Below are 144,179 nucleotides of genomic sequence, written 5' to 3'. Positions count from 1 at the left end.
TACCCAAAGCAATCTACAGATTCAATACAATCCCTATCAAACTACCAATGGTATTCTTCACAGAATTAGAACAAAAAATTTTACAATTTGTATGGAAACACAGAAGATCCCAAATAGCCAAAGCAATCTTGAGAAAGAAAAACAGAGTTGGAGGAATCAGGCTCGCCGACTTCAAACTATACCACAAAGCTACAGTAATCAAGACAGTATGGTACTGGCACAAAAACAGAAATATAGATAGATCAGTGGTACAGGATAAAATGCACAGAGATAAACCCACACACATATGGGCACCTAATTTACAACGAAGGAGGCAAGCACATACAATAGAGAAAAGACAGCCTCTTCAGTAAGTGGTGCTGGGAAAACTGGACAGCTACATGTAAAAGAATGAAATTACAACACTACCTAACAAACACCATACACAAAAATAAACTCCAAATGGATTATAGACCTAAATGTAAGACCAAACGCTATAAAACTCTTAGAGGAAAACACTCTTTGACATAAACCACAGCAAGATCTTTTACAACCCACCTCCTAGAGTAACGGAAATAAAAAATATAAACAAATGGGACTTAATTAAACTTAAAAGCTTTTGCACAGCAAAGGAAACCATAAATAAGACAAAAAGACAACCCTCAGAATGGGAGAAAATATTTGCAACTGAAACAACAGACCCTGAGAAAACCATAATTCAAAGAGACACATGCACCCCAATGTTCATTGCAGCACTATTTACAATAGCCAGGATATGGAACCAACCTAAATGTCCATCGACAGATGAATGGATAAAGAAGATGTGGCACATATATACAATGGAATATTACTCAGCCGTCAAAAGAAACGAAATTGAGTTATTTGCAGTGAGGTGGATGGACCGAGAGTCTGTCATACAGAGTGAAGTAAGTCAGAAAGAGAAAAACAAATACCGTATGCTAACACGTATATATATGGAATCTAAAAAAAAAAATGGTACTGAACCTAGTTGCAGGGCAGGAATAAAGTTGTAGACATAGAGAATGGACTTGAGGACATGGGGTTGGAGCAGGAAGCTGGGACGAAGTAGAGTAGCTTGAAATATATACACTACTGTCAGTTGTATGTGATGATGTTAGCCTGTGTGAGTCTTTACAGTTCAGCTTTCATGTCTTTGCTAAATGATCTTGAAACATGAGTGATGTTACATTACACTATGTGTCTTAAAACAATGACATTTTTATTCATTAAATCTTTAAATGGTTTTATATGACTGTGTTTGCAACCTGGGTCTGAAAATTTGGAAATTTTATAATTTGAAGTAATAGCAATAATGTAATGACCAAACACTCTGGCCGACCCTGAAACAACTTTCAGATCAGATTGAAACCATGTTCAAATTGAAGTATCTAAAAATCTAGAGATTAGTTAATGTTCACAGTTCTTTCATATATATTTCTTTGATGCATCACTGATGGATCCAGTTTCTCTTACACAAATAACCTAGTAGAGTAAAAGAGGATGAAGGGTAAAAACCTTGACATCTGCATTTACTTCTAGGTCACTGAATAAGAAAAATTCCATTTAATTCCATTTTGCAGATTTAATTTTCACTTTAAGATGCAAGGTTTAATCTTTTTTTTTCTTTTAAAATTTTATTTATTTATTTATGGCTGTGTTGGGTCTTCGTTTCTGTGCGAGGGCTTTCTCTAGTTGCGGCAAGCAGGGGCCACTCTTCATCGCGGTGCGCAGGCCTCTCACTATCACGGCCTCTCTTGTTGCGGAGCACAGGCTCCAGACGCACAGGCTCAGTAATTGTGGCTCACGGGCCCAGTTGCTCCACAGCATGTGGGATCCTCCCAGACCAGGGCTTGAACCCGTGTCCCCTGCATTGACAGGCGGACTCTCAACCACTGCGCCACCAGGGAAGCCCTGCAAGGTTTAATCTTAAATCGCCTTCCCACTTCAATTCATGTGCCTCTGTGGTCTGTCTCTCTCTCTCTTTTTTTTTTTTTTGCTAATTCTACCTCAAACTCTTTGTTCCAGTCTGACTGCTTTTCTGTCAGTTCCTTGGACACATTATGCTCACTTGTGCCTCAGGGCCTTCAGCTCCTCAGGGAGGCCTTCCCTGGCCTCAGTACTGAATTAGAACCACCGTAGCACCTTTACTTCCTATTTGCAATATTCTCCACACCTGTTTTATTTATTTCATGTCTGTCTTCTCCACTAAAGTCTGTGAGGGCAGAACTTATGTTTAACTTGTTCACCACTGTATCCTCAGTACTTGGCCTACAGTTACTAAGTTTCTGGTAGGGCTTTCAGGAAGTCCTTCTAGGTTAACCCCTTCAGACACTTAGCATTTGTATCAGTGCTTTCCCTAGGAGTTATATATGGTACACATTATACGAATTTCCATTTGCTTATAATTGGCCCTGTAGACATCACATTTTTGCCCTAAGAATTATTTTATCTTCCCAACTAGATTGGGGGATCATTGATAGGTAGAATAAAGTCTACTTCCACATCACCCATCTTGGCTAGAACTGTACTCTGACTCTGTTGAAAATAAGTACTGTTGTATAAAGATACCCATAAGCATGGATACAGTAATCCCCTCTTATCCATCGTCAGTAGATGCTTGAAACCTTGAATAGTATTGAACCCTATATATACTATGTTTTTTTCTATGATACTTATGATAAAATTTAATTTATAAATTAAACACAGTAAGAAATGAACAATATAATAAAATAGGTCAGTTATAATAATATATTGTAATAAAAGTTATGTGAATGTTGTCTCTCTCTCTCAAAATATCTTACTGTATATGCTTAACGTCTTTTCCACGTTAACAAAACACTTATCACGCATGGTGGCCATTACTTTGGCAGTTTGTAGTGTGACAGCAAAACTAGCATGAATTTATTTTCCTTCTTCACAATTTCATGGATAGAAGATTTGTTCTTACTGCAGATCTTAGCAACCTCAGAATACAATTTTTTTTCTTTCCTTATTAAGTCAAGCACTTTCACCATTTCACTTAAAGGAAGCACTTTATGGCTTTTCTTTGGCATATCCGAATTGCCAGCATCACTCCTCTTGAGCTTTGAGGCCATTATTAAGTAAAATACGGGTTACTTGAGCACAAGCACTGTGATACCATGACAGTTGATCTTATAACGGAGATGGCTACTACTAAATGACTAGCGGGCAGGATACACTGGACAAAGGGATAATTCACGTCCAGGCAAGATGGAGCAGAAAAGCATGAGATTTCATCATGCTACACAGAATGGCATACAATTTAAAACTTATGAATTGTTTATTTCTAGAATTTTCCATTTAATATTTTTGGACCATGGTTGCCTGCAGGTAACTGAAATGACAGAAAGCAAAACCGTGGATTAGGGGGGACTATTATACTTCCAGATATGGAGATAGTCATCTTATTTTCTTGTCCAAGCTGAGCTGAGTCTTGTTCTGGATTGAAGTAGGCTTGATTATTTTTCCTGCACCAAGTATATCAAGCATTCAAATTACAAGGCAGAGTAAATATGTTTAATTTTAAGAAACTAACCGGAATTTTATTTATAACATATATATGTAGGCACATGTTAACTTCTTTCAAAATTATTCCTGCTTATAAACACTTGAAATGATGAGAGGTAAATTGGTTTTACATCTGTTGCTTCACAACCATATAGAACATTGTAATCATTGGATTTGTTTGCTTCTGAACTATCAGAAATCAGACTTATACAAACTCCATAGGGTGATGTTTAAAAATGCATTTAGCATCTTATTAAAATTCAGGCATCTGTTAACCTTACTTTGCTACAGATACACTAACACATACACACACACCCACACATATATACAGACAAAGACACATACTAATATATTAATCTTGTTTGTCGTGGCCCTGTTGGAATAACAATTCCTAAAAAATAGAGTATAGAGTTAATAGGCAAACGTTTAGTTTATGGTACTCTAATTTCAGGTAAATATTAAGCATAAAACATAAACCCTTTCTCACCAACACCATATTAGGACTCAGCCTAGAACTACAGTGCCAAACCTGGCAATTTTTACATAGTAAGTACCTGGTAGTGTTTTCTTTAATGTATGAAATTAGTAGTGCTGTACTGGCCATGAAAAATTGTCTACTATTTCAGCATAGTAATCTGGGTGTGGAATTTTTATGATCATTTGTGTAGCAATAAATTGGATTAACTGTATAGAGATATTATACACTTGTTTTAGATAAGAAGATTTTTCTCTGCCACAATTTTTCTCACTTTCTTCTGGTTATTTGGTTACTTCTGGAAATTACTTTAAATATGAAAATCAGATATAGTTTTGTTTTTTTTAACATCTTTATTGGAGTATAATTGCTTTACAATGGTGTGTTAGTTTCTGCTTTATAACAAAGTGAATCAGCTATACATAAACATATATCCCCATATCTCCATCCTCTTGCGTCTCCCTCCCACCCTCCCTATCCCACCCCTCTAGGTGGTCACAAAGCACCGAGCTGATCTCCCTGTGCTATGAGGCTGCTTCCCACTAGCTATCAATTTTACATTTGGTAGTGTATATAAGTCCATGCCACTCTCTCACTGCATCTCAGCTTACCCTTTCCTCTCCCCGTGTCCTCAAGTCCATTCTCTACATCTGCATCTTTATTCCTGTCCTGCCCCTAGGTCCTTCAGAAACTTTTTTTTTTTAGATTCCATATATATATGTTAGCATATGGTATTTATTTTTCTCTTTCTCACTTACTTCACTCTGTATGACAGTCTCTAGGTCCATCCACCTTACTACAAATAACTCCATTTTGTTTCATTTTATAGCTGAGTAATATTCCACTGTATATATGTGCCACAACTTCTTTATCCATTCATCTGTCGATGGACACTTAGGTTGCTTCCATGTCCTGGCTATTGTAAACAGAGCTTCAGTGAACATTGTGGTACATGACTCCTTTTGAATTATGGTTTTCTCAGGGTATATGCCCAGTAGTAGGATTGCTGGGTCATATGGTAGTTCTATTTTTAGATTTTTAAGGAACATTGACACTGTTCTCCATAGTGCCTGTATCAATTTACATTCCCACCAACAGTGCAAGAGGGTTCCCTTTCTCCACACCCTCTCCAGCATTTGTTGTTGGTAGATTTTCTGATGATGCCCATTCTGACCGGTGTGAGGTGATACCTCATTGTAGTTTTGATTTGCATTTCTCTAATGATTAATGATGTTGAGCATTCATTCATATGTTTGTTGGCAATCTGTATAACTTCTTTGGAGAAATGTCTATTTAGGTCTTCTGCCCATTTTTGGATTGGGTTGTTTGTTTTTTTGATACTGAGCAGCATGAGCTGCTTGTAAATTTTGGAGATTAATCCTTTGCCAGTGCTTCATTTGCAAATATTTTCTCCCATTCTGAGGGTTGTCTTTTCGTCTTGTTTATGGTTTCCTTTGCTGTGCAAAAGCTTTTAAGTTTCATTAGGTCCCATTTGATTATTTTTGTTTTTATTTCCATTTCTCTAGGAGGTGGGTCAAAAAGGATCTTGCTGTGATTTATGTCATAGAGTGTTCTGCCTATGTTTTACTCTAAGAGTTTTATACTGTCTGGTCTTACATTTAGGTCTTCAATCCATTTTGAGTTTATTTTTGTGTATGGTGTTAGGGAGTGTTCTAATTTCATTCTTTTACATGTAGCTGTCCAGTTTTCCTAGCACCATTATTGAAGAGGCTGTCTTTTCTCCATTGTATATTCTTGTCTCCTTTATCAAAAATAAGGTGACCCTATATGTGCGTGGGTTTATCTCTGGGTTTTCTATCCTGTTCCATTGATCTATATTTCTGTTTCTGTGCCAGTACCATACTGTCCTGATTACTGCAGCATTGTAATGTAGTCTAAAGTCCAGAAGCCTGATTCCTCCAGCTCCGTTTTTCTTTCTCAAGATTGCTTTGACTATTCGGGGTCTTTTGTGTTTTCACACAGATTGTGCAATTTTTTGTTCTAGTTCTGAGAAAAATGCCATTGGTTCTTTAAAAAGGATTGCACTGAATCTGTAGATTGCTTTGGGTAGTAGAGTCATTTTCACAATGTTGATTCTTCCAATCCAAGAACATGGTATATCGCTCCATCTGTTTGTATCATCTTTAATTTCTTTTATCAGTGGCTTATAGTTTTCTGCATACAGGTCTTTTGTCTCCTTAGGTAGGTTTATTCCTAGGTATTTTATTCTTTTTGTTTCAGTGGTAAATGGGAGTGTTTCCTTAATTTCTTTTTCAGACTTTTCATCATTAGTGTATAGGAATGCAAGAGATTTCTGTGTATTAATTTTGTTTCCTGCTACTTTACCAAATTAATTGATTAGCTCTAGTAGTTTTCTGATAGCATTTTTAAGATTCTCTGTGTATAGTATCATGTCATCTGCAAACAGTGACAGCTTTACTTCTTTTCTGATTTGGATTCTTTTATTTCTTTTTCTTCTCTGTTTGCTGTGGCTAACACTTCCAAAACTATGTTGAATAAGAGTGGTGCGGGTGGACAACCTTCTCTTGTTTCTGATCTTAGAGGGAATGGTTTCAGTTTTTCACCACTGAGAACAATATTGGCCATGGGTTTGTCGTATATGGCCTTCAATATGTTGAGGTAAGTTCCTTCTTTGCCTACTTTCTGTAGGGTTTTTATCATAACTGGGTGTTGAATTTTGTCAGAAGCTTTTTCTGCATCTATTGAGATGATCATATGGTTTTTATTCTTCAGTTTGTTTATATGGTGTTTCGCATTGATTGATTTGCATATATTGAAGAATCCTTGCATTCCTGGGATAAACCCCACTTGATCATGGTGTATGATCCTTTTAATGTGCTGTTGGATTCTGTTTGCCAGTATGTTGTTGAGGATTTTTGCATCTATGTTCTTCAGTGATATTGGCCTGTAGTTTTCTTTCTTTGTGACATCTTTGTCTGGTTTTGGTATTAGGGTGATGGTGGCCTTGTAGAATAAGTTTTTGAGTGTTTCTCCCTCTGCTATATTTGGAAGAGTTTGAGAAGGGTAGGTGTTAGCTCTTCTGTAAATATTTGATATAATTCACCTGTGAAGCCATCTGGTCCTGGGCTTTTTTTTGTTGGAAGGTTTTTAATCACAATCTCAATTTCAGTGCTTGGGATTGGTCTGTTTATATTTTCTATTTCTTCCTGGTTCAGTCTCAGAAGGTTGTGCTTTTCCAAGAATATGTCCATTTCTTCCAGGTTGTCCACTTTATTGGCATATAGTTGCTTGTAGTAATCTCTCATGATCCTTTGTATTTCTGCAGTGTCGGTTGATACGTCTTTTTCATTTCTAATTCTATTGATTTGAGTCTTCTCCCTTTTTTTCTTGATGAGTCTGACTAATGGTTTATCAATTTTGTTTATCTTCTCAGAGAACCAGCTTTTAGTTTTATTGATCTTTGCTGTTGTTTCCTTCATTTCTTTTTCATTTATTTCTGATCTGATCTTTATGATTTCTTTCCTTCTGCTAACTTTGGGGTTCTTTTGTTCTTCTTTCCCTAATTGCTTTAGGTGTAAAGTTAGGTTGTTTATTTGAGGTGTTTCTTGTTTCTTAAGGTAGGATATTATTGCTATAAACTTCCATCTAGGACTGCTTTTGCTGCATCCCATAGGTTTTGGGTCGTCGTGTTTTCATTTTCATTTGTTTCTAAGTATTTTTTAATTTCCTCTTTGATTTCTTCAGTGATCTCTTGGTTATTAAGTAGTGTATTTTTTACAGATTTTTTCCTGTAATTGATATCTAGTCTCATAGCGTTGTGATCAGAAAATACACTTGATACGACTTCAGTTTTCTTAAATTTCCCAAGGCTTCATTTGTGACCCAAGATATGATCTATCCTGGAGAATGTTCCATGAGCACTTGAGAAGAATGTGTATTCTGTTGTTTTTGGATTGAATGTCCTTAAATACCAATTAAGTCCATCTTCTTTAATGTATTTTTTAAAGCTTGTGTTTCCTTATTTATTTTCATTTTGGATGATCTGTCCATTGGTGAAAGTGGGTGTTAAAGTCCCCTACTATGATTGTGTTACTGTCGTTTTCCCCTTTTTTGGCTGTTAGCATTTGCCTTATGTATTGAGGTGCTGCTATGTTGGGTGCATAAATATTTATAACTGTTGTATCTTCTTCTTGCATTGATCCCTTGTTCATTATGTAGTGTCCTTCTTTGTGTCTTGTAATAGTCTTTTTTTTAAAGTCTATTTTGTCTGATATGAAAATTGCTACTCCAGCTTTCTTTCGATTTCCATTTGCATGGAATATCGTTTTCCATCCTCTCACTTTCAGGCTATATGTGTCCCTAGGTCTGAAGTGGGTCTCTTGTAGACAGCATATATGTGGGTCTTAGCGTTGAGGTGGAGACGTCTGGGAGATTTTCGCTGTTTGATATTACGTGGAGGTGGAAGGTCTCTTGTGGACCAGTGTCCTGAACTTGGCTCTCCCACCTCAGAGGCACAGCCCTGATGCCTGGCTGGAGCAGCAAGAGTCTTTCATCCACACGGCTCAGAAAAAAAGTGAGAAAAAAAAGACAGAAGGAAGGAAAGAAGACAAAATAAAATAAAAGAAAGTAAAATAAAATAAAATAGTTATTAAAATGAAAAATAAAAAGTAATTATTAAGAAAAAATTTCTTAAAAAGTAGTAAAAAAAAAAAAAAAGAAAAAAAACAAATGGACAGACAGAACCCTAGGACAAATGGTAAAAACAAAGTTATACAGACAAAATCACACATAGAAGCATACACGTACACACTCACAAAAAGGGGAAAAGGGAAGAAAAAATATATATCTATGCTCCCAAAGTCCACCTCCTCAGTTTGGGATGATTCGTTGCCTTTTCAAGTATTCCACAGATGCAGGGTACATCAAGTTGATTGCGGAGATTTAATCTTCTGCTCCTGAGGCTGCTGGGAGAAATTTCCATTTTTTTCTTTGTTCGCACAGCTCCTGGTGGTCAGCTTTGGATTTGGCCCCCTCTCTGTGTGTAGGTCGCCTGAGGGCATCTGTTCCCGCCCAGACAGGACAGGGTTAAAGGAGCAGCTGATTAAGGGGCTCTGGCTCACTCAGGCTGGGGGGAGGGAGTTGTATGGAATGCGGGGCAAGCCTGCAGCAGCAGAGGCCAGCATGATGTTGCCACAGTGTGAGGTGCACCGTGTGTTCTCCCGTGGAAATTGTCCCTGCATCACAGGACTCTGGCAGTGGCGGGCTGCACAGGCTCTCGGGAGGGGAGGTGTGGGTAATGACCTCTGCTTCCATACAGGCTTTTTGGTGGCTGCAGCAGCAGCCTTAGCATTTCATGCCCATCTCAGGTGTCCGCGCTGATAGCTGTGGCTCGCGCCCGCCTCTGGAGCTGATTTAGGTGATGCTCTGAATCCCCTCTCCTCGTGCACCCCGAAACAATGGTCTCTTGCCTCTTAGGCAGCTCCATACTTTTTCCCGGACTCCTTCCAGGTAACTGTAGCGCACTAGCCCCCTTCATGCTGTGTTCACGCAGCCAACCCCAGTCCTCTCCCTGGGATCCGACCCCCAAAGCCAGATCCTCAGCTCCCAGCCCCCACCCGTCCCAGCGGGTGAGCAGACAAGCCTCTCAGGCTGGTGAGTGCTGGTCAGCAGTGATCCTCTGTGTGGGAATCTCTCCACTTTGCCCTCTGCACTCCTGTTGCTGAGCTCTCCTTCGTGGCTCCAAAGCTTCCCCCCCGCCACCCCTCATCTCTGCCAGTGAAGGGGCTTCCTAGTGTGTGGAAACTTTTCCTCCTTCACAGGTCCCTCCCCGAGGTGCAGGTCCTGTCCCTATTCTTTTGACTCTTTTTTCTTTTTTCTTTTGCCCTACCCAGGTACATGGGGAGTTTCTTGCCTTTGGGGAAATTTGAGGTCTTCTGCCAGCGTTCAGTAGGTGTTCTATAGGAATTGTTCCTCATGTAGATGTATTTCTGATGTATTTGTTGGGAGGAAGGTGATCTCCACGTCTTACTTCTCCGCCATCTTGAAGGTCTTCCCCAGATATAGTTTTAAGTCTTGGTCATATGACTATAACTTCTCAGGTATCTAAGGAATTATGCTTTTCTATTGTTCTTTTCATTTGCCGTAGATGTAGAATATTGCTCTGTGAAGAACACGCTTTCACTAAAGCAATGGCTCTTTAACTGTACTGTGCATAAACATGATCTGGTGTGTGGTTCAAGAATCTGCATTTTATGAATTTGCTACCTCAGGTGATTTTGATGTGGGTGTCCAACAGGACATCCTTTTCAGAAATATTGCAATGAAATATGTTGCCTAGCTGATGATAGAGGTAGTCAGTTAGACAATGGCATGGCAGGCCTACAAAATATAGGATTTTTATAAATAACAAGTTAAGGTGTGTTTCAAGGTAGAAAAATTCATCCTAGTGAAGACAGGTGGAACCAGATAGGAAAGGGAATGTTTGAGCACTTACTCTGTTGTCAACAAATTTTCCCCAATAGTAGAACAATTATCTGTTAATGATACGTCAGCAATGGTGCTACATAAAAATAAGGGGGAAAAAATCTTTTAAAGTGTAAAATGGTTCTTGCTTTCATGCTAGAGCAAAGCTCTATGGGATAAGTCAAGACTCACTGAGGACGGGACTTCCCCGATGGCACAGTGGTTAAGAATCTGCCTGCCAATGCAGGGGACACGGGTTCGAGCCCTGGTCCAGGAAGATCCCACATGCTGTGGAGCAACTAAGCCCGTGTGCCACAACTACTTAGCCTGCACTCTAGGTCCTGCAAGCCATAACTACTGAGCCCACACACCACAGCTACTGAAGCCCGTGCACCCTAGAGCCCATATGCTGCAACTACTGAGCCCACACACTGCAAGTTCTGAACCCACGTGCTGCAACTACTGAAGCCTGCGCACCTAGAGCCTGTGCTCCGCAACAAGAGAAGCCATCACAATGAGAAGCCCATGCACTGGAACAAAGAATAGCCCCCACTTGCCACAACTAGAGGAAGCCCACGTGCAGCAACGAAGACCCAATGCAGCCAAAAATAAATAAATAAATAACTCTATAAAAAAAAAGAAAAAGACCCACTAAGGAGACTTCTTCCCTAAAATTTTCCATATGGGCTGGATTTGTTTGTTCCAGACCACTTAACCAAATTTATGGACTTAAGAAGATACCCAAGAGCTGCGTCTAGGAGTTTTGCAAAGTTTCAACTTGGTTTCTTAAATGGTGGTGGGGATGAGGAGGAAAGGGAACTCTGGTTGCCACCCAGTCTTTGTGTGCCTAATCTATTAATTCCAAGATGTACTTTCTCATTGGTTAGTCATAGAAGTATGCATTCATTTGGCTTGAATTGTATCTGAGCTGAAAAAAATCTGTTTAAGAATTTGGTCAACCACTTTAACAATGGGATATAGGATCTGTGATATGCTGGGTAACATTTTAAAGCAGATTTTAGGCACAAATATTATGGGGCAACACATTTATCCAATGACATAGAACAACATCAGGAATTTGGTTAAAGAACTCTTTTCAAAGTGACATTAGAAAAACTTGTGTTAGTAGGCAAGGAAATTCTTGAATTGAACTGTGGTTCTATAGTGCCCAAACCAACAACTGAAGATTATAATATTCATTTGAACTATGTTATTTTGGTAACTTGTAAGCATCATCCTTCCTCTCCCACTCCCCTCCTGGCTCTGGCATGGGGATGGGATGTACAGGGTCACTCTTTATTGCAATACATGAAATCATTAGTTGTAAATCCCCCAGAGAAGAAAGAATTCAGGAGGCCTGTGTTCTCATCCATGCTCTACCACTTCTAGGTCAGTGTGGCCTGTCACTTTACCTACTAGGCTTCAGTTTCCTCATCTATCAAATGTGGATAATTCCTGCTTTACCTTTTCACAACACTTTATTTATAATTATTGTATATCACTTATCTCTATAGGTGTTCACAACAGTTCTGTGATGTAGATCAGAGTCCTCACCCCAGAAAAGAAATATTGCAAGAAAAGGCAGAGTAGGCTTAATATGTCTTGCATTTAGACATGAATCTACATCATACTATCATGCAACTTATACTACAGTTTATACTGTAGGCATGGGGATAAGAGAACTATTGTCAGAGAGGAAGAAATCTTGTTTAAGATATTGTGGTAACTCAGAGATACCATTTGGGATCTTTTTCACCATAAAATGTGTCAGTAAAAGATGTGTTCCTTCTTCAGGAGCAATTTCTTGAAATAAAACAGGGAGGACTATCCAGCTGAATGAGAAAGTTGTTGTTATTAGGCTCTAGAGCTGCTCCTTCCAACATGGTAGCCACTAGCCACTAGCCACTAGCCACTAGCCACATGTGACTACTTAAAATTAAATAAAATTTAAAATTCAGTCCCTCTATCAAACTAGCCACATTTCCAGTGCTCAATAAACCACATGTAGCTAATGCCTACCATATTGGACAACACAGAAATAAAACATTTTTTAAAATTTTATTTATTTTTAGTTGTGTTTGGTCTTCATTGCTGCATGGGGGCTTTCTCTAGTTGTGGCGAGCGGGGGCTACTCTTCGTTGCGGTGCGCAGGCTTCTCATTGTGGTGGCCTCTCTTGCTGCAGAGCACAGGCTCTAGGTGCACGGGCTTCAGTAGTTGCAGCATGTGGGCTCAGTAGTTGTGGCACATGGGCTTATTTGCTCCACTGCATGTGGGATCTTCTCAGACCAGGGCTCGAACCCATGTCCCCTGCATTGGCAGGCAGATTCTTAACCACTGCACCACCAGAGAAGCCCAAGAAATAAAACATTTTTGTAATCACAGAAAGTTCTAGGGTAGCATTGCTGTGGAGTAATAGCTAACCAAGAGAAATGATTGGAACAAAACATTTATCCTAATAGTTGTTGTCTTCCTTTGGGAAATATAAATTCTCAAAGTTTACATCTTTAAATATTCCTTCTTTTCCTTCCCCCCATCTTATCAACATATGACTTCACCCTCACCCTGTTACTATCTTGTCCTAGACCTTTGATAGAATTAGCAAATGTTGCAGAAACACAAGCAATTCATGAAAGGGAAGGAAACCCAAACCATTTATTATGCTTCTTTAATCCTCAAAGAAAAATTCAATTGAAGAAGATCATTGTTTTGCCTATTTTTTTAATCTAGAGGAATTAACTAGAAGGCTGGAGGAGTGGATTTTTCCGACTCTTGCCCTCTGCCTCCTCATCTAGCAAATGAATGACATAACCTCTAAAATCCTTGCTGCTATGATTCTTTTTTTAAAAAAATTTCACTATGTTTAATTTTTTTTGTATTAAGACTTTACTTTTTTAGAGCAGTTTTAGATTCACAGCATCCTGTCCCCACACATGCATAGCCTCCCTCATTATCAACATCCACCACCAGAGTGGTACATTTATTACAGTTGATTATTCTACATGGGCACATAATCACCTAAAGTCTATAGTTTACATTATGGTTCACTCTTGGTGGTGTACATACTGTGGGTTTGGAGAAATGTATAATGACATGTATCCATCATTATGGTTTCATTACACTGCCCTGAGAATCCTCTGTGCTCCATCTGTTCATTTCTCCCCTCCTTTCACCCCAGGCAAACACCTATCTTTTTACTGTCTCCATAATTTTGCCTTTTCCAGAATGTAATATATTGACTAGTTGGAATCATAGAGTATGTAGCCTTTTCAGATTGGCCTCTTTCACTTAGTAACATGCATTTAAATTTCTTCCATTTATTTTATGGCTTGATAGATCATTTCTTTTTAGCACTGAATAATATTCCATTGTCTGGATGTACCAAATTTCATTCATTTACCTACTGAAGGACATCTTGGTTGCTACCAGGTTTTGACAATTATGAATAAAGTTGCTATAAACATCTGTGTTCAGATTTTTGTGTGGAAATAAGTTTTCAACTCCTTTGGGTAAATACCAAGGAGTGTGATTCTTGGATCATATAGTAGGAGTATGTCTAGTTTTGTAATAAACCATCAAAATGTCTTACAAAGTGGCTATACTATTATGCATTCCTGCCAGTGAGGAATGAGAGTTCCTATTGCTCCACATCCTCACCAACATTTGGTGTTGTCAGTGTTCTAGATTTTGGCCATTCTAATAGGTATATAGTGGTATCTTGTTGTTTTAATTTGCATCTCCCTGATGGCATATAATGTGAAGCATCTTCTCATATGCTTACTTGCCATCTTTATACCTTCTCTGATAGAGTCTTTTAAAGTCTTTGGCTGATTTTAAGTGGAGTTGTTTATTTTCTTATTGTTGAGTGATTAGGTCTCAGTCTTTTCATGAGCCTGTATCTCTGGACTGTGAACTTCAGAAGTGTTTCTTGTTTTTTCTACCTTCTCAGGTGGACAGGATGACTAGATCAGGCTAGAGTTGGATATTTCACTTCTCCCACAGAATTCCCTTCCCCCCAGGTCAGTTAAGTTCTGATAATACCCTAGCAGGTTAGGTTCTGGTTAACTAGTTTCTCCTGAGGGCAGGCCTTGTTAAGAAGAACAAAGGTGCTCTGGCTTATTTCAAAATGGTTCCTTTTATTCCTCCCCTTGCCAGATGCATGAGGGGATTTTTCTCCAGTATTTACTGTGGATACCTGGTTGAGCTTCTAGAGATAAATATCAAAATATTGTGGGGGCCCCCATATGACTGGGTTCCCCTGGAGTTTTTAACACTCAGAGTTGTTCACACTGAGCTCCGTCAATTCAACAATTACAGCTCAGGCTTTTCTACCCTGGCACTGGTTCCCACTGGTGTTTCTGCTAGTGAATCTCTGCTCAGGTAAGGGACAACACCCTTTATTCCCCAGTCTGTCTCTCCAGTCTTGGGGGCAGCAGTTTCCCCTCTGTACTCTCCTCTTTTACAAATCCAAGAATTGTTGATTTTTCAGTTGGTTCCGCTTTTTACTTGTTGTTGGGGTGGGGCGACATCTTCTAAGCTCCTTACATGCAAAACCAGCTTTTATTATGACTTTACTTTTCCTTTTTCTGATTAGTAATGCAGTTGAGTATCTTTTCATATTTTAATTGACCAGTTTTGTTTTTGATTTATGTTTGTGTCCACTTTTCTATTTATAAAATTATTTTGTAAGTGTTAATCTGGATACTAATTTTTTTTCAGTGATACAGATTGCAAATACATCTGTCCAGTTGTGGCACATTTTTCCTTCTTAATTTTTGTCGTGTCTTTTGATGAGCACCATAGTGTTAATGTTAATGGAGTCAGATTCACCAAACATTTTCTTTAGTTTTGTTGTAGCTTTAGTTAATGAAATCCTTTCCTACTCTACAATTGTAAAGATATTTTCCTATTTTGTCATGTAAAAATTTTAAAGTTTTTGACTTTTACACTTAATTTTTAAATCCATTTAGAACAGATTTTTCTGTGAAATGTGAAGTAGGAATCCATTTTCATTTTTTAAAAATATGGATACCAATTTCCAGGGCACCAACTATTGAATAGTCCATATTTTGCTCACATATCTCAATGCTAAATCTGTCATATATCAAATTTCCTTATAAGCTTTGGTCTAATTTGGGGCTCTTTCTTCATTTCTACTGGTTTATTTGTCTATTTTTGCACCAAAGAAGACATGATATCTGTTAGGGAAGTCTCTACAGTTCGTTCATTTGTTTATTTATTTATTTATTTTTGAAGTATAGTTGATTTACAATATTATATTAGTTGCAGGTGTACAGCACCGTGATTCAGCATTTTTACAGGTTATATTCCATTAAAAGTCATTAAAAAATAATCACATAATGGCTGATAATTCCCTCTGCATTACAGTATATCCTTGTTGTTTATCTATTTTATGTATAGTAGTTTGTATCTCTTAATCCAATACCCCTGTCTTGCCTGTCTCCCCTTCCCTCTACCCACTGCTAACCACTAGTTTGTTTTCTATATCTGGGAGTCTGTGTCTGATTTGCTACATACCTTCGTTGGTATTATTTTTAGATTCCACATATAAGTGATATCATATGGTATTTGTCTTTCTCTGTCAGACTTGTTTCACTACTCATAATATTCTCTAGGTCCATCCATATTTCTGCAAATGGCAGAATTTCATTCTTTTTTATGGCTCAGTAATAGTCCATTGTGTGTGTGTATATGTTTACATATACACATATATGTGTGTGTGTGTATATATGTGTGTGTGTGTGTGTGTGTATATATATATATATGGCACTTCTTTATCCATTCATCTGTTCATAGGCACTTAGATTGCTTCCATATGTTGGGTGTTGTAAGTAGTGCTGCTATGAACATTGGATTGTATATATCTTTTTGAATTAGTGTTTTCATTTTTCCAGATAAATACCCAGGAGTGGAATTGCTGTATCATAGGGTAGTTCTATTTTTAGGTTTTTGAGGACCCTCCATACTGTTTTCCATTCCCAACAACAATGTAAATGTTTCCCTTTCCTCAACATCCTTGCCAATATCTGTTATTTGTAGACTTTTTGATGATAGCCATTCTGACCAGTGTTAGGTGATACCCCACTTTGGTTTTGATTTGCATTTCTCTAATAATTAATGATGTTGAGCATCTTTTCATGTGGCTGTTAGCCATCTGTATGTCTTCTTTAGAAAAATGTCTATTCAGGTCTTCTGCCCATTTTCTGATTGGGTTGTTTTTTTGATATTGAGTTGTATGAGCCGTTTATATATTTTTGATATTAATCCCTTGTCAGTCTCATCATTTGTAAATATTTTCTCTCATTCTGTAGGTTGTCTTTTTGTTTTGTTTATGGTTTCCTTTGCTGTGCAAAATCTTTTAAATCTGATTGGGTACTGTTTGTTCATTGTTGCTTTTATTTCTTTTGGCTTGGGAGACTGATCCAAGAAAATATTGCTACAATTTATCTCAAAGAGCGTTCTGTCTACATTCTCTTCTAGGAGTTTTATGGTTTCAGGTCTTACATTTAGGTCTTTAAACCATTTTGTGTTTATTTTTGTATATGGTGTGAGGGAATGTTCTAATCTCATTGTTTTATATGTGGCTGTCCAGTTTTCCCAGCACCACTTGTTGAAGAGACTATCTTTTCTCCATTGTATATTCTTGCCTATTTTGTTGCAGATTAATTGACCACAGATGCATGGGTTTATTTCTGGGCTTTCTATTCTGTTCCATTGATCTATGTGTCTGTTTTTGTACCAGTAATATTCTGTTTTGATTACTGTAGCATTATAGAATAGTCTGAAGTCTGGGAGTTTTATACTTCCAGCTTTCTTCTTTCTCTCAAGATTGCTTTGGCAATTTGGGGTCTTTTGTGGTTCCATATGAATTTTAGGATTATTTGTTCTAGTTATGTGAAAAGTGTCATGTATATTATGATAGGGATTGCATTAAATTTGTAGATTGCTTTGGGTATTATGGCAATTTTATATGGCCATTTTAACAATATTAATTCTTCCAATCAAAGAACATGGGATATCTTTCCATTTCTTTGAATCATGTTCAATTTTCTTCATCAGTGTTTTATAGTTTTCAGAAGATAGGTCTTTCGCTTCCTTGGTTAAGTTTATACCTAGGTATTTTATTCTTTTTGATGCTTTCTCTTTCTGAAATTTTATTTTTAGGGTATAGAAAAATGAGATTTCTATACATTAATTTTGTGTCCTGAGAACTTGCTGAATTCATTCATTAGTTCTAATAGTTTTTGGATGGAGACTTTAGGGTTTTCTATATAAAGTATCATGTCATCTGCAAATAGTGAAAGTTTTACCTCTTTCCTTCAATTTTGGATACCTTTTATTTATTTTTCTTATCTGATCACTATGGCTAGGACTTCCTATACTATGTTAAATAGAAGTGGCAAGAGGGGGTTTCCTTGTCTTCTTCCTAAATTTAGAGAAAAGGCTTTCAGCTTTTCACAGTTGAGTATGATGTTGACTGTGGGTTCGTCATAAACAGCCTTTATTATGTTGAGATATGTCCCCCTATACCCACTTTGATGAGAATTTTTATCATGAATGGCTGTTGAATTTTGTCAAATGCTTTTTCTGCATCTATTTAGATGATCATGTGAATTTTATTGTTCCCTTATTTAATGTGGTGTATCGCATTGATTGATTTGGAATGTCAAACCATCCTTGTGACTCTGGAATAAATCCACCTTCATCATGGTCTGTGATCCTTTTTATATATTGTTGGATTTGGTTTCCTACTATTTTGTTGAGAATTTTTACATCTATATTCATCAAAGATATTGGCCTGTCATTTTCCATTTTTTTTGGAGTGTCTTTGTCTGGTTATGGTATCAGGATAGTGGTGGCCTTATAGAATGAATTTAGGAACGTTCCATCCTCTTCAATTTTTTAAAATAGTTTGAGAAGGATATGTATTAATTCTTCCTTATATGTTTTATAGAATTCCCCTGTGAAGCCATCTAGTCCTGGACTTTTATTTGCTAGGACTTTTTTTTTTTTTTTTAACAAGTTCAATTTCACGTCTACTGATCAGTCTATTAAAATTGTCTGTTTCTTCTTGATTCAGTCTTGGTAGGTTGTATGTTTCTAGAAGTTAGTCCATTTCTTCTAGGTTGTCCAATTTGTTGACATAAAACTGTTCATAGTTTTCTCTTATGATTTTTTTGTATCTCTGTGGTATTGGTAGTTATCTCTCCTCTTTCATTTCTTATTTTGCTTATTTGGGTTCTCTCTGTTTTCTTCTTGATAAGCCTGGCTAAAGGTTTATCAATTTTGTTTATCTTTTCAAAAAAAAAATAGCTCTTGGTTTCATTGATCTTTCCTACTGTTTTTTTATCTCTATTTTATTTATTTCCTCTCTGATCTATATTATTTCCTTCCTTCTGCTGACTTTGAGCTTTCCTTGTTCCTCTTTTCCTAATTCTTTTAGGTGGTAGGTTTGGTTGTCTATTTGAGATTTTTCTTGTTTCTTGAGGAAGGCCTATATTGTTATAAACTTCACTCTTAGAACTGCTTTTACCACACCCCTAGATTTTAGAGGGCTATGTTTCCATTTTCCTTTGTCTGGAGGTATTTCCTGATTTGCTCTTTGATTTCATCATTGACTTTTTTTTAAAAAAACAACAAAAACAATCTTTATTTATCTTAAAATTTTATTTATTTTTGGCTGCATTGGGTCTTCATTGCTGCATGCAGGCTTTCTCTAGTTGCGGTGAGTGGGGGCTACTCTTCATTGTGGTGCACGGGCTTCTCATTGTGATGGCTTCTCTTGTTGCAGAGCATGGGCTCTAGGCATGCAGGCTTCAGTAGCAGCACGCAGGCTCAGTAGTTGTAGCACACGGGCCCTAGAGTGTGCGAGCTTCAGTAGTTGCGGCACGTGGCCTCAGTAATTGGGGTGTGTGGGCTGGTGGTGCACAGGCTCAGTAATTGTGGCTTGTGGGCTCTAGAACACAGGCTCAGTAGTTGTGGTGCAAGGGCTTAGTTGCTCTGTGGCATGTGGGATCTTCCCAGACCAGGGATCGAACCCATGTCCCCTGCATTGGCAGGCAGAGTCTTAACCACTGCACCACCAGAGAAGTCCATAATTGCTTTTTTAGTAGCACATTGTTTAGTTTGCACATGTTTGTGCTTTTCCCAGTTTTCTTTCTGTAGTTGATTTCTAGTTTTATACTGGTGTGGTCAGAAAAAGTGCTTGGTATAATTTCTACCTTCTTAAATTTGTTGAGGCTTATTTTGTGGACTACTGTGTGACCTGTCCTGGAGAATGCTCCATGTGCACTTAGAAAGAATGTGTATTTTGCTGTTTTTTGATGTCATGACCTGTATATACCTATTAGGTTCATTTGGTCTATTGTGTCATTTAAGACCACTGTTGCCTTATTGACTTTCTGTCTGGATGTTCTGTTCTTTGATGCAGTGGAGTGTTAAAGTCCCCTACTATTATTGTATTATTGTCAATTTCTCCCTTTATGTCTGTTAGTATTTGCTTTATATTTTAGCTGCTCCTGTATTGGTTACATATATGTTAAGAAGTGTAATATACTCTCGTTGTATTGATCCCTTTATCATTATATAATGCCCATCTTTGTCTTTTGTTATAGTCTTTGTTTTAAAGTTTATTTTGTTTGATATGAGCATTGCTACTCCCACTTTTTTTTTTAATAAATCTATTTATTTATTTATTTTTTGGCTGTGTTGCATCTTCGTTTCTGTGTGCGGGCTTTCTCTAGTTGCAGCGAGTGGGGGCTACTCTTCATTGCAGTGCATGGGCTTCTCATTGCAGTGGCTTCTCTTGTTGTGGAGCACCAGCTCTCAGCACGTGGGCTTCAGTAGTTGTGGCACGCAGGCTCAGTAGTTGTGCCTCATGGACTCTAGAGCACAGGCTCAGTAGTTGTGGCACACGGGCTTAGTTGCTCCGCGGCATGTGGGATCTTCCCAGACCAGGGCTTGAACCCATGTCCCCTGCATTGGCAGGCAGATTCTTAACCACTCTGCCACCAGGGAAGTCCCTACTCCCACTTTCTTGTCATTTCTATTTACATGAAATATCTTTTTCCATCCCCTTACTTTCAGTCTGTGTGTGTCTTAGCTCTGAAGTGAGTCTCTTGTGGACGGCACATAGATGGGTCTTGGTTTTTTATCCAATTAACTATCTTATACCTTTTGATTGGAGCATTTAGTTTATTGACATTTAAAGTAATTATTGATAGGTATATACTTATTGCCATTTTATTGTTTTCTGGTTGTTTTTGTAGTTCTTCTGTTTATTTCCTCTTCGTTCTTTCCTCCCTTGCAGTTTGATGGTTTTCTTTAGCATTATGCTTGTGTTCCTTTCTTTTTAGTTTGTGTGTATCTATTGTAGGTTTTTGATTTGTGGTTACCATGGGGTTCATATATGTTGCCATATAATTATATCTACACATTTTAAACTGATAGCCATTTAAGTTCAAACACATTCTAAAAGATCTTCATTTTTTACTCCTCTTCCCCACAATTTGTGTTTTTGATGTCATATTTTACATCTTCATGTTTATCTCTTAACTGTTGTAGTTATAGTTGCTTTTACAATTTGTCTTTTAATCTTTGTAGTTGCTTATTTAAGAGGTTGAGCCTCAGTCCTTACTATATATTTGCCTTTTCTAGTGGGATTTTTCCCTTTCCTATAGATTCTTACTTCCTTTCCACTTAGAGAAGATCTTTTAACATTTCCTTTAGGGTAGGTTTAGTATTGATCAACTGTCTTAGTTTTTGCTTCTCTGAGAAGTTCTTTACCTGTCCTTTGATTCTAAATGATAGTCTTGCTCTGTAGAGTATCCAAGGTTGCACATTTTCTCTTTCAGCACTTTGCATATATCATGCCACTCACTTCTGGCCTGCAAAGTTTCTGCAGAAAAATCAGCTGATAACCTTATGGGGGTTCCCTTGTATGTATGTGGCTCTTTGTTTTTCTCTTGCTGCCTTTACAGTTCTCCCTTTATCTTTATTTTTTGCCATTTTCATTATGATATGTCTTTTTGTGGGTCTGTTTGGGTTCATCTTGTTTGGGACCCTCTCTACTTTTTGTACCTGGATATCTGTTTCCTTCTTCATGTTTAGGAAGTTTTCAGTCATAATTCCTCAAATACATTTTCAATCCCCTTCTTTCTCTCTCTCGTCCTTCTGAGACCCATATAATGTGAATGTTGTTATGATTATTGTTGTTCTAGAGATCTCTTAAACTGTTCTCATTTCTTAAATTTGTTTTTCTTGTTGCTGTTCTGATTAGGTGAATTCCATTATTCTGTCTTCCAGATCACTTACATATTCTTCTGTATCATTTAGTCTTCTATTCATTCCTTCGTGTGTGTGTGTTTTTTTTCACTTATTGAATTCTTCACTTCTGATTGGATCTTTTTTATATTCTAGTTCCCTGTAAAAATTTTCACTGTGTTCATCTATTTCCTAATTCAGTTAACATTCTTATTTCTAATGTTTTGAATACTTAGTCTGGTAAGTTATTTGCTTCATTATTTATTTTTTCAAGGTTTTTCTCTTGCTCTTTCATTTGAGACCAATTCCTCTGCCTTTTCATTTGCTTAACTTTCTATGCTTCTTTGAATTTAGGTGAAACAGTTACCTTTTGTGGTCTTGAAGGGTCTCTGTCATGTGGGTGTGTTTCTATACAGACTGAGTTTTTTCCAGTGCCTTTAGTGGGAGATCCAGATTTGATGTAAATACAAGTCATGTCTTTTCTCAGGGTGTGCTGGCAAGTATCACCATGTCAGGGGGTGAGGCTGGAGATGAAAGGGTAGAGCTGTTGTCAGGTGTGAGGTAGGACTTCCCCTTTGTTCAGTGATTGTCACCACTCAACTGGGGGCTGGGTCTGATCCCAAGTTGCTGGAGCAGAAGCCCTGAGGGTCAGACTCAAGCTGGCTGTCTTCCCTTTAAGTGTGTGTTTTACCCTCTCCCCACACCAGGACCCTTGCCCCAGAGAAGGGGAGTGCTGAAGCAAGGGTGCTCCATGTGGTCTCTCAGCTCATGTCAGCTGCAGACAGATGTCTGAGCTGTCTGTCATGCACTACCTTGCAGTCTCCAGCATTTGTTTCCCTCGCTACACTCAGATGCAGCTTCAGGTGCAAGTCCTCTTTGTTCCTCACAGCCAATCACTGCCCCCAGCCTCCACTACCCCCAACCTGTTGTGGAGCCACACCACAGGGCAGCTGGGGTCTGCATGGACTCTCAGCATATGTTGGGGTGTGAGTTGTGGTGAAGCAGCCGTCAGAGTTGTAAGATGCTCCTGAGGTGCTGCTTGAGTAAGTGCCAACAGTGGCTGTCAGTGCCCCAGCCAGCTCCACCCCAAGACTGTGTTGCCTCTGCGTTCCACAGCCAAGTTTCACACTGGTTATGGCAGCCCTAGATTCAGTGCTGCACTGTGAACTGGAATAAGCAGGGCTAGAGTGTTTCCTCAGCTTGGTTGAGGCAGTCACAAAAAACCTGGCAGCATCTAGAGCAGACCTCTGTCTACCCTGCCTCAGGGGTTACCCAGCACACACATGCTCCTCATGAGCTGAGTCCAGGCTTCCCACAGCTTCCTGTTAGTCCCAGTGGCCCAGCCAGCCAAGGGGGCTTGTCTCCCCTGTGTAGGACCTCAGGACTGAGGTGCCCAATCTGGCTCTCACCATTCCCTCTCCAGGGTAGGTCTCTACCCATGTATTCTCCCTTTTCCTCTGAGTCCCCTCCCAGCGGCATACATCCCAACCTGATCGCTTTTATTCCCTACCTACCAGATAATGTGTAGATCTTTCTTACAGCCCTTGTTCTGCCAGTTTCCAGTTAGTTTTCAATGAAAATTGTTCCACTTTTAGATATATTTTTATGTGTTTGTGAGGGGAGGCAAGTTCCATGTCCTCCCTCTCCACCATCTTTTTTTTTTAACATCTTTATTGGAATATAATTGCTTTACAATGGTGTGTTAGTTTCTGCTTTATAACAAAGTGAATCAGTTATACATATACATATGTTCCCATATCTCTTCCCTCTTGCGTCTCCCTCCCTCCCACCCTCCCTATCCCACCCCTCTAGGTGGTCAGCCATAAAAAGAAATGAAATTGAGTTATTTGTAGTGAGGTGGATGGACCTAGAGTCTGTCATACAGAGTGAAGTAAGTCAGAAAGAGAAAAACGAATACCGTATGCTAACACATATATATGGAATCTAAGGGAAAAAAAAAAGGTCATGAAGAACCTAGGGGCAAGATGGGAATAAAGACACACACCTACTAGAGAATAGACTTGAGGATATGGGGAGGGGGAAGGGTAAGCTGTGACACAGTGAGAGAGTGGCATGGACATGTATACACTACCAAAAGTAAAATAGATAGCTAGTGGGAAGCAGCCGCCTAGCACAGGGAGATCAGCTCGGTGCTTTGTGTCCACCATCTTGATCAGTCTCTGCTGCTATGATGCTTAACATATGAAGCTCAATGACTATTATATGGGGAGGGCAAAGAAGTATTATTTACTGAGTAAGAGGCAGAACTAATGATTTCTGAGAATTCTTCCAACTCTAAGATTCTAAGAGGAACTTCTATTTTTTCCCATCATTTAAATTCTGTTTTGGGATCTTTGTGTCTATTGAATCTGATTTTTTTAGCCTAAAAATTAAAAGTAAACAATTCCAAGTTGCAATTTTGGGAATATAGTCAAATAATTTCTGAAGCCTGCTCTTTAAAGAATGAATGATGATGGCTTTTATGGCCACAGATTTTAATTTGAACTGTAAAAAAATAAAAGGAACTATTAGAGAAAGAGAGAGAGAGAGGGTGAGAGAAACCAAAAGGAGTTTATATGAGAATTCATAATAAATGCATGTTAAATCTAAGGCTGTGTCTCCATAAACACAATTGTTGGAGATGTTACAGCAAGGGATAGGAGAATGGGGAGGATAAAACCAATGATCACAATAGTGAGGTTGAAAGCTTTAGAAATGGCCTCTGAGCAGAGCATCCACCTGAAAATAGGAGCATTTAACTGGCACTTAGGATGAAGAACATGTCATATTACACTTCTCATGACAGGGAATAATAAAGATGATATAACATTTAAAAAATTCCCAAGTAGTGGTGTAGGGGCTGAATTTATGATCAAGCAACCCATGAAGGCTGCTTGGAAAATCTTCCTTATACTACTATATCTACAAGCATCTCCAATAGAGTGGAAATAGTACTAACTATGGGGCAAAGAACCTAGATTCCGTACACAGTTTTGCCACTAACTAAATGATCGACCTTGGTCTGGTCACCTCCCTTCTTTGGACTAATTTAGCCCATATGTAAAAGGATGGTTTTCAATTTATGGACCAGATGATCTTTAAAATTCCTTCTACCATTATCATTATTTGTTGAGCAACACCATGACAATAATGTCAATAGCTGCCATCTATTGCATGCTTACTATATATTACGCACTGTTCCAAATGGCTTAATATGAATTTAGTGCTCATTTAGTGCTCACAACAACAACACAGTGAGATAGGAGCTGTTTTAACCACTATTGTTTTGGCAAAAATCTGAGAGTTCAGAGATATTAGGTAACTTGTCCAAATTTACCAGCTGAAAGAGCCAGGATTTCAACTCCAAGCTGTATGATTGCATAGATCATGTTTTTAAGCAGTACATTGGCTTTCCCAGTTAGTATGTGCCCGTAATGTAAACTCCATTACATAGTACATACTGAATCCATAAGGAAAATACCGTTTGTTTGTATTTTCTCCTTATTTATGGAGTCGCTCCAAAACCTTCCAAAACTTTAAGGGTCTTTGATATCACAATTACTGTTTACTATTTTCTTTCTTTGGTGGAAGGCACTGTGCTAGGTACTTTACATTAATTTTCATTCTCACACAACCCTATGAAATTGGGACTATTACTATCCCCCTTCTATAGATGAAAAAACTGAGGCACCACATTTGGTGATCTAATTGAGTTCACACAGATGAGGACTGATAGGTAAATTCGAACCCAGCTTTACCTGAATTCAAACAAAACTCCTTTCTACTGCTTTCAGATTCTATATTCTCAGACTTGAATGTAGAGATTGAAAGAGAAGAATCTCTCCAAGACATACATGCATGTACACACACACACACATACATACCAACATATGCCTCATGCAGCTATTTGGAGGATGTCAAGATGCTTGAAATTCTAAAACATCTGGCACTGAAGCCAACAGGAAATGAGGATGGATGGGAAAAACCATATTTTGGATCTTTGAGTGGGTTTATGTTGCCCCCACAGCACTGTGTACTCTTTAATATGGTTGTTTTTCTGTTTGCAAAGCTATAGAACAGTTGGTGCATATTTGCATAACTTTGGCTTCTCATGAAGAATTAATAATTTCTGTGAATGTCTGTCAGTTGAAATCAAGTCTTGTTCCCACCTAGTGGGAGAACCTAGCACGTCAAACACTTAGGGAACATAGACAAAAAAGTACAAGGAAATATCAAGTACCTTTAGGTTATATTGGGAAAAGAATAGAGTCCTAGTAAGAAATGAGGCACATTAGTACTAGTAAGAGGACTAACAAGTCTTAGTAAGAATAGAGTCCTAAAAATAGTGTTAGTAAGAAATGAGAGACTCCAACAACTTCCCTACAAAGGAACTACATAATCTTAAAATGCAGTTGAACTCCTGAGATGTTTCTTTGAGATAAAATTATCTACTTTAGACAGAACAGAGGTACTAGGGTAATGAGGGATGCATTAGATACATTTCTATTAATTGAATCCTATTTTCTCACAAATATATATACAAAACTAATTATTTATCTGAAGGCAACATGGAATATATCTCTATATTTATATCTATATATGTCAATAAACTGACTAAAAATCTTGATTTAAGGAAGTAGTGACATTTTTCATCAAGATTTTGGTGCTCCAGTGATTTTGTACTGCATTTTATCAATTATGAATTTTTGATCAACCTAAATACCCTCACCTGCTTTTCCCCAGACTGTTAGAATTCCTCAATTGTCTGATATCAAATGTAGTTTGCAGAGGCTTCCATCAACTAGAAGTATACACAATGTCTCCTAGTCCAATGACCACATTCACCTTCACAAGTAGACTTTTCACCTCTCTTATGACAGTTGTTCTGCTATAGAGTCCATAATTTTGTGTAATAACCAAGTATACTCCTTTATCATGGTTGCAAGCCCAAGTTGCAACTATGCTTGCTTTCAATAAAGGATCTCATACTTTAGAGCCCTATCCCTAAGAATTAGGTTGTATTAAGGCAAAATTAGCATAAGACAAAGAAATGCAAATATGAGGTGTTTTGGAGGCTTGCTTCATTGTAGAGGGCCTTAGAGCATATTGACCTATGAAGGCAGGTACCTACTCCTTGGATATGTAAAGCTGGCCCTTCCTTATAGATCAGTAACTAAATCCCTTTGCAAAATTATGGTTGATAGTAGAAAATTGGTTGGCGGAAGGAGGGGCAGACATTTTAAATCCAAAACTAAATCCTGCCAGATTTTATATAGTGAAAAATTAGTCGGGTTCATAGACCCTTAAAGCTGAAAGGGACATTTAGAACCAGTTTAATTTTTTCCTTTATAGGTGATGAAAATGAAGGTCATAAAGGAGAAATGACTTGACCAAGGCCACACAGCTCATTAGTGGTAGAACTGGGACTTAAATGATGTTGCCACTGTGCAGACCAGATATACTAAATTTCAAATTACTGATATACTAAATTTCAAACTACAGTTGAAATATCAAGTATACTTACAGATTGGGAAGATGCAACAACCACAGAAACTTCACATTGTTGACTTTAAGAAAAATTCCATGGGCCAGAGGCCACTGAGACTTTTTCTGTACTGTATTCACAGAGAACGAATTAAGTTGCAGTAGAAGTGATTTAAGTGGTAGGTTTTCATTTCACAGTTGATCACAGCAAAGGCAAAGACCGTTTGGTGCCTTTTTCAATGTCTGCCAAACAGTTAGTTCGTGTCTCAAATACTGATTCTTTCATTGATGTGCACAAAGAACTTAGCCCCCAAGGAAGCCTGTGGAATTGGTTGAATGCCAGAGATGGTTTATTTCTTTGGTGAAATGGACCTGTTCTTATACTTTTAAATATCATTTGATTTCATTTTTCTTTCCAAAATCAGTTTGTTCCTAATGGATGAATTGATAAAGCTTGGGTTTGAATTTTGTTCCTGTTCTCTATATAGTCTCTTTTTAAAAATTCTTTTGCATATAAATACTTAATTCCTAAACACTAATTTAAGAAATACATTTAAAATTGCCTAAAATTAGTGAACTGAGAAATTTCTAGATGGGATAGAATTGAAGAAAAATAGTGTTATAAAAAGAGTTGTCCTTTGATTTCCCTCTTTTCTAATCTCAAGCATGAAAACATCAGTAAAAAGTCAATCTGAACAAGATCTCCATTAAAACCTTGGACCTTAGCTCTCTCTGATCTGATCTTCTCCAAAACACTGTAAATAGTTTCAGTTGAAAATACACTCATGCAGAGAAGAGGAACTGCAGAGACACAACAACTAGGGATATAAAAAGAAACAGGTTACTCATCTTAGGAGTATGACCATTCAGGTGCATTTTAGACATTAAATTTTTGAGACCCTGTTTGATAAATACCTCTTAAAGTCTGAATAATTCCCCAAATTTATTTTTAAATCCTCTCACAATTAGAAACTTGAATTACATGAAATGGAAGTTTACTTTAGGGAATCCATAGGTAAGTGCAGTCTGATTTTAGTTCATGGAACGTCAATAATATATAGCCTTTTGCTCTAATGTAAACAGTTTCATCAAGTTTAAAATAAAGAAATTCACAGTTTCATACTTCATTTTTAAAATACCAACAAAAACAAAGCTCAGGCTGAGAATAGAGCAAATCATCTCTACAGTTCATGCTGGATTGGGTTTTAGAGTTGGTTCAAAATTCCTTATTCTTAACAATTAGCTTATTATCTTATGCAATTAAGGGTTCCAGAATAGAACAGCGCTCACATATATAAGGTAGGCTTGTAATCCCTACCATCCTCATGCAGTGGTTTGATAGCTGGTCCCCGTTCCCAAGAAGTCAATGGGGAGCCCAGAAACTATCATGTCTGTACATTAGCAGATCACAAAAGTGGCTTAAGTGAAAACATAGAGACCAGCTTCCCACTGAAGTGGGCACAGAGCTAACTTACTCAGTCTAAAGAGAGAAATTAGGCTAAACAAAACCAAATAAGATTGCATTGGACTTAAAAACCTACAAACAGTGCCATCCCTTGCTAGTATTCTTGACTATCCTTCTGTTTCATATTGAAGCATTTGGTTTAACTACAGAACAGTATACCATTTGCGAATACAGCCTTAAGAACACTTTTGCTCTGTCCAGCCTTGTAAAGAGGAGAATTCAGGCAATCATCTAGATTATTTATGATATAAAATAGACCTTTTTGCCTTAAATATTGAAATAGTCAAGGTCAGTACCATTCACCTAATTTTTCTGTAGAAGTTGCTGGCGTAGAAATAAAGTCTTATATAGTAAAGAGTTTATAAAACCATCAGTTTCAATCAAAAGCTTTTATGATCTATTCAAGACAATTTTAAAGAATATCCTTCCTATAAAAACACCTGCAATGCACTTTGGAGATTAATGTTAGAAAGTAGAGATTTCAGGAAATCCCAGCTGCAATATGAGGTGATTCAATGTGTGTCAGCAAGGCAAAATGGAAAATCTAGATTTTAAAAGAGGTATTGATGCCATAGATTACTACATTTAAGGCAAGAATACAATTATAGCACCCATTCATTTAAGGAAAATTTTAATTCAAATGCTTCACCCAAACTTGTCTGCACTCCTCCTCTCCTTCTTGAAATTACATTTATGAGCTTTGGACTTGAATCTCAGATCAGTTTGCTTTTCATTTCCTAACATATGGTAAGCATTCAAGAAATGTTTGTTGACCTGAAGTGCAATTTAAGGAAATTTTCAAACAATTTTATATGTGAAATGAATGAGGCTTTAGGAATTTAATTGTTGTGTATAAGTCAAATATGTTGATGCATTTATATCTGCACAGCAATTGCAAATAACTACTCAATCCAACAAATGAAAATTAACCAGCGAGGCCTTGACAGCTCCAAGGATATAGACATCAATAATATGTTTCAGCATGTTAGCACTAACCCATTTTAAGCCAGTCCAATCTAAATTGTAGGAAAAACAAGTTAGGGTGTTCATAATTACTGTAGAAGGCTATTCTCTGACTTCAGATGAGCAGGAACAAAGACAATCTTTCATGCAGAGTGGACAGCTAATTATGACTGAAATAATCCACAGAGCTATACTTGCACCACTAATATATGAGTAATTGCTCTCAGAAAAAGTTTTGATAGCAGATAGACATACATAAAGGTACCCACTGCCTGTAGGTTGAAATGGTTGAGAGAGTAGTGCATGAACCTAGCTGTGTTAGTATATATTAAGTCTGGCAACATATAGTAGAAACCTAAAACAGAGTGGCTTAAGTATGACACAGAGTTATTTATCATGGAGAAAAAGTGATGAGGTTGGTAGTTAAGGGCTGGTACAGCAGTTCCATGGTTATCAAAGACCCAGACTAGTCTAGCTATTTGATATTTGATTCCTATGTTATGGCCTTCATCATTATGGTTCAGAATAGCTACTGGTGCTCTAGTCATCATCTAAAGGTTTAAAGCAGCAGGATGAAGGAAGAAAGGAAGAGAACCATGTGCCCCATTGCTTATAAAGAGATCTCTGGAAGTCCCACATAACACTTCCATTTACCCTTCAATGGTGAGAACTTAGTCCTATGCCACCTTCAAGTGTGAGAAAGGCTGGAAAATATAGTCTTTTAAGTGGATGTCAGTGTGTCCCTCTAAAAATCAATATTATGTTAATTTCAATGGAATAGGAGAATGCATAATTAATTGGTAGATAATTAGAAATCTCTAAGATGCCTACTTTGGGGACAATGAACAATTTAAAGAACAATGAACAAGTTAAAGTTTTCAGGTAGGAACCAATTAGTTCTTTTTAAAAAAATATTCCTCAGAGCATCAACGGGTTTAATAGTTTGGCATCTTTTGCTGATCACAAGATATATCTATATCTCCTATTGACAACACATCTATTAATAGTTTTCCTGTTTCCAAGAGAGTGAAATATCATATTGCTTAGGGAGAGTTGAATACATGTCACTATTTCCAGTAGGGAAGAGTTCTGAATAAAGTGGGCTGGTGTCTTGACTCCTGATGTCACCATAAGTGTTTCTTAACAATTTTACATATCTGTCCACCCTAGAGCATGATTCCTGAGGATAATACAGCTTATTTCCAGAATAGTTTCTATATATGTATAAATTATTGGAAAAATAAGCATCTTCTCTAAGTAAGAGAAATGATTATCCCAGCTAAAGGGAGGGAAAGTTGAGAAAATAGTGACTATAACATAGAGCTGTTTTCCAAATAACTGCCTTCTGCTTCTCTTTACATTTTTCCTCCTCAGCATTTCTTCTTTGTCACAGCCACTTTCTCCAGGCTTCTGTAGGGCTTGGCCCTTTCTATTTTAATGCTAAGAGAAACAAGAACAGTGGAGTGCAATACATGGCATGTTTGGAAAGGTGGTAAATATTTAATAGATGATATGGTAAATAATGTATATAATTTAGCAAGAAGCAATGTAAATATTTCATGGACTGCAGTGCAGCTGTTAGGTTGGAATTAAACCTGGAGTCTGGAGAAAAGCAGTAGTTCAAAATGTCCTTTTCTGATAAGAGCACTTGCTGTCTCTAGTCTACAACCTGGAATGAGTGCTTGGCACTTAAGGTATAGCTACGTCTTTGATACTCTCTAATAGTGACAAGGAAGGGTGATGTGGATAATTCAAAATAGTGAGTAATCCAAATTGGAGTGAAATTTTGGATTTTTGAAAAGTGGCTTTCTTTCCTAATTTCATTATTCTTAGGATAATGTTAAAAAGAAGTTCTTATCCTCTCATGGACTCATGGACTAGAGAAAGCTGTCCCATGAAGAAGGATTTTCCTCATATAATTAATTCACTGTTAGAAAATACAGGGGTAGCTGTGCAGTCCTTTCTTCTCTCTGAACTCCCTTGGGAATCAAACAGTCCTTATGGGGAACTCATGTACCTCTCTGATCTGCTTTGAAAATAGGGGGAGAACTAAGCAGAATCCAGGAGTAGGGCTATCACAAGGTCCAAGTTGAAAATATAGTTGTTTACATATTTTCAGTCTTCTGCTGGATATAGGTTATGTCCACAGCACTGTAATAGATGTGATAGAAAATATAAACTCTATATAAGAAATGTCTTCTTAACTAAGAAAGTTACAATTGGAGAGATGTCAATGCATAAGAAAAAAGTCAATAAAGAGTCCACCAAAGAACTGTTAAAACTAATAAATGAATTCAGTAAAATTACAGGTTACAAAATCAATATACAGAAATCTGTTGCATTTCTGTACACTAACAATGAACTATCAAAAAGGAAATTAAGAAAACAATCCTATTTACAATTGCATCAAAAACAATAAAATTTCTAGGGATAAACTTAAGCAAGGAGGTGAAAGACCTATACACCGAAAACCATAAGACGTTGATGAAAGAAATAGAAGAAGACACAAATAAATGGAAAGATATTCTGTGCTCATGGATTAGAAGGATTAATGTTAAAATGTCCATGCTACCCCAAAAATATACACATTCAATACAATCCGTATCAAAATTCCAATGGCATTTTTCACAGAAATAGAACAAACAATTTTAGGATTGTTTTTATGGAACCACAAAAGTCCCCAAATAGCCAAAGCCATCTTGAGAAAGAAGAACAAAGCTGCAGGTATTACTAGTCCTGACTTCTGTATAACACGAAGCTATACTACTCAAAACAGTATGGAACTGGCACTGAAAAAAGACACATAGATCAATGGAACAGAATAGGAAACCCCCCAATCCACTCATATATGGTCAATTAATTTATGACAAAGGAACAAAGAATATACAATGGGAAAAGGAGAGTGTCTTCAATAAATGGTGTTGGGAAAACTGGACAGCCACATGCAAAAGAATGAAACTGGACCACTACTTTATACCATACACAAAAATTAACTCAAAATGGATTAAAGACTCGAATGTAAGACCTGATACCATAAAACTCCTAGGGGAAAACATAGGCCTCAAGATTCTTAACATCAGTCTTGGCAATGATTATATTTTGGATTTGACACTAAAAACAAAGGCAACAAAAGCAAACATGAACAAGTGGGACTGCATCAAACCAAAGAGCTTCTGTACAGCAAAGGAAACCATTGACAAAATGAAAAGGCAGCCTAATGAATGAGAGAAAATATTTGTAAATCACATATCTGATAAGGGGTTAATATTCAAAATGTATAAAGAACTCATACAACTCAATAGCAAAAAGACAAACATCCTGATTAAAAATGGGCAGTGGATGTGAATACACATTTTTCCAAAGAAGACATAGAGATGGCCAACAGATACATGAAAAGATGCTCAACATCACTAATCAGGGAAATGCAAATCAAAGCCACAATGGGATATTACCTCACACCTGTTAGAATGGCAGTTTTCAAAAAGACAAGAAATAACGTGTTGATGAGGATATGGAGAAAAGGGAAGCCTTGTGCACTGTTGTGGGCTTGTAAATTGGTGCAGCCACTATGGAAAATAGTTTTGGGGGGTCCTCAAAAATTAAAAATAGAACTACTGTATGATCCAGCAATTCCACTTCTAGGTAATTACCTGAAGAAAATGAAAGCACTAACTTGAAAACATATATGCACCCCCATGTTCAGTGCAGAATTATTTTTTTTTTTTTTAAGGATTTTCTTATTTATTTATTTATTTATTTATTTATTTATTTATTTTTGGCTGTGTTGGGTCTTCGGTTCGTGCGAGGGCTTTCTCCAGTTGCGGCAAGCGGGGGCCACTCTTCATCGCGGCGCGGGGACCGCTCTTCATCGCGGTGCGCGGGCCTTTCTCCATCGCGGCCCCTCCCATCGCGGGGCACAGGCTCCAGACGCGCAGGCTCAGCAACTGTGGCCCACGGGCCCAGCCGCTCCGCGGCATGCGGGATCCTCCCAGACCAGGGCTCGAACCCGTGTCCCCCGCATTAGCAGGCAGACTCTCAACCACTGCGCCACCAGGGAAGCCCAGTGCAGCATTATTTACAGTAGCCAAGATATGGAAACAACCTAAGTGTCCTAGGTGAGGTCCTAGAAGTGGGATTGATAGTTTGAATGATACACACATGTATATTTTTGATAGATAGAATGTGGAGCCATATGTATGAGTGCTTACTTCCCCACAGCATCACTAAGAGAATGAGTTGTCACACATTTTTACTTTTTTTAATTTTAGAAGAGTTTTCTACTTACAGAAAAAAAATTTAAAGATAGTACACAGAATTCCCATCAACTCCACATCCAGTTTCCCTGATTATTAACATCTCACTTATGATCAATTTCTTACAATTAATGAACAATATTGAAACATTATTATTAACTAATGTCCATATTTTATTCAAATGTCATTACTTTTTACCTAACGTCTATTTTTCTATTCCAGGATCCCACCCATGATAATACAGTACATTTAGTCATCATGCCATTCAGGCTCCTCTAGACTGTGACAGTTTCTCAGACTTTGCTTGTTTTTGATGATCTTGACAGTTTTGAAGAGTACTGGTCAAATATTTTATAGATTTTACCTCTGTTGGGATTTTCTGATACTTTTCTCCTGCTTAGATTGGGGTTATAGTATTTGGGCAGGAAGGCCACAGAGGTAAAGTGCCTTCTTATCACATCATATCAATAGCAATACTATCAACATGATTTATGACTATTGATATTGAACTTGATCACCTGGCTGAGGTAGTGTTTATCAGTTTTCTCTACTATAAAGTTACTCTTTTTTCTCCTTTTCCATACTGTATTGTTTAGAAGCCTGTAACTATGCATAGATCACACTTAAGGAGTGGGGAGTTATGCTTCAGTTCCTTAAAGGCAAAGTATCTGCATAAATTACTCAAACTTCTGCACATGAGATTTTTCTGTTTTCCCTTATTTATTTATTTATTTATTTATTTGCTTTCTATATATTTTTCAATTTTCTTGAAATATAGTTGATTTACAATGTTGTGTTAATTTCTGCTATACAGCAAAGTGATTCAATTATACATATACATATTCTTTTTCATATTCTTTTCCATTATGGTTTGTCACAGGATACTGAATATAGTTCCCTGTGCTATACAGTAGGACCTTGTTGTTTATCCATCCTATATATAATAGTTTGCATCTGCTAATCCCAAACTCCCACTCCATCCCTCCCCACCCCCCTCCCCCTTGGCACCATCAGTCTGTTCTCTGTATCTGTGAGTCTGTTTCTCTTTCATAGATATGTTCATTTCTGTTGTATTTTAAATTCCACATATAAGTGATATCACATGGTATTTGTCTTTCTCTTTCTGACTTACTTCGCTTGGTATGATAATCTCTAGGTACATCCACGTTGCTGTAAATGGCATTATTTCATTCTTTTTTATGGCTGAGTAATATTCCATTGTATGTATGTATGTGTGCATATATATATATATGTATATGTCTATCTATCTATCTATCTATCTATCTATACCATATCTTCTTTATCCATTCATCTGTTGATGGACATTTAGGTTGTTTCCATGTCTTGGCTTTCTAATACTGCTGCTATGAACATTGGGGTGCATGTATCTTTTTGAATTATAGTTTTGTCTGGATATATGCCCAGGAGTGGGATTGCTGGATCATATAGCAACTCTATTTTTAGTTTTTTGAGGAACCTCCATACTGTTTTCCATAGTGGCTGCACCAGTTTACATTCCCACCAACAGCGTAGGAAGGTTCCCTTTTCTCCACACCCCCTCCAGCATTTGTTCTTTGTAGACATTTTAATGATGGCCATTCTGACTGGTATGAGATTGTACCTCATTGCAGTTTTGATTTGCATTTCTCTAATAATTAGCAATGATGTATTTGCTCTATATTTATAATGGTATAGACTTGTGGATATTTGTTTTGTACTTTGGGTTATATTCTAATACTACCTTATTTTATTGCTCAAATTTATCCAGTTTGGGCCATAAGGTGGTCTTTCAGTTGGCTCCTAGGTATGTCCTTTTGGCATAGTCTCATACATATGTATGTATGTGTATACGTATGTATTTTAACATTTCCTTACTTTCTGGCACACTTTTCCACACTCATCTGTTATATTCACTGCCCTAGTCCTAGAATCAGCCATTTCTCTAAGGACCCCTGCTTCTTTTTATTGGGGAGTGGTATTAGAAACCAAGATCTGGATGCTAGGTATGCTCCTTGCTACTAGGCCCTCTTGGTGGACAGAGCTAGAAAATATATGTACGTATACTAATACACATAGATACACCTATTTATCTATATCATCCATCTATCCATCTATAGTTATACTAAGCTAAACATAAGTTTATACTAATGGCACCAACTCTAATTCATTGTCACATAGATCATACTAGTCTCCCATTGCTTATCTGTAGCTTCCCACTGCAACAGTGGGAAATTTATTTCCCACCATTCATCATCTACTTACTGAACTGATTACAGTACATGAATATTACTATCAGAATTGTTAACCTGTACTCCCATGGGAAATAACTTTAGCAACTAGAATGTAGTGCTTGTGTACAGTGTTTATGTACACTTTCTTTTTCTTTTAGTCTTGCCTAAAATACATCCCACTTGTTCATGGTATATAATTATCTTTATTCATTATTGGATTCTATTGGCTAGTATTTGTTGAGGAGTTTTGTAACTCTGATCATAGCAGATGTTAGCCTATAGTTTTCCTTTCTTATTATGTGTTTAGTCTGGTTTTAGTATTAAAGTAATACCTCATAGAAAATTATGAAATGTTCTCATTGCTTCTGTCTTCTACAAGATATTGTGACGAATTGATATCATTTCCTCCTTAAGTATTTGGTAGTGTTACTGAACAGAACTTGGACCACTCAACTGCTGCACAGCAAAGCCAATCTACTGACACGGGTTGTGGTGAAGGAAAGTATAGCATTTATTTGCAAGGCACCAAGCAAGAAGGAGGGGCATGCTCAAAAGACTCAAATTCCCTGATGGCTTTCAGGGAACCGTTTTTAAAGGAAACATTTGGGATGACTGCAAGGTCATTTGGGATGGCTGTAAGGTGCATGACTTCTTCTGATTGGTTGGTGGTGAGGTAACAGGGTGGTGTTTCAGGAATCTTAATCGTCAACCTTCTGGTTACAAGCAGTCTGGGATCTACATGCTTTTGGTCAGCATTTAGTCATAATCCTCCACCTAGGCAGGGGTCTTAGTTTATGCATTACAACTCAAGGATATGTGTCAGATTGTTATGTATGTTGCTTGAGGAGGAACTAGGACTCTGTTTTATTGCTGAATCTTGTTTAAGCTATCATTACTTTTCTTGCTTAACTGCTTTTCCTTTTCTTCTACATTCCCTTACTTCCCAAATTAGCAACTGCTTGAGTCTTCTCTTTGGAACTCAGGGAAGGCCTAGGAGACTAAAACCTTTTTCTACAAACAAGAAATGTGGAACACACAGGGGCTTTTGTGCCCAGGATGGCTCTGCAGGGTCATGCTCAGTTTCAGTAGTATTCACCAGTGAAGCTATCTGGGCTTGGTACTTTCTCCTTTGGGAAGTTATTAATTATTGGTTCAATTTCCTTAATAGATACAAGCTTGGCAGATGGTATATTTCTCCTTATATGAGTTTTGACACTTTGTATCTTTTTATAAATTGAAGTATAGTTGATTTACAATATTGTGTTAGTTTCAGGTATACAGAAAAGTGATTCATTTACATATGTATATTTTTTTCAGATTATTCTCTATTATAGGTTATTACAAGATATTGAATATAGTTCCCTGTGCTATATAATAAATCATTGTTGCTTATCTATTTTGTGTTTAGTAGTTTGTACCTGTTAATCCCAGACTGCTAATTTATCCACCCCCTACTCTCTTTCCACTTTGGTACCATAAGTTTGTTTTCTATGTTTGTGAGTCCATTTCTGTTTCATATATAGATTCATTTGTATTATTTTTTAGATTCCACATATAAGTGATATCATATAATATTTGTCTTACTCTGACTTACTTCACTAAGTATAATATTCTCTAGATCCATCCATGTTGCTGCAGATAGCAATATTTCATTTTTTTATGGCTGAGTAATATTCCATTGTATATATATGCCACATCTTCTTTATTCATCTGTTGATGGACATTTAGGTTGCTCCCATGTCTTGGTTATTGTAAATAGTGCTGCTATGAACACTGGGGTACATGTATCTTTTCAAATTAGAGTTTTCATCTTTTCCGGATATGTACCCAGGAGTGGGATTGTTGGGTCATACGGTAGCTCTATTTTTAGTTTTTAAAAGAGCCTCCATACCATTCTACATAATGGTTGTACCAACTGACATTCCCACCAACAGTGTAGGAGGGTTCCCTTTTCTCCACACCCTCTCCAGCATTTATTATTTGTATACTTTTTTTTTTTTTTTTTTTAAGGATTTTCTTATTTATTTATTTATTTATTTTTATTTATTTTTGGCTGTGTTGGGTCTTCGGTTCGTGCGAGGGCTTTCTCCAGTTGTGGCAAGCGGGGGCCACTCTTCATCGCGGTGCGGGGACCGCTCTTCATCGCGGTGCGCGGGCCTTTCTCTATCGCGGCCCCTCCCGTCGCGGGGCACAGGCTCCAGACGCGCAGGCTCAGCAATTGTGGCTCACGGGCCCAGCTGCTCCGTGGCATGTGGGATCTTCCCAGACCAGGGCTCGAACCCGTGTCCCCTGCATTAGCAGGCAGATTCTCAACCACTGCGCCACCAGGGAAGCCCTATTTGTATACTTTTTGATGATAGTCATTCTGACTGGAGTGAGGTGATACCTCATTGTGGTTTTGATTTGCATTTCTCTAATAATTAGTGATGTTGAGCATCTTTTCATATGCCTTTTGGCCATCTGTATGTCTTCTTTGGAGAAATGTCTATATAGGTTTTCTGCCCAGTTTTTGATTGGGTTGTTTTTTTGACATTGAGTTGTATGAGCTGTTTGTATATTTTTAATATTAACCCCTTGTCAGTTGCATCATTTGCTAATATTTTCTTCCATTCCATAGGTTGTCTTTTTGTTTTGTTGATGGTTTCCTTTGCTGTGCAAAAATCTTTTAAATTTGATTAGGTCCCATTTGTTTATTTTTGCTTTTATTTCTTTTGCCTTGGGAGACTGACCTAAGAAAATCTTGCTACAATTTATATCAGAGAATGTTTTTCCTATGTTCTCTTCTAGGACTTTTATGGTGTCATGTCTTATATTTAGGTATTGAAACCATTTTGAGTTTATTTTTGTAAATGGTGTGAGGCAGCGTTCTAATTTCACTGATTTACATGTAGCTGTTCAGCTTTCCCAGCACCAGTTATTGAAGAGACTGTCTTTTCTCCATTGTATATTCTTGCCCCTTTTGTCATAGATTAATTGACTGTAGGTGTTTGTGTGATACTTTGTTATCTTTTAAGGACTTCATCCATTTCATCTGAATGATCAAATTTATGGTCATGGAGTTATTCATAGTATTTATAGTATTTCTTTATTATCCTTTTAAAGTCATGGGATCAATAGTGATGACCTCTAATTCATCTTTTAAATTGGTGACTATATCTATTCCTTTTTATTCTTAGTTAGCTTGGCTAGAATTTTATCAATTTTATTGATTTTTTTTTAAACTGGATTTGGTTTCATTCTTTTTTTTATTTTCCTATTTTCAATTTCATTGATTTCTGCTCTAATTTTTATAATTTTATTTTTCTACTTTCTTTGGGTTTAAATTGCTTTTATTCTCTAGTTTTCTAAGGTGGAATGTTAGGTTTTTGAGTTTAGATATTTTTATTTTCTAATATATTCTTTGAATGCTACAAATTTTCCTCTAAGCCCTGTTGCTGTGGTGGTAAGGTGTTGGAGAGGGACAACCTTCTGTACTTTTTTGATTCATTCTCAGTGTTTTATTGAGCAGTTGTCTCTTCACAAGTGTTTTTTCAGTGGTATTGCTTCCCCCTACATTGCCCTTTGGTGAGACAGGAAGGCTAGAGGGGGCTGGAATGAGGAATGCCCTTCTGCCAACTGGGATAAGGCTCTTAGAAAATCTTTTCCCTAGGAAAGCAGGTCTTTGTTGTGGAGAACACTGTGGGAGTATTTCAGGCTGATCCCTGTTCCCCTCTCCCAGCTAGAGCCAGGAGAGGATCTCTTCAGGATCTTCACTCTGAGAACCGGGGTTGGGGGGAGGGAGAGTGCGTTCCCTAGAGGTTAAATACATTAATTTGTAGGGGTTCCATAAGACTGTGCTCTTAGGAGATTCTCACTCTCTTGCTACTTCTTTTTCAGCATCTAGAACTGTGTGGGTCCATTTATATGCAGTTTTTTTCAATAAATACATACTACAGTACTATACAATTCACATTGTTGACTTGGCAGATGCAGAACTGCGGATACAGAGTGCCAGCCAACTGTAAAGTTATTTACAGATCTTTGACTGTGCATTGGGTTGGCATCCCTTAACCCCCCACATTGTTTAAGGGTCAATTGTAATACTTTCCCAAATAAATTCCTTGTATTTGCTTCATGTTCACTTTAGTCTTATGTTTGTGGGAAGGATGCATTAATCTTCTGAAAGCTTAGGGAGGTTATAGAGTATAGTCATAAAGAACTCCAGCTTTGGAGTCAAACACACCTGGTTTGAGTTCAGCCTTTCCTCTCATAGATATGTGATGCTATAGAAGTTACTTTATCTCTCTTAGCTTTCATTACATTATATTCTAAATGGTAATGTTGGGGAGGAAGAAATTTTCCTCTACCCTTCTAGGTTCTTCTGGCTGGTCTAAGAATTAAATTGACATAAGACAGTTAACAGGAGAAAATCACACAGAAGGTTAATAACATGGATACATGGGAGAGACCCAGGAAAACTGATAACTCACCAAAATGGCTGAAACCCTTACCTTAAATACCATCTTCAGCTAAAGACAAAAGAACAAAAGAAGATATTCTGGGTAGTGGTTTGGGACCACAAAGGGGAGGAAGGCAGTTCACATGGAGATGGAAAAGCAAATGTCTGGTAAACAAATGTTTGCTGGGCCACACAGAGAAGTGGCCTCTGATCTCTAGGCCCTGTTGCCGCCTACCACACTTGGCCCATATTCTTTGCTGATATCTCTGGTGATAGCTGTATTCCAGGAATAGGCCCTCTATCTAAAATTCTTTTAGGCAGTTAGGGGAAAGGTCAAAGTTTATTCCTGGCTCCTTTGGGCCTTGATTATTTTCAGCTCAAAATAATCCACATGCCAAAGAGACATTTTGAGGTGGCTAGTTTTGGTCCCTTAGAGTAATAACAATATTTACTCACAGATTGTTTTATTGATATAAAAGGTAATGTAATTAATAACATAGCACAATCCTGAACCTATATTAAGCCTTTTCCTCAAGAATATTCAATAAATAATGTCTAAACTCTTTATCCTGATGTTCAAGATTCTTTTTTCCCATCATCCCTCATATAACCACATTATGCTCCACTCAAATTGAACTATTCATCATTTCCTAAGGCTTAAAACTTTATGTCATTTCTATTTTTTATATCCTTTGTCCCACCTTGGATATCTTCAACCTACAATCTCCAAACGTTGAAATACTGTTCATTCTTCAAAATCTGGGTCAAATGCCACACTCCTTATTAACACTCCTCTGATTATGTGGTTTGAAAGTCATAGTTTATCATTAAAAATCTATAGCACATCTATAGCACATTTCCTGCTTTTGATTAAATATGAGAAAATTTGACAGAATCCATAAGAAACTAAATGCTTCATTTTAATATGTACTTTTACATGAAAGTAGTAAAGGCGCAATAAACATCTTCCTATGAATAGAATCAATATCATCTAAAGATCTAGTTATACCTCTTTGACTAGTCTGTAGGGATCTAGAATCGTTGCCTTATTCATTTTTTTGGCTTAAGTTACAGAATATGTAAATAAACAACAAATTTTCCTCAGAAGAGCTCTAGGTAATAGTGAATGTGGCATAGAAAAGGGATACTTTTATAGACAACATGAAAGATCAAAAACATAAGGAGCTGTGCGAGAAGTTTTTGAAGACTGGAATGAGAAATCCTAGACAGACATGAGTTACTGTGTACCAAGAGGGAAGACATGAGTGCCCATCAAAAAGTTAGAGTTATACTGAAATGTAAATTTTGAAACTTCAGCAGAGGCTCACTACCAGACAGAATAAAGGATTTATAAGTTCTGTTTTTAGTGATAAGAGTGATATAACCAGTAAGATTCCAAGTGCCATTAAATCGTACAGATAACCCATATATATGAGATTTTCAGAAAATTTAAGTATTCTCCTTCAGACTTGCTTTGGAAGCTTCTATTGAATGAGCACCATTTTCTTTCTTTCAATGATCTAGGGAGGGCTTGGTCACATACAGGCTCAGTCACAGCTGTCATTTATACATTTTTATTTATCCCATCCCCCCCACCCGTGTATATGGCAAACTCTAACTTTTGATGAGAGAAAGGACCAGTTGAGAGAATGTATTTGACTCAGTTAAGTCATCTCTTCAATTGGGAAACTGAGCATACTACAGATAGCACTTTAGTAACATTTTTAGCTACATGGAAACTTGTCTTAAGTAACTTGTTTCTTCAAACAGAAAGATGAGAGAGAAGGAATTCATGAATAACGGTGTTCCCAAATCATAGGCAGTTTGAATAAATCTTTTTATTCATATTTTGCCCTTAGAGAACATACTAGTTTTAAAAGAACCCAACCTGATTTATACCAGCTTGAATACAAAATTCAGCAGCAGTTACATATCATACATTCTCAAGAGATCTCAGTACTAAGTTGATTACAAACAGCTGCAATATTCAATTGCCATTGAAATGTTATTCAAAGGACAATTAAACCCAAAGTGTCCATATGTAGACCTTTGTTCTATATCTCTTGCACAACTCACAGGCTGATACTGACTGACCTTCAAGCCATGTGTGCCAGGTACTTTAATCACAGTACTCAAAATGTTGGGAAGTCATTGACTAGGTTAAGTACCATTAAGTTTTTGTTAGGACCTATTACAGGGAGAAGAGGAATTTGAGTTTAGTTCTTAGAGATGTCGGTTGTAGTGTGAGCGTGTGTGTAAAAATAGCAGTTATATAAGCACAGTCTTGAGTCCAAAGGGCATTTTTCCCAAACAAAACTTAGTAGATAATGATTAATCTAGCCATGCATGCTACATTTGTTAATGCAGACACTAATGTTCAGTGGTATGAAAATTTTTAATGAGAATAGTCTTCTCTGTAGAACATAGTCCTTGATGAAAGGAATGTAAAGTGTATATTCTCTTTGGTCTGTTTGCAAGGAGGTACTCCCACTTTCCTGGAAGACTTCTCAGGAAAGACTTCCTGGGAAAGTGGGAATACGTCTCCTCTTAGAATATGAACATGGGCTTGAACAGTCACATGGTGCTTACCCATAGACTTATCCTTTTCCATCTGAGTGATATGTGGCAGGTCACTAACCATTTTGCTTTCAAACTAGAGGAGGTGTTAGATATTTTAGTGCTAGTGATCAATATGTATCCAGTAGTAACTAAGAACAAGCTTGTAATATTCTCTAAATAAATAAATATCCAAACTCAATAATAGCAACCTTCAATAAGTGCTAGGAAAGAAGCAGAGCCTTTTTGTCAGAGAATAATGAGGGGACATTGTTTTAAATGGTCATGAAGGGGCTCTGTGTAGAGGTGACATATAAACTGAGACCTGAATGACAAGAAGCAGTCCTGCAAATAACTTGTTAAAAAAAACTTTGAAGGAAGATTGTAGAGCTAGCGCAGAAGCCCTGAGGTAGTTTTCTCTTAGGAACTAAAAGAAGGCCATTGTATATAGGACATAATGAATGAGGGAGGGAGTGGTGCTAAGTAAAACTGGAGAGTTAAGGGCAGAGTCATTCAGGGTTTGTATGTCATGGTAAGGAGTTTAAATTTTATTCTTAGTGAACTTGAAAACCATTGAAGGTTTACATTATTATACTAAAAAAGATCACTCTGGCTACTTTGTATACAAAGTAAACAAATGGATTGTTATGGACTGGTGGGAATAGAAATGGGAGACCAATTTGAAGTCTATCATGGCAAGCCAGATAAGAGATGAGCCTGTACCAAAGTGTGACAGCGGGTATGGAGAAAAGTAGATGTATTCAGAAATATTTTAGAGGTTGTATCACCAGGATTTTCTGGTGGCTTATATGTATGTACATGTATGTGTATGTATGTGTGTAGAATATGAGAAAAAAGGATAGAAACAAAGATGACTCCAAATTTTCTGATTTGAGAAAGTAATTGAACACTGATGTTGTTTTCTGAGATGAGTAAGTCTGGGAAAGGAACAAGTTTGGGGGGAAATCAAAAGTTTAGTGTTAACATCCTCTGTTTGAGATATCTGTGAGACATATAATAGATATTAAAATACAATACTATGTATGTGTATTGAACCCAGGAGAAATGTGTAGGTTTGGAGATATATATTTATGAACTAATCTCCATATAATTAGTAATTGATACTGTGTAAATTATTGAAAACATCTAGAGAGAGTGTAGATAGGAAAGAGAAGAAAACCCAGAATTGTATCTTAAGGAACTGACATCATAGAGGTCTATCAGAGAAGGAGGAGCCAAAACAGAGGAGTAGCTAGTGAGATAGTAGAAAATCAGGCATATATGTGGTGAAAACTAAGGGAGTTTCCTTAAGAAGGAAGAAGGAAGGAATGGTAAAATTTGTTGTAAGAAGGAAGGAATGGTAAAATTTGTTGAATGCTGCTGAGAGGTTAAGATGAATACAGAAGAATGTTTATTGCTTTGAGCAGCATAAAAGCCTTCAGTTACCTTGATAAGGGCATTTTCGGTGAAATGATGGAGGTGGAAATCAGCTGGAAACAGGTTAAAGAGTAAATAAAGAACATCTGGTTAAAAAGCCGCCACAAGTTTACTCTGTGATATAGCCTTTCTTCATCAAACAAATAGCAAAGATAACATGCAAAAACTGAAATAAAAAACATAGTTGTGCTTGACAGTAAAATAAATATCCTCATGAGCAGAAGTGGAATGGAGACACAAAGTAGAATGAGGCTAAATCCACAGACCTATGAGAGCTGGGCTCCTGCAGGATAATGAAAAAATTAAGTCCTGCAGTTGAGAAATGTATACCACAGCCAGTCATACCGCCTGTAGCCAAGAGCTGAAGTGGGGCCCCCCACACTTGAAAGGATGCTAAGAAGCTTATTGTTGACATTCTACCTGGGAATACTGCTTTATAAGAAGCTGTGGGTCTAGGGAGTAGATAAAGACCAGGAAGTGAACCAAGATCTCCATTGGTATATTTATGGAATTTGAAATATTTTCAATATCACTGCAAGACTGGGAATTTTAAAAGATTATAAGAATGGTTCTGCATTGAAGGTCTGGTGGGCATGTGGAGGCATGAGATGTGTAACAAGAGAGAGAGGGATATAGAAAGGGAAAAACATAAATAACCTCTCATTCAAAATGAGTGTGTGTAAAAATAAGTCACAAATCACATGAAATAACCTAATGAAATCAATTTTATTAAATATTCAAAATAATAGAACATATTGGTTGCATGCTCAAAGAGATAATATAGACATATCAATTGAAAAAGAAAAATAACTGATAATCAAAACAGAAATGAAACTAAAATAGGTAGTAATGAAAAATAGAAATCTTGATAATAAATATAATTATTGAAATAAAACAAAGCTAATTAGGTGGTTTAAACTGGTAGACTGGCTACAGTTGTGAAATCTAATTAGGTAGGTTAAACTGTAGATTGGATACAGTGACTTGGAAGAGAATACTGAAGAATTCATTTAGAATGCTGTTCAAAAAGACAAAGGGAAAAATATGAAAATATACATAAAATACATGTAGGTTAGATTGAGAGATCTCAACATATGTCTAAGAGAAGTTCAGAAAAAAATACAGTGTAAAGTAGTATTTGAAAATATAATAGTGAAAATTTTCCCAGAAATGAAGAAAAATATGAGTGTCCTTCAATTACTAAGTATCATAATTTAAGATGAACTGGTACCTAGAAGTATTGCAGTAAGACTGAAGAAAGACCATTAAGTGAAGGCTTAAAGAACTAACAGAAAGAAAATATAGATTAATTCCATACTCAGCTAAACTAACATACAAGCATGAAGGCAAAATAAAAACTTTTTCAGATATTCAGCCCTACATCACTTAAAATGACATACTGAAACAAAATCCCTTATAAAAGGTGAATATTAATAAATGGATGAAAAGTATAGTTAGTAAATACTAACTAAAATAAAGCTTATGAAGCAATATGCACATCACAAAGAGTAGAATGCAAGGAAATAAGCATTAATAGAAGAGACACTATATTAAGAGGAACAATCAACCTTATATATATTTATGACTTTAGATTTTGGAGTTTTGGATACAACACCAAAAGCACAAGCAGCAAAATAAAAGAAATAGGTAATTTGAACTTCATCAAAATAAAAACCTTTCTGCATCAAAGAACATTATCAAGAAAGTGAAAAAACATCATATAGAATGGGAGAAAATATTTGCAAATCGTATATCAGATAAGGGCCTAGAATCCAGAATATAGAAGAAACTCTTATAATTCAGTAACAAAAAAAAAGTAAAACAACCCCAATTTTAAGATGGGCAAAGACTGGAATAGGCATTTCTCCAAAGAAGATATACAGATGTCCAATAAGCACATGGAAAGATTCCTAACATCATTAGACAGAGAAATGCAAATCAAAACTACAATGAGATTCCACTTCATACCCACTAGGATGGCTATAACTAAAAAATGGACAATAACAAGTGTTGGTGAAAATGTGAAGAAAACGAAACTCTCCTACATTGCTGATGGGAATATAAAATGATTCAGCCACTGTGGAAATTAGCTTGACAGTTCATTTAGCAGTTAAACATAGAGATATCATCTGACCCAAGAATTCCATTCTCAGATGTATATACAAAGGAATTGAAAACAGGTATTCAAACAAAAACTTGTACATGAATGTATATAGTACCATTATTCACAATAGCCAAAAGGTGGAAACAACCCAAATGTCTATTAGTGGATGAATGGATAAACTAAATGTGGTATATGCATACAAAGGACAATTATTCAGTCAAAAAAGGATTGAAGTACTGATGCATGTTACAATGTGGATGAACCTCCAAAACTTTATGCTAAGTGAAAGAAGCCAGATAGAAAAGACCACATATTGTATGATTCCATTTATATAAAACATCCAGAATAGGTAAATTCATAGATTCAGAAAACAGACTAACATTTGTCAGGGACTTGGGGGAGGAGAGTGACTGCTTAATAGGTACAAGGTTTCCTTTTAGGTGATAAAAATGTTTTGGAACTAGATAGTTTTGATAGTTGTATAACGTTTGGGTGTATTAAATGCTACTAAATTGTATACTTTTAAATGATTAATTTTATGTTATGGAATTTTACCTCATTACAAAACAAAAAAGGAGACAAAATTTTCAGGAGAAATTGACAAACCCATAGTCAAAGTAGGATATTTTAACACATTTTTGCCCTAAAATTGATTGATCAAGGAGACAAAATATTAATAAGGATATAGGATATTTGAGCAACAAAATTATCAGGCTTGAATTAATGGATATTTATAGAATCATTCACCCAATAAAGGCAGAATATGCATTCTTTCTGAGCACATGGGACATTTATAAAGATTGATGACTTACTAGGTTGCAAATAATTCCTGACACTTCCAAAATCAATATGAAGACCACCTTCTCTGAGAAAAATACAATGACAGTAGAAGTTAACTACAAAAAGATAGTTTAAAGCTTCATATATTTGGACACTCAAAATTATACTCCTATATAACTCATAGTTTAAAGAGAAAAACACTTAGAAATGACAGAATATTGAGAAACAAATGGCATTGAAAGTACTACCTACCAAAACTTGTGGGCTTCAGATAAAGAGGCACTTAGAGGTATATATACAACTTTTAATGCATTTATTTAAACAAAGGATGAAAATTAATAAAGTTTTAATGTAAAGATATCATTTCTTCATTTATTTCTTTGAACGTCCTGAATATATTTATTTCAAAAATTCTTCCAAATTGTTCTATTAGTTTTATTGATTCAACAATGAATTAATATTCTTTTTTGAGTGGGGGAGGCCTCAATCATCTTCATGAATTTTAAAATTTTGAATTGCAATCTCTCTTTCATAATTATCTTTCTCTCTCTCAACCCCCCATTCCCGCCCCCAGCCACCCCATCCCCTCTATCCTCAACCCTGTTTATTTAGAAAATTTCCAATTGTCTTTATGTGCTTTTATGGACTACAGTCTAGAAACAGATCATATATTGGTAGTACAGGGCTCCTGCCCTATGATGATATTGGGGAGATCACAAAGAATAGTCAAAGTTATACATGTGTCTTCCCTATCCCTAAGTACTCAACATTTAATAAATTATAGTCCTAGGGCTTCCCTGGTGGTCCAGTGTTTAGGACTGCGCGCTTCCACTGCAAGGGGTGCTGGTTTGATCCCTGGTCGGGGAACTAAGATCCCGCATGCCCGCAGCCAAAAAAAATAATAATAATAAAATAAAATAAAATATAGTCCTAGGCATCAGTCCATATGAGCATTTTTCACTTATATTAACAAGCAGGACAGCCCCAACATGGCCCCAAGTTTCAAGTAGGTAGGCTATTTCCATCCTAATTTGTGCTAAAACACTTATTCTATGGCATTCACAGGAGCCAACCAATTGTCCCCGCTGCTTTTGAACCCAAACCCCAGAAGTCCTGTAGTTTCAGTCTGACACCAATTTGCATTTCTATTCCATTTATTGTCCACAGAAAGATTAATCTTGTTTTTGATGTCAACTACAGTTGAATTTTTCTCTTTTTATATTCTAGCTCTTATTGCTCTAGGTTCAACTAGAGAGGAAATGTTCAAAGTGTGGACTTTCTAGAGCTATGTTGATTGTACCTCAGTCCATTTTTACATATATAAAATATGCAACAAATTAGCAATGACAACTTAATTTTTCTCTTTGCAAGTGGGGAGACAGACAGGTAAAGTAATTACAAAAACTCCACTATTCTATCTCCATATTTATATGCAGTATATATTTATTGAATCGTTACTTTGCACCTAGTGCTGCATTAGATGTTTTAGGAAGCAGAGTAATATAACTGACATGACTCTGCCCTAAAAAGAGTTTATAGTTGAATAAAGACTGAAACAGGAATAAATCTGTCACAATTTCTATCCTCTTGGTTACAGAGTTTATGGTTATTGTTCTAAGGTGGCCCAAGGAAGAAGGGATCTAATACATTTCCCTCATACCATTCACCTGTAAAAAAAAAAAAAAGTCCTCTTGGCAGTGGCCCTTCTGAAAATTTGATCAGAAAAAAGTAATTTCAATTATTTAAATATTATTTAGTTGTAACAAGTAACATTATCACAAGGAAAATATATTTTAGTCATATGAAGGCAGAGATGACAGTTTCCAAATACATTAAGTGTAAACATTTAGGACACATGTTGGGCACTTGTCTGAAGCCATCAACAAGTTTTTTGTTACTTGTAATCAGTAATTGGAAGTTTGTAAGTTTGAAGGGTAAAAATAGCATAACTGTCACAGAGCAAACTAAGTAGAATCTGGACTGAAACTAAAGTTGGAAATTACTTCTTTTTAAAAACATTTTTGAGTTAGAAATGGCTTTACCTTTTCATGTTTAAAAAACGCAATACCAATTACTTCACAACCTTGTAGGGCAAAATCTAGTATTGTCATTTTCTTCTTTGCAATAGTTAATAGGCCAATAATTTAATACCACTATTCTATCTTAAAAAGAAGTTTTGCCTGACTCCCAAACACAAGCTTTGACTCTCTTTTCTAGAATCAGATTATTTAGGTTAAAACCATTGCTCTATCACTTAACTAGCTGTGTGACCTTATGAAGATTACTTAATCCATTTAGGTTTATTTTTCCTCATTTGTAAAAGAAGAATAATAAGAGTACCTTTCTCAGACAGTTGTTGTGAAGATGAAATATAAAGTACTTAGCACAGTGTCTGGAAAGGGCTGAGAACTCAGTAAATATTAACAGTAATTGTTATTATTGTTAATTTATGCATGTAAATCTATCATTTTCCAAAATACTAAGCTCTTTTAGGGAAAGAATATTGTCTCCTATTTTGTTTGTTTTCCTTCAGTACCAAGTAACAAAATACATAACATTATTATAACAGTGGCCTTAGACAAGATTAAGTGCTGCAAAATACATTACCTTACATGAAATGAAAATTACAGCAATTCTGTGAGGGCAGGTTATAATATCCCTGTAATAAAGGGTAGAAACAGTGTGGTGCTTTCCAAGAATTTGGAAATCAGGTTGCCCTCTGAGAGATATGATAAGAAAAAAACACATTATGGACCGGAGAATAAAAATGAAGTCACCTTACAGAAACGTTGGTTCCGAGGACCGAGCAAGACTTAAAGAAAGGTATTAACCATAGTAAACATTTGCCTTTTGTGGACAGAGCACATCAGGCTGTCTTACTTCAGTGCCACCAAATATTCAAATCATCCAACTAACCACACATTCTCAAACAGGCTTCTGATTAGATTTTTACTCCCTTAATAGTGTGCCTCTAGAAAGATAATTCACTGAACATGCTCAGGCTCATATAAACATCTGGTTCCATTAACAATTCTAGGTATAAAATAACGATGCCGATTTGTTAAGTTGCCATCAGTCTTTTGAGAATTTCATAGTATCAGTAAGTCTTGGGCAATGAGCTGATTCAGTTTATTTACTTGTCCTCTTCTGAGATTTCCTCCTGGTAATTCCTTTAACTTTTCCTGTGCTGTTTCCTTCCAATTTCTATAATATTCACATGATAAAGTTGTGACCCTAAGAGCTTTTGATTTTTCAAGAAACCACAGATAATTAATAGTAGAACTCAAATTAGAATCCAGTTGACTCTCAATTCTGAGTTATTTGGAGGATGAATCAAAGAGGAACAATTGAATATATTTTATTCAGTTCTCCATGTCTAGGTTATATATAAGTCTAGGGTTTTGGTGCCCAATTTTAGACACTATCTTGACACATTCTAAACCCCTTCAGTCTCTCAAATATGTATTGCTATTGATGAAACGAACTTGAATTGATTAGGTGACTTGCCCAGTACACACAGAATTAATAGTAGATTAGGAATTAGAATCCAGACCACCAGACTCTCACAATTTGAACACTTTTCTTTGTACTATGAGGTACCACTTCAGAAATCTTAGGATGACACTCTCACTAGATAGGATAACTACACTTTGAAATCATGTGGCTTATTTTGGGGGTTATTTGGATGCATACTAATCTAATACAGGATATCTTCCAACCCTGAATGAAATCATGGAAAGGTGGACAACTAAAGTACTGCCTATAGAAGTCTGCAGGAAAGGTCTACAGCAGAAGAATTCAGTGATTAAAGGGGAGTAAGAGGAGGAAGGAGCACTGGAAAGAAAAACAATAGACAAGGGAGCAAAAGTTTTTAATAAAATTTATAATTAGAGTTGCCTACATTTATTAAGTGCTAAGTTCTGCCCATGCATGCATGAATAAGTACTTACTTGTTTTTATAATCACAATATTCTTATTATTATATAAATCATTCATAAAAAGGAGTGCAAGGATTGTATACAGGAGAGCCAAATGATGAGACTTCTTCAGTTTGGAAAGACTGAGTGAGATTCAAATGTCTGATTAAAATCTGTAGAATCAAGACAAAGAGTGCTAGAACTAGAGGGTTCTTTTGCTTAGAAAGAGGTACATTTAGGGCAAAGCAGGAAATCTTACTTTACAAAAGATGTACACTTATGCAAGTTATTTCAAAAGTGATTCGAATTGAAATAACATTGAGATAATGCCTGAACTACTCACCTCATAGGTTATTATAAGTGAGCACGTGTTTTTAGTACTCTGCAGGTAATAAACTGCTGCACATGTAAAAGGGATGGCACATATGTGGCATTCCCCTTTCTTGTGATAGACACGCCTTCCTATTGAGCTGAGGTCAAGCTTCACAATCCTTCGCACCCTGGTATTACAAGCAGCCGCAATATCATGTGAGGGAACTTGTTCTATTATTAATTTATACAATGAATTCTTCCAAGGCAAGGAGTATGTCTTAGTTTTGCCTTAAACATGGTTCTCAAATCATTTGCTCAGTGAAAACATTTGGGATAAATATCAAGGAAATTATTTGAATGAATCTTAAAGAAAATCTCTTCAATCTCTATATTCTTGCCCACCATTCTGTAGATACCTTTTCTTTCTTCATAAAGAAAATTGAGGCAAATGGCAATGAAGTTATACAATTTCCTGATCCCATATCCTATAAGTTTATTTATAGCTGTACCTGCCATCAAATCATTCCCTCCAATCTCAGAAGAAGAGGTGATCTTTCTGTTTATTGTCTCTTCCTTTGGTCTTGTTTTTATCCCTTCCTATCTTCTCCATAATAGTAATCTTGATCCTTCAGTTATTTTCTCTGCCTCATGTGTTTACAACCTCTTCCTTTTTATTTACGCTCTTTCCAAAATTTAACTATGCTCAAAGTCTCCCATTAAAACAAAACACATTAAAAGCTCAAGCCTTTCCCAATATTTTGCCTGCACTAGTTACTGCTGTCTCACCTCTTCATAACCAATATCCTCATAAGAATATTGTACACTCTGCTTTCTTCAAGTGGGATTGATAAATGGGTTCCAAGAGTTACATGGACCCCTTGAAATGGAGAAAAAATTTTATGTGTATGTGTGCATATGCATCTTTCTGGCAAGAAGGTCCATAGCCTTCATGAAATTGTCAAGGGCTCTCATTTATTCTTCATCCTACTGCAATCAGGCTTTTGCTTGCACTCAGGTTTCTGCCCCTCTCATGCCACTGAAACTTTCATCACAAAGGTGACCGGAGACCCATAATTGACTTACTCCTTTCAATTGTTATCTTATTTGAGCTTGTGGCAGCTTTTTACTCTATTCAACACTTTGCTGTTTTTGAAACACTATCCACTTGTATTTTCAAATGAACTTTTCCCTCCTGTTTCACCTGATATTATTATAACTCCGTCTCAGTCTATTTTTCAGGTTCATGTTTTTGGTGCTTATTTGTAGCTGACCCTTCTTGGATTACCTGTAAGACAGACACATGCCATTTTCCTGACTATTTCCCCTCATTCATAGCCCCACCTGCAGCCCCTTGTCAAAGCGTGTCATCCCACAGCCCCTGATAAATGAGGAGCAGGTATATGACTCCAACACAGGACCTCAGCTGACTGGATCAGGGTTGACATATGGGTAAATTTAAGCCAATTAAAACCTCTTTTCTTGAGAATTAATAGCTTTTCAAATCATAGTTAACATGTATAGAGAATAGTGCACACATCCCAAGTGTTTACTTGATGAATTTTCACATTCATGTAACAGAACATTAGCAACAACTCAAAAGGTGTCTTTTTACCCACTGCCAGTCACAATTCCTTGCCACCCCTCCAAAGACAAATGCCATTTCAATTTCTAACATTATAGATTGGTTTTATCTATTTTTGAATTTTCTATAACTAAATAAATATCTCTTTGGTGTTTGCCCTGTTTCACTTAGTATTATGTCTGTGAGATTCCATGTTGTTCTGTAACTGAACTTCTTTAATTTTCATTGATGCAGTGTTATCTACTATATGATAAATATGCCAAAACGTATCCATTCTACTGTTGACATTTGGGTTGCTTCCAGTTTGGAGCTATCATGAAGAATGTTTCTCTGGACATTCTGTACATATCTATTTGTGCGCATATATACACAATTCAATTTTATACACATTTAGGAGTATAATTATGGGGCTATCAGGTAAGTATATGTTCAGTTTTAAGAGATGTTGCTGAAGAGTTTTCCAAAGTGGATGTATCAGTTTGCTTTCCTACCAGCATTATAGGAGAATTTTGGTTGCTCCACACCATTACTAATACTTTATATTGTCCGATGTTTTCATTTTAGCCTTTCCTCTGTAAGCCTAATAGGATATCATTATGGTTTTAAATTTCCCTGATTATAAAGTAAATTAATCTCACTTTCATTTGTTTATCCTTTTACACAAGTCTTTTGCTCATTTTTTTATTGACTTGTTCATCTTTTTTCGTGAAGACTTGTAGGAATTCTTATAATGTTATAGATATGAGTTCTTTGTTGATTATACGTATTACAACTGTCTTCTCCCATTGTGCGGTTTGACTTTTCCCTTTCTTTATGGTGCATTTTGGTTAATGTAAGTCCTCAATTTTAATATAGTCCAATTAATCAAGTTTTTATTTTAGAGATATTCATGTCCTCTTTATGAGCCCTTTCCTTATTCCCAAATCATGAAGATATTCTCCTATGACAACTGTTAGACATTCAATTATTTTACCTTAATAAAATAATCTGCAATCAACCTGGGGTTGAGTTTTACATGTAATATGAAGTAAGAGTCATTTATTATTTTCACATGGCTATCCAATGATCTGGCACCATTTATTCCAAAGATCATCATTTCCCCATGATCTTTTATGCCACCTTTGTCATTAAACAAGTGCCCTTATATGTGAAGGATTATTTCTGGATTTCTCTCCTGTTCCATTTGTCTATTTAATATCCTGGTGCTTACACCACAGTGTCTGACTACAAGTTTATAATGAGTCTTAACATTTCGTAATGTGATTCCACCATCTTTATTCTTCTTTATGATTTTCTGCCTATTTTGCCCTTTGCATTTCTGTAAATAATTGAGAATGAGAGTGTCAAATTCCACAAGAATCCTACTGGAGTTTTTATAAAGAAAACATTGAAACTATACATAAATTTTAGGAGAATCAGCAACTTCACAATATTGAGTATTCAAATCCATGAATATAATTTGTCCCTCCACTTACTGTTGTTTTTAAATTTTTCCCTCAGTAATGTTTTAGAGTTTTCTGTGCAGAGGTCTTTCTAATTTTTTATTGGACTTATTCTTAGTTATTTGGTGCCTCGATGTTATCATAAATGGTATTGTTTTAAAATTGTTATTTTCTTATTACCTGTTGCTATTATATAGAAACACAATTGATTTTTCTTGTGTTGATAATGTATCTTAAAGACCTTGTCAAATTCACCTATTAAATCTGATACTTATCTGTTGATTTCTTCAGTTTTTCTATGTATGTACTCCTGTTTTCTGCAAATAATGTTAGTTTTATTTCTTCCCATTTCAGTCTCTACAGCTTTTGTTTTTCAATGCCTTACTGCACTGGCTAAGAACTTTAGCACAATTTTAAATGGAGGTGTTTATACTTGGTTTTCTTGTGTCATTACTGATCTCAACAGGAAAACTTTGAATATTTCAAAATTAAGTGTAATGTTTGTGTAACTTTCTGTAAATATCCTTTATCAGATTAAGACAGTTCCCTACTATTTCACTTTGCTGATGGACATTACTAAACATTGGATATTATCAATTACTTTTTGAATACATCTTTTGAGATACATTTTTGACTTCGGTTTATGTGGGAAGTGACTTTGATTCATTTAAAAATTTGTTTTTTAAATTTTATTATTATTTTTTTACAGTATGTCCTTGTTGGCTATCTGTTTTAAATATAGCAGTGTGTACATGTCAATCCCAAACTCCCAATATAACCCTCCCCCCACCCTTCTCCCCCCCCCCCCGTTACCATAAGTTCATCCTCTAAGTCTGTGAGTCTGTTTCGTAAATAAGTTCATTTGTATCATTTTTTAAAATATTTATTTATTTATCTGGCTGCATTGGGTCTTAGTTGTGGCACATGGGATCTTCATTGCGGCATGTGGGATCTCTCCAGTTATGGCGCACGGGCTCTAGTGCGCACAAGCTCAGTAGTTGCAGCTCACGGGCTTAGCTGTCCCATGGCATGTGGGATCTTAGTTCACTGACCAGGCATCAAACCCGCATCCCCTGCATTGGAAGGTGGATTCTTAATCACTGGACCTCCAGGGAAGCCCCATTTGTATAATTTTTTTTAGATTCCACATATAAGCAATATCATATGATATTTGTCTTTCTCTGTCTGACTTACTTCACTGAGTATGATAATCTCCAGCTCCATCCATGTTGCTGCAAATGGCATTATTTCATTCTTTTTAATGGCTGAGTAATATTCCATTGTATGTATATACCATATCTTCTTTATCTATTCATCTGTTGGTGGGAATGTAAATTGGTGCAGCCACTATGGAGAACAGTATGGAGGTTCCTTAAAAAACTAAACATAGAGCTATCATATGATCCAGCAATCCCACTCCTGGTCATATATCTGGAGAAAAACATGATTTGAAAGGATACATGAACCCCAGTGTTCATTGAAGCACTGTTTACAATACCCAAATGAATGTTTGATTCATTTTGGATGTTAAACTAACCTTATATTAATATTTCTGTAATAGATCCAAATAGATGATATATTACCCTTTTTATATATCACTAGATTCAGTTTGGTAATATTTTGTGGTTTTGCACACATGCAGACAAGAAAGGTAAGCTTGTAATTTTATTTTCCTATGATATCATTTTCATATTCTAGTAGCAAAGTTAAACTGGCCTCCTAAAATGAAGTGAGTAGTATCCCCTCTTTTTCTCTTCTAAGAGTTTATATAATATTGGTTTTAATTTTACCTTAAATGTTTAATAGAATTCACTAGTGAAATTCTGTGAGCCTAGAATTGTTTTCATAAGAAGGTCTTAAAATCTGGATTCAATGTCTTTATTTTAGGTGTATGTCTATTCAGAACATTTATTTATTCTTGTGTCAGTTTCTTTCAATGGTGTTTTCCCAGGAATTTGTCTCTTTCATTTACATTTACCAATTTTAGGTATAATCTAGGACAGTGATTTTAAGGAAAAATGGGAAACCAAGACAAGTAAAAATGTAAAGCAATGCTGTTTAATGTGTTATGATGATGGTCATCACTTCTAAACAAACCATCAAGAGGCACAGAAAATTGTCAACAAACTTGTTCACTTATGCAGGACATTTCTAGAAGTGTTTCAAGGAGAAATTGCAGCTTAAAGTATTGTATGGAGTGGAAGAAGGAGAAAAATTTATCTGCTCAGACCTTCTCAATTCCTATTGTTCAAGGGCTTTGTATGTAGAGGAAGAACCTGCACTTTGTAACTACATCATCTGACCCTTGTGCAGTAAGCTAGACCCTCTGTTGAAAAGTCATATTTCATCCAAAATATGGAAGTGGAGAGTGTTTCAACACAGTCAGTATTCCAGCCCAGAGGGACACAAAATGATGCTGTTGAGAGACTGACAAGGTGCCCAAGGTTTGTGCTCAGCACTTTAGTATATTCTGATAATATTTGTCTTTCAATTGGAGTATGTATTTCACTTAAATTTAATGTAATTACTACTGTATTTGGGTTTATTTACTTTATTACTATTGGTTTTCTAATGATAAAAATAATTATTTTGAATTAATCATTTCATTGTTTCACTTTACTCCTTTATTAGACTGCAAGTTATACATTCTTTTCCTGTTCTTTTGATGGTACCCAGGAGACTACAGTATGCATCCTTAGCTTACTTTAGTGTAATATAAATTAGTATATTTACCACTTTCTGGACCATGAAAGGATTTTAGAGCACTATAAATCAGTTTTCCTTTTCCTCTTGTGCTATTTGGTGTACTTTAATACATATATATCATATATAACATAATATATATCATATGATCATTTATATTTACCCACATATTTACTCTTTTCTTTGCTCTTTATTACTTCTTGTTTCTCAACACTTCCATATAGGATTAATTTGTTTTTTCTGCTTAAAGAACTCACTTTAACCTTTCCTTTAGTGCAGGTCTGCTGATAAGTTCTCTCAGTTTTATTAGTCTGAAAATATCTTTAATTTGTCTTCATTCATGAAGGATATTTTCCCCAGGTGTGGAATTCTGGGTTGGAAGTTATTTTCTTTAGTCAGTTTGAAGATAACTTCTATTGTTTCTGTTGAGCATTCAGCTATCATTTAAAAAATATTTTAAAATATTTTATTATTTATTTTGATCTTTTTCACTTTATTTCAATTTATTTTACTGCTCTTTTAGTTTCTTTGAATGAAAGCCTAAATATTTATTTCATATAAAGCAATATATATGTATACATTTAGAAATGAAAAGGAATAGTGAAATCACAATCAATATAACAAAATAGAGGAGAAGGAAAAAAAGAAAACAAATAAAAAAATAAATGTATCTATATCTATCTATTCTTCCATCTGTGTATCTATATATCTATGAACCATCTATATCAATAATTGCCCTTTAGAAGACTTTGACACAGACTGAACTTCCAAAAATAAAATATAGCTATGTGATGATGAAAAGAAACACAACTAAATCCAAAAAGGTGAAAATGACTGACATTTCAGAAATAAGAACACACAGGCCAAGAAAACAGTAACAATAAATCAGATGTCACCATGTTAATATGAAGCAAACTAGAATTTAAGATATATTTAAGGAGGAAAGAGACCTACTTCATATTGATAAACAATATACCAGGTCTGTGTAATAGTCATGATTTCTATACATCTTTTAACAAAACTTTACAGTATTGAAAGGAAAAAACAATAGAAATTAAAAAAAATGGACAAATCCACACTTGAATTATAAGCCAGTATATAGAGTTATTTGAATATTGTAACTAACAAACTTCTTTTAAAATATATATAAACTGTATGCTCAACAGAAAAACAAATATTCTATTCAAATACTTGATACACTTCCAAAACTTTTCCATGTAATTTGGCCACAAGACTTTGCAACATTTTTGCTCCAAAGCAGAAGTCACACAGGACACATTTGTGAACCATGATGCAGTAAAATTAGAAATGAAGAACCCAAACCAATCTACACATTAGGGATTTTAAAAAAATCTACACTCTCGTTTCTAAATAAGTTTCATGTTAAAGATGCACGCAAACTAAATTTACTATGTAGAAGTAAACAACAGTGAAAACACAACCTATCAAAACTGTGGGGAAATGTTGGCTCTCCTGACTGCTCTCACTGATACACACCAAGTCACTACTAACAGTTTGAGAAATTTTTTAGCTGTTATTTCTTCAAATACTGCTTGTGCTTCATCTCTCTTTAATCTTTGTGTGATGTCAGTTACATAAATGATTGGTGTTTTGCTCTTTTTCATGTGTATTTCAGCTCTTTTCTGTTTTCCATGCTTTTGTTCTCCATGTTTCAGTCTATATATTTTCTTATGTGCTATCTTCAAGTTAATCTAATTATCTCTTCAGCTGTGTTGAATCAGTTAAACCTGTTCATTGAGATTTAATTTCAGTTATTGTATTTTTTTCAGTTTTAAATTTCCTATTCTAGTATTTTTCATGTTTGTAGTTCTCTGCCAATAATCTCAATCTTCTTACTTAATTTCTTGGATATATTAATCAAATTTAATTTAAAACAGTGGTTGGCAAACTTACTGTAAAGGACATATACTAAGTATTTTCAGCTTTGATGGACATATGATCTCTGTTGCAATTACTTAACTGTGCCATTTTAGCATGAAAATGACTACAGACACTATGTAAACAAATGAGCATGGTTATTTTCCAATAAAAGTTATTTACAAAATCAGGCAGCAGGCTGGATTTGTTCTATAGGCCATAGTGTGTGGAGACATATTTTAAAGCCTGTCCCTGATAACTTCAGTATCATATCTGGATCATCTATCAGTCTGTTTCTATTGTTTGTTTTTTTTCTATTGCATTTGGTCATTTTATTATCATGTTTAGGCCTTGTTATTTTGATAGATAATCTGACACTGTATGTAATAGTTTGTGGAGGTACTTTGGGGTTTTGCTTGATATTATCTTTCACAAGAAATGATTTATTCTTGCTTCTCACAGGGATTTGAGGGTAGATCAGCTTAATCCAATCAGGGATGGAGGTGATTAAAAGTTAGATTCTAGTCTTTGTGAACATTGTCCTTTGTTGTAGGTTATCCTTTATACCTAAGGTGTAATTTATCAGCATCTCATTTGAAAGCCTGCAGTGTTTTCTATGTTTCCTCCTCTTTGGTAATCCCTGGACTCCAGTGCTTCTCCTGCAACCCCAAGACATACCTGAAATGTCTGGTCAGCTTCTCAATTGATTAGTTGCCATTTTCAAATCAGCAAATCAGTAGAAAAGCAGATGCAAATGGTGGACTCTCCTCTATGGACTTTCTGTCTGTCTAGAATCTTAGTTCCACAAGTTATTGCTGCCTTGGTATCTCTTCAGCCTTGGTATCTCTCCAGTGTGTTCAAACAAATATTTCTATGTGTAAATATATATGTATGTATGTTTTGTCTGTCAATCACAGCAGGAGGTTTGATCTGAAACAAGCCAATGAGGCGTTGCCTTAAGTTGAAACTTGAGTTTTTGCTGGATACTTGAATTTGGAAGTGATCCAAGTCCAGTATTGGGGTATTGTATATGTTTCATGTGTGTGTGTGAAAGCAGAAAATTCAGGAGATACTAATGAAGCCAGCATTCAGAGAGACAGGAGACTGCAGTCTTGGAGAGCAGAGAAAGAAACCCTAGTACCTAATAGGTTTCCAGTTATCATCCCTTATGATGTTTGGCTAAGATTTTAGTCCTTAGTTCTGCATTATCACTGTATCCTTATAACAAAAACCTCTCCTATCTTGTTGACTTTGGGAGGGATCCTGCCTTTGCAAGCAAATTGCCACTAATGTGTTTCCCCTGAAATGTTGGATTTTGGCAGGGTTTCATTCTTACCACACTTTTTTTCTTTATCCAAATGTTCTTCCTGAGTATTCACTCCCATGGTGTCAGTTGCCACCCATATGCTTATGACTAATAAGTCTCTATATTGAGCCAAGACTTATATCCTAAGCTTCAACTGCCTATTGCTTTTCTCCCTCTGGATGCTACACAGTTACCTCAAACTCATCACATCTAAAGTCTTGTCATCCTCTCTTTTGCTCTGTCTATAATGAACAACTCACAGATGACTGAACATAGCATACTTTTTCAATAACCTATGCCTTTGCTCATATTGCTTCCTCTACCTATAATATGCTACCTTTCACTTTTCTTCATGTTCTATTGAAGTCATTCAACATGCATCTTCCAGATCAGTTCTTCTATGTTGACTTTCTGTTATACCTCATCCCATACCATAGAATTTATATCATCTCCGTTCCATTTTGTTCTCTATCAAGCTATTCTTAACACTTTATTACACTTACATGGTTATATTTGCAGAAGATGCCCTGGATTGACTAGAACTGAGATATGCTTATGTCATGTATATGGAGTTAAATAACATATTTATCTTTTTATTTACTTTCACTGAATTGCATAAACCATGTATGGCTGTTTAGACATATATGGGCATGTTAAGTTGAATTAGAACTGAGATGAGAAGGGTGAAAATAGTCAAATTCCAGGAAAAAATATTGACCCCAAGTGATAGAATTCTCACATGACTCAACAACAGACTCTGATTTTCAAATGTGAGTAGTAGTTCTGGGCACAGTTGAAGCCTTTTACCTAAACCTACCAGAAATAGAATTATGGCTCTTACCCAAACCTACCATGATCCTGACATCTGGTGTGTGCAGGCCTTGGAAAGAAATGGGTATTTAAAATTTAAAAAGACAAAACCCCTTGAACCCAAGATATTGATATTATGCTATCATGCCTACTATGAGAATATAGCCTTGAAGGAAGTCGGGTGAAGTTATCTTTTTACATACTTTTGGTGCAAGAGTAGCAGACCTATGCAAGATAGGGGCATTAGCTTGAATGACATATCAGTGAATGTTTAACACAATGTAAGGAGCAGTGGTTCAGCATAGCTTAGAGCAAATTATCAGGTCTGAAATAGCCTGAGAGGAGTAGTGGGATTTATAATTTAGAATATATCGGTGGCAAGAGCACAAGCATTGGCCAGGACTGACTTGGGTGCACAAATAGACCCTCCCTTGGATTTTTCTGAGATACTAGAGAACAGACAGAATTTAAGAGTGGTAAATAATGTCCTAAAATTAAACAAGGATGATAGTAGTAAGATAACACATTGCATTGATTTTGTTGACCTTACTTTGTACTCATGAGCTGAGGAATTATTGTAATTTTAAGGTTACAAATATATTCCTCTTCCAAATAGTCATTTGCTTGAGGACATGGAACATGTCTCGTTCAATTTTGCATTATCCATGCCTAATATGGTTTCTGTTACATAGAACGTGCTAACAATGATTGAATGAAAAATGAATGAATGAATGTTGGAGTGTTGAATGAATTAACAGGGTGGATAAAACACAGGGCTGATACAAGAGGTATATTTGCTATGTATGGGTGTATAAACTTATCCTGTTCCCACATCATAGGCTTCCCAAAAGAAATCACAGAAACATGAAAACAATTTCAAAAAGAGGAAGAGAATTTATAGTGAGAGCCACCTAGGACATGCCATCTCACAGCCTTTTGTATGCCAGGGAAGGAGAGAAAACAGGACACATGGATTGACTATATGCTCACACACCAGCAACTGTCAAAGAGACAACTTGAGCTATTTGCAAAGTAAATTCTGTAGTTACTGATGACAGTTGTTTGTCTTTGTTGGTTAAAAATACCATTTCCAAACCTAAAATGTCTTCATCGTGCCTGAGGGTGCCACATTATTGATGACTGTGACTTTCTCTTCTTTCACAAATCATCTCATTCTGTAATTAAAAAAAAAATTAAACTAAAACATTTCAATCAAGTACATCAACTTGTATGAAGCTACTTCAAGGACTTAACAGTGATATTAAATAACATAGCTTGATTCTTTCACAAGAGCTTTATTTCAACCAGAAAGCATATTACAGGTCCCAAAGGAGGGTCAAGATACAATAAATATGCTTCTTCCATCAAGCTGATTTTCCTGCTTCCCAGTTTCCACAGAGGATTAACACCAAGCCCTTTCATACCAGAATACTAGTGTTTCAGTTGACAATTTGGGTCACTTATTTATGTATAGTTCATTCACAGCATAGCTCTTCAGCTCTGCCTCCCAACCTCCAAAACACATATGAAGCTTTAATTAAAACTGATGCATATGTACATCTGTGTAATTCCTGCATTAGACTGTGAGCAAAGTGAGGGCAAGGATTATCTTATTAGACTGTCACCATGATGCTGAGCATAGTGACTGCTGTATTATGAGTGTTAAAAAGATGTTTTTTAAAAAGTGTTATAAGTTGGGAAACAGTTAAAGGATCTTGGGTTTTGGAGCAACACAGTCCTGAATTCAAATCCTAAATTTACCACTTTCTATATATTTTATTTTATGTGTGTCATTAAAAATTCTTAGGTATCAGATTCTTACTGAAATAAAGAAAGGCATTTCACATTCTCCCAACTCAATTGCAAAATGTATATTATGAATGTAAAGCAACTAGAATGCACCCTGGAAAATACATTCTAATTATTGATCATCTACTATCCTTATTAACTAGGAGTTAAGAAAGGTCAGGGTGAACTTGAGTGGTCTAGAAATACTTCATTGAGAAGGGAATTTTATTATTGAATAAAGGTAGAACAAAAATTTATCAAGCTAAAAAACCAGAAAAAAATGTTTAAAGAATGATGGGAATAATTTCCACTTAAAAAATCTAATATATTTATTACCTTTCTCTTAAGAAAATATGTATAACAACAAGTGTGTTTATCACTTCATGATGGGCTAAGCAAATTATAAAAGTAGTGGTTCTTACACCAGAGAAATTACAAACTTGTGTACACAGTGAACACATAGAATGACTAAATAGAAAAATGAGACAGTATATGATTAACTGTGAAAACTTGTTAAAACAACAAATTGAGAAAAGATAAGATCAGGATTGGCTAGGGTGGTAAGGAAAATGCTTCATAAATGTGGCTGGACTTAAACCATAATTGTAGGGTGGGTTTAAATAGGAAGAAAAAAAGAATAGTGTGTTGTAGGCAGATGAAACAATAATGAATAAAAGAAAAGCTTCTCCAATTTGCACAAGTTACTCTTGAGCCACTAATGGCAAATTGCCTTCCTAGAAACAAAATATTCAGACTGAGAAGCAATAGAAGATATGGTTGATAAGTAAGATGATGCTTTCCTATAATCTCAATCAAGGATATAAATGTATAATGAATTCTGACCTAGCTTAGAGACAGCTAAAAAGAGAAAAGAGGAATCAATTAGGGTCAATAGTAGACAGCAGAAAGTCATGAGATAGGGATTGGACAAATAACTGGGTAGAAGGAAAAGTAACATAGTGGATTGTGAAGTACCAATAGGTTTGCTGAGAAGGAATCAGAATGGAATAATGGTGAGGTTAATTTCATGTGAGATTAAATATATAATAATTGGTTGAAATTTTAAACAATTACATAAATCTAAGAGTTTAAAACATAATATTATAAAAGAGATGTTTCTTATTGTGATGAAATAAGATCTCCTTAGTAGTTTTGTAGGATTCCTTGGACTTAACTGATACCCATGTCAAATATTTCTTCTAATCAACTTTTAAGTAGTTTTGGACCCCAAATTTTGTCTTCACTCTTAAAATCTCTCTTGAGCTATCAGCCCACCTTTCCCATTGCCTGCTGTACATTTCCATATAAATATCTACTGGAAGCCAATTTAACATGTAAAAACTGACCTCATAATTTTCTCTCCCAAATGTCCTCAGCTACTTCCCTATCCCGATAACACTGATAGTGACATCCTTGTTTTCTCACACTTGAATTATTAGAGAAGCCTGAGCATTTGAGGAAGCAGTTGCCTCTTCCAGCTTTTCCAGACTCATTTCAGCAGGGAAAGACCTTCACGAGTCAGCACAGCTGACTCTGGATGGGTGGGCCAGCTGGTAGCATCTGTGGACAGGAGGGGCTTGCTGTCTGGTACTTTCAGAGGGGAAGGTTCATGTTCTGAGGTTGGGAGGGGTCATTGGGTGGGCTCTTTAGCTGGATGGTGCCACTAGTTATATTCCACGGTTGGGCAGGGCTGCAGGCTGTGCTCCCTGGCCAGGTAGTGCCATTGGTCGGACTGCATTCAGGTTGGGCTTCAGGGTTGGCTCCACCACTGCAGGGGATCTCAAGCTGTGCTTCACAGTTGGAGGGGGCCTCAGCCTGTGTTTCATGGTCAGGTGCTGCTGCAGGCAGTGTTCCACAGCTGGTTGGGACTGCAGGCTGGGCTCCATTGATTGGGCAGGCCACTGGCTATGCTGCACACTTGGGCTAGATTGTTGGCTGGGCTCCCTGTTGAGCTGGGGCCAGAGGCTATGTTCACATTTGAGCAGAGGTACTGGTTTACTCAAGCAGGGCCATATTATGGGCTCTGTGGCTAGGCCACACTGCTGGGTACCCAAGCCAGGAAGAACTGCTCCTTAGCCAAATGGAACCACTGGCTTAGCACTGTGAGTGAGCTGGGCTCTCTGGTCTGGTGCTGCTACCATCAGGAACCTGGTCTGCCAAGATCCCTGCACTGGTCGCTTGAGCCCTGACCCTTTCTTTATTTCTCGCTGACCCCTGGCAGTCTAGTCCTGATGATTACCCTAGTATTCCCTGTGATGTGAGACAGAATTGGCCTCCTAAGAAGCTCCCCGGAAAACTGGAGAAGCTGTATGTCTGCCTCAGGCTCTCTTTTCCCCACTGGTAAAACCATAGTCCCAGGGGAACCTTCTCTGTGTGGCTCTGTGTTGGCCTGGGGAAGGGGTGACATGGTCAAAGTGAAACTGCTCCTCTTATCCTTCGAATGCAGCTTTTCTTGTTTTTGTTGTTGTTGTTGTTGTTTGTTTGGTTTTGGTTTTTTTGTGTGTGGTCAAGGGGATGATTCACCTTCACCCCTGGGTTCTGGGATTTTCACAAAGGTGTTCTTATCTGTGGAAAGTTGCTAGTCTTTCTGTGAGGGGGAATAATGCCAAGGACCTCCTATTCTGCCATCTTGCTGACATCACTCCAGAAGGATTTTGGTAGAAATTGGCAACTAGAGTCAAAAAATTATAGAGAAATAAAAAAGAACTTAAAATAGCAAAAAGATTTTTGAAAAATAATAAAGCTGGAGGACTCCCGCTAATTACTTCAAAAAGTTACTCTAAAGTAAAGTAATTGAGACAGTGTGGTATTGGTGTAAGAATAGATATATGGCTTAACGGAAAAAACAGAGAGTTCCACAATAGACCTACACATTGTACAGCCAACTAATTTGCAACAAATAAAATTCAGTGAGGTAAGGGATAGTCTTCAACAAATGGTGCTGGAATATTTGGATATTCATTGCATAACCATGAACCTTGATCATTACTTCGTACACATACAAATATACAAAGATTAACACAAAAAGGATCACGTGAGAAGGCAAAAAAATTTTAAGCCTTCTTGAAAAAACATAGGAGAAAATCTTTGTGAGTTGAGATTAAGTGAAGATTTCTGAGAGGACACAAAAAGCAATTACAAAAGAAAATAATTATAAATTGGACTTCATCAAAACTAAAAACTTCTGCCCTTTGAAAGATGTTAAGGAAATGAAAATACAAGCCACAGGGAGAAAATAGTTGCAAAACATCTGATAAAAGATTTATATTCAGAAGATATAAGGAATTCACTTTATATGACACACATGACAATTTTTAAAAACAGCAAAATATTTGAACAGACGCTTCACCAAAGAAGATAGAAGAATGTCAAATAAGCACATAAAAACATGCTTATCATTATTAGTCATTAGGAAATTTTAAACTGAAAAGACAATGAGATACCTCTATACTTATTGTGCTTTCATATATCTTCTTTTGCGAAATGTCTGTTCAAGACTGTTATCCATTTACTGTCTTTTTATTATTTAATTGTAGGACTTTTTATATATTCTGGATAAAGCCTTTGTGAGATACATGCATGGCACATATTTTATAACACTATCATGACTATACATTTTCATAATGATATTTTTATAAGCAAAAGTTTTGTTGAAATCCAATTTATCATATATTTTATGGTTAGTCCTTTTTGCTAACCCCAAGGCAATAAAGGTATTCTCTTATGTTATCTCCTAAAAGCTTTCTACTTTTAGATGTTATATTTAGATTCATTAACCAACTTTATTTAAATTTTGTATTAGTATGAGAAATGGGTCAATTTTCCACATATACAACTGTTCCAGTGCCATATATTGTTTTGTTTTATTAATCAAGTTGTCTATCCTTTTGCCAATATCACTCTGTTTTGATTACTGTATTTTTATAAGTTTTGAAGTTCCAAGTTAAGTAACCCAACCTTATACTTTTTTAAGAGTTTTGGCAATTCTGTTTTTTTGCATTTTCATATACATTTTAGAATCAGTTTTTAAAATATAGTTTGCTGGCATTATGATGGACATCTTATTTTACATCTACAGATTGATTTGTAGAGAATGACAGCTTAAAAATATTAAATCTTCCAATCTATGAGCATGATTTAGCTCTTAATTTATGTCAAATCTCCTATAATTTGTGTCAGTGGTGCTTCCTACTTTTCAGTACAGAGGTCTTGCATGTCTTTCACTTTATTTAGTCCTAAATATTTCATGCTTTTGATTCTATTGAAAAGTGTACTTTTATTATCTCATTTTCCAGTCGTTTGAAATATTACCAGTATTTCTCTTTTTTCTTAGATTATTTGTACTGTTATTACAAAAGTACATTCACAGTTATTTTATAAATGGTAAGTGAATAGTAAACTTTATGAGTAGTTGAATGTCTGAAAATGGCTTTATTTATTTCTCATGGTTAATTTATGATTCAGTATAATTTTGCTAAAGATATTGAAGGCATGCTATAATATCTGCTGCAATCCATTTTTACCCATATGGGAATCATATGCTAGTCTAATTATTGTTCCTTTGCAGTAGAACATGTTTTTCTCCTTAAGAAATTTTTAGGATTTCTTTGTACTTAGTCTACTGTAATTACTGTAAAAAACACAAACAATATTGTGTTTAGGTATGTTTTTATTTTTCATGCATACTTCTTGGCACTCAATGGGCCTTTTCAACTTGAAGGCACATGTCTTCCTTCAGGTCTGGTAATTTTTCTTTATTTCTTTAGAATTTCTTCCTTTCTATTTTTATTAACCTTCTGTGACTCCCTTACTAGATACTGGACCTCCTGACTTGATTCTAAGTATATATTATCTTTATTCTCATATTCTCTATCTCTTTGTAAACTTTCATTTTTATTCTGGGAAATACCCTTGACTCCATCTTTCATACCCCCTTTTTAATATTTGATACCATATATTTAAGTTCAAAGTATTCTGAGTTATTCCTTGATTCTTTCTTACCATACCATATTAAGTTATATGTGCAATATCTTCTTGAAACTTACAGTATTTATAATTGTGTGTGTGTATTTTTTGACAACTTCACGTATTTTCATTTTCCCTAGGGTCAATAATTTCATTTGTTTACTTTGGTTCTCTTTTGTGCCACTAGATTTTTTTCAAACATCTAGTTATTTCTTTGTTGTCAATTTGTATTTAGGAATAAAGGAACAGGTTTTCTTACATAAGTAGCTGGATGGGTTTCCTTTGCATTTGTGAAGTCTACTTTTGCCTATCAGATTTCTGCAATGGAAGAGCTAAGGCTGAGCTCTTTGAATATCAGCAGATCACATCAACTGACAGGATTCATTTTACTGTGTGTATATATATGAATCTAGCAGGCAGAACACACATACCTCAAACACTAATGCTAGGACAAGGAAGGTTGTTTCTCTGGGTTGTCAACACCAATGCTAGGAGCTCTAGTTTCCACAGGCGGAAATTATTTATAGATTAAATCTCCAGTTATATTCTGAGTGTTTGTACATGACATACAAAGGAAATTGTGGCATAAGTTAATTCACACTGATTTTCTTTTTTTTCTTATTAAACTAGTGGTGTTTTTTTAACTTTTTATTTTATATTGGAATCTAGTTGATTAACAATGCTGTGTTAGTTTCAGGTGTACAGCAAAGTGATTCAGTTATACAAATACATGTATCTATTCTTTTTCAAATTCTTTTCCCATTTAGGTTTTTATATAATACTGAGCAGAGTTCTCTGTGCTATACAGTAGGTCCTTGTTGGTTATCCATTTTAAATATAGCAGTGTGTGCATGTCAGTCCCAAACTCCCTAAGTATCCCACACTGATTTTCTGTAGATAAAACTTCACTCATTTACCATTACTTATGGCCCCTAGCTACTCTTTCTTAATCTTCACAGTACTGAGTTTAATTTCAGACCATGTATGTGGTTTTGCCTCCAAGGAATAAACAATTCCACCTCTACTTTTGTCTTACCCTTTGTCAGTTTCTGGGTTAGACACTTACTCTGATATGGTCTAAATGATTTAATTATATTTTAAATTTTTTGAAATTCATTAAGATATTCTGTCCAATGATATCTAAAAATATCAAGAGAGCTCATACATATTTTCATTAACAATCATTATTTCCCCTCTAATTTCAATGAGTCTTCAGCAAAAAAAAAAAGAGAGGTAAATATATGTGCTCAGTCCACCAACTTGTACCAGTAGCCTACATGTAAATTATATCATACAGTATTTGTCCCTCTCTGACTGGCGTATTACACTTAGTATAATGTCCTCCAGGTCACAAATGCCAGAATTTCCTTCTTTTTAAAGTCTGAAGAATATTCGGTTGTGTTTATGTGTTTGTGTGTGCGTATGCATGTGCGTGTGTGTGTGTGTATCACATTTTCTTTATCCATTCATCTGTCAACAGACATTTAGTTTGTTTCCGTATCTTGGCTATTCTGAACAATGCTGCAATGAACATGGGAGTACAGACATCTCTTTGAGAAAGTAATTTCTTTTCCTTTGGATATATACCCAGGAGTGGGATTGCTGGATCATATGGTAGTTCTATCTTTAATTATTTGAGGAACCTCCATACTGTTTTCCATAACTGCTGTACCAATATACATTTACACCAACATTCCCAAGGGTTCTCTTTTCTTCACATCCTCACCAACATTTGTTATCTCTTGTTTTTTGATAATAGACACCCTAACAGGTGTGTGGTGCTATCTCGTGGTTTTGACTTTCATATCCCTAATGATTAGTGATGTTGAGAATTTCTTTTCATATACCTATTGGCCATTTGTATGTCTTCTTCGGAAAAATACCTATCCAGGTCCTTTGCCCATTTTTAAATTGGGTTATTTGTGGTTTTGCTATTGGATTGTAAGTGTTCCTTACATTTTTTGAACATTAACCCCTTATGAGATATACAGTTTGCAAATACTTTCTCTAATTTCATAGGCTGCCTTTTCATTTTGTTGATAGTTTACTTTGTTGTGCCAAAACACTTGTTTATTTTTCCTTTTGTTGCCTTTGTTTTCAGTGTCAAATCCAAAAAATCATTGCCAAGAGCAATGCCAAAGAGCTTTTCCCCTGTTTTCTTCTAGGAATTTTATGGTTTCAGGTTTTATGCTTAAGTCTTTAATCCATTTTTAGTTGATTTTTGTGTACAGTATAAGATAGAGGTCAAAGGCCAATATTTTTGGTACTATTCTTAGTTTCTTTCTTTGTATTTTTTTTTTTTTACCTGTAGTGACACATTTAATTCTCATGACAGTCCTATGAGGTAGCTACTATTATCACCATTTTATGTATGGGTAAACTAAGGCACAGAGAGGTCAAATAGCTTTCCCAAGGACTCATGGCTAAACTGTAGTGATAGAATTTGAAACTCATGCAATCTGATTATAGATGCTTGATTCTATAGATTCTGGATATAACTACTATAAGATATACCTAAGTAAAATTAAATGGGCAAAGGATATAAACAGCTAATTCACTGAACTATATTAAAAGTATATAAAGTATAAATGTATTTGTTCAATCTTTTCAGTAATCATATAATTGCAAATTAAAGCATCAATAGTACAACATTTTGCCTCTGAAATTATGATGGATTAATGGATTAATAAATGGTAATAATACTAGTGGAAATGAGCACTTTCATATGCTGCTTATAAAAGTAAAAATTATTACAATCTTTCTGAAAATAAGTTTTGAACACATTCTGAGCCCTCATACATGTACCCATTGAAACTTTTTTTTTCTAGGAATCTTACCTACCTTTTAAAAATAGGAAAATGTTTATATATAAAATATTAATGGTAGCACAATCATAATAATTGAAAATAATTCAAAATACCAAAATATCATTCATTTATTCATTCATAAATTTAGTCACAATTATTTGTTCATCAGCCACAACACACCAGACACTGTCTGAGACCCTGGGAATATAGTAGAAATGAGACACACAAAATCATTTCTCTCAAAGACTTTACATTTTATTGGAGGGAGACAGGCAATAAATTTAAAAAAAAAAGAAAAAGAAAAGAAAAAAGCAAACCAAGTACTGATAAGTACTATAATGAAGAAAAACATGATGAGTTGATGGAGAGAAACTGGGGACTACTTTAGATAGTTAGGTGATGGCATTTAAACTGAGGTCTGAGGGAAGAGTTTTCTAGATTGAAGTAAAACTCCAAGACAGAAAAAGACTTAGCATATTTGAACAATAGAAAGACACCTAGTTCTATGCAATCAACTAAAAAGAGGAAGACTTACATAGGACCTTGTAGAACCTCTAAGGAATTTGAACTTTATTCTAAATGTGTTGAGAAGCTATTGAAAGATCTTGAAAAGAATATAACATAAACTGATTACATTTTAAAAGCTCACTTTTGCTGCTTCTTGGAGAATGGATTATAGTGAACAAAATAAGAAGCAGAGTAATTATTTTGAAATCTTATTACAGTGGTCTAGATGAAAATTAATGCCTTAGACCAGGGCACTAATGCAGACTAATGGAAGTGAACAGATTCCAGATATATTTTGGAGGTAGAAGTTAGGAAGTGAGTAGCCAACTTTGTTGAATGGTGCTTATAGGTTGAGAAAGTTGAAGCAGAGCAGACTATTGTATTTGGCAACATTGGAGGTCACTAGTGGTCTTGACAACAGACGTACCTTGGTAGGGGTGATAGCCTGGTTGAGGAAAAAATGCTAGATGAGAGAGAAAAATGGTTAAGTGCATTGTGGTACCTTCATAGGCTGCAGATATTTAACGTGGTAAATATTTTCAAAGACTATTTAACACAGTGAGTATTTTCAAAGAGTATTTAATTTTTGATCATGCTCAAAATAAACTTTTAAGAAAAAAGCAGGATTCAGTAGTGTAAATAGAACGTAATTTTGCAAATAAATAAATAGCATAATGGTTCCATGATGTTTAAGAAAATATTTTAAAAAACACTATTATAAATTTTCCATAAAATGCACGTGTTATTATGAACAGACAGTATAGTAGCTATATTGGGATAAAAATACTGGCTTCTGGTAGTTTAATCCAATAGATAAAATAAATTTTATTCCCCAACCAATTATATACAATGGCTATTCAAGGCTGCTTGGGAATCGAACAAAAAATGAAATTTTTGGCAACAACAAACTTGTGAATGCCAAAAGTATACATTATATATCTAAATTGTTCAAATCTTCTTTTGTGTCTTTGGGATATTTTTCTTCCAAAAATTCTTCCATAATTCTTCTTGGTATATGTACTTCATATTTTATGTTACTACTATGGATAAGACATTTACTTTTTTAAACACATTTTATTTTATATTGGAATATAGTTGATTAACAATGTTGTGTTAGTTTTAGGTTTACAACAAAGTGATTCAGTTATACACATACATATATCTATTGTTTTCAAATTCTTTTCCCATTTAGGTTATTACAGAATATTGAGCAGAGTTCCATGGGCTATAGACTAGGTCCTTTTGGTTACCAATTTTATTTTATTTAAAAAAATTTTTTTTTATCAGAGAGCTTATCTTGTCATCTTTTTTTTAACATCTTTATTGGAGTATAATTGTTTTACAATAATGTGCTAGTTTCTGCTGTATAACAAAGTGAATCAGCTATACATATACACATATCCCCATATCTCCTCCCTCTTGCGTCTCACTCCCACCATCCCTATCCCACCCTCTAGGTGGACACAAAGCACCAAGCTGATCTCCCTGTGCTATGCATCTGCTTCCCACTAGCTATCTATTTTACATTTGGTAGTGTATATATGTCCATGGCAGTCTCTCAGTTCGTCCCAGCTTACCCTTCCCCCTCCCCATGTCCTCAAGTCCATTCTCTGTCTGCGTCTTTATCACTGTCCTGCCCCTAGGTTCTTCAGAACCTTTCTTTTTTCTATATTCCATATATATGTGTTAGCATACAGTATTAGTTTTTATACTTTTGACTTACTTCACTCTGTATGACAGTCTCTAGGTCCATCCACCTCACTACAAATAACTCAAGTTCACTTCTTTTTATGGCTGAGTAATATTCCATTGTGTATATGTGCCATATCTTCTTTATCCATTCATCTGTCGATGGACACTTCGGTTGCTTCCATGTCCTGGCTATTGTAAATAGTGCTGCAATGAACATTGTGGTACATGACTCTTTTTGAATTATGGTTTAATCAGGGTATATGTCCAGTAGTGGGATTTCTGGGTCGTTTGGTACTTCTATTTTTAGTTTTTTAAGGAAACTCCATACTGCTCTCCATAGTGGCTGTATCAATTAACACTCCCACCAACAGTGCAAGAGGGTTCCCTTTTCTCTACACCCTCTCCAGCATTTATTGTTTGTAGATGTTTTGCTGATGGCCATTCTGACCAGTGTGAGGTGATACCTCATTGTAGTTTTCATTTGCATTTCTCTAATGATTAATGATGTTGAGCATCTTTTCATGTGTTTGTTGTCAATATGTATGTCTTCTTTGGAAAATTTTCTATTTAGGTTTTCTCCCCATTTTTGGATTGGGTTGGTTCTTTTTTTTTTTTGATATTGAGCTGCATGAGCTGCCTATATATTTTGGAGATGAATCCTTTGTCAGTTGCTTCATTTGCAAATATTTTCTCCCATTCTGAGGGTTGTCTTTTCATCTTGTTTATGGCTTCCTCTGCTGTGCAAAAGCTTTTAAGTTTCATTAGTTCCCATTTGTTTATTTTTGTTTTTATTTCCATTTCTCTAGGAGGTGGGTCAAAAAGGATCTTGCCATGATTTATGTCATAGAGTGTTCTGCCTATGTTTTCCTCTAAGAGATTTATAGAGTCTGGCCTTACATTTAGGTCTTTAATCCATTTTGAGTTTATTTTTGTGTATGGTGTTAGGGAGTGTTCTAATTTCATTCTTTTACATGTAGCTGTCCAGTTTTCGCAGCACCACTTATTGAAGAGGCTGTCTTTTCTCCATTGTATATTCTTGCCTCCTTTATAAACGATAAGGTGGCCATATGTGCGAGGGTTTATCTCTGGGCTTTCTATCCTGTTCCATTGATCTATATTTCTGTTTCTGTGCCGGTACCATACTGTCTTGATGACTGTAGCTTTGGAGTATAGTTTGAAGTCAGAGAGCCTAATTCCTCCAGCTCTGTTTTTCTTTCTCAAGATTGCTTTGGCTATTTGGGGTCTTCTGTGTTTCCATACAAATTGTGAAATTTTTTGTTCTAGTTCTGTGAAAAATGCCATTGGTAGTTTGTTAGGGATTGCGTTGAATCTGTAGATTGCTTTGGGTAGTATAGTCATTTTCACAATGTTGATTCTTCCAATCCAAGAACATGGTATATCTCTCCATCTGTTTGTATCATCTTTAGTTTCTTTCATCAGTGTCTTAGAGTTTTCTGCATACAGGTCTTTTGTCTCCTTAGGTAGGTTTATTCCTAGGTGTTTTATTCTTTTTGTTACAGTGATAAATGGGAGTGTTTCCTTAATTTCTCTTTCAGACTTTTCATCATTAGTGTGTAGGAATGCAACAATTTTCCGTGCATTAATTTTGTATCCTGCCACTCTACCAAATTCATTGATTAGCTCTAGTAACATCTTTAGGATTCTCTATGTATAGTATCATGTCATCTGCAAACAGTGACACTTTTACTTCTTCTCTTCCAATTTGGATTCCTTTTATTTCTTCTTTTTCTCAGAGTGCTGTGGCTAAAACTTCCAAAAGTATGTTGAATAATAGTGGTGAAAGTGGACAACCTTGTCTTGTTCCTAATCTTAGTGGAAACGGTTTCAGTTTTTCACCATTGAAAACGATGTTGGCTGTGGGTTTGTCATACATGGCCTTTATTATGTTGAGGTAAGTTCCCTCTATGCCTACTTTCTGGAGGGTTTTTATCATACATCGGTGTTGAATTTTGTCAAAAGCTTTTTCTTCATGTATTGAGATGATCATATAGTTTTTTTCCTTCAGTTTGTTAATATGGTTTATCACATTGATTGATTTGTGTACATTGAAGAATCCTTGCATTCCTGGAATAAACCCCACTTGATCATGGTGTATGGTCCTTTTAATGAGCTGTTGGATTCTGTTTGCTAGTGTTTTGTTGAGGATTTTTGCATCTATGTTCATCAGTTATATTGGCCTGTAGTTTCCTTTTTTTGTGACATCTTTGTCTGGTTTTGGTATCAGGGTGATGGTGGCCTCATAGAATGAGGTTGGGAGTGTTCCTCCCTCTGCTATGTTTTGGAAGATTTTCAGAAGGATAGGTGTTAGCTCTTCTCTAAATGTTTGATAGAATTCGCCTGTGAAGCCATCTGGTCCTGGGCTTTTGTTTGTTGGAAGATTTTTAATCACAGTTTCAATTTCAGTGCTTGTGATTGGTCTGTTTATATATACTATTTCTTCCTGGTTCAGTCTCAGAAGGTTGTGCTTTTGTAAGAATTTGCCCATTTCTTCCAGGTCGTCCATTTTATTGGCATATAGCTGCTTGTAGTAATCTCTCATGATCCTTTGTATTTCTGCAGTGTCAGTTGTTACTTCTCCTTTTTCATTTCTAATTCTGTTGATGTGCGTCTTCTCCCTTTTTTTCTTGATGAGTCTGGTAATGGTTTATCAATTTTGTTTATCTTCTCAAAGAACCAGCTTTTAGTTGTATTGATCTTTGCTGTCATTTCATTTCTTTTTCATTTATTTCTGATCTGATCTTTATGATTTCTTTCCTTCTGCTAACTTTGGGGGTTTTTTGTTCTTCTTTCTCTCATTGCTTTAGGTGTAAGGTTAGGTTGTTTATTTGAGATGTTTCTTGTTTCTTGAGGTACGCTTGTATTGCTATAAACTTCACTCCTAGAAATGCTTTTGCTGCATCCCATAGGTTTGGGTCGTTGTGTTTTCATTGTTATTTGTTTCTAGGTATTTTTTGATTTCCTCTTTGATTTCTTCAGTGATCTCTTGGTTATTTAGTAGTGTATCGTCTAGCCTCCATGTGTTTGTATTTTTTACAGATTTTTTCCTGTAATTGATATCTAGTCTCATAGCATTGTGGTCGAAAAAGTTGCTTGATATGATTTCAATTTTCTTAAATTTACCAAGGCTTGATATGTGACCCAAGATATGATCTATCCTGGAGAATGTTCCATGAGCACTTGAGAAGAAAGTATATTCTGTTGTTTTTGGATGGAATGTCATATAAATATCAATTAAGTCCATCTTGTTTAATGTGTCATTTAAAGCTTGTGTTTCCTTATTTATTTTCATTTTGGGTGATCTGTCCGTTGGTTAAAGTGGGGTGTTAAAGTCCCCTACTATGATTGTGTTACTATCGATTTCCCCTTTTATGGCTCTTAGCATTTGCCTTATGTAATGAGGTGCTCCTATGTTGGGTGCATAAATATCTACAATTCTTATATCTTCTTCTTAGATTGATCCCTTGATCATTATGTAGTGTCCGTTTTTGTCTCTTATAATTGTCTTTATGTTAAAGTCTATTTCGTCTGGTATGAGAATTGTTACTCTAGCTTTCTTTTGATTTCCTTTTGCATGGAATATCTTTTCCATCCCCTCACTTTCTGTCTGTATGTGTCCCTAGGTCTGAAGTGGATCTCTGGTAGACAGCATATATATGGGTCTTGTTTTTGTATCCATTCTGCCAGTCTATGTCTTTTGGTGGGAGCATTTAATTCATTTACATTTAAGGTAATTATCGTTGTGTATGTTTCTATTACCATTTTCTTAGTTGTTTTGGGTTTGTTTTTGTATTTCTTTTCCTTCTCTTGTGTTTCCCACTTAGAGAAGTTCCTTTAGCATTTTTTGTAGAGCTGGTTTGGTGGTGCTGTATTCTCTTAGCGTTTGCTTGTCTCTAAAGGTTTTAATTTCTCCGTCGAATCTGAATGAGATCCTTGCTGGGCAGAGTAATCTTGGTTGTAAGTTTTTCCCTTTCATCACTTTAAATATATCCTGCTTCTCCCTTCTGGCTTGCAGAGTTTCTGCTGAATGATCAGATGTTAACCTTATGGGGATTCCCTTGTATATTATTTGTTGCTTTTCCCTTGCTCCTTTTAATATTTTTCCTTTGATATTAATTTTTGATTGATTAATATGTGTCTTGGCATGTTTCTTCTTGGATTTATCGTAGATGGGACTCTCTGCACTTCCTGGACTTGATTGACTATTTCCTTTCCCATGTTACATAAATTTTCAACTATAATCTCTTCACGTATTTACTCAGTCCCTTTTTTCTCTCTTCTTCTTCTGGGACTCCTATAATTTGAATGTTGGTGCGTTTATTGTTGTCCCAGATGTCTCTGAGACTGTCCTCAATTCTTTTCATTTTTTTTCCTTTATTCTGCTCTGCAGTTGTTATTTCTACTATTTTATCTTCCAGGTCACTTATCCATTCTTCTGCCTCAGTTATTCTGCTATCGATTCCTTCTAGAGAATTTTTTATTTCGTTTATTGTGTTCCTCATCATTTGTTTGCTCTTTAATTCTTCCAGGTCCTTGTTAAACATTTCTTGTATTTTCTCCATTGTATTTCCAAGATTTTGGATCATCTTTACTATCATTACTCTGAATTATTTTTCAGGTAGACGGCCTATTTCCTCTTCATTTATTTGGTCTGGTGGGTTTTTACCTTGCTCCTTCACCTGCTGCGTATTTCTCTGTCTTCTCATTTTGCTTAACTTAGTGTGTTTGGGGTCTCCTTTTCGCAGGCTGCTGGTTCATAGTTCCCATTGTTCTTGGTGTCTGCCCCCAGTGGGTAAAGTTGGTTCAGTGTGTTGTGTAGGCTTCCTGGTGGAGGGGATTGGTGCCTGCGTTCTGGTGGATGAGGCTAGATCTTGTCTTTCTGGTGGGCAGGACCACGTCCGGTGGTGTGTTTTGTGTTGTCTGCGAACTTATTATGATTTTAGGCAGCCTCTGTTCTAATGGGTTGGTTTGTGTTCCTGTCTTGCTAATTGTTTGGCATAGGGTGTCCAGCACTGTAGCTTCCTGATCGTTGAGTAGAACTGGGTCTTAGTGTTGAGATGGAGATCTCCGGGAGAGCTTTTGCCATTTGGTATTACGTTGGGCCTGGAGTTCTCTGGTAGACCAATATTGTGAAGTCATATCTCCTACCTAAGAGGCTCAGGCCTGACACCCCGCTGGAACACCAAGAACCTGTCAGCCACACCGCTCAGAAGAAAAGGGAGAAAAAAAAAATAAAAAAATAAATAAAATATTATAAAATAAAGTTATTAAAACAAAGAGTTAAAAAATATTCTTAAAAATAAAAAAATTAAAAAGTAATAAAAAAGGAAGAAATTAGAGAGCAACCAAACCAAAAAACAAATCCACCAATGATAACAAGCACTAAAAATTATACTAAAAAAAAAAGAAAAAAATTGACAGAGGGAACCGTAGGAGAAATGGTAAAAGCATAGCTATACAGACAGAATCACACAAAGAAGCATACCCATACACACTCACAAAAAGAGAAAAAGGAGGAAATTATATATATCTATATATAAACAAAATAAGGAAGGGAGCAACCAAATCAAGAAACAAATATACCAATGATAGTAAACTCTAAATACTAAGCTAAGATAAACATAAGACCAAAAACAAATTAGATGCAGAAAGCAAACCCCAAGTCTACAGTTGCTCACAAAGTCCACTGCCTCAATTTTGGGACAATTTGTTGTCTATTCAGGTATTCCACAGATGCAGGGCACATCAAGTTAACTGTGGAGATTTAATCCGCTGCTCCTGAGGCTGCACAGAGAAATTTCCCTTTCTCTTCTTTGTTTGCACAGCTCCTGGGGTTCAGCTTTGGATTTGGCCCCACCTCTGCATGTAGGTCACCCTCTGGCATCTGTTCTTCATCCAGACAGGAGGGGGTTAAAGGAGTGGCTGATTAGGGGGCTCTGGCTCACTCAGGCTGGGGGTGAGGGAGGGGTACGGAATGTGGGACAAGCCTGTGGTGGCAGAGGCCGTCATGACATTGCAGCAGCCTGAAGCACGCCTTGTTTTCTCCTGGGGAAGTTGTCCCTGGATCATGGGACCCTGGCAGTGGTGGGCTGCACAGGCTCCCAGGAGGGGAGGTGTAGATAGTGAACTGTCCTTGCACACAGGCTTCTTGGTAGCTCCAACAGCAGCCTTAGCATTTCATGCCTGTCTCTGGTGCCTGTGCTGATAGCCGCAGCTCATGCCCATCTCTGGAGCTCGTTTAGGCGGTGCTCTGAATCCCCTCTCCTCGTGCACCCTGAAACAATGGTCTCTTGCCTCTTAGGCAGGTCCAGACTTTTTCCTGGACTCCCTTCCGGCTAGATGTGGCGCACTAGCCCCCTTCAGGCTGTGTTCACGCAGCCAACCCCAGTCCTCTCCCTGGGGTCTGACCTCTGAAGCCCGAGCCTCAGCTCCCAGCCCCCACCCGCCCCAGCGGGTGAGCAGACAAGTCCCTCAGGCTGGTGAGTGCTGGTCAGCACCGATCCTCTGTGTGGGAATTTCTCTGCTTTGCCCTCTGCACTCTGTTGCTGCACTCTCCTCCGTGACTCTAAAGCGTCCCCCCCGTCCACCCCCTGTCTCCACCAGTGAAGGGGCTTCCTCGTGTGTGGACATGTTTCTTCCTTCACAGCTCCCTCCCAGAGATGCAGGTCCCATCCTTATTCTTTTTTCTCTGTTTTTCCTTTTTTCTTTTGCCCTACCCAGGTACCTAGGGAGTTTCTTGACTTTTGGGATGTCTGAGGTCTTCTGCCAGCATTCAGTAGGTGTTCTGTAGGAGTTGTTCCACATGTAGATGTATTTCTGATGTATTTGTGGGGAGGAAGGTGATCCCCACGTGTTATTCCTCCACCACCTTGAAGGTCCCCTGGTTATCTGTTTTAAATATAGCAGTGTGTACACGTCAATCCTAAACTCCCAATCTATCCCTCCCCTCCAGCCTTCCCCCTGAGTAACCATAAATTCGTTCTCTATGTCTGTGATTCTGTTTTGTAAATAAGTTCATTTGTATCAATTTTTTTAGATTCTGATTATAGGTGATATCATATGATATTTGTCTTTTTCTGTTTGACTTACTTCGCTTAGTATGAAAATCTCCAGGTCCATCCATGTTGCTACAAATGGTATTATTTCATTCTTTTTGAATGGCTGAGGAATATTCCATTGTATATAGGTACCACATCTTCTTTATCCATTCATCTGTTAGTGGACATATGGAGGTTCCTTAAAAGACAAAAAATAGAGCTACCATTTGATCCAGCAATCCCACTTCTGGGCATATATCTGGAGAAAAACTTGGTTCAAAAGTATACAGGCACCCCAATGTTCACTGCAGCACTGTTTATAATAGCCAAGCTATGGAAGCAACCTAAAAGACATTTACTTTTAATTAAGTCCAGCTTGTCAAATATTTCTTTCAAAGATCATATCTTTGGTATTATGTCAGAAACTCACCATCAACCTTCAGGTCATCTAAAGTTTCTCCTATGTTTTATTTTTCCAGGAGTTTTATAGTTTTGCATTATACTTTTATGTCTGTGATCCATTGAGGTAATATTTGTGAAGGTAGTAAGGTCTGTGTCTAGATTCTTTTTTGCATTTGGATGCTCAGTTGTTCCAGCACCATTTGCTGAAAAGACTTTTTTCTCAATAAAACTGGGAGAAAAAATACTTTTTCCATTGTAATATCTTTGTTCCTTTGTCAAATATCAGTTGACTATACATATGTTGGTCTATTTCTGAGCTCTCTATTCAGTTCCATTAATCTACTTCTCTATTCTTTCATCAACACCACACTCTCTTGATTACTGTAGCTTTATAATAAGTTTTGAAGTCAGGTAGTGTCATTCTTCCAACTCTGTTCTCCTTCAATATTGTGGTGACTGTTCTGAGTCTTTTGCCTCTCTATATCAACTTTAGAATCAGTTTGTCAATATCAACAAAATAACTTGCCAGTATCGTTACTGGGATTGTATTGAATCAATAGATCAAGTTGGGAAAAACTGACATCTTGACACTACTGAGCCTTCCTGTCCCTGAACATGGAATATCTCTGCATTTATTTATTCTTTGGTTTATTTCATCAGAGTTTTATAGTTTTCCTCATATAGATCTTATATATCTTTCATTAGTTTTATACTTAAGTATTTCATTTTTGGGGTGAGAGGCTAACGTAAATGGTATTGTGTTTTAATTTCAAATTCCACCATTGCTGGTATTTAGGGAAACAATTGACTTTTGTATCCTGCAACTTTGCTATATTGTTTATTAGTTCCAGGAGGTTTTTTGCCTTTCTACATACACAGTCACGTCATCTGTAAACAAGGACAGTTTTATTTTTTCCTATCAAATCTGTATACTTTTAATTTCCTTTACTTATCTTATTGTATTAGCTAAGCTTCCAGTATGAAGTTGAAAACACGTGGTAAGAGAGGACATCTTTGCCTTGTTTCTGATCTTAGTGAGAAAGATTCAAGTTTCACACCATTAAGTATGTCGTCAGCTATGGATTTTTGTAGATTTTTTATCAATTTGAGGAAGTTCCCCTCTATTCATAGTTTACTGAGAATTTTTATCTTGAGTGGATATTGGATTTTGTCAAATGTTTTTCTGCATCCATTGATATGAACAGGTAATTTTTCTTTAGACTGTTAATGTGATGGATTTACAGTAATTGATTTTCAAATGTTGAACCAACTTGAATGCCTGGGATAAATCCCACTTAGTCTTGATGTATAATTTTTTTATACATTGTTGGATTTGATGTGCTAATTTTTTAATGACTTTTCCATCTACGTTCTTGAGAGATTCTGGCCCGTAGTTTTCTTTTCTTATAATGTCTTTTTCTGGTTTTGGTATGGGGCTAATCTTGGCCTCATAGAATGAGTTAGGAAGTATTCTCTCTGCTTCCATCTTCTGGAAAAGAATGTATAGAATTGGTATAATTCTTCCCTGAATGTTTGGTAGAATTCACCAGTGAACCCATCTGGGCCTGGTCCTTTCTGTTTTGGAAAGTAATTAATTATTGATTCAATTTATTTAATAGAGGTCTGTTCAGATTGTGTATTTCTTTTTGTGTGAGGTTTGGCAGATTGTGTCTTTGAGGAAATCAGTCCCTTTCACCTAGCTTACCAAATTTGTGGACACAGACTTGTTCATAATATTCCTTTATTATCCTTTAAATGTCATGGGATGTGTAGTGATATCCCCTCTTTCATTTCTGATATTACTAATTTGTGTCCTATCTCTTTTTTTCTTAGTTTTGCTAGAGGCTTTTTTATTTCATTGATCTTTCCGAAGAACTCATTTTTTATTTCATTGGTTTTTCTCTATTGATTTCCTATTTTCAGTTTCATTGATTTCTGCTCTCATTTTTATAATTATTTTCTGTTTGATTTTTTGCTCTTCTTTTTCTAGATTTCTAAGGTGGAAACTTAGATAATTCATTTTAAATCTTTCTTCTTTTCTAATATATGCATTCAATGCTATATATCTCCCTCTAAGCACTACTTTCGTGTATCTCACAAATTTGGATAAGTTCTGTTTCTATTTTCACTTAGTTCAAACTATTTTTTAAATTCTCTTAAAATGTCTTCTTTGACTCATATGTTATTTAGAAGTGTTTTGTTTAAGCTCCAAGTATTTTGGGATTTCCCAACTATCTTTCTATTATTAATTTCCTTAATCATTGGTATGAGAGCAGACTTTGTATGACTTCTATTCTTTTAAATATGCTAAGGTATGTTTAATGGCCCATAATGTGGTCTATCATGGTGAATGTTCCTATGCGTTTGAGAAAAATATGTATTCTGCTGTTGTTAGATAAAGTAGTCTGTAGATGCCAATTATATCCAGTTGATTGATGGTGTTTTTTAATTCAACTATGTCCTTACAAATATTCTGCCTGCTGTATCTTTCCATTTCTGATAGAGGGATGTGCAGTTTCCAACTATAATAGAGGATTAATTTATTTCTTACAGTTCTATAAATTTTTGCTTCAAGTATTTTGATGCTCTGCTATTATGCACATACACATTAAAGGATTGTTATGGCTTCTTGGAGAACTGACTCCTTTATCATTATGCAATGTCCCTCTTTATTCCTAATAACTTTGCTCCCTCTGTCTGAAATTAACATAGCTACTCCCACTTTCTTTCAATTAGTGTTAACATAGTACATCTTTCTCCATTCATTTACTATTAATCTGTATGCGTTTTTATACTTGAAGTGGGTTTCTTGTAGACAACATATAGTTGGGTCGTTTTTTTTTTTTGATCTTCTCTAATGATCTATCTCCTATGGATATATTTAGACTCGATGTTCAGAGTGAAGTAGTGTGAGTGCCTTAGAATAACAATCCTAATTCTTCCCTTCCATCCCTTGTATCATTGCTGTCATTTATTTCACTTCATATATAGTGTATAAGCATATACCTTAAGCATACATAATTAAATACATTGTTGTTATTATTTTGAACAAACTGTCATCTGTCAGATCAATTATGAATGAAAAAAACAAAATGTTTTAATTTTACCTTCACTTATTTCCTTCTCTGATGCTCTTCCTTTCTTAATGTATGCCCAAGTTTCAGACCTATATCATTTTGTTTTCTCTAAAAAAATTTTTTGAACATTTCTTGCAAGGCAGATGTACTGGCAACAAATTCCCTCAATTTTTGCTTGAGAATGTCTTGATTTCTGTTTGACTTTTGAAGGATAATTTCATGTGGTACAGAATTCTAGGTCAGTGTTGTTTTTTTTCTCTCAACACTTTCAATATTTTACTCCAGTCTCTTCTTACTTGCATGGTTTCTGAGTAAAAGTCAGATTTAATTCTTATCTATGATCCTTTATAGGTTTTTTTCCCGTGGCTTCTTTCAGGATTTTTTCTTTGCCTTTGATTTTCTGAAGTTTAAACATGCCTTGATGTAGTTTTATAAACATTTTTTCCTGCTTGATGTTTTTTGAGTTTCCTGGATCTATGGTTTGGTGTCTGACATTAAATTCAGGAAATTCTCAGTCATTGTTTCAAATATTTCTTCTGTTTCTTTTTCTCTTTCTTCTCCTTCTGGTATTCCCATTACATGTGTGTTACACCTTTTTTAGTCGACCCAAAATTATTAGATATTCTGTTTTGTTTCTTTCAGTATTTTTCCTCCTTGCTTTTCAGTTTTTGAGTTTTCTATTGAGATATTCTCAAGCTCAGAGATTATTTCCTCAGCAGCTATGTCCAGTCTACTAATAAGCCCATCAAAGGCATTCTTCATTTCTGTTATAGTGGGGTTTTGTCTCTACCATTTCTTTTTTGGTTCTTAGAATTGCCATCACTCTAATTACTTTACCCATTTATCCTTGCATGTTGTGCATTTTATTCATTAGAGCCCTCAGCATATTAATCATAGCCCTGTTATATCTGATTTTAGTCCCAATGCTTGCTCTGTCCTTTAAAAGTGTGTTTTTTGCCTTTTAGTGTGGCTTGTAATTTTTTTCTTGATATCTGGACATGTACTAGATTAAAAGGAACTGCCATAAATAGCCTTTACTATTGTGGTGGTACGGTGTGCGGGGAGGGGAAGTTCTATAGTCCTATGATTAGGTCTCAGTCTTTTAGTGAGCCTGTTCCTCTGCACTGTAAATATCAAACGTGCTTCTCAGTTTTCTCCCTTTCTCTTAGTTGAGACAGGATGGCTGGAAAATGCAGGAGCTGAGTATTTCCCTTCCTCCATGTAGAAGGCTAGAGGTGGCTCGAGTTGGGTATTTCCCTTCCCCTAGGTCAATTAAGTTAGGTTAAAACCCCAGTAAGTTAAGTTCTGGTTCTGTTGTTTCTGCTGAGGACAGAACTTGTTTAGGAAGCCAGAATGCTGTGTTGTGTTTTAAAATGGATCCTTTTCCCCTCTCCCTCACAGAAGCCTGAGGGGATTTTTCACTGATATTTGCTGTGAGAACCTGGTTAAGCTCCTGGAGTTAGAACTCATAAAAGTGTGCTCCTCCTCCAATGACTGGATTTTCTTGGAGCTTTTATTTCTCAGACTTGCCTACACTGGGCCTCCAGCAATTTTTCAATTATGGTTCATGTTTTCCTACCCCAGCACTGGTTCCCACAGGGATTTCTGCTTGTAGGTTTTGCACTGGTGAGTGTGATTCTCTGGGTTTGCCTGTTGTCTCTCCAATTTTGGGTGCCATGGTTTGTCCTGTGACCTTACTTCACTTATGGATCTAAGAGGAGTTGTTGATTTTTCAATTTGTTCAGCTTTTTACTTGTTAGGAGGAATTGGGCTACTTCCAAGCTCCTTATATGTCAAAATTGAAACCAGATAGCTTATTGATTTTTCTTGTACATTTATTGCAGTACTGAATAGTGAGCATAGAAAACTTCCTTTTCTTGTTGTCTTAACTCATTTTATAATTGTGGAAAAAACAGTTTTTTAAGAGCAAAGAATACAGAAACAATTAGAATAATAAAGCAATAAAAATAAATCAAAAGAGGGCTTCCCTGGTGGTGCAGTGGTTAGGAATCCGCCTGCTAATGCAGGGGACATGGGTTTGAGCCCTGGTCCAGGAAGATCCCACATGCCACGGAGCAACTAAGCCCGTGCACCACAACTACTGAGCCTGTACTCTAGAGCCTATGAGCCACAACTATTGAAGCCCGCATGCCTAGAGCCCATGCTCCACAACAAGAGAAGCCACCACAATCAAGAGTAGCCCCTGCTTGCCGTAACTAGAGAAAGTCTGTGCCCAGCAACAAAGACTCAACTCAGCCATAAATAAATAAGTAAATAAATAAATAAAATTAAAAAAAATAAATAGATCAAAAGAAAGGAAGGAAAAATGAAAAAAATTAATGAAACAATGTGTCCCTTCCATGCATTCACATGTTCATGTAGCTAGAATGTACACGTGGGGAAATGGTAAGAAAAGAGACATTTATTTTCATTAAAAAAGAATGTATTTTGAAAAATCTTAAATTCTTTTAATATGCTTGAAAGGATGAATTATGAGTGGGATATCTTTTTAAAACTTAGGTTAAAATATTAGGCAGCCTTGCACAGGAAAGCAGTGGGACAAAAACTTGCAGTAACTTTTGTTGCTGTTGTTTTAATTTTACCCTAGTGATAAACAGGTAAAAATGTAAATGGACATTCATGGCAGTCCTGTCACAAATGTGAATAATAAGCAGTTCATCTAAATTGAGAAATAAATTTTATGGATGAAGTTTTTCATGTAAGAAAGTATACTTTAACTTACTAAATATTTATTGACTGATTGGCCTCCAGCTCTAAGACTGCCCCCTTACTAACGTTGAAACTTCAAACAAGTTAGTTTATCTCTCTGAGAATCATTTACTTCAACTTTGAAGTAAGGGGATTAGTTTTTATTATCACTTCCCTTTTAATGTTTATTGAGAATCGACTATGTGGCAAACTGTGTGCTCGAAGCCATTGCACAAATCATTTCATTTAATCTTCACTATAACTCAGTGAGGTAGTGATTATCATCCTCATTTTACAAGTAAGGCAACAGATATTTTGTAGTTAAGTACTTTAACTTCTCCAAATTTTTATCTAAAAGACTGTTAGTAAACAACTCTACAACTTTCTTTGAATAAATAAACTAAAAAGATGTTAGAGTTTGTGCTCAAACCAGTCCTATCACACTACTAGAGTATATGGTTCTTGCTACTGTAACATGCTGTTCTAGCTGATTTATCAATTTTACCATTTCCAATAGGTAAACAATATTGGTGAAAATGTTACCTAGATTTAATATTCAATGATTTTAAGCTCATTGCCAATTAAACTTTCACTTTCCCCTTGTGTAGTCTTTCCAGGCAGAGATCACTGAAGCAAAAGACAAAGAGAATGTTCCCTCAGTGAAAATCTTTAATAATTCACTTCAAAATAAATCCCCAATTGTTGGAAAATCAGAATTTATGGAAGGAGACCCTTTGGAGAACTGAGAATTTTTTTGCAGATGATCTGAAATTAACTAGGTGTTAAATAAAAAGGGGAAATCTGTTTAAAACATGTATCCCTGTGGCAACACAGTAGCAAGATAATAGAAGAAAAGTCATTGTTATTCTCAGCTTCAGGCTTGGTAGATGACTAAAAGCAATCTGGATTGTAGAAGCAAATCAGTGTCTTAGCAGGATAATTTTTTCTATAACTATCAAGGCTGTAAACTGCCTACTAATTTCTAGATTCTGTGTTTGATATAAGAGAACTTGGGAACAGTTCCAGCTTGCAGTCTGATTAAGGAAACGAGATTTATACACATGGTAAAGCTAAAGAATAAATGAAGGCAGTTTGTAGGGATTTCCCAATTGGGTATCACTCATCATGGGGAATATAAGTACACAGAAAAAGCAAGAGATTCTTATGGCATTTTGTAGCTGGAGCTTTTACATACAAGGTGAAATATGAGTTAGGTATTGCTTGGAGGACAGAAGTGGAATATTTAGTTAAGTAATAATCAGACAACAAAGCTTTTGTGAAGCAGTTTGTACATATAATCTAAGAGGTTTGTTTAGTACAAGTTTGTTGCCAGAGGCATCTATACTCATAAAGATTTTAGAGTTTCCAAAAGTATTTCAAAATCAGGACAATTATTGACTGCCCTTTGTCCCTCAAGATGATTGTTGATAGGTGCTATGGTGCTGATTGGATAAGCACAGCTTGAAGCTCCCTTATCCAGTTGGACTGGGTCCTCTGTGGGGGATATATGACTCTTACATTGCTAAATTTGATAAAAGATATAAATTAAAACAGACAAGAGGCTCAGTGAGCTCCAAGTAGTATAAATTCTGAGATCACACTGAAACACATTAGTCAAATTTTCAAAAGCAAAACACAAAGAGAAGATTTTGAAAGCATCAAGAAAGAAGTGACTCATTGTGTACAAGGTATCTTTAGTAAAATAATGGTGATTTTTCTTTAGAAAACATGAAGGCTAGAAGGCAGTGAGATGATATATTAAAAGTGCTATAGGAAAAAAAACCAACTGCTCAACCCAAAATTCAATATCTGGCAAAACTACCATTGAAAAATGAAGCAGAAATTAAGACATTCCCAGATAAACAAAAGCTAAAGAGTTTGTCATTAATATATTTGCCCTAATGAAATGCTAAAGGGAGTTCTCCAGGCCAAAATGAAAAAAAAAAACACTATAGGTCTGCGTGGACAAACGGAAGTGTAGGTGACTGTCTGAGACAGCACCGCCAAGCTGGGAACTGGGGAGATGGCAGAGACAGAACCCGAGACCGTGCAAGATCTCACCTTGGTGGTGCAGACACTCCTGCAACAGATGCAAGATAAACTTCAGACCATGTCCTACCAGATCATTGGAAGAATTGATGACATGAGCAGTCGCATTGATGACCTGGAGAAAAACATCGCAGACCTCATGACACAGGCCGGGGTGGAAGAGCTGGACGGGGGAAACAAGATCCCTGCCACACAGAAGAGTTGAAGGTTGCTCATCTGCACTGGAATCTGGAACACCCTTTTTACAAGCCAAGAGAAGACAGATGGCTTTTTGCAACTAACTACTATGTGTAGACAGGTTTTATATTATAAAGTGTGCATTCTTCTTACCACATACTATAGAGTTAGTTTATAGAGTGATTTCCCTCCCCTGCCTCCCATGTTTCCTGAACATGGTAAATTCACGTCTTGGACCTTGGTCAGTTGTGCTATTAAACACTAAAACTTTGGCAGTTCCTGCATACAAAAAAAAAAAAAACACTATAAAGTAATGCAAATACACAGGACAAGATAAAGAACAATGTTAAAGGTAGCCACACAATTAAATATGAAAGCCAGTAGTATTGCATATTTTTTGTAATTCCTCTTTGTATTTTCCTAAATGAGTTAAAAGACAAAGGCATAAAACAATAAAGATATGCTAATGTACATACAATGTATAAAGATATAATTTATGACAAAAACAATGTAAAGGAGGGATAGAGGTGTAAAGGAGCAGAGTTATTGTATACTATTGAATCAAAATTGGCATCAATTAAAAACTTAAAGGTAAGATGTTAACTGTAACACCCAAGAAAATTACTAAGGAAAAAATATTAAATATATGGAAAAATAGTAGAGGAAATCAAAATGGTACAATAAGAAACAGTGATTAATAATAAAAGAAGGTAATGAAGGAATTGAGGAACTAAAAATGTACATGATATATAGAAAAGAAATAAGAAAATGGCAAAAGTCCTTCCTTACTGATAATTACTTTACATGTAAAAGGATTAAACTCTCTAATTAAAAGCAGAGATTGTTAGAATGGATGAAAAGAATGATTCAACTATATGCTGTCTACAAGAGACTCATTTTAGACCCAGAGACACAAATGGAAAATGGGTAGGATGGATAATGAAATGAAAATGAAAGGATGGATAAAATATATGCCATGCACATAGTAACCAAAAGTGAGCTGAGGTAGGTATACTAATATCAGACAAAAATACTTTAACCCAAAAACTGCTACAAGAAAAAAAGAAGGACATTACATATTGATAAAAGTTTCAACCCTTCAAGAAAATACATTTGTAAACATATATGTACCAAAGAACAGATACCCAAAAGTTTAAAGCAAATAATTGACAGATGTGAAGGGACAAATACAGTCTATAATGATCGTTGGAAACATTAACACCCCATTTTTAATAATGGTTAGAATAACTAAACAGAGCTTTAGTTAATAATTAGAATATCCAGATAACAATATAAAAATTAGGCCAAAAAAACATATACAGAGAACACCACCCAACAGCAAGATACACATATTCTCAAATGTACGTGGAATGTTTTCCAGGATAGATCCTCTGTTAGGCAATACAACAAGTCTCAGTATAATTAAAATATTGAAGTCGTTCAAAATTATTATCTGACCATGAGAAAATGAAACTAGAAATCAATAACAGAAAGATGGCTGGATGTTCACAAATATATGGAAATTAAGTAATATACTCTTTAAACAACCAATGGGTCAAGAAGAATTTACAAGTGAAATCAAAAAATACTTTGAGACAGGCCTGCCTCAGAGGACTCAAGCTCTAGGTCTGCTTCAATGCCAGGTTGGCACCTACTAACCCAGTGTCTAGGCCCACTCTTGCAGACCCAAGCTCTAGGCCTTCTCCCATGGACTCAGGCTCCAGACCAACCCCTGTAGATCATGGAATCAGACTGATCCTCATGGACACAGGTTCCAGGACCCATGGTCCAGGTCCACACCTGTGGAACCAGGCTCCAGGCCCACCCTATCAGACCTAGGTTCCAGACCAATCCAAGTAGATCATAGAAATAGGCTGACCCCCATGGGCCTAGGCTCCAAGACCCAGGAACGAGGCTTGCTGCTGCAAACCTGAGTGCCAGGCTGGCTCTTGAGGATCCAGGCACCAGGCCTGTCCACACACAGATTCCAGCAGAAGGCCTACCCATGGACCATTCCAGCCAGCCTACCCAGAATGTCTGGCTAGGCTGACTGGTGAAAGGATTTTCCTGCCAAAGCCAGTCCATAAAGAATGGAAAACATGCCTACTTCTTCAAATGTGCAATACCACCAATGCAAGTACAAGGATCACAGAGAATCAGGGAACCATGAAACCATCAAAGGAAAAAAATTAAGTACCAGTAACTGACTCTAAAGAAATGGAAATCTAAGAACTGCCTGAAAAAGAATTCAAGATAATTATCTTGAAGAAGCTCAGTGAGTTACAAGAAACAGAGTTAGAAAACAGAATCAGGAAAACAGTACATAAACAAAATGAGAAGTTCAAGAAAGAAATTATTAAAAAGAACCAAATAAATTTTGAAGCTGATGAACATAATGACAAAACTGAAAAATTCAATAGAGAGCTTCAAAGCAGACACAGTCAAACAGAAGAAAGAATCAGCAAGCTCAAAGCCACATCATTTGAAATTATTCAGTCAGAGGAAGAAATAGAAAAAAAATGAGAATCAACATATGCAATATAGGAGTTGCTGAAGGAGCAGAAAAAGAGAAAGGGGCAGAAAGCTTATTTTTAAAAATGACAGAAAACTTTCCAAATCTGGGGAGAGAAATGAACATCCCAATCCAAGATCCCCAAAGGACCCCAGCTAGGCTGAACATAAAGAGCTCTTCAACGAGACACGTGATGAAATTGTCAAAAGACAAAGACAAAGAGGATTTTGAAAACAACAAGAAAAGAGGGACTCATCACATACAAGGGGCCCTTCATAAGGTTATGAGTGATTTCACAGCAGAAACCTTGCAGGCTGGGACAGAATGGGATGATATATTCAAAATACTGAAAGGGAAAAAGATTACTATACCCAGCAAAAGTGTCCTTCCAAAATGAGGAAACATAAAGACATCCCCAAATAAACAAAAGCTCAGGGAGTTCATCACCACTAGACCTGCCCTGCAAGAAATGCTAAATGGAGTTCAAGTTGAAATCAAAGGACACTCATAAGCTACATGAAAACATATGAAAGTATAAAACTTACTGTAAAGGTAATTATATAGTCAAATTCAGAGTACTCTAAACTGGAATATTGGTACATAAATTACTTTTAACTCTAGTATAAAAAAGACAAAAGTATTAAAAATTCTGCCTGGCCCAGTCAGCTGTAGAAGCTCTGTATTGAATTCTTCAGTTAGTCATTGTATTCTTTAGCTCCAAAATTTCTGTTTGATTCCTGTTTATGCTTTCCATTTCTGTGTTTAACTTGTTATTTTGTTCTTGTATTGTTTTCCTGATTTTATTAAATTATTTATTTCTGTTCTTTTGTAGCTCTCTGAGTATCTTTAGAACAATTATTTTGAATTCTTTGTTAGGCAATTCCTGTATCTCTGTTTCTTTGGACCAGTTACTAAAAGTTGACTGGGTTCCTTTGGTGGTGTCATGTTTCCCTGATTCTTTGTGATTCTTTCATAGCTTTGTGTAGATGTAGGCACATTTGAAGAAGCAGTCTCCCCTTCCAATCATTATGGATTGACTTTGGTAAGGAAAGACATTCACCTGCAGTTGAGGTACACTAGAGCATGCTGTGACTCCAGGTTTAATGGCACAGGGTACCAAGTGCAGGTATAACCTCTCCAGGACCAGAGGAGCATGATGTCTTAGTTCAGTGTGTTAGTGTGCACAATATCAACAACTGAGTGGTCTTGGTAAGTGCTGCAGGAGGTATTCAGTGATTGCCACCAGATGCATCAACCAGCAACCAGGGCAGACAGCAGCGAAGTCTGGAGCCAGTGGTATGCACACAGTTGGCTGGGGAGTCAGCTGCAGATGTCTGTGTAGTGGCAGGTACCAGTTACAGAGACACACATAGTAGTGGAAGCCAGGGCCAACTGTGGATGAACTGGCAGCTGCAGGGGCCCTGGCCATCAGCATGCACCCTTGTGGCTGCAGGGTCTTATAGGTGTGTGCACAGCAGTGCAAGCTGGTTACAGGAGTTGGGCCAGCAGGGTGCAGGTATACAGCTGAAGTGGCTAGTTGCAAGCAAGCCCAGAAGAGCAGGTCAGTGACAGGAGACAGGGGTTTGAGCCGGGCCCACAAGGAGTTTTGGGGCCCTGGCTATCAGCATGCACTCCTGGGGCTGCAGGGTCTCCGCATGGGCACATGCATGGCAGTGGAGGCAAACAAAGTTAATCAGGCTGGGGTTGTGCAGGTGCATAACTTGAGGAGCTAGCTACAGGTGAGCCCAGTGGTGCAGGCCAGTGAAGGAAGTAGGGTTGAATCTGGCCCCCAAAGCAACCGTGTGTGCCTTGGTTGTCCGTGTTGCCATGGGCACACATAAGGCACATAAGGCAATGGAGGCCAGTGAGGGGAGTCAGGCCTGAGATGTGCAGGTGCACAACTACAGGAGACAGCTGCAAGTGAGCCCAGAGATGTAAGACAGTTACAGGAGACAGAGCCAGACCCACAAGCAGCTGTGGGGGCCCTGGCTTCTGGTATGCACTATGGTGGCTGCAGGGTCTTGCCACAGGCACAGAACAGTGGAAGTTGGTGTCTGGAGTTGGGCTGGGGGCATACAGGTACACAGCTGGAGGGGCTACCTGCTGGTGAGTCTAGTGGTGTAGGCCAGTAACAGGATGCCCTTTTTTGGCCGCAGGATCTCATCACAGTGCACATTAAGCAGTGGAGGTTGGTGATGGGCATCAAGCTGCTGGTGTGCAGTTTCACAGCTGGCCCAAGGACAGACATTTTGGTGGGGGGCATCTGTATGGGTCTAGGCTGGCATCTTGAACTCATAGAGCTGGAGAGGTCTGGCTAGCTGTTGGTGCATATCTTGCTTTCTGGTGTGGAGGAGGGAGTAGGAAAGGACTCAGGTGGCTGGCAGCTGAGAACACAAATACCTGTGGGGTGAAAACTAGTGAAATTTGCAGGGGTTCTGTGGTGGTTGTGTTGGCCGTTTCTTCAATGGAGAAAGCTGCTGGGATCCTCTGCAGTGCAGGTCACTGGGAATAGCAGTCAGTCCCACTGCATGGCTGATACTGGTATCCTCTGCTCTGCTTCCTTATTCCTAGCCATCTCTATATATCTCAGCTTTGCTGGTCTCTGGGTGGGGTGAAACTGAAGGAAGTCCTTCGTGTGATGCCCCAATTGGCTGGGAAGCTGGCCATTCACTCTGCTCTCCCTTTCCTGGTGAGGGGAGCTGTTTCTATATGGGGAGTTCACTATTGGTGCTGAGCAGTGTTGGTCTGAGGGATGGGATGAGGCAGACAAAATGAAGCTGTTCTTCCTTCCCTTTTTGTACAGTTAATTCTCAGGTGTTCCCCCCTCTCCACAGTCTTGCAGAAGTTGCTTGGGTAGACTCCTGAGCTCTCGCAGAGCTGTTTTTCTTCATGGATAGCTGTCTAATTGTTGATCTTTGTGAGGGATATGGAGGCTGGGGTCCCCTGCTCTTCCATTTTGGGGAAATCACTCTTCAGCTTTCTATTCCTTTGGATTGGATCATTTAACTCATTTTAATTGAATGTTATTATTAATGTTTGAACATACATTTACCATTTCATATTTTATTTCTATATATCTCATGTCTTTTTGTTCCACTGTTCCTCCTTTTCATTTTTCATTGCATTAAGTGAATTTTTTCTAGTATAACATTTTAATTCCTTTAATAATTTTTTCAGTATTTCAAAATGTGTTTTCTTTGTGGTTACTCTAGGACTTACATATGTGTTAACATCAGAATCTACTTCACATTTATATTAACCTAATTCCATTGATACATGGAAAGTTTACCCCTATATACCTTTATTCACCTTTTACCCTTCTATTGTGCTGTTATTGTTATACGTGTTACATCCATATATTTTAAAAGCTAAAATATATTGTTTTATTCTAAATGTATATGTATTTATGTATTTTAAAGAATGTGAGAAAGGAGAGCAAGTGTATATTTATAGACTTTATTATATTTACCTTATTTTCAATTGTTTTTTAATTAAAATTTTTATTGTGGCAAAGAACACATGACATAATACTTACCATTTTAATTTTTAAGTATACTGTTCAGTCGCATTATGAATATTCACATTCTTGTGAAAAAAAAAATCTCCAGAACTTTTTAACTTGCAAATCTAAAAATCTATATGCATTAAACAGCATTTCCTTTTTTTTTTCACCCTTTCTCCAGCTCCTGGGAACCACTATTCTACTTTTTGATTCTATGAATTTGACTATATTGGATACCTCATATGAGTAAAATTATATAGTATTTGTCTTTTTGTGACTGGCTTATTTCACTTAACAAAATTTCCTCAAGGTTCATCCATGTAATAGTATGCAACAAGATATCCTTCATTTCTAAAGCTGAGTAATATTCTACTGCATATGTATACAATGTTTGTTTTTCCATTCATCTTTTAATGGACATTTGGGTTGGTCCTACCTCTTTACTATTGGGAATACTATCCAATACTATCTTGAATAGAAGTGGCAACGGTGGGCATCACTGCCTTGTTCCTGGTCTTAGAGGAAAAGCCTTTAGTCTTTCACTATTGAGTATGAAGTTTGCTATGGACTTTTCATAAATGGCCTTTATTATGTTAAGGTAGTTTATGTCTTTTCCTAATTTGTTCAGTGTTTTTACTGTGAAAGTGTGTTGAATTATTTCAAATGCTTTTTCTGCCTCAATTGAGATGATCATGGTGTTTTTGCCCTTTGTTTTCTTAATGTGGTGTATTACATTGATTTTCATATGTTGAACCATCCTTGCATTTCAAAATAAATCCCATTTGATCATGGTGCATAATCTTTTTAATGTGCTATGCAATTTGGTTTGCCAGTGTTCTGTTGAGGATTTTTGCGTCAAAATTCATCAGGGCTATTGGTCTGCAGTTTCACACTACTGTAGTATCTTTGTCTGGTTTTGATATGCTATATATATATATATATATATATATATATATATATATATATATATATATATATTTATATATATTTATATATATATTTATGTATATATATAGTAGTGTCTTTGGCTGGCTGGTCTCATAGAATGAGTTAGGAAGTGTTCCTTCTTCAACTTTTGGGAAGAGTTTCAGGAAGATTGGTGTAAATTACTGTCTACATGTTTAGTACAATTCGCCATTGGCACATTCTGGTGCTGGGCTTTCCTTTTTAGGGAGGCTTTTGATTAGTAATTCAAAGTAGCTACTCATTGTTGGTCTGTTCAGATTTTTTATTTCTTTCCGATTCAGTCTTGTTGTATATTTCTATGAATTTATCCACTTTTTTCTGGGCTATCCAGTTTGTTGGCATACATTTGTTCATAGTATTCTTATAATCCTTTTTTATTTCTGCAGCATCAGTTGTTCCCCCTTTCATTTCTCATTTTGCTCTCAGTCTTCTCTCCTTTTTTTGTTTATCTAAATTTTGTCAATTTTTTTCACCTTTTCAAAAAACCTACTCTTATTTTTGTTGATTTTTATCTATTGTTTTTTCTATGCTCTATTTCATTTGTCTATCCTCTAATATTTATTATTTACCTCCTTCTGCTAACTTTTGGTTTAGTTTCTTCTTTTTCTGGTTTCTTGAAATGTAAATTTACTTGTTCATTTGAGATCTTTCTCCTTTTTTAATGCACAAACTTACACCTCTAAGCATTCTTAGCACTGCTTTCACTGCAACTGACAAGTTTTGGAATGTTGTGTTTTCATTTTCATTTTTCTCAAAATATTTTCTAATTTCTCTTTTGACTTCTTCTTTGAGCTATTGGAATTTTAAGAGTGTACTATTTAATTTCCACATAATTGTGGATTTTCCAGTTTTCTTTGATCTGTGGACTTAATCATCCCCCCTCTGATTCATATGTTGAAGCCCTTACCCCCAAAGTGATAGTATTTAGAAATGGGGCCTTTGGGAGATAATTAGGTTTAGATTAGTTCATGAGGGTGAGACCCTCATGATGGGATCAGTGCCCTTATAAGAGATAACAGGAAGTTTGCGCTCCCTTTCTCTCTGCCATGTGGGGACACAAAGAGTAGATGGCCATCCTGGTAAAAGCTAGAATGAGAGCTCTCATTAGAACCTGACCTTGCTGGCACTCTGATCTTGGACATCCACCCTCCAGAACTGTGAGGAAATAAATTTCTCTTTTTAAAGCCACACTGTCTATAGCATTTGTTGTAGCAGCCAAACTAACTAACACAGATTTTGATACCAAGAGTGGAGTGCTGCTGTAATATACCTAAACACATGGAAGCAGCTTTGGAACTGGGTAATGGGTAGAGGATGGAAGAGATTTGAAGTCCATGCTAGAAATATGGACATTAAGGGTGATTCTGGTAAGGTATTAGATGGAAATGAGGACAGTGTTATTGGAGATTCGAAGAAAGGTGATCCTTGTTATTAAGTGGCAAATAATTTGGCTTAACTGTGTTCTAGTGTTTGTGGAGGATAGAATTTGCAAGCATTGAAACTAGATATTTAGCTGAGGAGATTTTTAAGCAAAGCATTGAAGGATCAGCTTGATTCCTCCTGAATGTTTATAGTAAAATGCAAAAGGAGAAAGATGAATTGAAGAAGGAATTGGTAAGAAAAAGGAACCAGAACTTGAAGATCTGGAAAATTTTCAGCCTATTCATATTGCAAAAAATGAGAAATCATGTTCTGGAGAGAACACCAAAGGTTAGGCTGGACTATCACTCAATAAAGAGCTTATGGAATCATATGAACAGAAACACTGCCAGTTTGAACTGCAGGAGATGGAGATGGAATAAAATGAAGGAAGGTGTCAGTCTTCTTGGATTGGAGAGGATGGAGCAATAGAGCTATTCAGCTGTGTACAAACACTAATTTTCAAGAAGAGGGAAAAATAACCCTGAAGATGATTCAGGGATCATCAGTGCCACTGCTTCAGTTTGAACAGGATAGAAAGGATGGCCTCCACCTTGAGCCTTAGGAGTGAGACTGCTAGGCAGAGTCAGGAAGGCAGGACCACCCAGTGGAGACTTGATGGCAGGACTACCCAACAAGACACTAGTCTGGCAGCACTTTAGAGTGTGAGACCCCTTCCTAGAGCTGTGAGGAGATGCTGCCACCCCAGTGGACTTGGAAGGTGGGACATCAAGCCAAAGAGGATTATTCCTGAGCTTTACAATCTAATGGAATTTAGTTTGCTAGGTTTTGACCTTGCTTAGCATCCATCACACATTTCTTCCAAATTCTCCCTTTTGGGATAGGAATGTTTACATATGTTGTCCCTCCATTGTATTTTGGAAGCACACAATCTGTCTGATTTCACAGGTTCATAGCTGAAGAGGAATATTGCCTCAGGATAAATCATACCTTAAGTCTTATCCATATCTGGTTTGATGATACTTAGGTGATACTTTGACTTCAGACTTTAGAGTTGATGCTGGAAAAATTTAAGGGTTCTTTGAGCTTTGGGGATGGAATATGAAAAGTGTTCCTGGACCTAATTTCAACATGTCTGTATGGAGGTTTCCCTACACCAACAAACAATTATCAGGTGCCAACAGGGTGTCTGAGAAATCAAGTTAATTCTGACACTATCTACCCAGAGATAGAATCAGATTCCACAGGTAAAGGACTAAGTCCTACAAGACCACCCTCCACTGTAGATGCCAGTCTCCGGCCCAGATTGGTACCTGAGCTTCTAACCAACCAGCTACAGAGGTTCCCACAACCCCCTCTTTGAGTTCAATTAATTTGCTAGAATGGCTCACCGAATTTAGGAAAACCCATTTACTCACCAGATTGCCAACTTATTATAAAAGCATAATAAAGGACATGAATCAACAGCCAGATGACCAGCTACATAGAGTGAGGTCCTGAACAGAGGAGCTCTGCCCTTATGGAGCTTCGGGTCTGGCATGTGATATGCAGAAGTGTTCTGCTCCCCTCACACTGAAGCTCTCTGAATGGGGCCAAAAGGTTATCCTTTGGGGTTTTTATGGAGGCTTCATTACATAGTCATGACTGAATAAATTATTGGCCAATGGCGACTGATTCAACCTCAAGGTCTTCTCCGCTCCTGGAAAATCAGGAGGTGGGACTGAAAGTTCTAACCTTCTAATCACATGATTGGTTCTCCTGGCAACCAACCCCCATCCTTAGGTGAGGTCTAAAAGTCACCTCATTAACATAACAAAAGACACATTTACGGTTCTCATCACTTAAGAAATTCCAAGGGTTTTAGAAGCTCTATGCCAGAAACAGGGATAAAGACCAAAAATATATTTCTTATTATAAATCACAATATCAGAGAATGAAGATATTTTGCATGCAAGAAGGTCATGGTTTTTGTGGGCCAGGGTTGGAATACTATGGACTAAATACTGTCTCCCCCAAATTTGTATATGAAGCCCTAACCCCCAATGTGTTGGTATTTGGAGATGTGGCCTTTGGGAAATCATTAGATGTATTATAGGTAAGATCATGAGAGTGGGTTATTCATGGTGGGATTAATGCCATTCTAGTAAGAAACAACAGAGAGCTTTTTCTCTCTCTCTTTCTGTCTTGTGAGGACTCAACCACAAAGAGTCCATCTGTGAGCCAGGAAGAGGGTCCTGACCAGAACCTTCAAGGCTGGCACCCTGATCTCAGAATTCCAGCCTCCAGAACTGTGATAGAATGAATTTCTGTTGTTAGTATATAATATTTGTTATGAGAGCCCTAATATGCCTTGTGCTATTGATTTCTAGTTTCATTCCATTGTGATTATAAAAGATACTTTCATCGATTTCAGTCATCTTGAATTTGTTAAGACTTGTTTTTTTGCCTAACATGCTGTCTATCTTGGAGAATATTCCATGTGCAATTGAGAAGAATGTTTAAATTCTGTTTTATTTCTCTCTGTGGATTCATATTACCATGTATTATCATTTCCTTACTCCAATATAACTTTGTTCTTACCTATCTCCTTTGTGCTGTTATTGTCAAAGATATTATATCCCTATAAATTATGGCTCAATAATGCAATTATATACAAATTGTTTTATACAATTAATTTTTAAATTAGTTGAGACAAGGAAGGAGAGGGATATATATAATTATATTGTCTTTTTTTCCAAAATAATTACCTATAATGACACTCAATTTTTTCAAATAGATTTGAACTGTTGTCTGATGTTTCTTTCAGCCTGAAGTGGGTTTGCCAGCAAAAAAAAAAAAAAAAACTGTCAATTTTTGCTTATCTAGGATCAACTTTACCTCCTCTTCATTTTTGAAAGATGGTTTTGCTAAATATATGATTCCTGGTTGACAGTTTATTTTTCTCTTAGCACGCTGCATGTCATCTCACTGCCTTCTGGGCCCCCATTTTTTTTTAAATCGAAAGTTAGCTGTTAATATTTTGTGCTTCCCTAGTATGTAAAGTGTCTTTTTTTCCCCTGCTGCTTCCAAGATTTTTCTCTTTGTTACAGCCTTTGTTTTAAAGTCTTTTTTGTCTTATATGAGTATTGCTACCTCTGCTTTCTTGTCATTTCCATTTACATGAAATCTTTTTCCATCACCTCACTTTCAGTCTGTGTCTTTAGCTCTGAAGTGAGTCTCTTGTAGGCAGCAGATAGAAATGTCTTGTTTTTTTTTTTTTATCCAGTCAGCCACCATATGTCTTTTGATTGGAACATTTAGCCCACTGACATTTAAAATAATTCTTGATAGGTATGCACTTATTGCCACTTTATGACTTGTTTTCTGGTTGTTTCACTAGTTCTTCTCTGTTTGTTTCTTCATTTTGTTTTTCCTGTTGTGGTTTGATGATTTTCTTTTATAGTATGCTTGTGTTTGTTTCTTTTTAGTTTTTGTGTATCTATTGTAGGTTTTTGGTGTGTGGTTACCATGAGTTCATATATGTTGATCCAAAATTACATCTACTTGTTTTAAACTAGTAGTCATTTAAATTCAAATACATAAGATCTACATTTTTTACTCCCCTCCCCCACATTTTGTGTTTTTGATGTCATATTTTACATCTTCAAGCTTATCCCTTCACTGTTTATTTTAGTAATAGTTCCTTTTACAATTTTTTGTCTTTCAATCTTTGTACTGACTTAAGTGGTTGATCCTTAGTCCTTACTATACATTTGCTTTTCCTAGTGGGATTTTCTCTTTCCTAAAGATTCTCACTTCTTGTTCATTTAGAGAAGATCCTTCAACATTTCTCTTAGGGTAGGGTTAGTATTGAATTCTTTTAGTTTTTGCTTCTCTGAGAAGTTCTTTCTATTTTTATTCTAAATGATAATCTTGCTGGGTAGAGAATCCTAGGTTGCAGGTTTTTCCCTTTTAGTACTTTGAATATACCATGTCACTCCCTTTTGGCCTGCAAAGTTTCTGCAGAAAAATCAGTTGATAGCCTTATGGAGGTTCCCTTGTATATGACTCTTTGTATTTCTCTTGCTGCCTTCCCAATTCTCTCTTTAACTTTTGCCATTTTCATTTTATGTCTTGGTGTGGGTCTGTTTGGGTTCATCTTGTTTGGGACCCTCTATGCTTCTGTTTCTTTCTTTATGTATGGGAATTCTGTAACCTTAATTTCCTCAAATACATTTTTTAACCCCTTCTCTCTTCTTCTTCTGTATCCCTATAATGTGAACATTGGTATGCCAAATGTTATCCCCCAAATCTCTTAAATTGTTTTTATTTTTTAAAATTTGTTTTTATTTTTGCTTCTGATTGGGTGATTTCCATTATTCTATCTTCCAGATCACTTATGTGTTCTTCTGTATCACTTAGTCTGCTATTCTTGCCTTCTAGTTTGTTTTATATTTCAGCTATTGAATTTTTCCTTTCTAATTGGGTCTTTTTTGTATTTTATAGTTCCTTGCTAAGGTATTCACTGTGTACATCAAGGAAAATGACAACACAATAAGTGTGTATCACTTATACGTGGAATCTGAAAAATAGTACAAATAAATGTATATAGCAAAACAGAAACAGACCCATAACTAGTGGTTATCAGTGAGGAGAAGCATGAGGGGAGAGGCCTGTTTGGGGTACGGTATTAAGAGATACAAACTACTATATATAAAATAGATAAGCAACAAGGATATATTATATAGCACAGGGAGTTATAGCCATTATTTTTAAATAACTTTTAATGGAGTATAAACTGTAAAAAATACTGAATCACTATACTGTACACCTGCAACTAATGTAATATTGTAAATCAACTATACTTCAATAAAAACGCCAATATTTTCTCTTTATCCTTACATATCTTGATAATGATTTGTCTGAGTGTGGATATCTTTGCTTTTATCCTGCTTATAATTTGTTGAGCTTCTTGGATGTATACATTTTAAAAGCAAATTTAGTAAGTTTTTAACCATTATTTCTTCATGTATTTTTCTTCCACTTTCTCTTTCTTCTGTGTCTGGTAATCCTCTTACACATATCTTCATGTGTTTAATGGCATTCTACATTTTTTCTGAGTTTCTGTTCATTTTCCTTTATTTTTTCTCTCCTTCAGATTGTTTAGTTTCTACTTATGTCTTCAAGTTCACCAATGTATACTTAATTCAGCTTAAATCTACTGTTGAGTCTCTCTATTGACTTAAGTACTGTACATTTCAACTCCATAATTTTCATTTGGTTCTTTATATAATTTCTGTATCTTTATTGATATTCTCTATTTGATGAAACATTGTCATTATACCTTCCCTTTTTCTTAAAGCACGAGTTCCTTTAGTTATGTGAATATATTTATAATGGCAACTTCTTTGATATTATATGTTGTCATACATCTGGGCCCTCTCACAGGCAGTTTTTGTTGCCTGAGTATGATCTGTGTATGAGTCACACTTTCCTGTTTCTTTGTATTTCTCATAATTTTTTTTGAAAATTGGGCTTTTTAGATAATATATTGTAGCAACAACTCTGGATACTGATCCCACTCTTGTACCTCCAGAAGCTTGCTGACTTTGTTGTTTTCTTGTTTGTTTATTCAGTGACACACTTCAGGAAAGTCTATTTCTTCTGCAGTGTGCAGCCTCTGATGTCACTCCTCAGAGAGCTTATGGGCATATGCACAGTTATGCTGACCTCTCCTCCCTCCTCCAGGGATGACTTGAGTTTTTGCATGGCTCTCTTTGACTCTCTCTTTCCCTGATCTCCCTGTTAACTTTCTAGCTGGTTTGTCTCTATTGGTATCACACTCATCTCTTAACTGCCACTAATTGTAACAAATTGCTGTTTTTTTGGATAGTGCTCTGGTACACAATTATTCCACAGTCTGATCCAATTTAATCTAGGCCCCTTCACAGATAGTCTTTAAGGCCAATCTTTGAGGCTTGTTTTGGACTCTTCTTATCTTTCTCATTCCCTGGTTCTCTCTGGTAAAATTATAGTTGGTTTGCTGTTTTGCTTGTTGTTTGCACACAGTTCTCAGTTGCCTCTTAACTGCTCAGAACCAAAATCTCCATTATTTTCAACCTTGTCATTTGGCTTGAAGTTCTGCACTCTCTGTTACAAATACTGTCAGTTGTTGTGACCCTCTGTGTTCTTAAAGCCTGCCTCTCTCACTGGGTACAATCTCTGTACCAGTACTCCATGGCTGGGGGCAAGAACAGTGATCTGCTTCTTTTGGAGTGATACCTTTTATCTTTGACTGGGGCACTGGGTAAAGATAATAGACCTTGGTCTTTTTAACTTGCTTCTCCTGGTGTGAAATCAATGTTCTACAAGTGAGCTGGGCACAGGTAATTGGGGACCAGTTTTCTCAGCCTGCCATAACTAGAGTGCAACTTCTACTCTATGAGTGGTAGCTGGTTAGAGAAAAGGAGCTGAAACCTCTCAGCTGCACTTGCTCAGAAAAACAGATTCTGCAAAATAGAACTTTGAGAAATCAGGAATACTGGCAGCCTGCCCCTCCAAGGGAGATACCATACTCCTAGATTGGGTACTGAGGGGCAGGTAGAGAGCTCTTTGTTTTACCTTGCACTCATTTGTTTGAGAGCTTCCATTACACTGTGCTGGGGGAATAGGGAGGGAGGGTGTAGGTATTAGCTGAAATGCAACAGACTTTCAGTGTTCTTACAGAAATTTAGTAGAATTTCTTGAATGAATGTTTTTGTCAAATATAGAAACTATAAGTCAAATAAGTTAACTGTATGCTCTTAGGGCAATTTTAAGAGATTAAAAAATTTTCTTTTTATAATTTTCACCAGTTACATTTTATTCACTAGGCATAGGGTAAAAATATCTCCTCATGCCACCATTCCAGAAGTACACTCTTCTCAATGTTATTTTAAGTTGTGTTTTCCTCATAGTGAGAAATATTATTTTTCATATGTTTTACCACCATTTTTATCTCTGTGACTTGCCCATTCATATTTCTTCTTCTCTCATCTATAGACTTGTTTATCCCTTTTACTTTATTTGTAAAATTTATTTATTATTATATGAAACAAATATTTTTATCTGCAAATATTTTTCTCTGAATTTGCCATTTATTTTTACCTATGGATTTTTTAGAATAATAATTTTTTAATTTGCATATAGAAAGCACTGTCAGAACTTTCCTTTGTGTTTCTTGCTTTTGTGTCTCAAGAAGTCCTTCTCTAACCTGTTCATGATTTTTAAAATCAGTGTTGTTTCTGTATTTATTTCTAGCCCTAACTTATTATTTCAAGTCTACTTTTGCTCATTTGGAATGTATGCATGTATTTGCTTTTTCCTCCTCTAAATTTATAGCCAGTAGCCCCAGCAATAGTAACTGACAAGTTCCTTTGTACCTTTACAATATACTCACTTTCCATACATATGTTGGTCTGTTTCTGGAATCTCTAGTTTGTTCTATTGACCTATAGCTCCTTATCTGTAAGTCATTATTACATCATTCTCTTTAATAAGTTAACATAGTCTGTTTTCGCAGGGAATTACTTCCTTCTTACTTCTCTTCCTCCTTCTTTGCTATTCTCATTCAAATTATCTTTCACGTACATTTAATAAGTTGTTTACAATGTTGTGTCTTCCTAACCAGAATCATGGTACATGTTTTCATTTATTCTGGTCTAAGTTAAAATTCCAAATATATTTTATATATTTGTTGTAATTGGAAATGGGATCATTTTCATGATATTTTCTAAATGGTTACTGATATTATAAAGCAATACTATTAATTTTTGTATGTAGATTTTGTATTTGGATAACTACTTGATCTCCTTATTAGTCTAACGTTTTTTTCAGTTCATTTACTTGAATGTTCTAAAGAAACAGTCATATTGATTATAAATAATTATCATTTTATGTTTCTAATATTCATAAATTTTGGCCTATATAATAAGTCAAGAAAAAATATATAGATTATAAATATGCTTGAACTATCTTTGGTTATTAAGATTTTATCAATTTTATAGTATGAGATGGTGGCTATAACTCTTGTTATATAATCAGACAGAATGTTGAAACACAGAGAATTCTGTGTTTTAATAAGGTTCACCTATAAGACAATCTGGAACTGCTATATATTTAGTGGTAAATCTTTTTTTTTGAATTTTATTATATTTTATTTTTTTATATAGCAGGTCCTTATTAGTTATCAATTTTATGCATATTTGTGTATATATGTCAATCCCAATCCCCAATTCATCCCACCACCACACCCTCCACTGCTTTCCCCTCTTGGGGTCCATACATTTGTTCTCTAAATCTTTGTCTCTATTTCTGCCTTGCAAACCAGTTCATCAGTACCATTTTGCTAGATTCCACATATATGCGTTAATATATGATATTAGTTTTTCTCTTTCTGACTTACTTCACTCTGTATGGCAGTCTCTAGGTCCATCCACGTCTCTACAAATGACCCAATTTCGTTCCTTTTTATGGCTGAGTAATATTCCATCATATATATGTATCACATCTACTTTACCCATCCGTATGTCGATGGGCATTTAGGTTGGTTCCATGACCTGGCTATTGTAAATAGTGCTGCAGTGAACATTGGGGTGCATGTGTCTTTTTGAATTATGGTTTTCTCAGGGTATATGCCCAGTAGTGGGATTGCTGGGTCGTATGGTAATTCTATTTTTAGTTTTTTAAGGAAACTCCATACTGTTCTCCATAGTGGCTGTATCAATTTATATTCCCACCAACATTGCAAGAGGGTTCCCTTTCCTCCCCACCCTCTCCAGCACTTGTTGTTTGTAGATTTTCTGATGATGCCCATTCTAACTGGTGTGAGGTGATACCTCATTGTAGTTGTGATTTGCATTTCTCTAATAAGCAGTGATGTTGAGTAGCTTTTCATGTGTCTCTTGGACATCTGTATGTCTTCTTTGGAGAAATGTTTATTTAGGTCTTCTACCCATTTTTTAATTGGGTTGTTTGTTTTTTTAATATTGAGCTGCATGAGCTATTTATATATCTTGGAGATTAATCCTTTGTCCGTTGATTTGTTTGCAAATATTTTCTCCCATTCTGAGGGTTGTCTTTTGGTCTTGTTTATAGTTTCCTTTGCTCTGCAAAAGCTTTGAAGTTTCATTAGGTCCCATTTGTTTATTTTTGTTTTTATTTCCATTACTCTAGGGGGTGGGACAAAAAAGATCTTGCTGTGATTTATGTCAAAGAGTGGTCTTCCTATGTTTTCCTCTAAGAGTTTTATAGTGTCTTCTCTTACATTTATGTCTTTAATCCATTTTCAGTTTATTTTTGTGTATGGTGTTAGGGAGTGTTCTAATTTCATTCTTTTACATGTAGCTGTCCAGTTTTCCCAGCACCACTTATTGAAGAGGCTGTCTTTTCTCCATTGTATATCCTTGCCTCCTTTGTCATAGATTAGTTGACCATAGGTGCATGGGTTTTTATCTGGGCTTTCTATCCTATTCCATTGATCTATAGTTCTGATTTTGTGCCAGTACCATCTTGTGTTGATTACTGTAGCTTTGTAGTATAGTCTGAAATCAGGGAGTCTGATTCCTCCAGCTCTGTTTTTCTTTCTCAAGATTGCTTTGGCTATTCGGGGTCTTTTGTGTCTCTGTATAAATTTTGATATTTTTTGTTCTAGCTCTGTAAAAAGTGACATTGGTAGTTTGATAGGGATTGCATTGAATCTGTAGATTGCTTGGGGTAGTATAGTCATTTTCACAATATTGATTCTTCCAATCCAAGAACGTGGTATATCTCTCCATATGTTTGTGTCATCTGTGATTTCTTTCATATGCGTCTTATAGTTTTCTGAGCACAGGTCTTTTACCTCCTTAGGTAGATTTTTTCCTAGGTATTTTATTCATTATGTTGCAATGGTGAATGGGATTGTGTCCTTAATTTCCCTTTCTGATCCTTCAGTGTTAGTGTATAGGAATGCAAGAGATTTCTGTGCATAAATTTTGTAACCTGCAACTTTACCAAATTCATTGATTAGATCAAGTAATTTTCTGGTGGCATCTGTAGGTAGGATTATCTATGTATAGTATCATGTCATCTAAAAGCGTGACAGTTTTACTTCTTCTTTTCCAATTTGTATTCCTTTTATTTCTTTTTCTTCTCTGATTGCTGTGGCTAGGACCTACAAAACTATGTTGAATAATAGTGGTGAGAGTGGACATCCTTGTCTTGTTCCTGATCTTAGAGGGAATGCTTTCAGTTTTTCCCCATTGAGAATGATTTTGCTGTGGGTTTGTCATACATAGCCTTTATTTTGCTGAGGTATGTTCCCTCTATGCCCACTTTCTGGAGAGTTTTTATCATAAATGGGTGTTGAATTTGGTCAAAAGTTTTTTCTGCATCTATTGAGATGATCATATGGTTTTTATTCTTTGTTTGTTAATATGGTGTATCACATTGATTGATTTGAGTGTATTGAAGAATCCTTGCATCCCTGGGATAAATCCCACTTGATCATGGTGTATGATCCTTTTAATGTGTTGTTGGATTCTGTTTGCTAGTATTATGTTGAGGATTTTTGCATCTGTATTCATCAGTGATATTGGTCTGTAGTTTTCTTTTTTTATAGGATCTTTGTCTGGTTTTGGTATTAGGGTGATTGTGGCCTTGTAGAATGAGTTTGGGAGTGTTCCTTCCTCTTCAAATTTTTGGAAGAGTTTGAGAAGGATGGGTATTAGTTCTTCTCTAAGTGTGTGATAGAATTCAACTGTGAAGCTATCTGGACCAGGACTTTTGTTTGTTGGACAATTTTTAATCACAATTTAAATTTCATTACTTGTGATTGGTCTGTTCATATTTTCTATTTCTTCCTGGTTCAGTCTTGGAAGATTATACCTTTCTAAGAATTTGTCCATTTTTTCCAGGTTTTCCATTTTGTTGGCATGGAGTTGCTTGTAGTAGTCTCTTATGATGCTTTGTATTTCTGCAGTGTCTGTTGTAACTTCTCCTTTTTCATGTCTAATTTTATTGAATTGAGTCCTCTGCCTAATTTTCTTGATGAGTCTGGTAAAGGTTTATCAATTCTGTTTATCTTCTCAAAGAACCAGCTTTTAGTTTTATTGATCTTTGCTATTGTTTTCTTTGTTTCTATTTCATTTATTTCTGCTCTGATCTTTATGATTTCTTTCCTTCTGCTAACTTTGTGTTTTGTTTGTTCTTGTTTCTCTAGTTCCTTTAGGTGTAAGGTTAGGTTGTTTATGTGAGATTTTTCTTGTTTCTTGAGGTAGGCTTGTATTTCTGTAAACTTCCCTCTTAGAACTGCTTTTGCTGCATCCCATAGGTGTTGGATCATCATGTTTTCATTGTCATTTGTCTCTATGTATTTTTTGATTTCCTCTTTGATTTCTTTAGTGATCTCTTGGTTTTTTAGTAATGTATTGTTTAGCCTCCAAGTGTTTGTGTTTTTTACATATTTTTCCCTGTAATTGATTTCTAATCTCATAGAGTTGGGGTCAGAAAAGTTGCTTGATATAATTTCAATTTTCTTAAATTTACCTAGGCTTGATTTGTGACCCAAGATGTGATCTATCCTGGAGAATGTTCCATGTGCACTTGAGAAGAAAGTGTAATCTGCTGTTTTGGGATGGAATGTCCCATAAATATCACTTAAATCTATCTGGTCTATTGTGTCATTTAAAGCTTGTGTTTCCTTATTAATCTTTGCCTGGATAATCTGTCCATTGGTGTAAGTGAGGTGTCAAAGTCCCCCACTAGTACTGTGTTACTGTCGTTTTCCTCTTTTATAGCTGTTTGCATTTGCCTTATGTATTGAGGTGCTCCTATGTTGGGTGCATATATATTCATAATTCTTATATCTTCCTCTTGGATTGATCCCTTGATCAATGTGTTGTGTACTTCCTTGTCTCTTGTAACATTCTTTATTTTATTTTATTTTTTTTTTAAATTTATTTATTTATTTATTTATTTATTTTTGGCTGTGTTGGGTCTTCGTTTCTGTGCGAGGGCTTTCTCTAGTTGCGGCAAGTGGGGGGGCACTCTTCATCGCGGTGCGCGGGCCTCTCACTCTCGTGGCCTCTCTTGTTGCGGAGCAAGGCTCCAGACGCGCAGGCTCAGCAGTTGTGGCTCACGGGCCTAGTTGCTCCGCGGCATGTGGGATCTTCCCAGACCAGGGCTCGAACCCGTGTCCCCTGCATTAGCAGGCAGATTCTCAACCACTGCGCCACCAGGGAAGCCCAACATTCTTTATTTTAAAGTCTATTTTATCTCATATGAGGATTGCTACTCCAGCTTTGTTTTGATTTCCATTTGCTTGGAATATCTTTTTCCATCCCCTCACTTTCAGTCTGTATGTGTCCCTAGGTCTGAAGTGGGTCTCTTGTAGACAGCATATATATGGGACTTGTTTTTGTATCCATTCAGGAAGCCTGTGTCTTTTAGTTGGAGCAATTAGTCCATTCACATTTAAGGTAATTATCAATATGTATGTTCCTATGACCATTTTCTTAATTGTTTTGGGTTTTTTTTGTAGGTCCTTTCTTCTCTTGTGTTTCCCACTTACAGAAGTTCCTTTAGCATTTGTTGTAGAGCTCTTTTGGTGGTGCTGAATTCTCTTAGCTTTTGCTTGTTTGTAAAGCTTTTGATTGTTTGTAAAGGTTTTGATTTCTCCATCAAGTCTGAATGAGATCCTTGCCAGGTAGAGTAATCTTGGTTGTAGGTTCTTCCCTTTCATCCCTTTAAATATATCATGCCACTCCCTTCTGGCTTGTAGAGTTTCTGCTGATAAATCAGCTGTTAACCTTATGGGAGTTCCCTTTTATGTTATTTGTTGTTTTTCCCTTGTTGTTTTTAATAATTTGTCTTTAATTTTTGTCAATTTGATTACTATGTGTCTCTGCATGTTTGTCCTTGGGTCTATCCTGCCTGGGACTCGCTGCGCTCCCTGGACTTGGGTGGCTATTTCCTTTCCCATGTTAGGGAAGCTGTTGACTATAATCTCTTCAAATATTTTCTCAGTTCTTTCTCTCTCTCTTCTCCTTCTGAGACCCCTATAATGTGGATGTTGGTGCATTTAATGTTTTCCCAGAGGTCTCTTAGGCTGTCTTCATTTCTTTTTATTCTTTTTTCTTTATTCTGTTCCATGGCAGAGATTTACAGCATTCTGTCTTCTAGGTCACTTATCTGTTCTTCTGCCTCAGTTATTCTGCTATTGATTCCTTCTAGTGTATTTTTCATTTCAGTTATTGTATTGTTCATCTCTGTTTATTTGTTCTTTAATTCTTCTAGGTCTTTCTCAGACATTTCTTGCATCTTCTCGATCTTTGCCTCCATTCTTTTTCCAAGGTCCTGGGTCATCTTCACTATCATATTCTGAATTATTTTTCTGGAAGGTTGCCTATGTCCACTTCATTTAATTGTTTTTCTGGGGTTTTATCTTGTTCCTTCAGCTGGTACATAGCCCTCTCCCTGTTCATTTTGTCTCTCTTTTTGTGATTGTGGTTTTCGTTCCACAGGCTGCAGGATTGTAGTTCTTCTTGCTTCTGCTTTCTGCCCTCTGGTGGATGAGGCTATCTAAGAGGCTTGTGCAAGCTTCCTGATGGGAAGTACTGGTGGTGGGTAGAGCCAGTGGTAAATCTTTGACTGAATTACTTCTGTGTTCTATTTTGTGTCTTCCTTTGTGCATGTGTGTGTTTGTGTGTGTATCTCTGTATAAACTTTTTAAATATTTTTTTTTGCCAATGGTAATGGATATGTAAGGATATTGACAGCAACATTGGAATATCAGAGGAATTGATAATGCTATACATTGATCAATGGGAAACTAGCTAAATTAATTATATTGCATATACACAAAAAAATACCATGAAGAAAGCAAACACATATATAGTCTTTGGTTGAACCATATACCATTCTAAGTGCTCTACATTACATATACTATCTCACATAATTTCCCAACAATACTACTACTATCCCATTTTACATATGAGATAAGAAGTTAAGTAACATGCCCAAGATGACACATATATAGGTATATATTTTTTCAATGTCATAATATTGACATTCAGTCCAGTAGTCCTCCACTGTTACTGCTCCTTTACTTTGCAGTGAAAATTGATTTGTATATTTTTAGCCTCTGAGTCCTTGTGGGATTCTTTATTTAATTCAAACAGAAAGTCACAAAAATTATAATCATCCTCATCAGTTCACTCAGTCCCATGTAATTAATTTTTTTTTCATCTTGATCTTTTGTTAGCACTTTTATGAATTCATCAGTTTTCCATTAGAGTTCTGAAAATCCTTATTCATTCCGTTCAGCAGTATAGTCAATTACCAGAAACCTGTACTTGTCAGAGTCTTTTCCATGAATTCCTTGAAGATGAAACCCTTTTTTTTTTCTTAAATATTATTTATTTATTTATTTATTTATTTATTTATTTATTTATGGCTGTGTTGGGTCTTCGTTTCTGTGCGAGGGCTTTCTCTAGCTGTGGCGAGTGGGGGCCACTCTTCATCGCGGTGCGCGGACCTCTCACTATCGCGGCCTCTCTTGTTGCGGAGCACAGGCTCCAGACGCGCAGGCTCAGTAATTGTGGCTCACGGGCCCAGTCGCTCCGCGGCATGTGGGATCTTCCCAGACCAGGGCTTGAACCCGTGTCCCCTGCATTGGCAGGCAGATTCTCAACCACTGCGCCACCAGGGAAGCCCTGAAACCCTTTTAAGGAACATTTTTACAAAAGCATCAGAGTACACCCAGAACTGTCTGTAAATGACAAAAGACTTAAAAATGACCACGTTTAAAGATTTGATGAAAGTTCATAATAATGCAATTGACAAGGAAATTTAGTTATTTCTGAGATATACATTTTAAAGTAATAACTATAATTATGACTTATAACATTATACCAGAACATATAAGATTTTTAGAAATTTCATGTAATCTCTGAAACATTTATATTAACATATTTCCATACAAATAACCCAAAGAAAGTTTAGTATTAGTTGTTTTTTTGTTTGTTTGCTTTTTTATACTGCAGGTTATTAGTCATCAACTTATTAGTCATCAATTTTATACACATCAGTGTATACATGTCAATTCCAAACGCCCAATTCAGCACACCACCATCCCCACCCCACTGTGGTTTTCCCCCCTTGGTGTCCATACGTTTGTTCTCTACATCTGTGTCTCAACTTCCGCCCTGCAAACCGGTTCATCTGTACCAATTTTCTAGGTTCCACATACATGCGTTAATATATGATATTTGTTTTTCTCTTTCTGACTCCACTCTGTATGACAGTCTTTAGATCCATCCACGTCTCAACAAAAGACTCAATTTCGTTCTTTTTTATGGCTGAGTAATATTCCATTGTATATATGTACCACTCCTTCTTTATCCATTCGTCTGTCAATGGGCATTTAGGTTGCTTCCATGACCTGGCTATTGTAAATAGTGCCGCAATGAACATTGGGGTGCATGTGTCTTTTTGAATTATGTTTTTCTCTGGGTATATGCCCAGTAGTGGGATGGCTGGATCATATGGTAATTCTATTTTCATTTTTTTAAGGAACCTCCATATTGTTCTCCGTAGTGGCTGTATCAATTTACATTCCCACCAACAGTGCAAGAGGGTTCCCTTTTCTCCACACCCTCTCCAGCATTTGTTGTTTGTAGATTTTCTGATGATGCCCATTCTAACTGGTGTGAGTTGATACCTCATTGTAGTTTTGATTTGCATTTCTCTAATAGTTAGTGATGTTGAGCAGCTTTTCATGTGCTTCTTGGCCATCTGTATGTCTTCTTTGGAGAAATGTCTATTTAGGTCTTCTGCCCATTTTTGGATTGGGTTGTTTGTTTCTTTAATATTGAGCTGCATGAGCTGTGTATATATTTTGGAGCTTAATCCTTTGTCCGTTGATTCATTTGCAAATATTTTCTCCCATTCTGAGGGTTGTCTTTTCGTCTGGTTTATGGTTTCCATTGCTGTGCAAAAGCTTTGAAGTTTCATTAGGTCCCATTTGTTTATTTTTGTTTTTATTTCCATTACTCTAGGAGTTGGGTCAAAAAAGATCTTGCTGTGATTTATGCCAAAGAGTGTTCTGCCTAGGTTTTCCTCTAAGAGTTTTATAGTGTCCGATCTTACATTTAGGTCTCGAATCCATTTTGAGTTTATTTTTGTGTGTGGTGTTAGGGAGTGTTCTAATTTCATTCTTTTACATGTAACTGTCCAGTTTTCCCAGCACCACTTATTGAAGAGACTGTCCTTTCTCCGTTGTATATCTTTGCCTCCTTTGTCATAGATTAGTTGACCATAGGTGCGTGGGTTTATCTCTGGGCTTTCTATCTTGTTCCATTGATCTATGTTTCTGTTTTTGTGCCAGTACCATATTGTCTTGATTACTGTAGCTTTGTAGTATAGTCTGAAGTCAGGGAGTCTGATTCCTCCAGCTCCGTTTTTTCCCCTCAAGACTGCTTTGGCTATTCGGGGTCTTTTGTGTCTCCATACAAATTTTAAGATGATTTGTTCTAGTTCCGTAAAAAATGCCATTGGTAATTTGATAGGGATTGCATTGAGTCTGTAGATTGCTTTGGGTAGTATAGTCATTTTCACAATATTGAGTCTTCCAATCCAAGAACATGGTATATATCTCTCCATCTGTTGGTATTATCTTTCATTTGTTTCATCAGTGTCTTATAGTTTTCTGCATACAGGTCTTTTGTCTCCTTAGGTAGGTTTATTCCTAGGTATTTTATTCTTTTTGTTGCAGTGGTAAATGGGAGTGTTTCCATAACTTCTCTTTCAGATTTTTCATTATTAGTGTACAGGAATGCAAGAGATTTCTGTGCATTAATTTTGTATCCTGCAACTTTACCAAATTCATTGATTAGCTCTAGTAGTTTTCTGGTGGCATTTTTAGGATTCTCTATGTACAGTATCATGTCATCTGCAAACAGTGACAGTTTTACTTCTTCTTTTCCAATTTGTATTCCTTTTATTTCTTTTTCTTCTCTGACTGCCGTGGCTAGGACTTCCAAAACTATGTTGAATAATAGTGGTGAGAGTGGACATCCTTGTCTCGTTCCTGATCTTAAAGGAAATGCTTTCAGTTTTTCAGCTTTGAGAATGATGTTTGCTGTGGGTTTGTCATATATGGCCTTTATTATGTTGAGGTAGGTTCCCTCTATGCCCACTTTCTGGAGACTTTTTATCAGAAATGGGTATTGAATTTCGTCAAAACGTTTTTCTGCATCTACTGAGATGATCATATGGTTTTTATTCTTCAGTTTGTTAATATGGTGTATCACATTGATTGATTTGTGTATATTGAAGAATCCTTGCATCCCTGCGATAAATCCCACTTGATCATGGTGTATGATCCTTTCAATATGTTGTTGGATTCTGTTTGCTAGTATTTTGTTGAGGATTTTTGCATCTATATTCATCAGTGATATTGGTCTGTAAGTTTCATTTTTTGTAGTATCTTTGTCTGGTTTTGGTATCAGGGTGATGGTGACCTCATAGAATGATTTGGGGAGTGATCCTTCCTCTGCAATTTTTTGGACGAGTTTGAGAAGGATGGGTGTTACCTCCCTTCTAAATGTTTGATAGAATTCACCTGTGAAGCCACCTGGTCCTGGGCTTTTGTTTATTGGAAGATTTTTAATCACAGTTTCAATTTCATTACTTGTGATTGGTCTGTTCATATTTTCTGTTTCTTCCTGGTTCAGTCTTGGAAGGTTATACCTTTCTAAGAATTTGTCCATTTCCTCCAGGTTGTCCATTTTATTGGCATAGTGTTGCTTGTAGTAGTCTCTTAGGATGCTTTGTATTTCTGCGGTGTCTGTTGTAACCTCTCCTTTTTCATTTCTAATTTTATTGATTTGAGTCCTCTCCCTCTTTTTCTTGATGAGTCTGGCTAATGGTTTATCCATTTTGTTTATCTTCTCAAAGAACCAGCTTTTAGTTTTATTGATCTTTGCTTTTGTTTTTCTTGTTTCTATTTCATTTATTTCCGCTCTGATCTTTATGATTTCTTTCCTTCTGCTAACCTTGGGTTTTGTTTGTTCTTCTTTCTGTAGTTCCTTTAGGTGTAAGTTTAGATTTTTTACTTGAGATTTTTCTTGTTTCTTGAGGTAGTCCTGTATAGCTCTCAACTTCCCTCTTAGAACTGCTTTTGCTGCATCTCATAGGTTTTGGATCATCGTGTATTCATTGTCATTTGTCTCTAGGTATTTTTTGATTTCTTCAGTGTTCTCTTGGTTATTTAGTAACGTATTGTTTAGCATCCATGTGTTTGTGTTTTTTTCCCTGTAATTCATTTCTAATCTCATAGCGTTGTGGTCAGAAAAGATGCTTGATATGATGTCAATTTTCTTAAATTTACTGAGGCTTGATTTGTGACCCAAGATGTGATCTATCCTGGAGAATGGTCTGTGCGCACTTGAGAAGAAAATGTAATCTGCTGTTTTTGGATGGAATGTCCTATAAATATCAGTTGAATCTATCTGGTCTATTGTATCATTTAAAGCTTCTGTTTCCTTATTTATTTTCATTTTGCATGATCTGTCCATTGGTGTAAGTGAGGTGTTAAACTCCCCCACTATGATTGTGTTACTGTCGATTTTCTCTTTTATAGCTGTTAGCAGTTGCCTTATGTATTGAGGTGCTCCTATGTTGGGTGCATATATATTTATAATTGTTATATCTTCCTCTTGGATTGATCCCTTAATCATTATGGAGTGTCCTTCCTTGTCTCTTGAAGATTCCTTATTTTAACGTCTATTTTATCTGATATGAGTATAGCTACTTCAGCTTTCTTTTGATTTCCATTTGCATGGAATATCTTTCTCCATCCCCTCACTTTCAGTCTGTATGTGTCCCTAGGTCTGAAGTGGGTCTCTTGTAGACAGCATATATATGGGTCTTGTTTTTGTATCCATTCAGCAAGCCTGTGTCTTTTGGTTGGAGCATTTAATCCATTCACGTTTAAGGTAATTATCCATATGTATATTCCTGTGACCATTTTTTTAATTGTTCTGGGTTTGTTTTTGTAGGTCCTTTTCTTCTCTTGTTTTTCCCACTTAGAGAAGTTCCTTTAGCATTTGTTGTAGAGCTGGTTTGGTGGTGCTGAATTCTCTTAGCTTTTGCTTGTCTGTAAAGCTTTTGTTTTCTCCATCGAATCTGAATGAGATCCTTGCTGGGTAGAGTAATCTTGGTTGTAGGTTCTTCCCTTTCATCACTTTAAGTATATCATGCCACTGCCTTCTGGCTTGTAGAGTTTCTGCTGAGAAATCAGCTGTTAACCTTATGGGAGTTCCCTTGTATGTTATTTTTCGTTTTTGCCTTGCTGCTGTCAGTAATTTTTCTTTGTCTTTAATTTTTGCCAATTTGATTACTATGTGTCTTGGCGTGTTTCTCCTTGGGTTTATCCTGTATGGGACTCGCTGCGCTCCCTGGACTTGGGTGGCTATTTCCTTTCCCATGTTAGGGAAGTTTTCATCTATAATCTCTTCAAATATTTTATCTCGTCCTTTCTCTCTCTCTTCTCCTTCTGGGACCCCTATAATGTGAATGTTGTTGCATTTAATGTTGTCCCAGAGCTCTCTTAGGCTGTCTTCATTTCTTTTCATTCTTTTTTCTTTTGTCTGTTCCTCAGCAGTGAATTCCACCATTTTGTCTTCCAGGTCACTTATCCGTTCTTCTGCCTCAGTTATTCTGCTATTGATTCCTTCTAGTGTAGTTTTCATTTCAGTTATTGTATTGGTCATCTCTGTTTGTTTGTTCTTTATTTCTCCTAGGTCTTTGTTAAACATTTCTTGCATCTTCTCAATCTTTGCCTCCATTCTTTTTCCGAGGTCCTGGATCATCTTTGCTATCATTATTCTGAATTCTTTTTCTGGAGGGTTGCCTGTCTCCATTTCATTTTGTTGTTTTTCTGGGGTTTTATCTTGTTCCTTCATCTGGTACATAGCCCTCTGCCTTTTCATCTTGTCTATCTTTCTGTGAATGTGGTTTTTGTTCCACAGGCTGCAGGACTGTAGTTCTTCTTGCTTCTGCTTTCTGCCCTCTGGTGGATGAGGCTATCTAAGAGGCTTGATTGGAGGGACTACTCGTGGATAGAGCTGACTCTTGCTCTGGTGTGCAGAGCTCAGTAAAACTTTAATCCACTTGACTGCTGATGGGTGGGCCTGGGTTCCCTCCCTGTTGGTTGTTTGGCCTGAGGCAACCCAACACTGGAGCCTACCTGGGCTCTTTGCTGGGGCTAATTGCAAACTGTGGGAGGGCTCACACCAAGGAGTACTTCCCAGAACTTCTCCTGCCAGTGTGCCAGTGTCCTTGTCCCCATGGTGAGCCACAGCCACCACCCGCCTCTGCAGGAGACCCTCCAACACTAGCAGGTAGGTCTGGTTCAGTCTCCCCTGGGGTCACTGCTCCTTCCCCTGGGTCCCGATGCCCACACTACTTTGTGTGTGCCCTCCAAGAGTGGAGTCTCTGTTTCCCCCAGTCCTGTCAAAGTCCTGCAATCAATTCCCACTAGGCTTCAAAGTCTGATTCTCTAGGAATTCCTCCTCTTGTTGCCGGACCCCCAGGTTGGGAAGCCTGACGTGGGGCTCAGAACCTTCACTCCAGTGGGTGGACTTCTGTGGTATAAGTGTTCCCCAGTCTGTGAGTCACCCACCCACCAGTTATGGGATTTGATTGTACTGTGACTGTGCCCCTCCTACCGTCTCATTGTGGCTTCTCCTTTGTCTTTGGATGTGGGGTATCTTTTTTGGTGAGTTCCAGTGTCTTCCTGTCGATGATTGTCCAGCAGCTAGTTGTGATTCTGGTGTTCTCGGAAGAGGGAGTGAGAGCATGTCCTTCTACTCCGCCAGCTTGGTTCTCTGTCCTACTTCTTTAAATTTTTAAACTCAAATTTATTGGTATAAATTGTGTATAACATTTATTATCATTTTTAATGTATTCTATACATATGTTTTTATTTCCCTTCTGGTCCCTAATATTAATTTTATCTTCTATCTACTTTTCTTAGGGCTTTATCTCTTTATTGGACCTTTAATAACAGCTTATGGTACATAGAATTATCATAGTATCCAGCACTTCTACTGCTTGGTATATATTCCAGAGAACTGAAGGCAGGAACTCAAACAGATAGTTTTAAAACTGTGTTCATAACAGTATTATTCACAATAGCCAAAAGGTAGAAGCAACCCAAATGTCCATTGATGGATGAATGTATAAACAAAATATGGTATATACATACAATAGAATATTATTTAGCCTTAAATAGGAAGAAAATTCTGATACATGCTACAATATGGATGAATGTTAAAGACATTGTGCTAAGTGAAATGAGCCATTCACAAAAGGATAGATATTTTATGATTCCATATATATTCCATTTATATGAGGTATCCAGAGTAGTCAAATTCATAGAGACAAAGAATGGTGGTTGTCAGGGTCTAGGGGAGGAGGGAATGAGGAGTTGTGGTTTAATGGATACAGAGTTTCAGTTTGGGAAGAAGAAAAATTCTGGAGATGGATGGTGGTGATGGTTGTATAAAACTGTGAATGTACTTAATGCCACTGAAGTGTACATTGATTATGAATACTATGCATTTTGGTTGTTTGCTATTTCATCTTTTTCCATATTTATTGTTATCATTCAATTTGTAATGGTTTATTTTGTTGTTCTTTTTCTACCTACTTTAAATGGATGCTTTTGTCATTTCTTCATCTATTTTCAGTGTTTCTTCTTTTCTAATAAATTAATTCATGGCTATTGGTTTTCCTTTGAGTATAGTTTTACTGTCTCAGATTTTACTCTCATTTGAATAAAGAATAATTCAATATATTATTCTGTAATAGATAACATATAACTAGATGCTGTGATAAATAAATCTCAATATTTCCTTAGACACAACAGAACTTTATTTTTTACTTATATGACTGTCCAATGTGGGTTGATATTCCTAGGTGTCAGGTGGCCTTCTTCTATGACTTAGTCCTAAAATTCAGTGTTACATATTGCTGTTGTGTTGCATTTCTCTTGGCAACAATGTGAACGGTTTCTCCAGAAGTTTTGTACAATATGGTCCTAATTCAACATGTATTTCTTGAGCACCTGTCATGTGAAGAGAAGACAGTCTACACTCTGAATACCTGAAGGTGAAACTCCACAGCCTCTGCCTTCATTTATTGAAAAGCATGTACCTGAGTCTCTGTCTTTTGAATTTTGGAAGTCAATATGGCTTTAAGCATGCTATATCATGTCTTTACATGAGTCTCAGTTACTTCATGTGAAAAGTAAGGATAGTAATAATACTTACCCTAGGGTTTTAGGAACACTTAGCTCAAGGCCTGCCTCAATATGTGTTTATTATTGTTTTAGTTACTGTATATAGTAATGTTTGTATAAGCATATTATCCACTGAAAATTCCATTTCTAATTTGTCAAGAAAGATTTATAACTAGTTACTATTTTTAGATACTCAATAGTGTATTCACGTTAATCAAAGTTACCCAATCTTTAACTAATAGGTAAATTTCTATTTTTAAAAATCTGAGGTCACTTGGGATTAAATCCCAAGCCTAGTTCATAAGGATACATTCTTCCTGAGAGAATCAAAAACTAGAAATTAGGTAATGGAAGGTAAGTAAGAAGAAATGTCCACTCAGTCACTTGCAACTGAAAAACCAATCAAGTGAAGGTCTTTTCTGCTGTCTCTGCTCAATTAAGATGCAGGATGAGAGGGAGGGAGAGCCTGATGACAAGACCGTCAAAGTAAAAGAGAAGCAAGCAAAGGATCTGGGTAAGAGATCTGACAAAAACAAATATTACAAAGTTTCTTTTGCAAGAAAACTTGGAAACTCATTTTCTAGCTGGGAAGAGTTCTGGTTCTACATTTATTGCCCTGCTTTAAGACAGGCAATTTTAGCTTTATTCTTAGGGAAGATATTTTGGTGGAAGTCCATTAAGCACTGTCATGTATTTGTTTTCACTCTACTGGCATTGTGTATTTTCTCTTTGCTCCCTTACAAGATCCCCTCAGGATTCCTGTTGCTTTAGTTATTAACGTCATATTGTCATTTGAAGTTTCTTTACTTCAAAATTCAATATATTTGGCCCTTAACTCACATTATTTTTATACAAAAGATATTTCTATGATCTAAGTGAAGTGGACAATTAAAGGAAATTCAAGTCCTGAATCACATTCATACCATCTAAACTCTTAAGGGGCAAATCTGTGTCTTGGATAGGACCAGCTACTTAATTTGTGGGTGCAAGTACAAAATGAAAATGCAGAATCCTTTATTAAAAAGTTAGGAATTTCACAGTGGTGACATCAGAGAATTAAACTAATTATGGAGTCCTTCTGATATCATGATACTGTATGACACAGGTTGCCCACCCATGAAGCCATCCTTTATCATGGATGTTCTTTAGTGGACTCTGCATTTGCTTTCAATACTATGAGCCTGTGTGGTTGCGTGCCCTCTCTCTCCCTCTCCTTCCCTCCCTCCCTTTCTCTCTCTCTCTCTCTCTCTCTCTCTCTCTCTCTCCCTCCCTCCCTCCCTCCCTTCTTCCTGGATTTCTCATGTTGCATAGGACACCACAGTGCACAGGCTTATGCTACAATTGTTCTGTGGTAGAGGTGGCCAATCGTTCCCCCAAATGTACCATCTTTTTTCCCTTAATAAGACAAACTTTGGTCATTAGCTGGGCATATGGTCATCTGGAAAATAATGACATATTTCAGTCTCTCTTGCTGTCAAGTATGGTCATATGATTAATTTCTGGCCAATAGGATATAAACAGAAGTGTTATATGTGATTTTTAAGAAGTATCCTTTCAGGGAGGGGGCAGATCCTTCCTCAGTTCCTTACTCCTTTCTATTGACTAGAATGTGAATGGAATGGCTAGAGCTGAGACAACTTTATTGCACATATATCATAGAGTGTTTAGCCATTCTTTAATTGATGAACATTGAAATTTTCCCTAAATACTTCACTATTGTGAACAATGGTGAAATAAGCATTTTTGAACCTATATTCTTTGTACTTACCTTTGTCTTGGCTAGACACTGAGAAATATAATTCCTAAGTGGTAGAATATGTATATTTTTATGTAAAATTTATCTTTAAAGGGGATGTATCAAGTTATGTTCCCATCAACAGTTTATTCATTTGAAAAAAATATGAATTTTTATGATATTTCAGGTACTATGTATGCTAAAGAGAAGATTGAGATGTTTTGTTTATGATTAAATTTTTATTCGAAAAGGGAAACTAAATAATAAGCAAATCAATATATAATTAGCATTATATTAAGTAGCAATAAGTACTGATATAATATGGATAGCAGTGGTGGGGATTAACATTATATAAAGTGTTTAGATAAGACCTAGTTTAGGAAATGACATTTGGGCCAGAGACCAAATAAGAAGAAGAAAGATATTATTCCAGGCAAAGGAAACAGAAGATGCAAAGACCCTGAGATTGGGACAAGCTTGGCTTGTTCTAGAAAGAGAAAATCCAGTGTATTTGAAGCATAATGTGCAAGGATAAGGGTAGTATAAGATGAAGTTGAAAAAGTAGACAGGCTAGAGATCCCATAGGGCCTTGAAAACCATGATAAAGAGTTTGAATTTTTTTCCTAAATGAAACAAAGTCATTCAAATATTTTAAGGAAAGGGAGTGATAATCATGTGTTTTTAAAAATGATTACTTTGGACCCTGAATAGAGAATGACTTGTTGAGCGATAAGAGAAGAAAATAGGATATCTGTCTGTAGGATGTTATGTAGCCTACACCCAGGTAAGATATGTTCGTAATTTAGCCTAGGGTTGATGTAATGAAGATGAGGAGAAGTGGGCAAATTTGGACAATCTTAAGGGTATAGTATAGACAGGTTTTTTGTTTGTTTGTTTGTTTTTTAGCCATGTCTTGTGGCTTGTGGGATCCTACTTCCCCAACCAGGGGTCAAACCTGGGCCCTCAGCAGTGAAAGCATGGAGTCCCAACCACTGGACCACCAGGGAATTCCCTAGACAGGTTTTAGAAATGGGTCAGATATCATAATCTGTTTCTTCTACTTTTGCTAATGTTTTATATGATCAAGTTATATAATTTTTGCCAATCAATGGATTAAAAATGGTATCTCTTGACATGGAAAGTTCATTTCCCTGATTACTAATGAAGCTGAGCATTCTTTTATTAACCATTTTCATCCTTTATAAATGCACACTTTCTATTGTGTTATTTGCATGTCTCCTTAGTTTGTAGTTTCTAATGATTTCTCGATAAGAATATTAGTTCATTACACATTTCAAGTATTTTCTTCAGCTCTATTAGTTGTCTTTTTAAACTTTCCTTGTGGTATCTTTTTTAAAAAAATCTTAAATTTAATGTAGTTAAATTCATCAGTCTCTACTTTGGCTCTTAATTTTTGCATCTTACTTAAGAATACTTTCCCTAATTAAAGGACATAAATATATCATATACATTTTAATTCATTTTATGAATTTTTAAATATTTGAGTCTTTAATCTATTTGGAATTTAAGTTTTTGAATACTTTGTCCTAGGAATAAATATAATTTTTCCCATATGGATAGTTATTTGTCCCAGTACCATTCTGTTGATTTTAAAGGCACCTTTATTACATACTCAACTTTCACATATTTTGACAAGCAAACGTCTATTACTGACCTCTTTTTTGCTTGATCGATAAACTTGACAAGTCCTGTACCAATAGCAAAATGTTTTAATTAAAATAAGTTTATAATGTACTTTCATACCTGATAGTGTAGTGACTAAGCAGGTTCTGGAGGTAATTGATTGTATTTGAATCTGAATTTTCTATTACTCACTGTATGCATTGGGAAATTTATTTAATTTTTCCTATGCCTCAGCTTTTTCAAGTGTAGAGTGGAGATAACAGAACTTCCCTCCTAGGGTTGCTATGAGGATTCAATTAGCTTTTCAGAAACAGATAAATATTTAGCTATAACCTAATAAAGCAACATTATTAAGATGATCAGAAGAACAGATTGATGCTCTAAATTGGAAAGGAACAAGTAAAGTTATCTCTGTCAATGACATGATCTTATATGTAGAATATCCTAAAGACTTCATGCATGTACACACACACGACTAATAAATTAATTCAGTAAAGTTGCAGGATATACAAAATCAACACATAAAAATCAGTTGCATTTCTATACACCAGAAATGAACTATCTGAAAAGAAAACTAAGAAAACAATCAAATTTACAGTAGCATAAAAAGGAATAAAATACTTAGGAGAAAATTTAACCAAGGAAATGAAAGACTTGTACACCAACAACCATAAAACACAAACGAAAGAAATTAAAGCAGACACAAATAAATGGAAAGACACCACATGTTCATGGATTAGAAGAATTAATATTATTAAAATGCCCATACTACCCAAAGTGATCTACAGATTCAGTATAATCCCTATCAAAATTCCAATGGCACTTTTTACAGAAGTAGAAAAAAAATTCTAAAATTCATATGAAACCACAGAAGACTTTAAATAGTGAAAGCAATTTTGAGCAAGAAAACAAAGTTGAAGGCATCACACTTCCTGATCTTAAAATATATTACAAAGCTACAGTAATCAAACCAGTATGGTACTGGCATAAAAACGGACATAAGGACCAATTTAATTGAATGGAGAGCCCAGATATAAACCTACCTATGTACAGTAAACTGATCTTTGACAAAGGGCCAAGAATACACAATGTGGAAAAGATAGTCTTTTCAATAAAATTGTGTTGGTAAAACTGTATATCCATATGCAAAAGAATGGAATTGGCACTTATCTTACACCATACACAGAAAATAACTCAACATAGATTAAAGATTTAAACATAAGACCTGAAACTATAAAACTACTAGACGAAAACAGGGAAAAAGATTCTTGACATTGGTCTTGGCAATAATTTCTTGGATATGACACCAAAAACATAAGCAACAAAAGGAAAAGTAAAGTGGAACTACTTCAAACTGAAGAGCTTCTGCACAGACAAAAAAAAAAAAGTAAAAAAAAAAAAAACGCAACCTACAGAATGGGAGAACATATTTGCAAACCACATATCTGAAAAAGGGTTAATATTCAAAATATATAAGGAGTTCATACAAATCAATAGCAATAATAACAATAATAATAACCCGATAAAATATAGGCAAAGGAACTGAATAGACATTTCTCCAAAGAAGACATCCAAATGGCCAGCAGGTGTATGAAAAGACAGGCAGCATCACTAATCATCAGGGAACTGCAAATCAAAGCCACAATGAGATATCATCTCATATCAATTAACATGGCTAAACAAAAGGTGACAAAATTTTATCAATAGAATAAAAGATAACAAGTGTTGGTAAGGATGCAGGGAAAAGGGAACACTTGTACACTGTTGACAGGAATGCAAAATGGTGCAGATGCTATGGAAAACAGTATGGAAGTTCCTCAAAAAATAAACTACCATATAATCCAGCAATATCATTTCTGTGTATATATCCAAAGGAATTGAAATTAGGATCAACATTATTCACAACAGTCAAGACGTTGAAGCAACCTAAATGTCTATTGATGGATGAATGGATAAAGAAAAGTGATATAAATATTATTCAGTCTTATAAAGAAAGGAAATCCTGACATTTGTGGCAACGCAGATGAACCTGGAGGACATTATGCTAACTGAAATAAGCCAGACACAGAATTACAAATACTATATGATACCACTTATATGAGGAATCTAAAATAGCCATACTCATTGAAACAGAGAGTAGAACGGTGGTTGTCAGGTTGTGGGGGGAGGAAGATATAGAGAGGTATTAGTCACAGGTTACAAAACTTCTGTTATGTACGATGAACAAGTCTGAGAGATCTGCTATACAGCATAGTTCCTATAGTTAAAAATACTATATTGTATACTTAAACATTTGCTAAGAAAATAGATCTTACATTATGTGTTCTTATCACAAAAAATAATAATAAATGAACAGGGTGGGAGGAAACTTTTGAAGGTGGTATATATCCTTATGGTATAGACTGTGGTGACGGTTTCATGAATGTATATTTATCTCCAAACTCATCAAGTTGTATACATCAAATATGTACAAGTTTGTGTATGTCAATCATACCATAATAAATTGGTTTTTTTAAAAAAAGAACAGATTGAGTTCCATAAGCATGCAACAGATTTAGGAAAAACTCAGAATGAGTTTGAAAATTTATCCATATTGAAGCAGTTTGCAGGCCTGTGAAAACCAGAAGCTGATGCAAACATATAGGAGCAATTCTATTTTTACTCTTTCTTTATACTCAATATTCAGAGAGAAAGCATGGTTAGACGATGTTTTATAGGTAGAGAATTATACCAGGAAATCCAGTTTCCAGCCAAAGCACTGTCCCTAATTAGTTGTGTGACTTGAAGAAAGCTATTTAATTTCCTTGTCACTTAGTTTACCCATTTGGCTAGTGGGCATAAAATGACTATTTTCTTTGTAATTGGGTTGTTGTAAAGATAAAGAAGCTTATAGGTGTGAATTCCTGTCACAAAGCATTAAAACTTTAAACAAATGTATATCACTTTACTATTAGCATAAGATGACAAAAATTTAAATTCTTTTGCTCTGTGTAATCAGAGGTCTGTGGTCATTAACAATCCATAGCAATTGTGTTTCCCACATACTTGAAGGTCATAGATAATCCAGCAGTTATGCAAGTGGAATAGAAAACTCTTATATCCTTTATGGTGGTTCACTATTGGTTCAGAGCACCTAAAAGCTGGACAGCATGCAGCCCCTCAGTTGCAAAGTATAAAAGTCCTCCACTAGCTCAGGAAGAGTTTATCACTATCTTTGGTCACTTTTCTCATTTACTATCAATTATGCTCATATTTCAAGAAGGTAAATAGTTAGAGGTTTAAAAAAGGAGTTCTTCAACTCTGTAGTGTTGGAACTGCTATTTGAGTACATACTGATCTGACACATTCTCAGCAGGCACCAGTAGTCAGAAAATCTGGGCTCTGTTCACAGCCATCATTTAGTTTAGCTGAATCACATAGAGCCAAAATCAAAACAAAACAAAACAAAAACAAAAACAAAAACACTACACTAGGTGGCAGTTTCTTTGCATTTCTCATCTTTACAACCAGATGTACTAGTGTTGTGTGAATATGGACAAACTATTGCCATTGTTCTGTGCACAAATATGGATCCATTATTTTAATGTTATACCAACAGATAAAATAAGCACAACAAATAACTTTGAAACTTATATTCAGTTCAATGGACACTTCTTGAGTGCTTCATATTGCCAGACACCATGCTAGGCACTTGAGAAGCAAAGAAAAATAGTAGTTTCTTACCTTTGAAGAAATTCCATTTAGTAAATTCACATCATTGTGATGAATATAATGATAAAGGTGTTTTCTTCACCTATAATACAGAAAATTAGTGAATTCCTGATATCCAATGCAAGCATTATAATAGACTCCAATTATTTTTCTTTCCATAAATCAATCATCTGTTCTGCCACTCAGGCTCAAATCTTGAGTGTCATCTTTGGCAAAGATCAATTATGTTGCTATTTGACCTTTAGTTCATCACTTCTGATTGATGCATAGTACTGTTCTGTAGTATGTACCCACTAAATTTTACTTATTTCCCCAAATAATGGAAACCTAAGTTGCCACTTACTTCCACAAGGAGTGTGGTGATGTGTACCTTTACATGAGACCTTTTATGGGTCTGTGCATATATTACTCTTGGATATTAATCTGGGAGCGGGATTGAGTAATAAACTTTGTGTATGCTTATGTTTACTAATTCAATTTACTCAACAGAATATTGGTATCAGTCTATATCCCACAAGTTGGGTGGGTATGAGGTTTCATATGTTTTTCATTTTTGCTAATATTTGGTTTTCTCAGACTTTCTGATATTTATCCATTATTATTGGTATACTTTAAAAACAGTGTACATTGCTGTTTTAATTTGTAATTGTCTAGTGACAAATAGAGTTGAAATCAACTTTTACATGTCTGTTAACCATTTTAATTCCCCTTTTATGATTTGCCTACTTATAGCCTTTCCCAAGTTATTTGTTGTATAATCCAAATATTTACTGTTGATTTGCAAGAGTTTATTGTATATCTCAGACATACAATAATACCTTGTGAGCTTTTAACATCGAAAATTTATCTTCCAAATTTTTTAATAGAACTTATTTTTAGATCTGTTTTGGTTCACAGCAGTACTGGGCAAAAGGTACAGGGATTCCCCATATACCCCCGCCACCACAAATGCATAACCTCCCCTATTATCAGCATCCCCCACCAGAGTGGTACCTTTGTTATTACTGATGAACGTACACTGACAAATCGTCACCCAAAGTCAATAGTTTATGTTAGGGTTCACTCTTGGTATTGTGCATTATATGGGTTCAGACAAATGTATAATGACATGTATCCACCATATAGTATCATACAGAGTAGTTTCACTGCCCTAAGAATCCTTTGTGCTCCACCTATTCATCGCTTACTCCCAGATAACCTTTGGCAACCATAGATCTTTCTATTGTCTCCATAGTTTTTGCCTTTTCCAGAATGAATCATACAGTATGTAGCCTTTTAAGATTGGCTTCTTTCACTTAGTAATGTGTATTTAAGTTTCCTCTACATTTTTCATGGCTTGATAGATCATTTCTTTTTAGCATTTAACAATATTCCAAGTTTTGGCAATTATGAATAAAACTGCTATAGATATTCATGTGCAGAGTTTTGGGTGGACATAAGTTTTCAGCTCCTTTGGGTAGATACCAAGGAGCATGATTGACAGATGGTATGGTAAGAGTATGTTAGTTTTGTAAGAAACCACCAAACTCTTCCAAAGTAGCTGTGCCATTTCACATTCCCACCAGCAATGAATGAGAGTTCCTGTTGCTCCACATCCTCAAAAAATTTTGATGTTGTCGGTGTTCTGGATTTTAGTCGTTCTAATAGGTGTGGTAGCTCATTGTTGTTTTAATTTGCATTTTCTTGATGACAAATGATGTGGAGCATCTTTTCATATGCTTATTTGCCATCTGTATATCTTCTTTAACGAGGTGTCTACTAAGGTCTTTGGCCCATTTATTAATCAGGTTGTTTTCTTATCATTGAGTTTTAAGAGTTCTTTCTGTATTTTGGATGAGTCCTTTGTCAATGTATCTTTGCAAATATTTCCTCCCAGTCTGTGAACTAACTTTTCATTCTCTTGACAGTGTCTTTTATAGAGCAGAAATTTTAAATTTCAATAGTCCAGCTTATCAGTTGTTCATAGAGTATAACTTGGTGTTGTATGTAAAAGTCATCATCAAATCTAAGGTCATCTAGAGTTTCTCCTACATTATATTCTAGAAGTTTTATAGTTTTGCATTTTACATTTAGGTCTGTTATCCATTTTGAGTTAATATTTGTGAAAGATGTAAAGTCTATGTCTAGATTCCTTTTTTGTGTGTGGCTCTCCAGTTATTTCAGCATCATTTATTGAAAAGACTATCTTTTCTCCAGTGTAATGCCTTTGCTCCTTTCTCGAGATCAATTGACTATATTTATATGGGTCTATTTCTGGGCTCTATTCTGTGCATTGATCTATATGTCTATTCTTTCACCAATACCACACTGTCTTTTTTTTAAACTGAAATATAGTTGATTTACAATATTGTGTTAGTTTCAGCTGTACAGCATAGTGTTTCAGTATTTTTGGAGAGTATACTCCGTTATAGTTTATTACAAGATATTGGGTATAATTCCCTGTGCTTTACAGTAAATCCTTGTTGTGTATATATTTTATGTATAGTAGTTTGCATCTGTTAATCCTATACCCCTGATTTGTCCCCTTCCCTCTCCTCTTTGGTAACCTCAAGTTTGTTTTCTATATCTATGAGTCTGCCATTTCTTGATTACTGTAGCTTTATAGTAAGTCTTGAAGTCAGGTAGTGTCATTCTTCCAACTTTGTTTTTCTCCTTCAATATTGTGTTGGCTATTCTGGGTCTTTTGCCATTCAATGTAAACTTTAGAATCAGTTTGTCAATATCCAAAAAATAATTAGCTGTTATTTTCATTGGGGTTGCATTGAATCTGTATACCAAGGTGAAAAGAACTGATATCTTGATAATTATTGAGTCTTCTTATCCATGAACATAGAATATTTCTGTTTTTATAGTTCTTTGATTCTTTCATTAGAGTTTTATAGTTTTCCTAATATAGGTCGTATATATTTTTTAGACTTATACTTAAGTATTTAATTTTTTTGGATGCTAACATAAATGGTATTATTTTTTAAATTTCAAATTCCACTTGTTCACTGCTGGTATAAAGGAAAGCAAGACAAAAATATACATTTCTGAAATGTTTCTGCTCCCTTTTATACTTTTTCTTTTCACAATTAGAACTTGAATACATCTGGAATGTCACCTTTGTATATAGTTTGTTATTTTCCTGTGACTTTTTTTTACAATTTTATTGAATTATAATGGGCATAAGGTCAACTGCACATGTTTAAATTGTGTCTATCTAACTATCTATCTATCATCTATTATCTATATAAACGTCCCTTTTTATTTCACCACAATCATGATAGTCAACTTATCCATGAACCCTGAAAGTTTCTTTGGATTCCTTTGCAATTCCTATCTCCTACACTTCCCCATTTCTCACCTTCTCAGACAAACACTCATATGCTTTCTGTCACTATAGATTAGTTTGCATTTTGCAGAATTTTAAAAAATGAAATCATATATTTTATACCATTTTTGGTCTGGCCTCCTTAGTGTAATTTTTTTGTAATTTATCCATACTCTTGCATGTATCACTAGTTCATTCATTTTTATTGTGAAATATTATTCCTTTATATGATATCTTTTATATGTTCCATTATATGTTTATCCATATACCTGTTTGTTCATTTTTATCCATTCAAGAACATATGATTATTATAAATAAAGCTGCTATGAGCATTTGCACACAGGTTTTCATATGGACACATGCTTCATTTGGAATATACGTCTTATGTAAATGCCTTGGAGTGGAATGCTTAGATAATATGGTAGGTATATGTTTAACTTTTTAAGAAACCCCCTAAATGTTTTCCAAGGTGGCTGCCATTTACTTTCCCATGAACCATATATGAGAGCTCTGTTTGTTCTGCATCCTGTCTAACAGTTGGTATGGTCAGTCTTTTCAATTTTAGCTATTTTAATAGGTGTTTACAGGTATCACACTGTAGTTTTAGTTTGCATTTCTTAATGACTAGTGATAGTCATTAGGACTATCATGTGCTTATTTTGTAATCCAGATACCTTCTTTTGAGAAGAATCTGTTCTAATCTTTTGTCCCTTTATTTATTGAGTTGTGGTTTTCTTAATAAGTTTTGAGAGGTATTTATATATTCTGCATATTAACTATGATATGCAAATATTTCCTCTCAGTCTGGGGGTATAGGTATATTTTCTGGAACAAGACTTTAAAATTTTAATGAATTCCAATTTATCAATTTGTTTTTTATAACTTGTGCTTTAGATATCATGTCTAAGAAATCTTTACCTAACTAAAGACCACATATTTTTTTCTATAATTTTTCTAAAAACATTATAAATTTTTACATTTAGATCTGTGATTCATTTTTAGTTAATTTTTATATATGGTGTGGGTTATGGATAGAAGTTTATTTTTGCATATAGTTATCCAGTTGTTCCAGCAGCATTTGTTGAAATGACTCTTTTTCCACTGAATTGTCTTTGTATCTTTGTCAAAAATTAATTCAATATATGTGTGTGAGTCTCCTTCTGTCTTTCTACTCTGTCCCACTGATCCCTTTGTCGATATTTAAATATCACACTACATTTGTCACTGTAGCTTTATAATGTCTTTAAATGAGGTTGTGTTATTCCTCAAACTTTTTCTTTTTCACAACTCTTTTTTCACAATTCTAGTTCCTTGCATTTCTGTATACATTTTAGAATCAGCTTGCCATTTTTTACGATAAAAACCTGTTGATATTTTGTGTGGGATTGTGATGAACCTATAGATAGATTTGGAGAGAATTAACATCTTAACAATATTGAGTCTTCCAAACTGTAAACAAGGTGTATATCTCCATTTATTTAGGCATTCTTTAATTTATCTCAACAATGTTTTTCACTTTTCTTTGTACATGTATTTCACATCTTTTGTCTGAATCATCACCAAATATTTATTTTTTGATGCAACTGTAAATGGTATATTTTAAATTTCAATAGCCACTTGTTCTTTGCTAGTGTATAGAAAAACAAATAATTTTTGTATATGACCTTTTATCCTTCAGCCTTGCTAAGCTCACTTATTAGTTCCAATAGCTTTTCTGTAAATTCTATTAGATTTTCTACATAAGTGACCATGTCATCTACAAATAAAGACAGTTTTATTTTCTTTTGCAAGCTGGATGACATTTATTTCTTTTTCATGCTTGATTGCACTGTCTAGAACCTCCATTACAATGTTAAATAGAAGTGGTGAGAGCATGTATCCTTGTATTATTCCTGATCTTAGGGGGAAAACATTCTATCTTTCACCATTAACTATGAGGTTAGATGAAAGTTTTTCATAAAGGGCCCTTATCAGGTTGAGAAAGTTCCCTTCTATTCCTAGTTTGCTGTAAGTTTTTGTCTGGAATGGCTATTATATTCTGTCCAGTGTTTTTTTCTGCATCTATTGAGAATGATTATACAGGGTTTTTTGTTTATTAATGTGTTGAATTACTTTGATTTACATTTGAGTGTTAAACCAAACCAACATTCTTGCAATAAACTCCCATTTGTTCAGGATGTATTACCCTTTTTATATATTGCTGTGTAGATATCTGGTTGACAATTTTATTCCTTTAGCCCTTTTGAATATGTCATTTCACTGTGTTCTGGCATTCATTGTTTCTGATGAGGTCACAGTAAGTCATGAAACCTAGCAACTTTGCTCTCATAGAGAGCTTTGGTAGAACTCCTGAGCCAACTGAGCTATGGGAGGAATATAGGAGAAGGCCTGGGCAAGAATGATACATATTTCCACTCACAGTTCTTATCCAAGCTTTGGTATTTTTTCTTGCATAAACACTTCTCAATTTGTTTTATGCTTTTGTTGACTTACAGAGCTCAGCAGTGGTTGTTTCCCATGATTTTATCCAGTTTAATTGATGCTTTTTGTGGGGAGAATTTATCAAGCTTTTAATCCACCATATTGGAAATACTGCCTCCTTACCGACTATTTTTCTTTCTTGCAATGATGACAGGGAAGCTAATTGTCTGCCAAAGGATATGTGGGAGAGAAAAAAAGGACAGACATTAAAAAGCAAAACTAAACAAAACTTCTATCTTCTACCCATGGTTCCAGCCTCAACTATTATAAGCTACTTCTCCTCTCCCCACCACCCGTTCCCAACTTAGAACACAGTTAACTTCTATCATGCTACAGAATTCTCACAGGTGGTATTAATTTAACAGATTTATTAAGCCACCCCTGGCATTTTGGGGTTTTGCTTGTTGATTGGTTTTGGAATTTCTATGTTTGGTTCATGTTATAAAGCCAGCAATTGATGGTAGTTTACTATTCTGTCAGGAATCTGATTCTTTGCTATTTTCTTATTGCCTCGAGCCTAATACAAGCTTCATTATCATCTTCCTGGATGATTATACCTATATTCCATTCAATTTTCATGGTTTCTATTTCTGCTACTTCAATCTACATTAACTACTGCCAGAAATTGCTCATGCCAGAATCCTTCTTTGCAGATGTCATTGTGGAGGAAAGTTTTGAAAGGAGGAGACTTAAATTTCTGGTGGATTATTTTAGGTCCCTTATGATGTAGTGATCGTTGCAGGAAAACTTACCTTGGCTAATTATTTCCGCCTGTTTTGTTCTACAGACTAGGCATTATTACATCCATTTAATATCTTAATTTCATCTCAAGGAATAAAGGAACCAGGAGAAATTTTGTATTCTGTGTTACAGAAGTTGCTAGATAGGATTTATGTACTTGTTTCCCAAATTTTGCAAAGGAATGGGATATACATAGCATTATTAAGGGGATGATTAGTAAGTCTGTAGATCAAAATATCCTCTCTTTCCGGGCTTCTGCCAAACACTAATATGAGATCCCTGAGGATAAATATATTCTTATTAGGAGAAAAGACTTGCTCCTAACACCTCTCCTGATAGCAGTTTCTCCTAACTCTCTACACACTGACTTCTGCTTATTTCATAGAACACATTTTGTGTTTTTCCAACCTAGGGACTTTGCAGATATACCCTTGGCCTGGAACACACTTCATCCTTCTTTACAGCACAGAGAGTTGACACTAATACTCTCTTATTTGTCTTCAGTGCAATGCAGTTAATGAATTATGAAAAAAAACCCCACAAATCTGCAAGCTAAAGATAATACTAATAATGCAAACATAACTGAAACACAGAAAATGACAATTTTCCTATGGCTAACAGAACCTCTCCATCAGCCAGTTATGTGATACAAAATAATAAAGACCTAATCAGCTCTTATAAGTCATCCAAAATATTTGAAATTGTCAGCAAGATTTTTAAAAAATGAATGTATATCTACTACTGTTAATGATAACCTTGTCCTAAATGTAATAATGTAGATGTCCTAAATGTATATTAGTTAATGTTAGTAGGAAGATATCACATTTAGGAAGACATTTAAAAACTAAGCAAATGGACTTCCCTGGTGGTGCAGTGGTTAAGAATCCACCTGCCATTGCAGGGGACACGGGTTTGAGCCCTGGTCCGGGAAGATCCCACATGCTGCAAAACAACTAAGCCTGTGCGCCACAACTACTGAGCCTGTGCTCTAGAGCTCATGAGCCACAACTGCTGAGCCCGTGTGCCACAACTACTAAAGCTCATGAGTCTAGAGCCCATGCTCCGCAACAAGAGAAGCCACCACAATGAGAAGCCCGCACACCGCAATGAAGAGTAGCCCCTGCTTGCCGCAGCTAGAGAAAGCCCACGTGCAGCAACAAAGACCCAACACAGCCATAAATAAATAAGTAAGTAAATAAATAAATAAGTCACCCAATAAAAAGCAAAAGTCACTTCCAGAAGAGAGACTTTTGCTGTTAAAGAAAAAAAAAAACTAAGCGGAGCACAGACATAATACTATAGTTTTTTCAGCTAATTTTCATGTGATATTTAATTTAGTAATCTATAATATATCTCAAACAAACCAAAATAATACTTAAATAGACAAAATGGTGGCAATGTTGCTCCAAATAATTGAGATACTATAGTTAGATGATATTAACAACAAAACAACATTTTACTACAAATAACTCTATTAAAAGAATCAAAGATCTATTATGAACAACTATTCGCCAACATATTTGAAAGAATATGACAACTTTTATTGGAAATATATATGTTCCTAAAATTGATTTTAAAATAAACAAGTAGAAAATGTAATTAATAATAAAATACCTTTTATAATAATGTAACAGAATATAGAGTATCTGGGAAAAAATCCAACAAAAGGGTGTGTATGATTTCTAAAGGAAATATTATTAAATCATCTTAAGAATAGTTTTAATAACCCAAATGTTAGGATTTATGAGTAGAAAGATATACTATGCTTACATAGAAAATGTATTAGTATAGTAAACATGTCATATTCCCCTAAAATTGAACTACATATTCAGTGCATTTGAATAAAAATACCAGCAGTCTTTGTTCCTTAGAATTTGATAAAATGATCCTAAAATTTCTAAGTAAGAATAATGGGTTAAGAAGACAAGGAAGGGGCACTTGCTTTACCAGACATCAGAACTTAATATGAAACTATTGTAATTAAGAATGTGTGGTATTTGGTATAGGTAAAGAAAGTAGAATAGGGTAGAGAACTTGGAAATGGATTTATGTACTTTATACAATTATAATATATGATGTAGGTAAAAAGAAAATCTCACAAAATTTAATACAGCACAACAATCTTTTTATAAAATTTAAAACAACTAAAATTGCATAATATTCCATATGTATGTATGTATGTCTATAGTGCTTTTTTTTACAACAACATCCTTGGTACAATCTAGAATCTTTTTTTGTTTTTTTTTTAAATTTATTTTTATTTATTTTTGGCTGTGTTGGGTCTTCGTTTCTGTGCGAGGGCTTTCTCTAGTTGCGGCAAGCGGGGGCCACTCTCCATCGCGGTGCGCGGGCCTCTCACTATCGCGGCCTCTCTTGTTGCGGAGCACAGGCTCCAGACGCGCAGGCTCAGTAGTTGTGGCGCACGGGCCTAGTTGCTCCGCGGCATGTGGGATCTTCCCAGACCAGGGCTCGAACCTGTGTCCCCTGCATTGGCAGGCAGATTCTCAACCACTGCACCACCAGGGAAGCCCCTATAGTGCTTTTATGGAATACACATACAGACATACAGTCACACACACACGTGCGTATGCAAATACATATACACACGGAGAGCCCTTGCTTTGCAAGGATCTGATATGCTTACATTTTGGTTACTCACAGTTTAAATAACACCACCTCTAAATGACAATTTAGATTTGTTACTGTGTTATATTAACTATGAGTAATTGCATAAAGTGCAAACTTTGCTGCTAGCTCTTCATCCCACAGATCACTATGTAAATAAGATGCACATTATGATCAGTTATTAATCATGCCATATCTTTCAACGTTTTTTGTTGACTGGTCACTATGTATCTGTTATTCATTTCATGCACAGACAGCAAAATGTGTAGTTGTGCTACCTCCTGTCTCCCAATGATAAACCCATGTAACATTTTATAAAAATGGATAATCCAAAAAGGGAATTGACCAACAGAGGTGAGTATACAGCAAAGAAACAAAAGTGATAAAACTGGAAGTTAAATTGAATGTGATTAGAAGATTTGAAAATGGTGACTGCAGTGTCAGGAAGTAAGACATCCTGGCAGGAAGAAAGAGCAAGTAATAGGCATGCAGTTTGGCAGAAACTAATTTAATATTTCACATAATACAGAGATTTCTCATATATTCCTACTCTTCAAAGAAACTAGAAAAAATGTGTAATACATGGTAGATGTTTAGCTCAATAAATAGTTATTAATGCAAACACTGTGGACTACTGCAAAAATTTTTCTCACTGATTCTTTCTACTCAATTCACACTATTCTCTAGAGTTTCATTCAACTTTCCACAAATATTTATTAAGCTCTTCCTATGTCAGGCACTATTCTAGGAATTATGTTATATGCAAAGATAAAAGCAAACAAAGAAAACCTTTGACCTCATGGAGATCATACTCTAGTGGGAATAAACAAATAATAAATGATCTAAATAAGTAAATGGTATCGTATACCATAAGGTGATAAGTGCCATGGGGAAAATATTCAAGACGGAAGAAAGAACAATAGTATTGAAGGATGGAGTGAAATTTCAAATAGTTGTTTAGGGCTTATATTACTTAAGTGATTTTTGAATGAAGGGGGTGAGAGAAAAACTCATGTAGATATCAATGGGAAGAGCATTCCAGGGAGAGAAAAGAGCAACTGCAAAGGCCCTGAGGTGGGAATGTGTGTGGCATGTTCTAGGAACAGCAAGGAGGCCAATGTATATGGGGAAGAGAAAATGGGGGAGGAGGGATAGTTACCAATTAGGTTAGAAAAGTAAAAGAGACCCAGATTGTTTAGGACTTTGCAGTTCATTGAAAGGACTTTGACTTTTACTCTAAGTAAGATGGGAAGTGTCAGGGAGGAAGAAGTTTTCCTCTACCCTTCTAAGTTCTTCTGGCTGGTCTAGGAATTAAGCTGACATAAGACAGGTTAACAGGAGAAAATCACACAAAAGGTTAATAACATGGATACATGGGAGAGACCCAGGAAAACTGATAATTCATCAACATGGCTAAAACCCTCACCCTAAATACCATCTTCATCTAAAAACAAAAGAGGATGTTGGGGGATGGGGTTTAGGACTTCAAAGGGGAGGAAGGCAATTCACATGGAGATGGAAAAGCAAATGTTTGGTAAACAAATGTTTGCTGGGCCATGCAGAGACAATGGGACAGAGAGAGGAATTTTAACAAACAGACTTTGCTAGGTTCATCCCCATTTACCATACCTAGTTCATAGTATAGTTATCTATGGTGGTAACCCTTCCTGGAACAGGTCCTCTATCTACATTCATTTAGGCAGTTAGTGGGGGAAGGTCAAAGATTCTTCCTGAGTTGTTTAGGCCTTAAAAATTATCAGTCTAAATTAATCATCATGCCAAAGAGACACATTTTGGGGTGGTGAATTTTGCTCCCCTGTAGAAGTCAGTGGTCAGATTTGAGCAAAAGAGTAACATGATCTGAATATTTTAACCCAGTTGATCTGGCTTCTATGTTGAGAAAAAATCTGGTTGTGAAAGGCTGGGGGAAAGTGGAAGCAGGGACACAAGTTAATAGGCTATTTTAATAATCCAGGAAATACATGATGGTGAACTTGGTAGCAGTGAAAGAGAGTAAGAAGTGTTCAGATTGTGGATATAATTTTAACATAGAACTTTTAGATGGTTTCCTGACAGGATGTGGGGCATGAGAGAAAAAGTGATACAAACATAACTTCAAGGATTCTAGCCTTGTATATCTGGAAGGATGGAGTTAACTGAGATAGGGAAAGACTGTAAGAAACAAATTTGGAGTTGGGGAAGATCAGGGGCTGAGTTTTGGGATCTAGAACACAAATCTAATCATGTCACATCACAGATAAAACCCTTCTTTGATTCTAGAATAAAATTTAAACACCTCAGTACAGCGTACAAAGTTCTGAATGATGTGAATCTAGTCTACATTTTTGGGCTCCATCATTCACCATTAGCTTATAAAATCATTTGCAACTTCCCTAGTAACATAGTGTTTTACACACTATTTGCCCTCATTGGAGTGAATTTTCTCCCCTCTTCTACATTTTTAAGTTGTAGATAAAACATAATACCCTCTGTGAAACTTTGCCCACTTCCCTCAGGCAAAGCTAATCAATTTCTCTTCCCTGCCCCTATAACATTGTGATCTTATGTTTATCATAGCACATGTTTCATTATTTGGGTCTCTCATTAAACTGTGAGCTTCATGAGGACAAGAGCATGATTTATTCACATCTGTACCCTCCAGATCTTAGCACAAAAATGTAAGATAGCTGCCCCCAAAATATTTGTTTAATGTTGAATGAGGATATAAATGAATGGTAAAGCACTCTTGAAGATTATTTGGAATCATATTTTCAAGTGATTATTATAAATCAAAAATTTATATATTTGGTAGTATATATATGTCAATGCTACTCTCTCACTTCATCCCAGCCTACCCTTCCCCCTCCAAGTGTCCCCAAGTCCATTCTCTACATCTGCATCTTTATTCCTGTCCTGCCCCTAGGTTTGCTATGAAGCCAAGCAAGAGATGCAGTTTAAATAGAATAACCATCTAGAATAGAACAACACATTTTAAAGGTATGTGAAAAAAATTATGAAAAGCTTTCAATATCATCTCTTTCTGGGAAAATTTCTTATAAGTTGAGGGTATAACTTGTACCTATTATAGTTAGTATTACAAGAAAAAGAACAGGTTTCTGATTCTGCTTCAAAGAGAGATTTTCCCCGAAGTTCCCAAAATCATTAAGCAAAATTTTGATCAACTAAAAAATAAATATCATTTTGCCTTCAGCTTTCCACAAGATGTTTATGAATTAGTCCTCATCTTTATAAGTGAATGAATTGTTCCATGAAATCTAAAGGTCTGTGTGTTTGGATTCATGCCAGAGACATTCTGCAAGCTGATGGCTCATTGTGACAGGGAGGCTAACATTTGTTGATGCCAGATATATTAAAGCGAAGATGCTTAAATATTCCCAGGCTTGAATCTATGTGTCACATTTAATGGCTCAGTATAAATTCCTGTATATATTTCTTACTTTTAGCTTATTTAGGAATTTTATGGGGTGAATTGTGTCCCCCCCCACCAATTCATATGTTGAAGTTCTAACCCCCAGTACTTTAGAATGTGACTGTATTTAGAGATAGCACCTTTAAAGGGGTAATTAAGATTAAATAAGGTTATTAGGGTGGCCTCTAATCCAATATAATTGGTCTCCTTATGAGAAGAGGAGATTAGAACATAGACATGCACAAAGGGAAGACCCCATGTGAAGGCAAAGGGAAAAGACAGCCATCTACAAATCAAGAAGAGAGGCCTCAGGATTAAACCACACTGATGACATTTCAATCTTGGACTGTCAGAAAATAAATTTCTGTTCTTTCAGATATCCAGTCTTAGAAAACTAATATAGGGAGATTGATTCTAACTCAAGTCTAAATCAGAGATAATGTAGATAGTTGCATGTTTTCATTAAATTTTGATGCAGATAGACATTTTGGAAACATAGTAGTAACTGATACATCTACTATTTGGGAGGATTGAACCTTAGGCTTTTGCTGCTTCAGTTCACAGTTGTATACATTTTCATAGTAATTAAATGGAACTGGGCATTTGTGACAGTGAATGGCAAACTTTAAAGTACATCAGAATCACCTGGAAGATGTTAAAAGTATGGATTCTAAGGTACACTTTAAATCTGGGATGGTACTCAGACTTCTACATTTTAACAAACTTACCAGTTAGATGCTGGTGGTCCAAGGATTAAAATCATGGTTAGAGAAACACTGATCTAGGGTTTTACTGAAATAAAAAGCATAAAAAAGTTGAAAAATATGTCATAATTTATAAGGCTGTTCCAATGTAACAATGAAATACGGATTCTGCTCGTAGAGAGAGCCAATTGTTAGTACTTCTCAATTTTCAGTGATGTCACACTGGTATCTTGAAATTGGCCATAGTGGCTATATTTACACATCAGAAATAGGAAAATGATACAGTTCAGGGCTCTTTTTCCACCACAGAACTGGTTTCTAGCACAATATTGGAAATAGGCAGTGGCTATCTTTTGAGTCAGTGTTCCCTGGTTTTGTCCCTAAACTCTATGTGCCCAAGGTCTTTGAAGTAGGCTGGCCTCTTCCCTGAATTATTGGAAGGGATGGAGAATGCAGTGGGCCCCTTGCTAGGGAGTTCTGTATAAATTATTGGTATGTGTTTTGTGAGGCTATGGATAGAATTATTGGGGCCACCTGATGAGCAGCAAGGTAAATTGCATGGGTTCAAGTTATCTAATGGAGGAGAAAGGCAAAAATAGTATGCCAGGATTCTAAGCTAGGGAGGCTGATACAAGGAAACTTTTAAGACAGTGGAAGCCAGTGCTGATACCATGAAATGAAGAACATTGATGCTGCTGAAGATTTTTTTTATCTAGCAGAAAAAGGAATGTCCTAAAGAAGGGTAGTTGAACAATAATACACCCACCCTGATGTGGCACATATATACAATGGAATATTACTCAGCCATAAAAAGAAATGAAATTGAGTTACTTGTAATGAGGTGGATGGACCTAGAGTCTGTCATACAGAGTGAAGTAAGTCAGAAAGAGAAAAACAAATACCATATGCTAACACATATATATGGAATCTAAAAAAAAAAAAGGTTTTGAAGAACCTAAAGGCAGGACAGGAATAAAGACACAGACGTAGAGAATGGACTTGAGGACACGGAGAGGGGGAAGAGTAAGCTGGGACGAAGTGAGAGAGTAGCACTGACATATATACACTACCAAATGTAAAACAGATAGCTAGTGGAAAGCAGCCACATAGCACAGAGAGATCAGCTCGGTGCTTTATGACTACCTAGAGGGGTGGGATAGGGAGGGTGGGATAGGGAGGGTGAGAGGGAGACACAAGAGGGAGGGGATATGGGGATATATGTATACATATAGCTGATTCACTTTGTTATACAGCAGAAACTAACAACATTGTAAAGCAATTATACTCCAATAAATATGTTTAAAAAAATAAAAAATAAATAAATAAAAATAAAACCTTATCTGAGTTCAGTGGAAAAGACTAGCATGATCAATGAATGATGTTGCCATTGTGCTAGAAGGATCTCTGCTGCAATACAATTTTTTCTTTTACCTTTTACCTACAGAACTTGAGTAAGATATTTTATTACCAGTAAAGAGATATTGAGGGCCAGATTGCTTCAGTTTCTTTTGATTTCTACCTGGATTCCTAAATACAAAGTCTCACTGTATTTTATATTTCCTGATAAGAAGTGGAAGACTTAACTGAACCCCACACTGATATCACTTCTCCTCTCTCAGGTCAAGAGCCTCTCCTCATATCATACATGAGCATTCCTACTGCTGTCCTTTCCCTAATTCATTTAGCAAATATTTGAGTGTCATGTGTCAAAAGTCTAGGTAACAGGAATACAGTCTTGAAAAAAACTATGCCTTTGTGGAACTTTTAGTGGGGGAAGGAAGATAATTCACAAGATAAATAAGCCAAAATAAAAAAGTATTTTAGATAGTGGTAAGTGCTAAGCAGGAAAAATTAAACCTAGTTTATGATAAGGGAAATTAAATTGTCAGAGTGGTTTCAAATTTTAGATAGAGTAACCACAGTGGTCCTCATTAAGAAAATGACTTTGGAGTAAAGATCTGGAGAAAATGTGGGCACTAGTCACGTACCTATATATTTGGGGGAAGAACATTCCAGCACAGAGAACAGCAAGCGCAATGGCTATGAAGTGAGAGGATGCCTGGGGTATTTGTGGCACAGCAAGCATCCCAATATGACTGAATGTGAATAAGAGAGTAGTAGAAAACAAAATCAGAGAGCTAATGGAGCCAGATCATGTAGGGATTTATAATCTTAGTAAGGAATTTGGCTTTTACTCTGGGTGACATGAGTGAGATAGAAATCCATTGGACAATTCTGAGCAGAGAAGTAAAATGATCTTACTTATGTTTTAACAATATTACTTTGATTTTGTGTTGAGAATAGATAGCGGGAGGTCAAGGTCAGAAGCAGGAAGACCAATTAGGAGGCTATTATAAATGAAGGAAGTGATGATGGTTGCTTGAATCAAGCTCATGGCTATGTCAGTGGCAAGAAGTCATTATAAGCTGGGACAAAGTGAGAGAGTGGCATGGACATATATACACTACCAAACATAAAATAGATAGCTAGTGGGAAGCAGCTGCATAGCACAGGGAGATCAGCTTGGTGCTTTGTGACCACCTAGAGGGGTGGGATAGGGAGGGTGGGAGGGAGGGAGACGCAAGAGGGAAGAGATATGGGGACATATGTATATGTATAACTGATTCACCTTATTATAAAGCAGAAACTAACACAACATTGTAAAGCAATTATACTCCAATAAAGATGTTTAAAAAAAAAATTCTAGATCTATTTAGTGGGTAGAACCGAAAGGATTTTCAGGCACTTTGGATGTATAGTGTGAGAGAAAGAGAAAAGGAGGACGCTAAGGGTTTTGATCTGGAATAAAACCAAACATGTAACAATGGAATTATCATTAATATACACATCCCAAATTTCTGGACTGTTATGTCAAAAGCACAAATATTAACACAGCACTACAGATAGTCAGCTCTCAATCATTTGAAGATGGCACGTGAATTGAAACTTATTTCCACTCCTAAATGTTCTTTGAGTATATTACGGGTACCTTATCAGATCTTATTTAACAGCCTAGAAACAGAAACTGGATTAAAGCTCAACCACTCCTCATTTGGTATGGAGAGGAAAAGTGTTACATTTGGGTTGCCCCTATTTGGATTATTTCCTAATTTACATTACTTTTCATTCTGTGCATGTCCAAATGTGAAATCCTGTTTTGTCTTATATTTTTAAAAATTTATTTTTGTTATTTAAAAGTTATATTCAAACAAAAACTCAGCAGTTCAACTGGGCAGCCAAAACTTGTGATTTGCCAGAACCAGCTCAGATTACAAGTTTTTTCTTACCATTTTAATCCGTTATTTTTGATTTAAGGTGGTCTGCACTGTTGATTGCCAGACATTTATAAGTTCAAGAACTTTAATTGTGAAAATTCCATGTACGTTAAAGCCATGCCCCCAAAATAGTAGGTTCTAGATTCAAGTAATTTTAAACAGGTTTTTTTTTTCCTATGTGAGTAAGTGAATATAGTTGGAAATCATGCAGAATGTAAAGCCATTATTTGCTGTGTGGGTCTGTCCCATACATTGTAGGACATCTCGATTTCCTAACCTCTATCAACTAAGTACATCATGAAACCCCCATCAGTGTAACAACCTAAATACACCCCCTACACATTTCCCAAATGCCCACTAAGTATGGTATGGCCCTCATTAAGAACCACCGTTGGAAGACAGCTTCCTGTTCCTCACCTATACCTACAGTCACACAACTTGCAGGAAAACAGGTTTGTTTTACTACTTAGAAAGGGAGCCATACCTCTTTTGTGATCGTTATTAGGTGGGTACAATCATCATGTTTATAAACATTTTAAAGGCTTGTTAGCAGATGGCCCTAGGTCTCAATTAATGTTTAATTTCTGATTTTAGAATCCTTTATTCTTTTATATTTAAGCATAATTGCCTTTCTAGGGAATTACTAACCCTCCACCAATAGTTGTGGTCTCATGCTTGTCATCTCCTGTTCTGTGATGGGAGTTACTTATATGATGTGTAATTGAGTGGCACAACTGTTTGGGAATTTTTATGTAAGGAGTAACGTGTCGAGTTGACAACTGAAAAGGCAAAAGGAGCCGAATAATTTTTTCCCATTGCCACACAAATAAGAAATATTTCTGAAATACTAGAAAACATGAGAAAAGCAAGTTATAAACAAAGTGTCAGGGACCTTCATATTGGTAGATTCTAAAGCTAACTCTTTAGACAACACCAAAGTAACAATACTAAAATTCCTGTGATTTTTCTTTGTAAAATGTACAGAGAAGAAATAGGCAATTCCCTTACATAGGAGTTCAAATAGTGTATGGCCTGGGACTCAATAGTTGGCAAAGGTGAAAGCTTTCAAGAGTTCTAGGTTCTCTATTGTTACACACAAAATATTGAGTCCTTTAGCACATTTATTATTAGGTTAATCTTAGCGTTTTGTTGTTATCATGATAAGATGCTCTTTACTACATTTTCTAAGTGGCTATTGTTGACAAATAAAGATGCTAGTGGGTTTTTTTATATAAAAAAA

The 144,179-nt window shown here is 36.1% G+C and overlaps 1 protein-coding gene across 1 annotated transcript; it reads left to right on the top strand.

The window, feature by feature from the left end:
- The first annotated feature begins 88,367 nt into the window (after positions 1–88,367).
- On the top strand, positions 88,368–88,897 carry LOC103004975 (heat shock factor-binding protein 1-like). The gene has a single exon (XM_057538444.1). It carries the CDS (start codon positions 88,415–88,417, stop codon positions 88,643–88,645), a length of 231 nt encoding a protein of 76 aa, XP_057394427.1. The 5' UTR covers positions 88,368–88,414; the 3' UTR covers positions 88,646–88,897.
- The last annotated feature ends 55,282 nt before the right edge of the window (positions 88,898–144,179 follow it).

Source organism: Balaenoptera acutorostrata, chromosome X (genome assembly GCF_949987535.1).
Source record: "Balaenoptera acutorostrata chromosome X, mBalAcu1.1, whole genome shotgun sequence".
In the NCBI taxonomy this organism is placed as follows: domain Eukaryota; kingdom Metazoa; phylum Chordata; class Mammalia; order Artiodactyla; family Balaenopteridae; genus Balaenoptera; species Balaenoptera acutorostrata.
Note: the sequence above shows the minus strand (reverse complement) of the source record. Positions and strands in the feature narration are given on the sequence as shown.

Bases quoted from the DNA above. Each gene is read 5' to 3' on its own strand.
- LOC103004975 (XM_057538444.1), top strand. From the start codon at position 88,415: ATGGCAGAGACAGAACCCGAGACCGTGCAAGATCTCACCTTGGTGGTG.